The sequence below is a fragment of the Falco rusticolus genome, chromosome 1 (assembly GCF_015220075.1).
Source record: "Falco rusticolus isolate bFalRus1 chromosome 1, bFalRus1.pri, whole genome shotgun sequence".
NCBI lineage: Eukaryota > Metazoa > Chordata > Aves > Falconiformes > Falconidae > Falco > Falco rusticolus.
The window spans coordinates 5,321,265-5,465,443 of record NC_051187.1 but is presented as its reverse complement, the minus strand read 5'-3'; the positions used below and the strand labels follow the sequence as shown (position 1 = coordinate 5,465,443).

General features: G+C 38.8%; 2 protein-coding genes and 2 long non-coding RNA genes across 11 annotated transcripts; 3 read left to right on the top strand and 1 right to left on the bottom strand.

The window, feature by feature from the left end:
* Positions 1 to 22,282: 22,282 nt before the first annotated feature.
* TMEM100 (transmembrane protein 100) lies at positions 22,283 to 31,001 on the bottom strand. Of its 2 annotated transcripts, XM_037406422.1 has the most exons (4): positions 29,591 to 31,001; positions 29,420 to 29,500; positions 26,489 to 26,673; positions 22,283 to 23,218 (listed from the first exon to the last, which is right to left on the bottom strand). In XM_037406422.1, the coding sequence occupies exon 4, from the start codon at positions 23,154 to 23,156 to the stop codon at positions 22,752 to 22,754; it is 405 nt and encodes a 134-aa protein (XP_037262319.1). In that variant the 5' UTR covers positions 23,157 to 23,218; positions 26,489 to 26,673; positions 29,420 to 29,500; positions 29,591 to 31,001; the 3' UTR covers positions 22,283 to 22,751. The 2 variants fall into 2 exon arrangements, with proteins under 2 accessions (XP_037262319.1, XP_037262309.1); XM_037406412.1 differs by having other exon boundaries at positions 29,420 to 31,001.
* A 7,363-nt stretch (positions 31,002 to 38,364) lies between these two features.
* On the top strand, positions 38,365 to 50,281 carry LOC119156536 (phosphatidylcholine transfer protein). Of its 6 annotated transcripts, none has more exons than XM_037406381.1 (7): positions 38,485 to 38,572; positions 42,421 to 42,550; positions 43,110 to 43,227; positions 47,037 to 47,116; positions 47,428 to 47,599; positions 48,291 to 48,358; positions 48,856 to 50,281. In XM_037406381.1, exons 3-7 carry the CDS (start codon positions 43,185 to 43,187, stop codon positions 48,919 to 48,921), a joined length of 429 nt encoding a protein of 142 aa, XP_037262278.1. In that variant the 5' UTR covers positions 38,485 to 38,572; positions 42,421 to 42,550; positions 43,110 to 43,184; the 3' UTR covers positions 48,922 to 50,281. The 6 variants fall into 6 exon arrangements, with proteins under 6 accessions (XP_037262254.1, XP_037262278.1, XP_037262263.1 ...); XM_037406366.1 differs by lacking the exon at positions 42,421 to 42,550 and adding an exon at positions 40,316 to 40,432 and having other exon boundaries at positions 38,487 to 38,572; XM_037406376.1 differs by lacking the exons at positions 38,485 to 38,572; positions 42,421 to 42,550 and adding exons at positions 39,085 to 39,975; positions 40,316 to 40,432.
* Positions 50,282 to 50,473: 192 nt separating this feature from the next.
* LOC119156528 lies at positions 50,474 to 71,420 on the top strand. Of its 2 annotated transcripts, none has more exons than XR_005107178.1 (3): positions 50,474 to 53,252; positions 67,963 to 68,041; positions 70,385 to 71,420. It is a non-coding gene; the product is annotated as an uncharacterized LOC119156528 (long non-coding RNA). The 2 variants fall into 2 exon arrangements; XR_005107177.1 differs by having other exon boundaries at positions 70,339 to 71,420.
* Positions 71,421 to 71,579: 159 nt separating this feature from the next.
* LOC119156533 lies at positions 71,580 to 88,821 on the top strand. The gene is made up of 3 exons (XR_005107179.1): positions 71,580 to 71,726; positions 73,456 to 73,647; positions 88,588 to 88,821. It is a non-coding gene; the product is annotated as an uncharacterized LOC119156533 (long non-coding RNA).
* Positions 88,822 to 144,179: the final 55,358 nt, after the last annotated feature.

Below are 144,179 nucleotides of genomic sequence, written 5' to 3'. Positions count from 1 at the left end.
TATCAAAAATCATCCAGATCACAGGTTAAAGCCCCTTTGCTGAAGCACAGCAGCAGCACAAGTTTCCTGCTGGTACCAGTCTTAGGAGTCACACACACAGCATGGCCTTGGCCATTCCCCTCACGCGGCACTGCCTGTCCACCAGTAATCATGGATGGGGATAGGCTTAGTATCACTGACATTTCTCCCAGCTGAATGTATAGTCTATACATAGCTCTGGTTTGAGTGATGAGAGAGGACCACAAAACTGCTGCTTCACCATCCACCTACAAAGCCTCTGAGCTCCTGGAGCCTACTGGCCCCAGGTATGCTGCAGCCAGAAAGAATTCTGCCTTCAGTTGTGGTTTTGGTCCCTGGATTTTTGTTCCATTTCCAAGGAAGCTGTGGAAGGCATCCTCAAGGACACAGGAGCTGCCAACAAATTGTTCTGTACCCAATATGGATGGCACAGCTGGGAGCACAGACACTTCCTCCTTATTTGGTTTGACTTTCAGTTATCTTCCAACTTTTCCAGGTGCAAAACACTGCATCAGTGTTGCATCCCATAGGAATTTTCCTGCCCGGCGCGTTAAGGATTTGAAGACCAGACACTACAAGCCAAGCACATAGTTGTTCTGAGTTCAGGGCATCACATGGGAGGCAGAGAAAAAGGAAGAAGGAAGTCTGAACAGAGAAGGTACGTCTTTAACACCGTTCCGACAAAAAGTGGGGACAAGAGAAGCAAGGTAGTACTTGCTCCTTGGGAGAAGATGCCTATTCAAACTAAGTTTTTAGAAAGCCACATAGCTGTAAGGACTTGAGGTCCACTCTTTCCAGCCAAGAGCTACTGAAATGAAACCCCTACCCTAAGTGAGCCAGGCAAGGGTCAGTAATGCAAGTGCAGTAGCAAGGGAAGCTTTGAACCTAAAGCAATTCACAAGTACTGAGGGCTCCCAAAGGAAAGCAGCAGCTGCTCCTATTCTTTTGATAAACCAAGGATTTCTAATCAGCCTGAAGCCTAAGCAGTTTCCTCTCCCTTTTCTAGCACAGAAAACCCTCTGTTGGGTTTTTGGTGAGATTTTTAGGTTTTTCTTTTGAAGCTGCTTGTATGACTGGGTACAGTGTGAAGAAGATACAGTTATCACCCAGGAGCAGTAGCTTTAATGCAAGATATAAATAATTTACTTCATTTTTCTCTTTGTCTGAACTGTCATCATCCACAAGGGGCAGAAGAGTCAGGATCCCCTTCCCAGTCTGAGGAGGGTGGCAGCTGGTTTGGGCAGTAGCTCCCTGGCTGCCTGGAGATTTTGACCCTTTGCCCAGCCACTTTCAGACCCCTCCCTGAGCAATGGGAATACATCTGTGAGGAAGTGCTGGCCTTTTCTGCACGGCAGGAATTCATGGCAATGCTTTCAATGCGAGAAGTGCAGCAACACTTGGTAAGGGATGCCATATTAATGATATACCCAAGACTGACAGAGCAATTCTCACGTTAAAGAGCTCCACACTTTTTCTTTTTTTTTTATGAACTTCATACCACTTACAGATCTTGCATGAAATGCAGCCATATCTGGAGGTGAAGGAGTTAACAGCTAGTACCAGACATGCTGCAGAGAGAAGGGGAGAAGTTGGGGATGGATACAGTGGCAACAAGCATTTATCAAGTGCACAATCACTAATGCTTTCAAAAAAGTGAAGGGTAGAGCACAGGGGTTTTTTTGCTGGAGTGCTTGGGGTAGGAAGCATCACAGCTGGAGCTGGTTCAGTCTTGCAAAATTCTGTTTGTATTCTCTCAAGGCAATGAATACTTGCTGGGCAAGCCAAATGCAATTAATTCATGGTAAGAGCTGGCAAGTACAATTCCATCCCCAGATTTCCACCCTTCCCCTCCACCCTGACACACACATTCTGCCTCCAAAAAAAAAAATACACTCATCAGGAAAGAAAGCAAGGAGGAGGGCTGTGTCCTGGGCTCCAGCTCTGCCTCCAGCACTGAGCTCCGGCATTTAGCATTCCCAGGGCCAGTCATTTATTCTCTCTGCTTTGGCTGTGGTTAGCTTCTTTTGGGAAGGGGGTGGCAATTAATTTCACAATTAATCACAATTTTAAAGCACTTTACTACTTCAGACCAGAGACATAACAGATGGGGAAGTGTTAGAAGTGAGCGGTAAGATGCTGTGATTAAGCACCTGAAGGTCATGGATGTCCTCTGCATGAAGGAGGGAAAACGCCCTCCCCCACTACCCCCATCCCTTCTTGATAGCACAAATTAAAAACAAAGCCAGCTGTTCAGTCGGGAGTGACTTTAGTTTAAATCTTTCTGTTTCTTGCTCAATAAACCTTTCATTATAAGCTTCCTGCTGGGAAAGCTTGTGAGCCAAGGCATGCTACTGAACACGCAGCACACTGTCTGCAGAGGACAAGCACCCAGTGAGCCCACATCCACGTCTTTGTTGAATCGTTACAATTTCTAGGTCTGGTGAGGCCACATCCAAGGTTGTTGGTTTAAAAATAAGAAAATTAAGATACAAGCCATGATCCACGAGAAACTAATCACATGCTGGAAAGCTCTCTAGTAGTTTGAAGAGGAGGCAAGAACAGAAGGAAGCAGCTTAGGGATTTGGGTGCAGCAGGCTGTTTCTTGCTCTACATTGTTTACGTTCATAACATAGCCTTTCCAACTGAAACAGTCTGCTCACCTATGAGCTAGCTCCAAAGTCCTTTGAGGTCTGTAGGAAATTCCCAAGACCCTGGATAGGTTTTTGCTCAAGTGCTCCATTGTTTGTGTGAAGGGAAATAATCTGAATATTGATACAAGCTCAGTAATTTGGAGGCCTTGCCAACAAACTCTGAAGCTTGACAAGGGAGGATGGAGAGAAACAAAACACGATTAGAAAACTAGCGTGGTCCACTGAAGGAGTGTTTGCAACTGTTATCTATGGCTCTGGTGTAAGCCTGGAATATTTGAGTCACTTATATTTAGTATGCAAGTTGCAAAATCAGTAAGAACCCCACATTGCCTTCTCTGAAGTACTGTCCTCAGAAGTGATCAGTCACTCATTCAGTAGCTGGGTGACAAGACTTTGTAAATTTACAGAAAATAAGACTATTCAGTGCTACCTGTCTACATACATAATTCCAGGGGAAATTGTTATCGTGGTGCACAGAGCCCAAACAAACCAGTTGCGGGCTGTGATCTGATGGAAACTGCACACAGGGAAAGCCTGCTTAGTAACACCCATGAAATACAAACACCCACCCAGGCTGGGAGCACTGAGCTTTCCACCTTTCAGGTACCTCTAGCTCAATTTCTAACTTCTGCTGAACCATAATTAAAGGCAACGACCTCTGGTAACCTTCAGATCAGTCCATGCAAGCTTTGTTTATACAGACTTGTCAGCAATTTAAGAAACCATACTTAATTGGGTTGACTACATCCCCGCAAGAACACCATGGTCATTCTTTTCTCTTCAAACACTTCTTGACCCAACATGTTACTGAAACCAGAGAGCCCACGCCAGTCCTCCTCCCCCAGCTGCTTGAGTATACATTACATTCAAACAGGTTCACCACCTTCATTCCCAAAGCTGTCACTTTCTCTCACTAGGTTACTCATTTTTTGGTATATTTGTTTGCCCAGTGCTGGAATATCCCATGTCTGCTGACATAAGTGATTGCATGGCAGCCGAGGCTCCTCTCCCACACGCAGAGTGTGTTTAGGCTCTTTTGGGGTTTGCACAGCCCAGACCTCACAGGCAGCTGGACTCAGTTCTGTTAGTCGTCGATCAATCTTTCAGAGCAGTGGCTGACAAATTTATTTTAACACAAGTGTCTAAACAAAAAAATCCTACTGCCCTTTCACTGCAAGAGCGAAGGGGGGGGGGGGACGGGACACGGACCTCTTTTTTTCTACAAGGAAACCTGAATACCAGGTCTGTTTCAAGTGACAGAAAACATCACTGTTATGATTACAGAATTTAGTATGCAAGTGGAAGAGGAGCAGCGCCTTCTACCTCAGAGTGAGATCCCACTGTGCAGCTACAAAAACACACTGGGGAAGGTAAAAATCATTGCCAAGTCCTAATGACTTTCAGTAGCACTGAAGTACTTAGAATTTTACTCCTACAGCAATGGTCTCTCGGGAGAGTATCACACCCCTTCATCTAAGGCCCTCTAAGCTGAGCCTGAGCAAAACACCATTCCCAGGATTTCATCCAGTAATTTCTTTAATTTGCCAACAGCCTAAGTTAGAATATGCCTTTTAAGATAAATCTATAATAGTTTTAGAGCAATAGAACAGTCTGCTTAATCTTGTGTCTTAAAAGGCAGAACATTCATTAAACAAGCTCTTAATGTGCTAATTCAGGGGAATGTATTTTTTCCAAAAGGCTAGCATTACAAAATAGTGTCACTAAATACTACCAGAAAAACAATCCAGTTGTCTCTAAAGTTCAGCAGTGTTCATGACGACATTCCTGTCCTGAGACTGCCACCAAGATGTTCTCATGCAGCCCAGTCACATGGAAATCATAGCTCTCAGAGAGCAGCTGTGTTTTTTGGAAGTGACTTCATAGTTTTGGATGTTGTCTACCGTATGGAATCTAACATCTTCAACAGCAAATAAAGCTCTTCCTTTCATCCCATGCCATGTTTCCTCCATGTAATAAAGGTGGTTGATTATTTTTAACTCTACAATGACTTTTTTGCTGCCTTCCCTTAAAACATAGGGATTGTATCTCTGTAAATGCTTTTGCAAGCTTCTAGTATTTCTAAAAAATTGAGCCGAGATTATACACATGATTGGAAGGATTCTTCTTCCCACTGGCCTCACATTTGTGCTGATGTGGATCTACTGACTCACTCCAAAATAGTCACTCTTACAAGTAAGTTCCCTTCCCAAAACTACATGTTTCATAATGGCAGTTCCACCACATGTCTGTCTGGCAAACCACAAGGATTGCCGGCCACCACCTTCGGGAGAGGTCCAGACCGTATGGGACATGCCAAAACACACCCCTGGCCACTGCCCAGGAGCCATGTGAACCAGCAGCTCAGAGAGCTCAGGGGCTGCCAATGGCCAACACCTCCGCAGCCTTCTGTTCTAAAAGTGATGGTTGACAACCCTTGCAAGAGGGTAATTAGAGAGGACATGTCAGCCTGTAGTGACATGGCAAGAGGATGAGCTAGGGTTCACCTTGTTCACCAGGGAACCTGGAAGGAGCTTTCATTTTCATTAGCACCTCACCTTCCCCAGCTGTTCCCCACAGATGCAGCCCATGCAGAGGAAGCAACATTGCCCCCCACATGTTCAGGCAGATGAGCATAGGCACAACACCAGCCTGTTGAGTCATGCACAGTTCCCACAAACATCAGCCAAGGCAAAAAGCTAACTCTCCAGTCATCCCTCCTGCCCTGCGTTGCATGATAGCCAAGTCCTTTCTCAGCCTTCCCTTCAGTAAACAGTACTCAAGCCTCACAACAAACAGTCAGAGAGCCATCCTTTTATCTACTTGGGAACATACTTTACAAATAAAAAACAAACGTTCCCATTTGAAATAACAACCATCTGCTCATACTGCTATAGTCTGTCTGCCATTCTGTCTCATCAGTCAGCTGTTCACCCTGGAAAGCCGCTGGATCTCCACAAGCACCAAACAGACGTGCACCAAATGTAGCTAGTGAAGTACAGGGAACGCTGCTCTGAGACCCTGCAGTCAAGATCTACCCCAGCTTTTTTGATTTGAGAAGTTGTGCGAGTGACTCCCCAATCCATTGGCATACCGCTTGTATCGGCTCCTGCAGGTCCAGGTAACAGTATTTACTACCTGGCATACCAGGAATTGTTAAAAGAGCATTTGACTTCAGCATTTTGCAGTGAACTCCAGACATACACCAGGATGTTCAGCTTTTCCAGACTGTACTCATTTTCCATCCCATCCAGATCCCTCAGGCTAACAGCAAATCACACATTTCACAGAAGCGCCGAAGGATCCAGATGCTCAGAGTGGCACCAGGTTCCTAAAGGGTTTTAGGAAAAAGCTAAAGCTTTTTCGATTTTTTTAAAAATCCCTAAAGGCCTTATATGTATTTTAAGGTACCTTTGAAAGGGAGAGGTATCCAGGTGTAAGTAATTAAGGCACTCAGGACCTTTGCTTCGAATGGACAGACATAGAACATTAGTGGTTTCCATTAAGTGCATTCATTTTCCTGCTTCCTTACACCAAGAACACTGTTCAAGACCAACATACACCCAGTCTTATTAACAAAGTTATGAAGTTCTGTGTATAATGGTGGAAAGATGCAAAAGGGATAATATATATACATTTTAAAATATAATCATACATTAAACACATTTCCTGTCTAGCTTAAAATGAAAGCAAGAGTGTAAGCTTCTTACCAACAGATAATAACTCAGCAAGGTAAATAAAAATATCCAACAGAACCTAGGCAATGAGACTCAGATAGTTTTCTTCATATAACTCCTTGGTTGAGTGCCTGACCTCAGAAGCCTTGGCAGGGGTTCCCATCGCAACACCCGGTAACAACCTGACTTTGCAACAGTGCTGGCCCACACTAACTTCCCGGGTTTCTTCTTACGCAGGAAGGTGCCCAACACAGTTGGCCAGAAGCCCACTAGTGTGGGCTCATACCTCCCTCACCATTCTGCTCCACCCCATCAACCACTAATTATTTTATGTGAAGGAGAGCATTTTTCTTTAGCCTACACAGTAAGATACTAAATTCAAAATAACTGGACTACCAAGACAGGCCAAAAAAAAAAAAAAAGCAGAACCACTGCCGCTAGGTCAGCTCAGGGCACCTGGACTGCTAATGTTCCTGGGAGGCTGTGACAAGGACACCCACCTGATGGGTGCTGGAGCACTCAGCTTTCCAGAGGGAAGCAGCATCCGAGTCAGCTAGGATGCTCATGTATGGGAAGTCCCAAACACATAAGCTCTGGCAATCGCCCACCTCAGACAATAGCTCAGGGAACGCTATGGGGCTGGCATAAGATGGCTCAGCCTTCCACAGGCCTAACCCGGCAGTGCTTTTGGAAGGGCTACCCAGATTGTTTTGTTTTCTTGGGTAAGACCTGTCTGGAATTGAAAATTTGCATACATATATAAATATATATGCAAACTGCTGCTAGCCAAGAGGGAAGTAAACAAGGAAGTAGTCAGGAATTGGAAATAGCAGGGTGCCTTTTAGTTATTTAAGGTATTAGCTGAGCCAATGGGCATGCTTTTCCTGTTTTAAATAGGCACAATAAGATAAAGGTCAGCAGGGGAATTGGTTACATTTTTCTTTCCCATGTATAGGTATACTGCTACGGAGGATGTAATCCTACCAGAACTCTTTAAAGATACAGAATAATTTGGAAATTTTAGAAGCAGCATGTTGGCTTCACCAGCTCAGAGCCCAGTGTGTTACAGGTACTAACTCCCTGCGAAAGCCAAAATAATTTGGGCATTCCGATCATCACACAGCAAAACTAAATCCTGCTATGCAATAGCATCAAAGCTAACTAACCTATATGCTTACCTTTATAGAAGAAAACATCACATTGTAGGAAAAATATATTTTCTAGGCAGCTTTCTTATATTTCAGCAGATAATTGAACTAGAAATCAAAGTGCACCAAGAGGCTCAATAAATATGACTAAAAATGATAACTGCTAGGCAACAGGATACTCAGTGGCACTCTTCCAGATCTATTAAGATGCAAACTGGATACAGACACTAGACCATGCACAGAACCCACCTTTATTTTCGTAGCTTACTATCTTTTTAATTAAACCCATATTTTTTTTCAGTATACTAAACAATTATAGAAGCAGCTCTTTCAGATAAAAAAATAAAAAACCCCAGGTATCACAAACTTACAAACCTGCATGTTCTACTGAGATCAATAAGAGCCTTCAGTTTACTGGGAGTTCAGGCTGCCTTGCAGTTACATTTATAATGCATTCTGGTTCATTAAAACCAATTAAGATCACTGGCAGCTGTAAATAATTCAGTTAATCACTAGCTTTAAAGTGCAAAGAAATTGATGCTTCTGGTTATAAAAGTACTTTTAAAGGTTATATCACTTTTTGAAGGGAGAATATTAAAGGCTGGATTTTATGTATATATATATACATATATATGCATACACATACCCATTCACCCACAGATGTATATAAAAGCCCAAGAGAATTTGTTTCATGAAGAAATGTAGGAGGACCTTTACAAAGGGCCTTGTGAGTGTTGGTTCCTTAGTCTTAAACATAAAATCTAAGACTGACCATGCAACACATGCAGCAGCCTGTATGAGGCATCAAACATATTGTATCTTGTATCCAGGTTCCATTTTACAGTTTCCTTATTACCTCCAGAACCATTATTCTGGAGAACATGCTGCTAACTCAACAAAAGTCAGAACCCTGCTGTGAAGAGCTCAGGGAAAAGCTATTACAGAAGCCAAAGTGTAAGGTGTGATGTTATTAGAATGTTCCTGAATAAGGAACTTAAAGCTATCAATTTGTTCTACTTTTGTTTTTGAAAGGGAGTAATGAAATCTTACTCCCAGGATCCAAAATGAACAAGAGATCCATCCCCTCCCTTTACTGTAAAAAACCCACGTCTTGCAAAATCTGTTTTAGTGGCTTATTTCTGGTCCAGGGATTTCAAAATGTATATGGCTATCCTCCAAACCTTCCTTGAAAGACATGAAATAAGACTGTGTTTTGTTTTAACTTAGAAAAAATATTCACATTGTATGCAAATTCCTTCCCTATGGGAAAAATTCACCATAGTGACAATGAGTTGTGAAACTTTGATTGTGCGAACCATGATGTGTTGTTCTCCTTTCTGCTTTACCAGTTGACCTATCACTGAAGGGCAGAGGTACAAGTTGAACAGTGTTTGGTTCAGGAGTTACATGCACTAGCTTAGTCTTTGTTCAGCATAGCACCAGCACCCTAGTTTAACCTTAAGCGTTTCTGTATTCTTTGCTGAATTTGCAACAATAGCAGAAAGTCATCCCAAAATACAGTTCTCACAGTGACTTTTATCTGAACAAATGTATTAAATGGTTTCCAAATAAAATACGTAGACCAGGGGTTAAGGGGGTTTGATACTGAGTTTAATTGCTATTCTTTGGATGCATTCAAGTAATGCTAGTTTTTGGAAAGGCTGCTTTCTCAGCTCACTGTGATACTACCAAGAACCTCTGGCAGCCGAACAGACAAAATGAGTGTTGAAGAAGAGTGAGCTGGCTTTGCTATATGGCAATTTAAAGAAGAATGCTCTTCTAGTGACAAAGTCTCCACATCGTGCTATTATGCTAGCAATTATTGCAGAGGAAGTTTGTTCAGGATTTAGCCCCAAGGTTCCCTAAGCAAGTGTGGACGTTGACTTTCCTGTTGGTGATAGAAAGATTGACAGCTAACAGCAACCTTTTGTGTAGCAATGACAACTATGATTATTTTGCAGTTTCACTGCAATGTGATTAGACTGTAGACTGTGGCTCTGCTTGATTTTTTGATTGCTAAATTGATGGCCCCAAGCCAAATGGCTTTTGCTATGAGAAAAAAAACCCTGAAACTTGAATTCCCTGCAGTTGAATTGGTTTAACACATTCTAGTGCAGTATCATGCTTGTAGCAAATGAACCTTCTTTCTTAATGCACTTTGGGTAAAACCCACAGAAAGCACGGATAGATCACTAATGCATTCTGGAGCTGGCTCCAGGTGACTCTGCCGGAGACATCTGTTACTAAAAAGTTCCTCAAATCTGGTTGAGAGAAATGGTTTTCTATTTTGATTTAGAGAACGGTATAAATTTCTTTCCTCAGTTCCATAAAACTGTCATGAAGATAAAAGTCCTTCTATAATGAAAAAGTAGTTGTCGACAGACAACTGTGGGTACAGTCTTGGTTTTATGGAAATCTGGAAGTTGTGTTATTATTACCAGTGACACAAAGATATAATCTGGTGGATTCAGAATAAAGGAAGCACAGTAGTTTCTTTCTATTTTATATTTTTATAGGTGTGTTGCTAAGGGCACGTTTCTAAACTTGGAGAATTAATATTTTCAGATCATCTACTTTAGTGAAGAAGCTAAGGCATAACAAGATGATTGTTTATATGCACAAGAATAATGTGTTTTTCAACTGAACAGATGCTTAAAACAAACAAATAACAAAAGAAATAATGTCTCAAAAAATAACTTTTGAGAAAATCAAATCAGAATTAATTTCATCAGTTAAGAACAAATTTCTGATGGAAGTGTAGCTAATGAGCCCATCTTGGAAATTTTTAAATATATCCAGAAACTCGAGCCACAAGCTTATATTTGGCAAACACTATCACAATGTTCCAACATCATATAATAATACTGAGTTAATATAAACACAGACCACGCATGAGAAAGTTGCCTATTTATGCTTCATATATCAAATAAGATGATGGGAACATGCCAGTATTTAAAAAGATCCTATCAAAACGTAAAGGCTTTTCTTTCCATTCTCCACAAGAAAAAGTAAATTCAGAGAAGATGGAGACAGGAGCTAAGTTCTCTTCTTGGACCTTCCATCAAGGTCTCCATTCAAAAAACAACACAGCTTTTTATTTTCTCCCTTTCTAGCATCTAGGTATGCCTATTGGTCACACAAAGCGAGGCCGCTTTGTGAATGTACATGTTCATTTACAATCAGACTTAAAAATCCTCTAAAATAAGCTAATGTTTTAGAATATGTTCTTCCTCCTTTAGGAGCCTGGAGCATTTCTCTGCAGTTCAAGGCCATTCATTAGCAGCTGCCAGCTATGCTACAGGCCCCTCTCTAATCAGTCATTCCATCATCACTTTAGGACACTGGTAATGCTTGACAGGACTTTAATATAAAACTTCCCAAGGCAGTTGTCAGATGGCCATGAGTTCTGACCATGATATAATTCACATGTTCAGGAATGTAATTTCATGCTATGTGTGTTGCTGAACTGCAAGCTTTTAGTTCTGACTTCACGGTACTTAATCTCTTCCATGCCAAAAATTGCTTCAATAGCATCTTTTATGTTCAGCTGAACTGCTGCACTAGCCCTAGGGAAAAGTTTGTTTCAATGTGGATTTAAATTTTGCTGGAAAAAAAACCCTAATCAGACCATTTGATACAATTTACAGTGTTGCTCCTTCTGCCTGCCATGCGCAGGGGATGCAGAACAGCACTTGCCCACCTCATCCCTATCAACGACCAGTGCGCAGCATCTCTCTCCGCTGGAAATGAGGATTTCTTCTCTTCTCCTGCCCATAATACCTGTTCTCCAGAGGCTTTTGAGAGACTGGCCTCCTGAACACCTGCTGGTCTGCTGGAGCTGCACAGGTTTTGGACCACTGGAGATGGCCGCTCACTGCTGCACTGGCCCTACACACCTACATGGGCAGACAGCCCTGCTCCGGGGAACTTGCAGTCTCACCAGCAAGGCAGATCAAAAAGCACCATCTGTGGTGTGTTCCACACACACCAGGAAGACTGGAAGGGCCTCACTCAAGGGCAGATCTAGAAATTAAATATAAATCCCCAAGCACCATCATACCCATAGAACAACTCTCCTACTATCACCTTTAAGCTGGAAAGTGAAGAGTGACTTTGCATAGTGTCTTTCACATGGCTGCTTCTCAGATTGTCCCTGTGATTAAATGATCCCTCTGCAGAGCTAGCCCATCCCAAAGCAGCTAAAATGAGTGACTGAACGACATGAAAATAGCAGTCACCCCCCACAGATGGTGTGTCAACAGCAGGAGCTGGCAGTGCCCGAGTCTGAACAACAGTCCTCTAACTCCTGGTAAAAACTGGCCTTTTTTTGCAACATTTGGAGAGCAAGCTGTGCCTACTACTTCTCTCCCAAAATTTCTTTGTCTTGCTCGCTTCAAACTATTCTTCAGCCCAACCTGATGCCTGCTGTCCTGTGTTCAGGTTATAGCTTTCCTGCAACAGGGGCTGGCTTCCCAAATACCTGATGTTCAGGGCATGGTGCTGGGGATCCGTGCAAATGAGAACTCTCCCAAAGTATTCTGCAGAGCTGATGCCAGTCACATTTGCAGAGTTCCAGTGTTTAACAAAGACCTCACTCTGGGGACAAGAGTATTGTCCAACAAAGGAGGCAACAGAGACGTCAAATCTATATGCCAGATGTTGGTGTTGTAACTTGTACTGAGACTCCTTTCTCTTTGTACACTTGGCCTCACTGCCTGCAACGTGCGTTTCCCAGCTGGAAAGACCTCGTACACTTCTAACACTGGGAAAAAGAAAATTGCCCAAAGGGAAAAAGTACAAAAGGTTTGCCTCTGCTACAGGAAACTGAAACTGCCAACAGTCTGCTTTGCTGAACTGAGTATGTCGCCAGAATTAGGGTTTAGCAAGGTATCAGCAGTGTGTGCACGGACAGAAACAGAGAGAAAGAGTTTCCCACGTCAGGTTATTATCTCTCAAAACAACATAGAGTAGAGAAATAAAAATTCATGGATCAGAGCTCTTCACAATTTGGAATTTCAATCCATGAAGAACTCTGGGATTGTTCTCATTTTGTTACGTCCCCAAACTGGGATGCAAATCTCAGTCGCAGGAGTTTATCTATGCATGGGTTTAGGTATAGAGCTTTCATATATGTGTATAATATTTCACTTAATCAAGATGAAAATGTTTCATGCCACCTTTCTCTTTTGATTTTTTAAAAACAATGCAGTTGAAAACTAAATGTGTTAATATGATTACAATTTCCTGTAAAAATGAATAAGCCACAGAATTGTTACATTCATACAAAATGTTTTGAATTAATCAGATCATCGTTTTCCAGTGGAAGGCTATTCACTTGGGAGTTTCTGGCCAGCTGTAACTCTAGGATTTGGAAATCTTTCACCCTAGGAAATTAAAGAAGATCAGTACCATGAAAACATGGGAGCACAGTGGAGTGCTTGTTGTGACACTGTCGGGGTGCCTATCAGTCATGGGATCACCGTGGTGCTGAAGTCTTACTTTTTCATTTGAAAACCTTCACACCTTTCAACCCAGAGTACCACATGCGTATGAATAGATAAGCAGTACACCTAGTGTGCAAACGATGAGAAAACAGATAAAACTCCAGTAGATGGCGCTCAGAAATATCCAAAATTTGTGTCCCTGTGCGGCTCTGACGGGACCTTGGTGCTGTGCAAAGGGCAGGCAGCTCTGCCAGCAGCCCTCTGCAGCGCTGCGGTTTGGGTGACTCCATGCAAGCTGTTGGTCTGGCACAGCCAGGTCGCTGTCAGGAGACGATCAGGACTGCAGGACCTGGGCACAAAGGCTGGCTCAGCAGTGGCAGGCACCTGTTGCTCGCCCATGCGAAGGGAAATGGGGCCATGCGTGTCCCAGTTCCCCCCCGTTCTCCCTTAGCACCCTGCACTGCCATGCACAGCCATCAGTTGTATTTACTGGTCACTCTCCGGTCAGTGTGAAGCTAACAACAGAAAATACACATAAAGTTAATGGATGTAAGAGATCTGAGTCCTGTAAAAACACAGTGAAGTTTTGGAAAAGTGCTGAGATCCAGGGCAGTTGTAGAACTCAACTTGCGGGGTAGTAGGGGAGTGTGCATTCCTGTGCAGTTGTGTTGTTTAGTAACGGCCAGTTCTGGTGCCAGTTTTACATTTTGTAGCTCTGACTGGAAAGAGTTTGTTGTATCACAAAGATGATGGAGTAGTAATTCGTCAACAGAAGCACTAATGGTTTTACCACCATCAGGGGGATTGTTTTTGTTGACTATTTTGACCAAAGACCAGAGTGAAAGTTGATACCATCTGATCGAGTCACCAGCTGGTGGCTCATGTGAAAGGATCTAATAACCAGTTCCCCTGAAACACCACAAAGCCACCACCAGAAATGCATTAGCAACAACATGCTGCGATTCATCAGGTGCTCCAGGGTGTCCGGCAGCACTCTGTGTGGAGCCCAGATCTCCTGGCTGTCATCTGCTTTATACAAAGTAAAACAAAGCCTTTATCCAGCCAGAGAACAGATGCATCGTGAGCAGCAATGGTGAAAGCCTTTCCCAGCTGGTTGCCAATGTGCTTCAGTCCTTCTTTGCCTTGTGTCAGAAATGTCATGGCCAGCAGGACCAGGGCAGTGACTGTGCCCCTGTGCTCAGCGCTGGTGAGGCTGCACCCGGAATACTGTGTTCAATTTTGGGCCCCTCGCTTCAAGAGGGACATAAAGGGGCTGGAGCGTGTCCAGAGAAGGGCAATGAAGCTGGTGAAGGGTCTAGAGAACAAGTCTTATGAGGAGCTGCTGAGGGAATGGGAAGTGTTTAGCCTGGAGGAGGCTCAGGGTGGACCTTATTGCTCTCCACAGCTGCCTGACAGGGGCTGTAGGCGGAGGGGTGGGGGTGGGTGAGGGTGGTGCTGTGTGTCGGTCTCTGCTCCCGGGTAACAAGTGACAGGACAAGAGGCAACAGCCTCAAGTTGTGCCAGGGGAGGTTTGGACTGGATAGGAGGAAACATTCCTTTACTGAAAGGGTGGCCAAGCGTTGGAACAGGCTGCCCAGGGAGGTGGTGAAATCACCATCCCTGCAGGAATTTAAAAAGTGCGTAGATGCGCTGCTTAGGGACATGGTTTAGTGATGGCCTTGGCAGCGCTGGGTTAATGGTTGGACTTGATGATCTCCAAGATCTTTTCCAACCTAAATGATTCTATGATTCTCTGGAGTAGTTGCTTCTGCTTTAATGTAAGTATGAGCAAAACACATGTGTGCACACGGATTCTCCCTTACTTTTTCATTCCACCCTGAGCTCTAGGCTTGATGCTTTCACTTCTGGTCACTTTACAGTCCAACTGCACTTTTCTGTGTCTGGAGATAAGTCCCTCTAGTCCTGCCTCGTATGACCAAGCAGCCTGGGCTATAGTGAAAGAGAGGTGGCTGCTCAGAAAAGCCATCTTAACCTCACTGATGCCAGCACACAGTGGGGCAGAACCTGAGCAAGGCAGCGACTGTGATGTGAACACTGTGCCCAACACAGATGAGTTCACATCTTTCACAACACTTGGAGCTGGTGGCAACTGAGGCTATGCCTGTCGTGTCCCAGCTGCTGTGATGAACGAACTGGAATATTTTGCCAAGGGAAGAAAAGCTTGTTTTCTAGGTCGATTTTTTTTATTATTATTATTATTGTTGTTGTTGTTGTTATTATTAGTATTAGTATTAGTATTAGTATTATAAAAGGCGAATTAAGGTGTTGGTCCTATTATATTTAATCACTCATCTTGCAAGAGCTGAAATGTTAGCAGTAACTTGACTGCCTTTCTGACCTTTGTGCAGGAATGACATTTTTCAATTCAGCAGTTTTGCCTTTAGCAAAAAGGGTAAGGGGTGACAGGATCGTTTGCTTCAAGCCTGGATTTCATTAAACTTAAGCTGTACCACTTTTGCTCCAGATCAGGCAACAATTGATCCAGTCATTGGACTTTCTTATGAAAACTATTTATAGGGAAATGGCTAAGAGATCAGGATGTTTATTTACAAATTTATTTTACAAGCCAGATTGATGGGTGACAAGCCCTTTGCTTGTGTGATAGCAGAAGTCATTCTTTGAAGCGCCATCAGTTTGTAGGCAAAGAATGAGATTCTCATGGTCTCTATCTAGCTAAAAACAAAAGTGGCAACACAGATGGTCATACATAACATACCCCATCAATTCCAGGGGACTAAGCCTATTCAACACGGACTGTGCATCTGACCCCAGCACTCTTAACTGAGATGCTCTTGAGTTACATGATGTGAAGTACAGTGGGATTTCAGCTCTTCCATTTCATGGAAGATGAGGAAAAATGATCATGGCTTGACTCAGAGAAACAGACATCTAGCTTGTGGGACCAGACATTTCTTAGCTGTCAGACTGCAAAGGGATTGGGGAGGTGGTGAGCACTAGCTTACAAACAAACTTCCATTTCAGCTGCAGCCCCAACATGCCCGGCCCTTCCAGCAATTATTTTGGCTCTTGGCCATCAGTCCTGGGAAGAAGCTTCCTTTTTTATGCTGCAAGCATTAAAAGTATACATATCTCAGGCTATTTGCCCCTACCTGTAGTCAAAGAAGCATATGTGTGTGTGTGTGTATATATGATATTTTTTCTTTTTTTTTTTTAATAACAATACAGAACAGCACAAGATATTAAAAAATGGACTAGTGACTTTGGGTTTAAAAATGAGATGTCCTTCAGGAAAGGAAAGCTATCTCCTGCAGCTTTGACATGAGGAGAAAGCAGAGTAATATTCCACCTTAATAGTCCGAGAACCTCAGAGAAGAATCACCATATGAGAATCTAAACACATTTTGTCACTTGTGGTCTGGCAGAGGGGAAAGTGGGAATAAGAGATCTTCCTGTACTCCTCTCTGCATTCTGGCCAATGTCTATGCAGGACTTAGGGATGCCAATAACTCAGATCCACAAGGGGATGCTGGGGTAGTCTTGGAGAACACACACTTCAGTTTGCACTATGTCACAAACTGAATCCAAGTCTCATTTAAGGGATGATTTGGGCTCCCTTAACTCACCATTTAAACTCCCAAGAGTTTGTCCTGCTGAATACTGCATCGAACTACCTTTCCCAGGGACAACAGTGCAGTATCAGGAGAAACCTAGCTGCAAACCATTTCAAGCTGATCGCTCCTGTTCCCTCACCAGTGCATTTCCCTTGAGAACCGGTGAAAGGTGTTCAATGCAGCTTTTGTGTTCTTTTGGGGAATCTCAGCTAATTCACCTACAGGCATACTTTGTACTATTTTTAATTTGTTAAGCAGCCATTGTACTACTGGCAGCACAGTGAGAGTGCAGGCAAGAGAACAAAGAGCAGCAGGCAGCAAGAATGTGACACCATCTCTTCCCATGCAGCTCTGTTGCTGCAGTTCAGCCGGCTGGATGTTATTTTAGTGGCCGTGCATCCCACCCATGCGTTTCTGTGGGCCCAGAAGCCGCGCTGCTGTGACGCCTTGTGAGCTCGAAGCTTATTCATGTTCAGGAATGGGAGGGTCAGGGCCATCGACACACACCAGCATCCTGCTGCCTATTATTTCCTGCCAGCGCTGGCGTCGCACCAAGCCCTAACATGACAGGTGGATGGAGTTCACAAGGAAATAATGTCATGGGCCCGTTTTCCAGGAAAACCGTTAACTCTATTCACAAACTCAGGCCTTCAGATTGAAAGGGAATGTGGCTGAGAAGAGGTGGTGAAGGGCTGCTCTGGTGTTACTTCTTTCTTTTTAATAGATTTTTCATTGATATCTCTTGCTGCAGTACAGAAATCTTTACCTCTGTATAGTGCCTACCTCTTCAAGAGTAGACTGTGACTGAATGTCTTATAACTTACAAAACCACAGGGGCACGGCCTCTGCAAATCCCAAATGGCCATTTGATTTCAGTCAGATTGGTAAAAAATTTAACTTCTGCCTTTTGCTGAGCTAACTGGTTCCTGGGAAACAGAAAAGGAGAAGAAATATGAGGTGAGATCTAAGACTGATGTTAAGCTGGGGACTTCAGGCATTTTATAAGAATGAAACTGAGGACGCAGCCAAGGATGTATCAGAAATAAGACTTACGTATTTTTAAAAGTCTCTGTCTTTCAACAAGGCACTTGTGTAAAGCTCTACTATCCCTCCGTGACTTTATGCAGTGTCCCAACATTTGATGTGTGTTCTTCCCTTTCTTTCCTCTTTTCCTCTCCATTTTAAAGTTTAATACTTTTTTTCTCTTGGTCTAGAAAGCACAGAAGAGTTAAGTGAAACTAATCAATCCATAAAAAATGTTTTTCAAAAACACGATGTTTGCCACAAATGCAAATTTTTGGATGCACAAGTTAGGACAATAGGACTCCAACTGGCTGCTCACAAGAGGAAGGATTAGGTCCTCTGTCATGTTAATACTGACATCAACAACCTGAATAATAGCCAAAAGTTCAAGATGATTCTGCAGTTTAAGACCATTGTTCTCCCATATGGTTTAGCCTGTAAGATTTAGTCTACACATAGAGTTTTGCCAGGATTTATATAATTTTTCATATCATACAGTGCAGTTCTTGGCATGTTAATGTATCTTTATGTATAAAAGTCCTTTGTAATTGATAAAGATTTGTACTAATATAGCTAAAACATCCTACAGTCTAAAGGCATCAGAGGTATTGGAAACGCATATGCAAAAGACGGCTGCCAACACTGTTCTGCTCTTCTTATTTTGGAGCCCATTGTAAAAGCAGGTTAGGTGAAACTTGCTAATAACATGCAACAACCTCCATCTCAGATACTAAAGGAGCAGTAGCCCTGGACTTTGACTCTGGGTAAGCCTAGCTGAGGCAAGAAGACGGGGTATTCCAGAGGGTTGTTCCTGGCCTGACCCTTCTGGATCCTGGTGAGACTCTCAGGCCGTTCCTTGTTCCATACTCTGAGCATGGTTCCTGTTCTGTAGAGCCGCAGTAACATTGTACATTTGGTGTTTGGTAACAGGAGCTCTCCCAAGTGTCCAAGGCAGAGAAACTTAACTCTTGACACAAATCCACAAAACTAACCTTTCTCTGTTTCTTTCTTTCCTCTTTTGCCAAATTATGGTGTTAGAACCACAGTCACGTACAAAACATGACATGTTAAGTGACTAGGGAATCATAAATTGGGTGTTTTGACTTGAACAAATACTAAGCATTGTCACACCAAACTGATTATTATTTTAAAATATTGTCCCAGGCTATAACTGGCTTTGTGTACAATAGCAATACAGGGTGTAGTTACAGACACAATTTCCTGTGCTTAGGTATTGAAATTATTATTTAAGATCCCCACAACATTTGCCCAGTGCACCAGCGCAGTTCCCCTATTAGATAATTTTCTATCCTTGTGACGGCAATTTTGCTTGTGCAAGCTGCCAGAGCTTTCAGGAAGGGAGAGACAAGCAATTGTGACAATAAAATTTGCATCAGCTCCCACCCAACTTCTCCCAGAACCAAAATACCATTTGTTGCATTCAAAGCCTTTTGACATCAGAAGGGAAGGTGTTTCTGAACTGGAAAGTCATTGTGATCTCCACAGGGTTGCATCCTCCAGGCTGAGTTCTGCCTCTCATGTTCCCATGAGAAACACCAAACAGCAACGGCAGAGTTCCATATGGTTTTGTATCAAATACTTGGTGGATAGCATAACCCAGCATCCACGCATGAAACCCCAAATCAATCCAGATTAAGTCATGGCATTCCAAAGCTGAAGCAGAACTTTTGCTGTTGGTAGCTGACCAGTTTGAAGGGGTTGACCCTTGTAAAAGCATTGCAAATGTGTCCTTGTAGAAAATGTTTCAGGTCTAACAGTTTCTGGAAAAATGAAGGTGCTAAGCCTGCCACACTGTACTTGTGTAGCACCTCTCCCAGAATAATTGGTTTTTAAGGGCTAAAACCAATGTACTGTTCCTGTGTTGGAACCAGGACAAGGGGTTCAGGGAGAGAGAGGATAGCAATGAAAATGTCTGTAATATGTAGATTTGCAGGAAGAAAAAACGTAAGACTGAGAGACTTGTGTTGGATGTCATCGTTGGTCATTCAGAAAAGATGCTACTACTACTTCAGACTGTCCCAAAATCAATGCACACGAATCATGGTGAAGCCTGCACCAGTTCCTAAGGCCATGTGGCAATTTTGTGATGAAATGTGAAAACACCTTCAACAGGATGAGGTCTGTCCAGCTCCTGCAGGACACCAGGACCAGGTGCTGGAATTCTTCCCTGTGAAGTTACTGTTTTGCTTCTCTGAATAAAGGATAAACAAGAGTGAATTCCTGTGCAGACTTTCACTCACTGCTTGATACAAAGATACTTTTGCATGTCCCTTGTCTCACCAGGATACAGCCAATGCTGCTGAGCTCAGCAGTGTGTGCTACAGCAGCCCTGCATTACTTAGAGGCCTCTCAACCCGTCAGTTAGCTGGTATTATGGGACACCATGTTGTATCTGAAGCTTTGTTATGCTAGGGTATCATGCCTAGGGTCACTGCAATGCTGTCTGTCACTGCTTACATGCTGCTTAATGCCTAGATGCTCCACAATAAGCAAGGCAGAGGGTGGTGTGGGCACTCTGCTGTGTCCTTGTATATGCAGCACAAATACAAAAGAGCAGAGATAAGGGAAAGGAAATCTCCTCTAGCAGTAGCAGAGCAACTCTTACTCTTATTTACCCTTCCTGAAAAAAATGCTCCCCAAACCCCATTGCCTCTGTTCCACAGAGTTTAGCCTTTTCTTTTGACTCGGAGCATAGCCTCACCTTGCACCTCTACTTTCCTTCCACACGCTGCACGCGAGCTTGCCTGTATCACAGCCATGGCAAAGGGAGGCCCCATGTATGGGAAGCCCTCTTCAGAGGTCTAACAGGCTGCTTCTGCTCTGGGCTCAGCCTGGGAAGCATGGGGCCGAGCTTGCTACACATGTACAGTAGAAACTGCTGCATCTCTACAGCCCCTACGATTCTCTCCTCAGCAGTCTGCAAAATTCCACTGAGGAAAAAGAAATGGGGAGGGGGAAGAAAGAGTCAGAAAAACTATTGTGTTCCCAGGGAAAAAAAAAATAAACAGCCCCATTTAGCTTATCCAGCTTTGCTAATGTCAATCACTTTTCTCATTTTAAACAGGAAAGACACCACTTTAGTCCACCTGTTCCATTATTTATCATGCTATGCATTTCCCATGAATTGTCACTCATGCAAAACCTGTACATCGTAAGGGGACACCCTAATATTTTTAATGACCTTAGGCAAAGTGATTGATATTAGACACCGGTGTCAGATGTTCTGGTGACGCAACATGTTCTCCTAGCAGCAGGAAAGCTTCCTGCTGTGATTAAGTTAGGGCTATGGAAGTGCTAAAATGTGTTGTCAGCTTTCCTCTGATGCAAGTGATTTTATTATAGCGTCTGGTAACCACGGAGTGTGGCAACGCAAATACTGACTCCAAACATCCCCTCCTGTACATATAGCTTGCTCTATTTAAAACATGAAGTGCACTTTGCAAATCCGGGGATAAGTTATGGATGTAACAAGCTTAAACCATGGAGGGCAGTGGAAAAGGCGGCACCTGAGCCAGAATGCCTGGGTTATTTCAGCAGGAGAAGCGTACAGCTCTGGGATGACCTGCAGAAGACAAGCCCCTGCAGTACCTGTTTGGCAGGCGTGCTCTGCAGTGGCACTGCCACAGCCACTGTGGATGCCAGAGGCTCTGGAGGGCAAAGCGGAGGCACAATAGCACAGGCCTTGCTTGCTGTAGCAACGGAAAGCAAAAATCACATCCAATCCTTTTTGGTCTGGAGAAAGCAAGGGCGGGGGGGGGGGGTGTGTGTGCGGTGTGTGTGATGGGGGAAGAGAGAGAAGAAAAAAAAAAAAAAAGAAAAGAGGACTTCATGTCCATGTGGCCCCTTTGCCTTCTGACACCCTCATAGATGTTGGGGTGGAAGTCTGTGACTTGGCTCAGCACCACTTGTCCTTCACGATCTAGATGAAAAAATAACATTCTGGTTTGCTTCAATTTGCGACCAGTCTCTCAATTATTCATTACCTGAGAAAAGCTGGAAGACCTCTATAACACAAGAGTTACAGAATTAAACATCTCAGACACACAGGAGACATCTGGCACCTGCTTTTCATAAAGATTCATAATCCCAGACCTCATTCAGCAAAAACTTACAGATGACTTTGCTTCCAGAAGTAATTAATAGTTGTGTCTACAACTATGCCAGTGTCTGCAGAACTGACCGTTACAATTTTTCAATAACCCAGTTGTTAATCAAGCTGCGAGAGGGATGGGCTATCATACCAAAATCCGTAGTCTACAGAGATTTTTGGAAGAGATCAGCAGTACATATGTTGACAGTTATTGTCACAGGTGTTGTTCTACAAAAACAGAATCACAAAGCAAAGTTGAATATATAAGCTATGTTGATAGCAATAATAAAAGATTTTCTAATAGTCTAGCAGCACTGCATATTATTTGAATGAAATTTATTTTTTAATTTTATAGCAAAATAATCAAAAGTGCTAAACCTGACCACTTTAATTTACAAAAAAAGTCTCATGTTTTAAGCTATTATCATACCTCGTTATTTAGGTTAGACAATATAATTATACATTTCTACATATTTCTACCCAATAGTAAAACAAAATTAATATTAGTTGGTTTAAAAAAAGGGGGAAAGTACCACAGATATTGGGAGGGGAAAGTTACATAAAATATAAGAATCAGCTTATTGAGCAATCTGCAGTGTGTGTGGCTGTTATTGCTTTTTGGGTTTTTTTTTTTAAGCTACAATTTAAGTCACAGACAATCTGGCCATAAGCTTGTAGTCACTTCACATGCTATGACTTCTCCCTTGGTCAAACATCACAGTGTGTATTTTAGGAAGATCTCTGGCATTTTAAGTCAGTTAAAATTATTTTCTTAATTCTCCAAGTTCCCTTTCCAACATGATCAGCATGCTGGAGAATGCAGTTATGGCGATTGCGGTCATGACGACACTGTTTTCTGTGAAGGAAAAGTGTTTTTTTCCTCCGTCTTGTAAAGAATCACTACCAAGTCTGCAGTAAGAAAAACATTAAGGGCACTTGCAGAGTTTTTAAGAGTATTTCTTAATCCATTCTGTTTTCATTTCAGTTCATTTCCAAAGTTAAATTAAAACCTGCAATCTCTCCTACTGATAAATAGTCAAGTTGACTTACAAAGGCTCTGATTTCCGTCCAGCCTTCTCTTGGTTGTCTTCAACCGAACAAGGTTCGCTGATTTGCCACAAGTGCTGTCTGGCTCTCCCGCCTCTTTGCTTTCTTGTTTTGCTGCCGGATTTTCCAGCACACTGCACTAGAAGCCAGCAAAAGGAGTCCTGATGACAAGAGGACTAATCCAAACACTGAGATGATTGATCCATGGGAATTGAAGCTGTATGCCACAGCAGTAACCACAATGCCGGCTATGAGGATAACCACACCGAAGGGAATGGTACAGCGGTAACAGGAGAGTTCTGCTCCCCCTGTTGCTGCAGTCAGCTGGCATTCACTGACGAGAGGAATGGTGGTTATCACACAGTCATTGTTATTACTCTTCTCCATGGTTACAGAATCAGGATGCTTTGGAGCACCCAGGATCTCTTTAATAGGTTCATTTGTCATCTTGATTGTCTTGACTTCCTCAATTCCCAGGCTAGAGCAGGCTCTGCTGAACACACGTTGCACTGTGGAGAGAAGCGCATGAGTTCAACTAAGAAGTGTTACCATTATGTGACAAATGGGTGACACAGAGGCATTCCACTCGGGATCGCTAACAAGTGGACAGTCTGACCCCAGAAGGATTTATGCACAAGCCTAATTGTAACACTACTGATTGTGGAGGATCTGAATCAATTCTTATGGCAGTCATCAGCACGTACATAAGCGCTAGGAAGAACAGTGTCACAGACCAAGGCAGACAGCAACCTTAAGGTGCTGTGGGCCAAATCCTACTGTAAGTTACATCCTAAAGTCTGCTTTCTGGATGTTATTTAGATTTCAATGGCATTACATCCTCTGACAAGGAGGTAAAGTTCATGGGCTGTTTTGGTTAAAAATTCCACTCTTGCTCACACACTTTCTCACACTGTTTCTTTATACATAAACCTATACACACACACCACAAATCTGCTCCAATGCACATCACGATAACACGGGCAAGAACTGGCCCAGCAAAACACAGGACTGAAGAGTGAACCCTTTCTCAACACAACTGCTACTTGGTGAAAAAATTAAAATGGTCATGATTAGATATGGATGTGGGGGGATGGGGATGAAGGCAGTTCCCTGCACTCATCAAACACCAGCTGAAAGCTGGTGAACCTACTGTTACAGCAACATCAATGCCAGACTGTCAGCTTGCCGTTTAAATTAGCTTAATGAAAAAGTAATGGGTCCTTTTTAAATCCATGAAACCACATCCATGTTGCTGTGTGGGAGGGAGATTTACAGTCATACTGACTCATCTTAGTTACACCTGTCTCCATGTTGCATACACACTCTTAGTCCTACAGACGACATGCAGTTTGACTCCATCCGCCTCATGAGGCAAAATAGCTTTCGGCTCCACGGAGCCCAGCACATAACTGGAGTCCACCTGATCAGGGCAAGACGGGCCCACGGCTCTTCACCACTGTGGGCTGCCATGAGAGAGCCTGGCCTTCTTGCTGGGACTGTGGTGGTGGTGGGCCCACCCTGGAGCCTGCAGCAAGCCCCTGACAATGCTGAGGTAGCCACAGCTGGGCTGCCTTGGACCGGGCTGTGCGCTCAGTGCACCCCACCACATACAAGAGAGACTGGGACAAGGGGAAACAACCAGGTTTTCCTGCTGCGCGTAGCTCACAGGACTCCTCCACCTCTCTCCAGTATGGGCTGTGTAGCTTTTGCTCTTACGAGCAACATGATCTGCAGCTCAGAGAACAAGGAAGAGCGTTGGCAATGCAGTAATGCTTTTATCACTTTTATCACCTTCACATCTGTGGGTAGGAAGTTAATTGCCAGATACTTGTATTCTCCTTTTCCTTTCCCACCACTCCCACCCTTGTTGCTAAGATATATTCGTCCATTGTGGAGAGCCCTTGATTTTGTATCTCAGTGCCTCATATTGACTGTGTTTTGCGGGGAAGAGGATCTCACTATTTTTAAACACACACACAAACAGCCTATCCTCTGTATCTCATCAGAGAGTTTTTCTGTCTGAGTTCCTTGAATCCTAATGAGAGAAGGGAAGTTCAGACCTGGTTTGACAAACCTTTTGTTCTACTGCTCTAAGGAAGAGTGCTTAGCCCAGTGCTCAGCTCAATATTGCATCTTGCTGTGCACAGCTACCTTCAGGGCTCAATCCAGCACGGGGCTCAGCAGCTACAAGACAGAGTAGCCCTTCCCTCCATAAGGACAAAGCTGAGCACAGCACAACTGAGCACACACACTGACAACAAAAGAAGCAATGGGCACAAACTAAAATACAGGAGGTTCTGTCTGAACATTAAGCAACATTTTTTTACTGCGAGGGTGACTGAGCGCTGGAACAGGTTGCCCAGGGAGGTTTTGAAGTCTCCATCCTTGGAAACATTCAAAAGCCATCTAGCCAGTCCTGGGCAGACTTGTTGAGGTGACCCCGCTTGAGCAGGGAGTGGACCAGATGACCTCCAGAGTTCCCTTCCAACCCTAGCCATGCCATGATTCCGTGTGTTTCTGTGAAGGTACTTGGTATCTCCAATCCCAGGAAGGGGATCCGATCAGCGCTTATCAGACAAAGCAAACAGATCTGCACTGACACCTTAGATATCCTAGGTTTTCCTAGGTTCTGTTGTTTTGTTCTTTGAATCACACCACATGATTAAGCGCCTTCTATATCAGAGAGAAAGAGCCCAGGAAAGCCATGGGGTCGCTCTAGAGCATCATCGATCTGTCTCCACATTGATCTGAGCCCAAGTTCTGCATTTTCAATAATAACTTACACGGCAATGAGACCCACGCTGGTGTCATTATGTTGCTGCATTACTTATCCATAAAATGTTACAGAAGATCAGCACAATGGGAGAATGTGGTCCCCAAATGTCATCTTTTTTTGATCTTACCATTAGCCATATTCAAGTAGTTCAACATTTTATTATTAAATTTGAGGGAGGAAAACACCTAACCATTTTCCATATAAAAGGTCTCTCAGTTCCAAATACATTTGAATAAGTTTTCAAAAGTCCAAATACTTTCTCTAACAGTCACAGAAATAGGGCAACTTCCCAATAATTTGAAAAGGCTTTGGATTGGGCTCATAAACACAATTATTCTGAAAAACTTTAACATTCAGTCAAAGTATATTTACTCCTGTCTCTAGAGTCCTTGTCCCTCTGCTTCAAATACATCCCCAACGAGCATTACATCTCTTAGACATCTGTATAGATATTTATGAAGAAAGAAAATATATTTATACAGTCAAAACTAACATGACTTTTTTGTTAAATATCCTAAACTACCGAAATTAAGTCAATGGCAAAATAGCTGTTGACTTCTGAGGGGCACAGTTCTTGCCTGTAATAGGATGTAAGCTGACAGGCACTCATATAAAACAAATAAACATATCCCTGTTGAAATACTGCAATTTAAATAAACAACAGAACCTATTTGAAGTGTGAGTAAAGGTATTCAGACCCAGAAAACAGGGCACTAGATCCTCATTACCAGCAAAGTCACTTCTGACTTATGCCAACAGGTGACTTGGTTCAAGTTTCAGGGTAAGAAATTTAGGCAAAGATACCCAGCAACATCAGCATCCTCTCACTAATCATGCTAGAAGCACCGTCTTAAGGAGCTACTTTGACTTGGAGAAAGAATGTGTTTCTGTGGCAATCTTGTGCCTAACACTGGATAAAGGGGAGAGGAATGTTTTACCCACTAGTAAGCGTAAATGGAGATTTACCGAAAAGACATGAAATTCATCAGCATTGAGCACCTACCAGGTCCATGAGAAATCCATCGTAACAAATCCCTTGGATCAGTAAGCAGAGGAAGACTGCTTAAGATATCTCGTATGTCAGTTCAAGGCAGAGTCATGCAGCAGTAAGAGCTGCTCCAGGCTTTGAAGTGTCAGATGTTGACGAATGATGAATTGGAGGTGACAATATTCTAGCATGGAAGTTTCCTACAAGAAAAGTTGTTGGTTATTTATCTGCCTAAGAACAAAACGCCTGCATAGAAAAGCTCCTGCTGTATGCTGACTCGTGCTCCTAACCTAACCGAAGCAGGAGATGTTCTGTCTGGCTCTCCTACTCGTTTCTGCCTCTTTTCTTGGCAGCAGCCACCCATTTCCGGCCCTATGTAACATTTTCCTTTGATGATGTGACGTCTTGATGATGAGTGTCACAACCCAGGCAAGCCCCCCAGAAAGAGCTAGGCAGGAAAAAGTAATGCATACGAATTTCTGCAGTTAAAAATGTCATCTAACTTCACTTCTATTGCTCACTTCACCTATGTGAATCACAACTCTGAATACCTGGGGGCTTGTCTCTTCTATGTCTCCAGTTTCTTTGAGCAAATCATTTTCTTTCCACGTGTCTTGGTTTTCCTAGCTGTAAACTGACAGCGACAGCATGCTTCCCACTACCCCCCCCTTTTAAATCTATTCTATTATAACAAACCCCAAGTAATATACCCCAAAAACTCCTCTCAGGAAAAAAAAAAGGCAAAGTGACTTCAAGAAATCACTGTAATGAACTTAAGTCTTTTGTTCGTTTCTGTTATTGGATTTTTTAAACTAAGATTCATAACTCAAACAGGGACAAGGCAGAATCTGCAGCAGAGCAGTGTAACAATTCTGCAGAAAGCAGAGTGATGGAAATTGTTATCAACTGCAGAAACAACTGTGAAATCACCAAGCAGCTGGGTAAAACTTACGAAGCAGCAGAGATTTATGTTGCTAATCTTACTCAACGTTTCCTTTCTGTATGTGCATGATTATGGAAGATCATTTCAACACTGAAGAAGAAGTCTTAAGTGGGGATGAGAGTACGTTCATAAATTCGTATAATAATAATAAATTTAAGAGCTTTTTCTCTTTTTAAATTATGTAGATGATGCCAACATTTCATGAACACATTTACAGGCACAAACTGCTGCTGCTGTTCTCTAGATGATCCTTGGAATAAACCTGTGACACAGCTGAAGTATATTTAGCAGATTATTGAAGTTAGCTAATAATACAGAAGTCTCCTTGCTTATTTCCTTGACTACATTCTTGTACACACTACCTAATAATTAGGTTAACTTTTTGAAAAGTTTGGAGGGAGATACAGAAACACCACCATCATCCTTCAGATAAATAATCTAGATTACATTAAAACAAAAACAGACCTCTAAAATTACCTTGCAGTCAGCTTCCACTCTTATTACAAGAATGGTTACATTTGTTTGAAAAACTCTCCCTAATGCAATTGTGCCCCCTAAGCCACTCCACTAGTATCATTTGTTTAGAAGATTAATTGCTCTGCCAGTAATTTATTTGTATTTGTCCTTGACTACATACAGTTTTGGTAACTTTTTAAATTCACATCTTTATCAAAAAAGCTGACTGACAGAGCAATTTCTTAAGGACAGGATTTCTCAGCCTCCTCCTTCCTTCCCTCACCACAAAGCTAAGAAGCAGAAACACATGAAAACTATACATTAAGCTTCCAATATTTTAACTCTGAACAACTTCACTGTGGTGCTCTCGCAGGAGGCTTCCCACATACTGAATATCTCTGTGCAAGTGCAAAGAGCTGTATTTCTCAACCACTACAATCCTTTCCGCTTTTTTGCATTTTACTCAGAACCAGTGGGACACATTTAACTTTTCTGCCTTCAGGCTCTGGATCTCATTCTCCGTATCTTGCATAGTATTTCTGACACCCTTTTTTGCTTATGTAAAACTCCAATAAATCACAATGCTCATGCTTCATGCTTGCTTTTGCATTGAAGTGACTACAGAAAACAGCATAAGGAGTCCTTCTGTAGTGAGAGGAGAGCCAGAGTTCATTTGGAATTCAACAGACTACAGCAATCCTGAACACAGTCCCACAGCTCTTCCCCATATGAACACTCCTGGAAATACAGAACTAGAATTTGTACTTATAAGACTCCAGGATCAGGCCCTGAAGGACAAGGGTAGGAGATGAACACATTACACCCACGTCAACTGTCTGAGCTTCAGGATGCCTTAAGTTCCCACCACCAAGTTTTTAGGTAAAAAAATTACTAGATTTAACCTCTCACACCTTCATCGTTTTTCAGATATAGTAGGAGGGTAGGATGGGAGCCAACCAAACCCCTCTGCAAACGAACCTTTTTATCTGCAAATCGTAAAACTTTCAAATGCGTCGGTAAAACGGCACACAGCCCCAGGGTAAAACCCCGCATGGCACACCTAGCCCGCACACCTATGCAAGAGAGAAGGGACGCAAAGAAGCAAGGAAAGCTTGAGGCACGCTTGCTGCTCTACGGGCCGCCAGTAACCAAGAGCCACAGCCCCGCGGGGGCACACGCCGACCCGCAGCGCTGGTTGCAGCTCCGGCTGCGAACACCCCGGAGATGTTAATTGTAACACTTCGTGGCCCGGGAAGAGCCCGGTGCCGCGCAGGGGAGCGGGGCTGGAGCCGCCGCAGGCCCGCGGGCCGGAGCGCAGAGGCTCCCCGGCGCGTCCCAGCAGCCCCAGCCCGCCCCGCCGCCGCGGGCAGCCGGGCCCCGGGCGCTGCCGGGGCAGCCGCGGGGCTGGAGCCGGCGGGCACCGAGAGGCGGCGGGGGCGCGGCCGGGCGCCGGGCGTGCGGGTCCTGCGGCTGCGAGCCGAGCCGTGCCATGCCGTGCCGAGCCGTGCCATACCACGCTACAGGATGGTGTGCGGAGCCGTGCTTACCTCCCGAGTGCCGGACGGGACTGCGGCGGACACTCGCCCGGAGTAAGCACAAGAGTGGGATGCAGCTCGCTGCACAAGGGACTGTAAACAAAGTTCTTGGTGAGAGCGAAACAATTAAGGGACCGAAGCAAATTCAGCGGCGGGAGCTGCCGCGGGCGGGGCGGCACTCACCGGGGAAGGTCCCGCTCGGTTTGGGAGGGCGGCCGGGAGGAAGGCTGTCCGTCAGAGGCCGGGCTGGGCAGGGCACCCCCGCGCTTGCCCAGCCCTCCGCGGTTTGGCTCGGCGGGGCCGGCGCTGCGCGGTTCACATGCCCGTTTCAGAGATGCGCCGGGGGGGATACACGACGTGCGTGTCTCCTTGTCGTGGTTTAACCCCGGCTGGCGACGATACTCGCGCACCCCCCGCACGGTGGGATGGGGGAGAGGACTGGAGGGGTAAAAGTGAGAAAACTCTTGGGCTGAGATAAAGGCGGTTTAGTCGGTACAGAAACAGCCGCGCTCGCCCAGGTCATGCACCAGGTGGGGCTGCGCAGCCCAGCACGCCCGGGCCGCGGCCGGTGAGCCCCGGGGCCTGAGAAGCATCTGCCGGGCCGCTGCCCCGGGCCCGGGGGTCGGCGGTACCGGGGCGCCCTGTGTGGGGCCTGGGAGCACGCCGCTTGCCCGCTGCCCGGCGGGGCGGGGGGGCTCTGCCGAAGCACCGGCCGCGCCGGCACCCAGATGAACTCCTGGCTGGCGTTTGACTGCTCAGCAATTAAACGAGGAGGAACATAGTTTTAGATTACATCCTTAGAGGATAAAGTTTTATCTGTCAGCTAGAAATATTTTAACTGGCTTTAACTATGCTTTAATCACTCATTTCAGTGGGACATCAAATGCTGCAGGGGCTTGGAGTGGGTGGGTATGTGTATGTGTTATTTTTTACCATGATTTCTGTTCTTTTCAGACAAAAAGCAGACAGATTTTGCTTTTAAGGCTTGTAAAAGGACATGTTTGAATTTTGCGGTTAAGCTTGCCCGAAGTTTATATTTAAAAGGCACTATTTTATCAATGATTGATAAAAGAGCAGTGCACCAGATGTATTTAATCAGCCGCTGTCTCTGAAAGCATGCATGTACTTTTGACTCCCTTTCCAGGGTGAAATCCTGGCCTCACAGAAACTAACAGAAAAACTTCTATCAACTTTACAGGGGCCAAGATTTCACCCTGTGTATCATTAGCAACTCCCGAGTGATGGAGATCCTGCCAAGGCTTCACCTCCTCCAGCCAAATCAGCCAGGGGGTTCTGGAAGAGCTCCACAGCGTTATACAAGAAACTGGCATTTTTTTCCCATTTGCCAGTATTCCCTCCAAATATGTTGGCATTTTAGCAGAAATGACAAGCAAACTGATCTGAGGGGAACTGTCATTAGAAAGGATCTCTTGGGCCACTAAGTCCAGTCTTTCCTAATACAGGAAGCCATGCCAGGTAATATCTTCATTAAACTTGCCAAATTCCACCTCAAGGCAACTGGGTTTCCTGCCTCTCCCATTGGAAGGCTATGAGCCTTATTCTGTTGGTATCTCTATATATCTAGGTAACTCTATCTTGTTTCTAGCTGCATGGATTCATAGACAATTATACACAGATGAATAAGCCTTTGGCTAAAATAGATGTTCTTTCTTTTGGCAATTAACTCTTTAATGTCATAAGAGTTAGAAATCAGACTCGCTCAATCTTGGGTTTAGTTATCATTTTTTCAGATGTGGCCTTACCAGTATTCTGCATGTAAGCGCGAGTACTGCCCTGTCCCACCAGAAACACTAACATTTCATAATTATCCTCCGATCGTTCAGTATATCAGTTTTTCTCCAGCATCAGTTCCACTTATCACTTTATATCAGAAATTCTTGCTGTTAGTACATATGCATATGACCTACATTTCACCCCATTGCCATTACATCAATTCCTCTGTAGTCCTTCCAGTGTAGTACTTGGCCCCCCTGTGTTGACAGAAAACCTCCCTCCCATGCTCACACCACCAACAGTTCCACTTTGTACATTCTTACTTTCCCATGCCAACTTTATTACTGAAAGTGTTACATAAAATACTGAAAGTATTTCATAAAATATCTCCCAATGCTGATTTTTGAGGAACTAATCCGAAGTACATGTAAACAAGTGTTGAAGCTGGACTTAGAATTCACATGTTTCTGTACAAATAAACAGCCTAACAATAGGCTAGAAAGTTACACTTTCTTCCAGACCCCTGCGATTGTAACTCCTTTTTGTGAAGCAGAAAAACCTGTGGTGAAAACTGATGGGAATGACGCCTCCCTGTAGCTCTGAGAGATTCGTGGGCTCTCCCCTAGAAGGGTGGGTTTGAAGCTCTCGGGCACATAAGGGTCGAATACAACTTGGGCACCACCCCTCTGGCCTTTTAAAAAAGGGATGACTGACTACCTTTGCCTTTTAAGGGCCTGCTGTGTTCTGAGCATGACTCTCCAAGGATATAAAGAAGTACCAAACATACCCGAAGCAGCACGTGTGGCACCTGTAGAAATTCAGTGCAAACAGCTGAGGAAACTTCAGGACTAAGCAACAGCTGCAGTGAAGGGTTACAGGTTCACAATTTTGGACTGCCATGCCTAAATGCTACATAGTTCCCTTTTAGGACCTGCCCTAAATGACAAAATCTCCTCCCTGTGGCCTTAACACAGCTGCTCTGGAGGAGGTGCAGCCCCAGCGGCTGGGACAATAAGCAGAGGCCTGTGTGATTCTGGAACTCATGCAGCCTATTGAGAGTGCAGAGTTTTACTCCTAAATTGAGCAATGCTGTTGCTCTGCCGACTAAGACACACTTGCAATACTTCGTGGCTTCCTTTGAGTTTCTAGTAGTCTCCTGGGCCTTAACAGCACAGCAAACAGTGACTCATTAATCTGGCAAAGTACAACCATTGTGGACTCCCTATTCAATTAGTTTTTCTTGCTTTTTTTTGCTAACCCTCCATTGAATGTGCCTTTATTTCATCCCTAAGGCCACACATGGACACAACACACAAGCTGACTGCATTTACTGAAACTTTTAGAAAGCACTCTTTCAACATGTTTAATATATTGTAAATTGACATTATCGTGTCAGGCAGCCTATGTGTTTTGTGATAGGGAATAGAGTCCTTACCAAAACCAGTTAAAGCAGAAAAGCAAACAATTTTGCATAAAATGCTGTAGCTCTCCTCTCATTAAAGCAGTTTATAGCACAAGGGAGTTCAGCCCAGTCAGCTGACAGCTACGCAAACCACCTGGTCTGTGTGTAGTCAGGCTCATGAAATGAATGTGCTTATAATGATAGTGAGAAACCTCTTTGGTGACTATCAATATGGGAAGAAATTTTCTTTGAACTCCATTACATCCTACCAGTACTTTGGTCAACATCAATTATCCTGCTGTGCATTTGAACTTTGTTATTGCCCTATATGACTTTCACTTAACCTTCCTGCAGTGCTGAAGAAGACAAGACATCTGGAACTGAAAACAATTATTCTTATCTTCTATTTCTTTTATAATTACATGAAGGTCACATTTGAAGAGCTGCATTCCTTAAATGGACATGTGCTTTTAATTAACAGAGGGATGCGCCACACCACCAGAAGCCAGATCCTGAATCTTGCACAGGGTGGTTTACAGAACCTCTGAATTTTTAGCCAACATGGCAGCTTTCTGGCTGAGATAGGAGGAAGCCTAGTAACAAGGACAAGCCAATGTAATTTCACCATAACTGCTTTTTGTCAGAGGCTATTGCAGCAGGAACAAGCAGATTCAGCTGAGATTGAAGTCAGGGTGGGAATGATCTCTCCCCATGGCTCTGCAGAGGGGTTTTCTTGTTTTTCCACCTGCACTGAGTACCCCAAGAATTTACAAGGCACAAAGACATGAAGGGAAATACAGATAAAAAGCTGAAAAAGTGACATGTCCAAGCTCACCTAGCAGATGATGTCAAGAGACATGTTGTACCTTGCTTCCCTGTTCTGCCGGTAGATATGGCATGAAGAGCACACACTGTTCCCTCTTCACATGGTCAGTCTAATTAATATGGAGCATTTCAGCCAGTTGTAATTGACTTTCCAGCAGTAGAAAGAAAATAATGAGGTTTAAGCTAACCTACACAGGCCATCAGTTGAATTACTTCCTGTAAAACAAGCTTCTCTGTAGGCTCTAGGCAGCTCGGGAAAGTTGGTGAAAAGGAAAAGAAGGTGTTACGGGGAAATCACTACTTGCCAGTGGTGTTCAATGGCTGTTGATGCAACAGACTTGTTTATAGCCAGAGGCAGCCTTCGGATTATTTTAGCTGACATCCTGTGTAACACAAATCATTCAATTTTACATTCAGTCCACAATCTGTACTATGAAACTGAAATTCTCTGTTCATCTGAAGTATATTTTCCAGAAAACCATCCCATCAAGAGGTGGAGTATTTGCCAATTCATTCCAATGTTACTAACTTCACTGTTAAAAACTATGGTTTGTTTCTATTTTTTCCTATTTCTTTATGTTAATCTTAAATCTTCGGCTTTAACTTTGTCTGATGAGTCTTTATTTGTTCTACTCCGCTACAGTCTTTGGAATTAAATTTATATACAACGTCTATCTAAAATACTGCATATAGCTAAAATACCCAGATTTTCTCCTACATAATAGATGAGTTCTGTGAAATTACCAGTAAGTCAAGTGTCTGACCTAAAGGGTAGTTAAGAAAGAAAAGAAAGAATTGCTGCAGTAAGACCAGTTGTCACTATTCCCACAAAAGACATCTTTTTGTATGTATCATTTGCTTTAATATCACATGCTAAGGGAAATGATTAGAAATATTTCTACATCCATATAAACAAGTTAGGAAAATAGAGGGTGTGGTAGTGACAATGATTTACCAAATCAAGTCAAGATCTAAATGGCCTTGCTTATCTTCTGAATGAGTCATTTTAGGTCATGCAGATAATAGTGCAATCCCTTCTTTTTCTACAACAAAAATCTAAAATTACCCCTCTTTCTTCAAGTCCAGGTAAATAGGTTGCACCTCACAATCTCAGTTTATTTGCACCGGTAGTGCGTTACTTTCCACAAAAGCTGTGGCTAGAAGGTGTAAATCAAAAGTAAATGTGGCCAAATTAGAGAGATGGGTCCTGACACCAGGAGTTCAGCATAATAAAACTCTACCATAGATAAAAAATATTTAGTATTAGAAGGCAGGGAAACAGCTGAACTCCAGTTATTCTCTGAATCCTCTTCTATTTGGGTGGAATGCTGTTGAAACCAGATGCTCAATACAGATATAGTCATAGTTTGGGGTTGAATACAACTGTATGAAGAAGGCTGTTACAAGCCAGTGTTTAATGGCCACATAAGACCTCTTCTGAGAGCTCAAACAGTGTATGTCTTGTGCTAGTTCTTTGCAAAAGAGATGATTGTCACTCTGGGTGACCCTTCCTTCCTATATACTTAGGCAGGAATATAAAATATATAAAGATCTTAGTGTAGCAGACAGACTAATTTTTCTGCGTACTCTAAAAGTGTTGAAAAAACAGATTTCCCTTTGACTCATACAAGGAGAGGAGAATATAGACTGCCTTACACATGCATGTCTCTGGTGGGAGACGATATTGTTACTTTTCAGCTTTCTGGATGAAGAATTTGCTTCTTGCTAGCTGCAAAAGTCATGAAACAATTTTTAAGAAAGGCTTTTACATAATGCAGTCAATAAAACAACAGTAGCATAAAATTATAATTTGTTTGACTATGTATAATAGAAATATGAATGTGTGTACTGTATAAATGGTGTGTCAGGACTATTGAGCATTTTTGCAAACTTTTTGGAATGCAGAGTAAAACGGAATGACAATAGTACATATATGTCAACCCAGCAGTTAAATCCATCAAAATCCCACATCTTTAGTTCATCTTGCAGAATTTCTCAAAGTGCACCAGTGCCACATAGAGACAGACACAGGAAAACACAGTATAGCTGGTAGCGCTCTCTCACATGTGGATACTCATATCCAAAACAAAACCTGAATATCAGAATATCATTTGGGGCCTGAAAACATCAATGTGGTATTCGTTGCTGTTTTCATTTCTGGCCATATGTGAATTTCTGATGGATGAGTTGTCCAATTTACTGGTTTGATTCTACACCATAGAATTCAATGGATTGCCCAGCATTGATTTCAGTAGCAGAAAGGTTAGGTGTTAAGGTGGAATTAATACAGATTATTTACATTCTAAAAAACAGGTGGGCAATTTAGGTGGATCAATCCCATCGATAGCGCAGATCAGCAAGTGTCCTTGAGGTGTCATTTCCCACTGAAAGCAGCAGCAGCTAAATACCTAAGAAATACTAAGTATGCAGGTCAAGTCATGGGCACTTGTTAAACTCCCCCTCATTGCCCTAGAATAGTAACCCTCTATTTTCATTCAGTTAGTATTTAGGTCCCTGACCCATGTGTGGGACTGGATCGTGCTGTATCTAGGCTGCCGTTGGTAGCTGTGCTCAAGCTTGGGTTCATGTTCCCAGAACCAGCTGCCCTGAAGCAGTTGCAATGCCATTGTTATTTGGTTCAGAGCTCTAGAAAGGTTGTCCCTGCTGTGTCCGAGCTCACCCCAGACTACAGCCACACTATCTAGTAGTGCAGGTAGCAAAGGGTTTGGGTTCAAAGTTTAGCTTCTATCCCTAAACTAAGGGCAATAGATGGACATACAAGTGATAAATAATAACACATAAACATGCAGGAAAATAAAAAATAAAGTCTCCTTTCAGAACTGTTTGTGCTTTCTTAGTAATCACCACTCCTTATTTACCAAGAAAAAAGGTCACATAGTAATGCCTTTTTTGAAAGCTTTGGTCCCTAGGGTAGCCTTGTGAGATAAATCTCTTTTTCCATGGGAGTGCTGGGGGGAGGGAGGAGGGAGTGACCAGGCAGCTGTAGCCAACTTACAACTCTTGATGCCATGTAGACAACCATATAATGCAAAACATTTACTGAAAAACAACGGGCAGTGTTGAGCTGTGATGACTTTAGTCCTTTTGCACAAACAAGGCTTCTTAAGAGATCATGAAATCTCACAGACGTGTCCTTGCTGCATGTTAAACATCAACTTTTGACTCACAACTCCTCCTGCTGCATACTGGGTGAAAGCCATCTCTCTCCAAACAAGAGCCACAAGCTCTTTCAGTCTCACATGAGTCCGATTTCAGAGCCTGAATGGGATTTAAAAGTGAGGTAGAAATGTGGTAAAATCACTGCAAAAGTAAAACTACTGTTTAAAGAAACATTTCTGTAAGATAAACCAAAGCAGTCTCACCTACACATAATTGTCTTATTCCATTTTAAAGACCAGATCCTCAGCTGGGTGAGCAGCATAGCTCCACTGAAGTCAGCTTATATCAGCCAAGAATTTACTTGTAAGGATTCAGCTGTAAGAAGCATACTGTCATAACATTTTGGAGAATCAGCTGGAGTGACTGAAAGCACGCCATTGTAATTCACAAAGAACATGAATAAGCCAAAATATTTTATACATATTATATAAATATTAATAATAAAAGCTCATAATACATGTAAGCATACTACAAAAATAAAAAGAACTGGAATGTTTGCCTAGCAGTTTCGCTGGGGATGTGAGAGCAGGTAATGTATAGGCAGAGGCTTATTACCACTAGTGGCATTATTTTAGACAGATGCTATGGGTCAAATTCTGGCACCAAATTTACATGCTGGGGGGAGGGTTGTGAGATACCATCTTGCCTTCTGCCAAAACCAACTCTCTCCACGTTTTCTGGACTGTGTAAGGATGATGCTCAGCCTGTATGTCCAAACCAGAGCCAGCCAGAAATCCTCATGCTCTGCTTGCAAACCAATTGACCGGAACTGGAAAGGACAGCTGACATAAGTGAACTCTTTGTCAAAGAACTCAGCCAGTTGGCAGGGAAGCGAGAAAAAGCTACATTTTGCCAGCCTTGCACAGAGGTTAGCACCAAGTACATTGGGTTAGTGTTATCAGACAGGCTTTTTGTCAGTCAGTAGCTTTGATGACGTCCCACAGCTCAGAGCTGCTTGCATTTTATTCTGAAGACAGTGTTCAGCAGGAGTACCTCACAAGAATTAGAGGAATAAAGCTGTAATGAAAACAGATGTACAACTCCAGGAAGGAAACCAGCTTTGGCCACTTAATGTTTTGATGACCTGAATGCTTTAGCCTGAAACGTGAGCGTACTGTTATAGGCAGTGTCATTCAGCAGGAGCCTAAGGTGTGAGGTCTGTCACTGTCAGTGGATTCCTCCTACCTGGGAGCTCAGCACAGTGAGTGTTTTGTCCCCTTCCAACCTGTCCACCCCAGTCCAACGCGGCCAGAGCCCGCTGCCACCTCCTCTTTGCTGCCACTTCTGCCAAGCTGTCTGAGCCTCAGCGACCGTGCCTGTGTCAAACATACCTACCAACCAGCTGCACAGCATTTATGGGTTATTTGTATACTCTCACATGAACAGTCCGTAAGGAAAGCTTTTTCAAATGTGAAAGTATAGATATATTAAAAAAAAATAAAAATACATGTGCCCATAAAGACTATTCAATCTCTCTCCACCCAAAAGCAAAGGCTGTGACCAACACACCAACGGAACCTGGCCGTGCTCCGGCACCGGACAGACACGCACGGTTCAAGGCCGCCTGCCCCACGTACGGCCGCCAAACGGCGACCCTAGCACAGGACGGGAGCGAGCGCGGAGTGCCCCTGCCGGGCAGAGGTGCGCCCGTACGCCTGCCCGTCTGTATCACACCGATCCAAACCCACGGGCTCCGCGCAGCGCAGCGGGCAGCCGCGCGGGCGGTGGCTCCGGGGCGCGGCGGGGGCCGGCCGGGCGGCGGGGCGGCCTGTTGGCGGCCGTTGGCGGCCATTGGCTGGGCCCGGAGCGGCTGCCGGTGCCCCGCGCCCGCCGCCGCCGCCCGGCGCCAGCGCCCGCAGCCACCACCGCCGACGAGGATGGCAGCGGCGCGGCCGGGGCGCTTCTCCGAGGAGCAGTTTCGGGCCGTCTGCCGGGAGCTGGACCAGCCGCCGCCGGCTGCGAGGGGGCCCTGGTCGCTCACGGTGGACAGCATGAGCGTGAAGATCTACCGGGTGTACGATGAGGTGGGCGGCCGTGCCGCGGGCCCTCCCCGTGCGGGGCTGGACCCTGCGTGGGGGAGCGCGGCTGAGGAGCAGAGCGGGCGGCGGCCGGGGGTGCCTTGCTGCCGCGGCTGGGGGGAGCCCGCACAGCTCAGGCCGAGGTCCGTTGCCCGTCCGGGCGCTGCCGACCCCTGCTCGGTTTCTCCAGTCTCCCCGAAAGCAGCTTTCAGGGTAATGCTATTAACTGCTGATGGAGAAAGCCGCGCTGCTGCAGTAAACACCGCTCTTACAGACTGCCGGCGGAACCTGCGAATTGCGAGGCTCTTAAAACTTGTTGACCGCTAGTGGCAGGAGAAATGCTGGTGGAAGGTGCTGTCGGCAGCAGGAGCAGTCGTGGGTCGGAGGGGGTGCTTGCTCCGTGTGTCCCGCTTCTCTCCTGAGCCCTCTGAGGGATGCGTCTGACCCCGCACACCAGCTCCTGAGCGCTCCTGTGGTGGAGCATCCTCCTGATCTGCAGGTTCCTGCCTCCCTCCTTCTCCCTCTCTCCAAAACTCCCTTCACGTTGATTTTCCACCGCTCTTCCTTGTAAAACCAGGAGGTAGTTCAGAAGGGTTGGAATTGAAATTCCTCTTTTTGGAGGGACTTACTTCTTAAAAGAAGTTCAAAAGTTTAGACTTCCAGAACTGACTTTAAGTGATTAGCATAGTGAGTGTTTCCCTTCAAATGCAGATATAATGATTTTTGAATCCATATAAATATGCTACTTCTTTAGCTTGGTGATCATAGTTATCTCTCAACACCTTATAAAGCTGGACTTCATGCTTTGCTTTGCGTGAAAATTTGGTATTTGTGTTCTCAAAAATCATTTCAGGTGCAGTCATGTAAAATAGCAAATAAAGCAAATATATAGGTTGGTGTGAAAGGCAAAACAGGGTAGGGAATGTATTTCTAAAAAAAAAAAAAAGGTTACTTAATAGACCCTGTAACTTTTTGGTGGTAAATATTCCTATTTGCATGGGTGTGGTGACTGGCAGTACCAAGACAAGTTTATCAGTGAGGGCCCACAGCGAAGGCACGCCTCGGTGTCTGCCAGGTGTCTGTGCAAGATTAGATCTGATGCTGAAATGGAGCGTTGCTTCTGGAGTGGATGAAATGAAACAGAAACTTTAGGACAGGAACTCATCACAGCCCTGTAACGAAGTGAACACAGTGAAGGAAGGCAGGGTAACTTTGGGAAGCTGGGGGCTGGATTTAGCCAAACCAGTGGGACCAGGTGACCCTGAGACTTGTACCGCAGCAGCCTGTGCTGCGGTGGCTTTGCTGCTGTCATATAGGTTGAAGCTGGCTAGATGGAAAGTAGCTCAGGCTTCTCCTTCTCATGCTTTTATATAGAAGGACTATTGAGCCGACTAAAAAAACATTTAGAGGTGTGTCTTCCTCCCCCCCTTCATGTTGAACTATGATCCTTATTTAGGCTAGATCAGGGGTCCTCAAACTATGGCCTGCGGGCTGGATACAGCCCCCCAGGGTCCTCAATCCGGCCCCCGGTATTTACAGACACCCCCCCACACACACACCCACACCCTGCCGGGGGTTGGGGGGGAAACCAAGCAGCCACAGATGGCTTCCTGCCACTTCATCCGCACACTGGCCCCCTGTTTAAAAAGTTTGAGGACCCCTGGGCTAGATGGACACTCTAGGTAAGATGCAAGGGACCTTCAGTCTTCTGATTCTACTGGGAAATAAATCTGTTGTTTTGTCTTTCAGTTGCTTAAGACTGAGACATGAGAAGAACCAAGTCTAGGAGAAGGGTCTTTGCTTAAAGTTGTTACTGGAAAAGTTGGCTTTTGACATTTACTGAACTGCAAGTCCACTATAGCAATGGTAGTCCGGGAAGCTGAAGGCAGCAATTATATTTCCTGTTGCCTTCTTTTTCCACCTTTTCTTTCTACCTTCTCTGCAGGCTACACAAATAGATCTCCTGGACTTTGCTGCTCTGTGCTGTATTCCAACCTGCTGATTGATTCTCCTGCTGATACACCTCTGAAAACCTGAAACATTTCACTCTTGTTTTGATTTTCTTATTGTAAATTGCCGGTGTATTGAATGTCTTTGTCTTACCTCCTGCAAGATGTACTGTAGAGGAATGAAGGCAGTGGATTCGTTAGCATTGATAACATGCAGCTGTGTCCTTGCCTCAGAGGCAGTGGGTTGATTGATATAGATGATGTGCAGGTGTAGCTCGTTCCCACTAAGTGGTTAAACAGCCCTGAGGATTGTAGGAGAGGGGGGTCAGATAGAGGAGGAATAGTGTGGTCTGATCTCTGGAGGAAGGAGATACAACACAGGCAGTAGAACCTGACCAATGGTAAAGCCTTGTTGCAGTCTACTAGTTTGATTGTGTTGTAGTAATGTACTGTTCATTTTTCAGATCATAATTTGTTATTTCATATTGTTATCAAAATACTACCTTTTTAATAGAAGATATTTAGTGATCTATGCTGTGATTTGTCTAGCAGTGGAACAAATTGGTAGCTAACAACAGCATAATTTCTTGATCTGTCTTGAGCTACAGTATAAGAACTTGAAGACTATGGATGCAAGAACGACTGAACTGATATTGTGAACCAGCTGGGAGCCTACCTTTGAATGTAAGGTAGAGTCCCATGTGTGAAGTCAGGAGATGAGGTAGTGTAGCATGTGCACTCTGAATTTAGTGGCTTCTGAATTATGTGATGGCATCACTACAGCTCTGTTTTAACCTCTGATAGAGGTTCTATCTATAGCAAAAATGCTTTTAAGACCTATATTGTATGCATATCTTTTGATAATCCCCAATTAAAAAGTATTACAGGCACTTCCAGCTGCTTATTGGGTAGAACGCAAAAGCTTTAGAGACAAGCAATACTATGTCAGTTTGTGGTTCTAAAACTTTTACTCTAGAAGTGTAAAACTGGTCTGTTCTCACAGAGCTACAAAGCACACAGTTCTATGCAAAGTCTTTGAGGCAAGCTCTGATAGCTTAAATGAGGAAATTACTGCATGGCTTTCTTCTATCAAATTAAGAGGGATTTAAAGGATGCAAAGAAACGGTGAGTGCACTGATGAACAGCTAGCTTTGCATGTTGAGCGCAGAGTTAAAGTTTTGGGTGAGTTTGGTTTGTTAAATTTCAAGATGCAGTCATAATCAAAGTCCAGGAAAAGGATACAAAGACTTCTATTCTTCAGTGGAAGAGCCACCCCATGACATGAGGAAGTAAGACTTTCTTCTGAATTACTAGAAGAGAACAGCAAACCACAATTCTTGCTCCTGTATTACGTGACACAATGTAAATATACATACATGCAAGATAATCCACATAGCGTTTCTGATTAGTGACCTGGAATTAAATAGTGTTTAAGCCAAATTAACTATTTTTGGAGCATCAGTGTTGTGCTTTGGCATATACTGCTGGGTCTCAGCACAGTTTCAGGTGTGATATTCTCAAAATTAGTTCTTCTTGTGAAAATAAAAATGTTGATGCCTTTTACAAAGATGATATAAGTGCATGGGACTGCACAGGTGCTAAACAGTTCCAGTTTAAAAGCTAGCGATTGATGCTTCTGTGAAGCCACAGTGAAGACAAGTAGCTTAAGCTTCTTGGTCCCGTTATTATCTTTGGGCACATCAAATCTTCATCATCTAGGGTTGATTTGTGAAGGGGAGGAGAAGAAGAAAAATCAACCATTCACTATAGAATGTTGTATAATCCTTCCCTCAGTTTCCTTGGGAATGCTTGAATTTGACTCCTATACTGTATATTTAAAATACTCTTCTTGTTTTAATTCAGTACTGAACTAGTCCTAACAATAATACAGACTTTACTGTATAGGCACAGGTGGAGTTTCCATATGCTGAGACTAACATTAAAAGCATTAATATAGGAGATATCCTGTACCCCATCTCTTCAGTGCAGACAAACAGCTTTCAGAAGGAAAATAGCTGATAAATACTCAAAACAGGTATGATGGTGCATTGTATAAGCATGAACATCGTAACGCGTTTTTGTATTGGCCTGAAGTATAAGCATACCTAACTTGCTGGAAAACTTATTCCAGATCATGCAGTACTTTGTAACCTCCTCGAAATGGCTGAGATCCTTAAGCATGCTCTAAAGGATCTGGAGACCTTGCCATAAGAATTTAATGCTTCTGGTAAGCTTCAGTGTGGACAAGATTTAGCCCAGACTGCCCAGTGGAGATGGAAGAGGGCATGTGTGTGTATGCGTGTGAAGAAACACGCTCCCTTTGGAACTACTTACGAAATAAAAGGGTACTCGTGTAAGGGAAGGAACAAGCATTGTGCAGGGCAGGTCAGCCTGTCAATTTAAACTTTTATGTATAGATCAAAAAGTTGAGAGGTTAAAGACTGAATCTTGCGTTGTGTTTTGAACGCTTGGTCTCACAGCTCTTGAGCATATTTGTAGTATGTGCCCCACCTAACTTCCTTCAGCTGTTCTCCCTGCTGCAGAGTACTTCCCTTTCCTGTGTGACTTTTCTTCTCCCCATTCTGTTTCCACAGAGATCAGGACTTTATGAGTATAAAATCTTTGGTGATATTGCTGACTGTCCCCCAAAATTGTGTGTGGATTTCTATATGGACTTAAACTTCAGAAAACAATGGGATAATAATATTAAAGGTAAGATTACCTAGGTGGTTTAAAAGCAAGTTTTATGTCCACGTTGACTCTTCCTGATAAAACTTTCTTCAAAGGTATTTTAAAGATGCTGCATCCGAAGACTTGGACTAGACTTGGGCATCTTTTGGGGTAAGGTTGCACTCTGAAAATCACCATATAGTTTTCTGCTGGAATTAGTTTTTTCTGTGTTGGTTAAAACATATAATTGGCATCACTTGTTCTGCTGGAGCACCTCTTCACTTCTAGTTGTAATTCCTAGGTTACATTTTAGTAAACGTTCTGCGGAGATATGGAGATGGTACCTTTTGTGCATCTTTGCATATTGCAGTGGGCAGTGAAATCATAGAATACCGAGATGGAAGGGACCTCAATGATCATTTGGTTCAATCTTTCTTAGCAAAAACATGGTCTAGACAAGATGACCCAGCACCCTTTCCAGCTGAATCTTGAAAGTGTCCAGTGTTGGGGAATCCATCACTTCCCTGGGAAGATTATTCCGATGGCCGGTTATTCTCATCATGAGAAATTTTCCTGTGGCTTGCACCAGTTTGATGCACAATGGAATGCTTTTTCCTGAAAATATTGGTTGATCTTGGCACCTTTTACAATCAGAAATGGATGTATTGAGAGAGTAGATAGTAACTTTGCCTTTTCCAGAGGAAGGAATTTATTTGTGTTCATTTAATGTCTTTGAAAAAAGGAGTTTAATCTGGATATCCACATGATGTTAAAACATCTTAAGTCAGCAGCGGCAAGTGACAGGGCAGGGATTCAGCTGATGTGGGCATCATTTGTTTTAAAGATGGGGAGCCTTTCCCCTTTAAGCCTGTGGTTAAAATCAGTTTGGGCCAATAAAACTGAAACATGGTCAAAGTGTTCTGCTGAACAAAGAACAGTGTTAAAAACCAAAGAATTGTTAAATGTTGTGCTTGTTAAGTCTAGGACAGCTCTATGATGAATGATAACTGGCAATGCCTTTGGCTGTATTGGTACAGAGAACCACATATTTGACTCATATCAGTACTTGGTCAAGCTTAAGAAGCTGTGTTTTCATTAGTGTTATTTGCCAAAATGGGCAATACCTTTCTTGTAGCAAAGGCCACTTTGCCATTAATGAAACAAAAAGAGTTGGAGTGGGACTCAAGTTTATCCTATTGGATGTCAAAATACAATGTTAGCTTGAATTACTTCAATAGTCTTTAAGTGCATTTAGAAGAACTGAATACTACTTAAACACTTTTTTCTTTTCTCTCAGTGTAATGCCTTCTTAGAGAAAAGAAAGGAAGCAGTTGAGGGAAGCTACACCCTCAAACTAAAAGCTAGATAATGTTGCAGAGCTGGCATTTATATCCTTGCTGACCATGGTATGTTCATCTGTGAATTTATACTTATGCTGGTACTTCAAGGCCAGCATTTAACAGAGTTAACTCTTGAGGTGCATAAGCATAATGTTAACACTCTCCTTTTAGCTTAAGAATTGATAAAAGCCCACCCATTATTTAGAACTCTTAAGTATGATGAAATAGTGCTAGTCATCATTTCAATGTAAGCTTGGGGTTTTTTTCTTTCACATTTAGGGGAAAAAACCAGAAAACTTCCATTCAGAGCCTTCTTGTCCTTTGTTTTACTGTTTGCATTCCTTGTTGCTCTTACAACTGTGCAATAATGGCAGTCCAAAGAAGAGTTCTTTGCTGAACTGCTGGCTGGCATTGAAATAAAAACGTGACCAAGTAGAAGTAGCTGCCTTTATAGCTGGAAATGTAACTGCTCCTGCACCAAGCATAAGAGGAACTGATCTCTGTTCTCTAGTTCTGTTTAGCAAAACTCTTTAGGAAGGACTGGCTGGAGGCAGATATGGACAGAATTCCTGTCCATACATCAGAGGGTCATGCTTTGAGCTGTTCTTGCCAAGAGTTTGCCTGAGGCCTCAGAAATTTTGGTATCTGTCTGCTACTGTTGTTGCATTGCTGTTACTATCCTGGCTACTTCCAAACCAGGCTCCTAGATATCTACAGGATGTGGATGTTCTGGGGCCTGGGAAGCTGTGACTAAACTGTAAAGTAGTGACTGAAGCACCATATGCTTCTGTGGCATGGTAAAAAATAGTCGGGCCTGAGCAATACTGAAACTTGTTATTCCTGATTGCAACATTGTCATGATTGAGATCATACTTCCCAACGATTTAACAGTAATAATTGACTGCTAAAGCAGCAAATGCAGCTGTGCCTGTTCTGAATAAAATGGACTTGTGATCTGTTGTAGAAATGCTAAGTGAATTCTGGTGTATTGATTAAAATGCACCGTATTCTGCTTTGATCAGAAGCTGTCCACCAGTATTGAAGGATTGACAGACTAAAGTGAATACAGGTGGGATGTGACTTACCTATTTGGTTTTTTCTGTATTTGCAGATACAAAGGTAGCTGAGTTAGTAGTAGCTAACAAGAGCATCGAGGGCTTTAAAATAGTGTCTTAATCCCTTTGAAAAAGGAAAGCTCTGCATTTAGAAGTAAAAGTAGAGCTAATAAACCAATGCTCCAGTGACCTCTGGTGGGTAGCATCATGCTGTCGCTTCATACAGCACTTGAGTATTGTGCATCCAATACTGCTCCAGCCTGAAGAAGAGGAGAAGCTGGTTTTGTGGGTGATTGCTGACTTGCAGGGCTTACTAACAGAAGCCTGGTTTGGAGCATGTTATATAGGGAAAGAATCTCCCATCTGTGGCACTCCTCTTGCCTTAGCAATGAGATTATCAGTCTGTTCTAGCCTTATTTGCAAAATGACTGAAAGTGATGTGGCAGACTGTGTGCATTAGTGCTGAAGGATACGTAGCCCTGCAGGCAGAAGTCTCCTCTAAAAGAGGAAAAGCCAACTCTGTTAATGTGAATGCCCTTTCTGGATCACACCCCTTCTAACTGCACCCATGTAATGACCAGTCCCTGAGCAGACAGGAATTTACCCTGGCTCAGCCCTGTGGCTTGTCAGGTCCATTACCCTGATAATGGCAGTTATTGCCTCAAGGGAAGAAGCTGTACAGTACACTGTTTTTCAAGCTCAGTTATGTAGTTTGATTTGAACTAGTTTTTCTCCTTCATGCCACACTACTATCTGACTGAGTCACTACCATGTTTTAGGGTCTATTCTTAGATATGTATTTTTCCTATTCAGCTGCCTTCTGATTGAGTTTCCAGGCAGACTGAAGGTGGTGTAATGAAGGCTCATAAACTGCTCAAGCTTCTTGTTCACTATTGCCTGTATATAGTGCTGTGAAATTCCTAATACCTTTTCCAAACTTCATTAATCCCTCATGTAAGACCTCTTTAGGTATTAGAAAGCAGTACTCGTCCTAGTTCCATGTGAACTCAGAATCCTTTACAAGGAGAATGGCATGCTTGTGAAAACGTATAGTGTACTTGTGGCTCAGAATTATACAGAATATGTGTAGGTGAGGAAAAATCTTTGAGATGGAAAGGCTTTGAATAAGCTAACTGAATAGGAATTTGACTGTGCCTCCCCCAGGATTGTTCTGGTTTGGGGGTTGGCCTTTTGTTTGTTTCTTTTTATCAATGAATTCAATAGCAGCAGAAAAATAGGCGACCTATTTTTGTGTATTTGGTTCCTGAACAACCCTGCTGCAGTACTTTTTTTAATGTCTTCTACTGCTACAACTTTACATACATATCAATTTTGACATAAAAGTTCTGTGTAGAATGTGCTTATGTCAGAAATCTGAGCAGTTCTTGATGCCATGTATGGTTCTGTTGCAGTAGAAATTAAAGATACCTAACAATTATTTTTTTTTCAACCGTAGCACTGTATGAGAGGACATATGATGGTGAAAAACTAATCTACATGGAAATGAAGTACCCTTTTCGTCTCTCAAGGAGAGATGTATCCTTTCAAGCTTTTCATTCCTCTTGCAGTTTTTGTCACCTGGTCATCCAGGAATCCCAACAATGTACTGATTCTACTGCTCAGCTGCACTTGATCTAAGATCTTGCAGTCCTCACTTACATGAATATGTATAGCATGAAGAAGAGTGTGGGTGCTCACATAGCTGAATTATTACTCTGCAGGATTGAATTGTGTAGAAGCATAAGAAATAACTTGAAGGGGCCAGTATTTGTAATGGAATTCACTTGTCAATTCATCATGTGTCAAACTGATGCTGTTTTGACATGCCTCCTCAACGTGGAATACAGTATGTTTATACTCGTGAATGTCAAGAGATGGATGTTGACGGGCGGAAGATCTGGGTTGTGTTAGCTCAGAGTGTGTCTGTTCCTCAGTGCCCTGAAAAGCCTGGTATTGTCAGAGTTAAAAGCTATAAGCAAAGACTGGCAATTGAAAGTGATGGCAAGACTGGATCTAAATGTAAGTATGATCACGAGTCATGTAGCCAGAGAATGTATGTATTGGCAAAATGCATGTAAAAGAGAGACTGGAAATTTTAAGCTAAAAGAAATTACTGTAAAGTGGATGTACTGAGCTCTGGGAATACTTTAAAATTAAGGAAACTTTTGGAAATGTCCAGTGCAGTGTGCTACTGTTAAGAATCTTTCATTTGACAGTTGGGCTGGGTAGTTAAGAATAGACTACTGACCACTTCACCCTGCCCTGCTCCCCCTCCCCAGCCTGCACTTCTTTTCCTGCTAGCCAGTTCAGTTGGGTAAAGTCTGATACTAGCTGCAATCTGGTTAACTCAGCAGTAATTTAAGTTTCATGTTTGACAGATGTATAGATTAATGGGCTCATCTAGAGATTGACTCCTGCCTGAGACTAGTCCTTTAAAGATGATATTATAAAACAGGCTACCTGAAGTGGTTTGCAATAGTCTAAATTAATATCATAGTGCTTTCAGCTTCCCACAGGCTAACTGGGAACGGCAATACTCATTTCACATTTTACTTCAGTAAAAGTTGACTTTTTTATGAAGAATTTAGAGCACAACTGTTGTACTTGGTACTTCAGTCTCGCACACCCAACAGCTTTGGTCATATGGTATTAGAGTTAATACTCAGACTATGGCTGGATAACTTTCTGGTACCTTCTCTCTCATCTCTAGTCTATATGTACTATTTTCTTAATCCCGGTGGCAGTACTCCATCACGGCTGATCAATTGGATTGCCCAGGTAAGTAAAGGTTGACAGCACAATTGTCTTTGGTTAATCTGTTTCAAACAGTGTTCTCACTGCATCCATACCTGTCTTCTGCATGTTGGGTTGAATTATTTATTTTTTTTTCCTGAAATTGATATATTGACCTTTCTAGCTCTTATGTTGCGTCATTTTTAGTGTCTTGTTATTGTCTGCTCTTAAGGCAGTTGTCTTAATTTTGTATTTATTTTTTTATTCCTATCAAATTCCTATGGTTAGTCAACCAGGCAGGTAAATTTCTGCAATAAATCCATGTTGCAGAGCATATGTGAACAGCCTTAATGCAAGCAAACTTCAATAATGCAGTCTGTTCACAAAGTATTAAAGGAATGGTTTGCTGCTTTGTACTAGATCTTAGACTTGTCCTGTATTTGTTTGAAGGCCTTGGTATATATAGTGGGAATTCTCATCTTGCTTACAGTTTTTCTTGATTACATTGTGCAAGAATGACTTTTCCGCTTTTCTTTTTACAGAGTGCTGTGCCTGCTTTCTTGAAGGATATGCGAAAAGCTCTCCGTAATTATTCTAAGAGCACATAGTTTGAAGTTGATCTTAATTGTTTTAATTCCTAGAGCTCTGCACTTACAGGAGTGTCTATTATATATGACACTGGATAAAATCTACCTCTAGTATTGGAAAAAATTCTATTTTAGTTGGTTTGTCTTGAGTTTTATTAGATTTTTGTTTCTAGCTCTAACTGAAAAGCTAACCACTGACGTAGCACCAACATCACATGCATCCTTTTGAAAGTACTTAAGTTTAGCCTTGTTCCCTGTGTGTCAACTGGAGGAGTTCCATTGATTGAAACATTACATTGTCAGACAAGAGGCAATGATCTTGCTAGGAAAAACGTCTGAACTTGGACTGAAAATTCTCTGCATGTGTTATGCCTGGATCTGCCTTTGTGGCCTTGCAGCGTGGCTTCCTACTGAAACTGAGTAATGGAACTTGCATTGCTTAGAAGCAAACACTTTGCTACCCAAGTTTGTCCTTCTTGAACTATCTGCCTGCTATAAACCTGAAATATGCCAAGGGCATATAGGTAAATTACTAGAAGTCTGCAAAAGGAACTGAAACTCTGTGTTACTAAATTTCCTTGTGATGGCTTTAAGTGCAGATATAAAAGGACTTGTGCCTAAAACCTTGCATTCACATCTCAATACCCCTGTATGATAAGTAAGAACTATTAGCCATGGCCAGGTGGAAGAAAAAGAGGACTTGGCTTCCATGTCTTGTTTAAGGGGAACAAGTTATATCTTCAGAGTCAGGAGCCTCATCTATACAGCAACTTGAATACCAACTTGAAATTTGAAGTAATTTTGAACAGGATGCCTGCAACTGAATGTGAATGAACTTGCTGTGAAACTTGGGCATACTTGAATTTTTAAATTTCATGCTGATGTAAAGAATGAAACTAATTTTGGATGATAATCTACAAAAAGCACAACTGACCAGGAAATTAAATTTCCAGTACCTTTGTGGGGGAAGCAGGGAGGGGGAGGAGGAATGGAGTTCAAAAGATGAGGGCCTTAATCTCAGGAATTTAAAATATTTTGTGTTATTACTAAATCTGATCCTGTTACTGAACAAATCTTGTAATGGGGTAGCTTTGTCTTTTTTAAAAAAAAAAATGAAGTGATTGCCTTTATACTTTTTACAAATATTAGTTTCCAATAAATCATTATTTTATCCATGCACTGCTGTGGTTCCATCTCTCACATTTAAGATTGGCCACGCTGGGCAGGCCACAAATGACAGGCTGACATCACAGGCTGCTTTATTTTTAAAGGCTTTTGAAAGAGTAACATGGATTCATGAGATTTAAGTAGGATTCTGTAGAGGAATGAAGCTGGGTTAATTATCATTGATAATACACAGCTGTGGACTGGCTTCAGGGGCAGCAGGTTGGCTGATGTAGATAAAATGCAGCTGTGGCTAGTTCTGTTAAGTGGTTGAGAGCTAACAAAGAGAGAACAGCCAAGGAAGAGAGACAAGAAAGAAGCAAGAGAAGAGAGAGAGAGCATGCCCTGGGTGAGGAGAGACTAGGAGAAGGCAGCAGAGTGACTGGCATGAAGAGTATGGTTGGTATGTGATGGTAAAAGACCTTGTTGCAGCTGGCTAGTTTGGAGAGTGCTCTGACAGGATTCCATGTGTTCTGAAGAGTTTGCTGCCAGCAGTTTAGGCATTTTTCAAGTGTCTTTGACTTGGAGACCATTACTGAATTGAGTATTACAGTTCCAATCCATTTTAATTTTAGCTGTCACATTTTCTCCAGCAGATGAAGGACATATATGCAAAGAAAATAGTTCTGAAGCATAATTCTCTTTTAACTTCCCATAATTTTTGTACACGTGCTTACTGGAACTGGAGCTGAATTTTTATTTGTGTACTGGGTTTTCTCCATCATACCAAGAATATGATGGTGTTTTATTTGAATAGACTAATTCTCAAATTTCTTTTTTTGGCTGTGTTCAAAAAAATTACCTTGCAAATTCAGAAAACATTTTAGCAGTGTGCTAAGTATGTAGGAATTCAAATGTCATAAGCAATCACAAGAACACCAGAGCTGCTTTTAGGTGATAGGATGTGGATACGAGTTAGGTCCTGAAGCAAAACAACAAAGGCCAGACTAGATAGATCATTCAAAAGAAGGTAGAAAAGCAAACCGAGCTATTGTAGACTTGGTATAACAATTTAAAAGGAGACTAGCTGAGGATGAATCTTACTGGAACAATGATGCAAACTAAGTGATTTCCAGTTCTTTCCAAACAAAACTGATGTCTGTACCACAGTAGTACAAAACTGACCTGTAATTATAAACCTACCTTGAAACATACGAGTTTCAAAGTTTACAAGAAATGTGTACCTAGTGAGGTGAGGATGTGCACAGACATGAGTCATGTACAGATGAGCTAATTTTTTTTTGTCATACTTTTTGTCAAACAAATCCATAATTTTGTTTGGTCTTTAATGAAATGAATGCAGGAGAAAGAATGAAAGCATTATATATTCATAAATTAATGATTGCATCTTTGTCATTACAGTTGTCATCAAGACATAGTATACATTTGTCTGCAGTAGGCTGAAACAGTAAGACTGAACGTTCAAGAGGCTGAATGGCTCCATTGTCAATCTTGCTGAAATCTTGATCTACAGACCCCACACAGAGTACAGAATACATAGCCATTGCTCATGTATCGTTATTAAAACCCTTGCACAGGCAGTTTCTTGTGCTGTACACAACTTTCCAAATTAAAGCACATTTGTTTAAACAGTAACTGCTAAAAAAAAGCTTTTTATCTGTTTACAGGCAACTAACCAGTAATGTGAGATGAATGCAACATCTGATCTCTTGATTTTAGGTCCCCATGGGTTTTCATAGTGACATAAATATGCTGTGACACTTGACTTTATTTAAGTACATGTTACTACACCTATCTTGTATTACTAGCGAAGAAAAAGCAGTTCCAATTTTGTGTAATGTGGCTTCTTGTCTAAATGGGAGGTTATGACCAGAAAGAAAGTGTTGGTATTTTTCAGTCTCCAGTTGTAAAGACATTCATATAGCATTTTAGAGCTTTATTCATGATTGGTTAAGTATTGATCTCGTATAAATTATACATGCATTGTGAACTTTTCTGGATGGCTTGAACAGAAATTTACCTGCTGTGAAAGCTGTCATTATGCATTACGAGTTCTGGTGCACAGGGTTAAAAAAAAAAAAAGGAACCCCTCTTCCCATGCTGTTTGTTTATGTAGAATGTGAAAGTTAGCTTTCTGTTTCCATCGGCTTGCCTAAAACCAGAGTATGTAGTTTGTTCTTTTAGAGTGATCTTTTGCAAACATAGGGCTGTTTGAATAAAAAGAATGAAGCGTTTCTGTTAGATGATGATTGATCCTCTCATCTTCTATATAGCACCCCCTTTAATAGATCGGTAGGTGTCATGCTACAGATTAATGGGGACTAATTAAGTTTTCCAGTAGCCAAATAGAACTAGAAAAATGCTGTAGTTTCTGGCAATAAACAGGCATCTGATTCAAAGCACAATAATTAGACTTTCCATAAATCATAATGAGCTTTGGATTTCTTCTCATATAGAACTTCAGTTTTAAAATTACCAGCTCTTACAAAAACATATTTTTGCATGTTGTTCTTCCCATAAAGTGGTTATTTGGGGGGGAGGATGACTGGTCACCCATCCCATTTCCATGAGCAGTAGTGGTATAACAAAGTGAATATAAACCATTCTTCCACATTGTGGTCTAGTCATTCACATCCATTCCTTCCATGTGATCTCTCTGCTAAACTATTTTATTTGAGTTGGAAGGTAACGTAAAGGAAAGATTCTGAGTAACCCAAAGTCAACATAGTGAATGATGTCAGATAACGCAATCACTGTAGTGCTGCCTCTCAGAAGATGATGTGTAAAGGGAAACACAAGTTGTTTCTGCTCAGGAAACATTTGGTTGATACTTCATTTCTCAAGCAGGTCACTGGATGTTTTTATAATTTAGTGGAACAAAAATGTGGGAAGATAGGGAGATAGGCTTCTGATATTAATGCACACAAGTAGACGATATATCTTCCCAACAAAATTTTTGCTTTCTATTATGTTAGTTTTCTATGTATGAAGAACATTTTCAAATGGGATCTCATGGTATTTAAATTTCACTTAGCTGACAGCACGGATTTGCCTTCCTCTAGACAGGAGGTTAACCCATAACCAAATTTACTGCCCCACTGTAGTCTAGAAGATCAGAGGAGACTACTAGACTTGCAGACAGAAAACTGTTTTTCACTCTTCTCTTAAAGGTCAAAAGACACTAAAAAGTTCCATATAAAAACAGAGAGGAAGGCTTACAACAGGAGGTAAGTGGTTATAAATCTAGATGGACTATATGGAAGATAAATGCTTTTTGAGAAGCAATAACAAGAACAAATATCTGTAGCAAGATGAGTTCTCGTGAAATTTTTTCATATCAGTCTGGCTTATAACTGCACACTTAAGAGGAATCTTGACCAACAAGGTAAATAAAGCTGGTGTTTAAGCATCCTACTAATTCATCTCTGCAGCTGCCAGTTAACATATTAATTAGGATTGGATATGAAAACATAAACAGAATGTCATCTTTCTCTGTTCAGTATTCCCTGTTCTTTGAGAACTTGACCATAAACAATTATTCTCATCTGGAACCTGAATCACAAAAGTATCCTGGAGTCTTGCTGTGAGACAGGAACATTTTAAATGGGAACGATTCTCCGCTGGAAACCTTCCTTTCCAAAGTAACAAGAATTGCATCGTGTGAATAAGTGTTTCAGTGGAACATGCCAGAATAAGCAATTATATTGAAGAGCCTTGAATATAGGTATTAATTTTAGTCTTGTAAATTTCCTGCATCCCAGCTGTGCAACTAGTTAAACAGAAAGCTGTTCCTACAGTTTAAGCACAAGTAACTGTAACATTAAGTGAGTTTACCTTTGTCTGTCGTCACTAGATTTCATGCAGATTTTTAGATTTTTCTAAGGCTTATTTCATAATTGGAGGTGGAAGAGGTTCTATTATGGGCTTTGTGACACTGGAAGAGTCAGTTTTTGCCCCAAGCTTAATTCTCTTATTATTCTTCATCTACAGAAGAAACTCCTGAGGATGAATCATTTTGATAGGTTGTGTTGTTCCTAAAATGACACATTTTGGATCGTAGCGGTTCTTCTATATATAAGGCCAAGGGTTACCTGTGCTCTGTACATACTTTCAGTAGATGCCTGCTGTTAAGTTACAAGGCTCACTGACTTTCTACCTAAGCATATCTTGAAAGGGTTTAAGTCTCTCTATTTCACCTAGAGTTGTGGGGGGTTTGGCTTTTATTATTCCTAGCATATACATACCTTCCAAAGCATTCTAGAAATTGTGTGTAATTGCCTCTAAATGAATGTTTCATGTTCAGCTGCGACCTGGAGTTATGGTTTAAGAATGGGGTTTTAAGCATTTTTATTAAGACCAGGCTGCTGCTGTGTATTTTTAAAGTTAATGTATTTTCTCAGCATGGAAGTCATATAATTGATTTGTACATTTGAGTGGAGAGCATGATCCCACAAGAAGCCAAAATGGCCTGGCCAACCCATTTACCCTGTGAAAGTCTTGTATGATGCTGTTCACCTATTCAAATAAAAACAAACAGTAAGAACATTTCTTCACCAGGAAATTACTTTGACACTAAAAGGGTCTATTGTCTCAGAGTGTGAGGTGGGTATGTGAAAGGGTACATTGTCTTCCACTGATTTTTTTTTCTTGTAACATGGGAATAAATGGACCCTCGATAACATGTAAGGCATGGTCCTAGGAACCATGGAGTTGAGGAGCATCATCACTGAATAATGATTAATTCACTAGAATGACAGGCAGGTTGTCAGTAATTTAGAAAAAGGACTTTAAAATACATTTGGAACAAGTTAGAGAATAAGAATAAACAAGTAATCTGAGGGGCCTTTAAGGTCTTTCAGCAAAGACAGGCCTAGAAATACCTGCCAGATCACCAAATGCAATTACAAACATCACATAAATAATTCCCTTTCATAAAATATGTTTCACAAGTATGTTTAGCCCATTTTCTCTTTCAGACTAGTAATTCTGTATGCTTAATATCTTTGCTAGTATGTTTATTGTGAAAATATGACTTGAGTAGAGAACTAATATTTTGTTCTTCATTTTTATGATCGGTAGATATCGGAATATTTTGTGACAATATAGGGGAAGGTTTTTTCACAGTGGTGATAATCAGCAATGAAACAAGTTGCTCTGACTGTCAGATCTCCATTTTTGGAGATATTCAAAGTTCATTTGGACAAGGCCCTAGGCAATTTATCTGACCTTGAAATTAGAGCCATCAAATTTGATGCGGCATTGGTCTGCAGGTTGGACCAGATGATGGGATGATCCCATATGTCCCTTCCAAGCTGAATTATTATATGTTTTTTAATAATAATAAATCCAGGAAATTACAGTGTGAATCTTTCTGAGAAGGCAGTATTATTTTCTTTCCAAATGCTGTTATTTAACAGACCAACTGGAATGAGCTAAATTCCTATGGTACACAATGAGATGCACAAGTATATGAAAATCCTATATTCAAGATCTATATTAGAAACATGTACATACACATTTTTGACAAGGTGCATGCTGTAGGCTTGCATTATTGCTTTAGTTTATTATTTTAACTAAACTTATTGCTAGGAGTTTGTTGAGAAAACTGGAAAATTTGAACTAAATTAAATGAAAGCAGACTTTCTAATCTTTGCTAGTGGAGCTTAATATCATCATAAATACACTACTGAGTGAAAACATGATGACTCCTTTTGGAAAAGGACAGCAATAGCAGACAAACTGAGGTCGTGCTGTACACTCAGATAAAAGTTATTGGTGCCAGTTGTTGCTGTTCATTTCCTGTTGCATCCAGCAGCTGTAGATTGTATTTGAGAGGTTAAAGCTGGGAAAGGTTCAACCAGGCAAGGTTGAGATGTAAGAAAAAGGGAAGATGAAATGCAGATTTGGAATATCTAAGCATTCCGCAATGATCCTCTAGTTTTACCTTAACCATCATGGCACAGTATTTTTAAAGACAGCATGCTGAGCCAAATAGCACTCACAAAATTTTAGTCTTATACATGGTGTGACTCTCTTTTTGTCAGATGGAAATATAGATTCAATCATATTTAATTAATATTAAAGGATATTTAGCATTTGTAAGTAGTCTTCTTTGCCAGACCTGGTCTCATTACCAGCCTAATTCAATATTTAGCAGCTGAAGATTAAGAAATCTTTGCATTGATTCTACGGTGGATTTTCCTCTGCCTGGTCCAATGATGAATATTTCCAATCTATGTTTACTGGTGAATGTCCTTTACTGTCACATGCCTTTCCCTTTCCCTTCTCCCTTCAATATTGTGTCAACATTTGGGATGAGCCCAAATCCTAATGTGTGGTTTGACCTTCTGACATCTTAGCCCAGTGAACTACCAACTTAGCCATGCTTCCTGCTCTGGAGGGTAAAGCACAAACATCACCCTCAAGGATCTTCTTCTGCCCACTTACTATTTTTATGCCTATCAGCGATTGTGCATTTCACTGTATTATAAAAATCTTGGATGCATTTTCATTCCCAAAATATATATGTGAATCTATGTATCTGGATTTATGTTGGAATAAGAATTAAGCCTTTTGGAACTGATAACTGTGAAACTAAGAAAAATGAGGGGCAAAATACAAACTGGACTGAGAAGACAGTACTGAATATAAGATTATATTGCTCAGCATTAAGCTGAGCATTCTGAAGCATTCCGAAAACAAATATGTGTTTAAAATGATGTGATAAAATATATGTACTATATTTTATAATAAAACATTTCATCAAATTCCCATAAAAAAGCAGGGCAAATTTTTCAAGTACATTTGTCCTATTTTTTTGTTAAACAGAGACATATATTTTGATATTGCAACAGTTTGGCTTGCTTTGCCAACTAATCAAAGAACAAAAGTATTTGCTAGAGTCCCAGTAAATACTGTCTTCTGACTTTTAAAAATGGAAACCTGTAGTATATTAACACTGTGGCACTAATGGGAATGCCAAGCTCTTAGAACATTCTTCCCTAGATAAGATGGCTTCAACTTTCAACTTTTGCAGTTTCCTGTTTTCTCCTAATATTTTGAGAGAGGAAAAAAATATCTGCATTGCTTCACCCTTCCCTTGCACAGAGGCTCCAATTCAAACGCTGTTTTGTTTGAGGGTAAGAATCAATTCACCACCTACAGTAGCAAATGAGGAGGAAAACAAAAAAGGTTCCTTTTTTAACACTTCAGAATGGCAGTACCAGTAATATGCCTTCAGTAGTTTCCACAGCAGAGATCAAATGAATGAAACATCAGCAAGCTAGGATAGCACAGTCTATTTTTGGTAGTGAAGCAAGCATCCACAAAGCTCATCTGGTTCACTGGGGATATTAGAGGAAATTGCAAATACTGTAGAAGGCTATTCTGATGTCACATGCTTTTAGATGGGTTAGAAAGACAAATACTGAGTCTTTCACTTTGAATTTCTCTCTGTCAGTTGCTGTTTATCAAGCAAGGTTGTATTTTTGTCTATGTCACCCACGTGTCCCACAAACAACATTTTTTTTCAAGTACTAAAGGAGACTGTAATGTTGTAAAGTACATAAATAAGCAGTGAAATAAGTTCAAATTTTTCACTTGGTTTTAAAACATACTGTAAAGAATATTTATTGGATTAGTTTCAAATGCAAATACCAAAAAATTAAGCTTTTCCCACCTCATTTTGCTCCCACTTTTCAATTTTTAATTACTAAAAAAAAAATGGAGTTAGAGAAAGATACAAAGAAAGGGATAGCAATGAGGAAACTAAATCTTCAGGTTTAGGGGGAAAACTGGGACAATGCTCCCATTGTCAATAAGAAATAAGGAAAATAGTATTTTTACCTTTGTTTTGTGAAACAAATTTAACATTTTTCAACTACTAACAGCCTTTTCCACTGCTGAAAAGCAGTTAATACTCTGGACAAAACAGAGAAAAAGTATTAAATCTGCAGAAACAAATAACTCCCTCTTCCTCTCACAGCTGTATGGCACAAGCAGCAGTGGAAAATCACCCCCGCACTCACTGTTTAAGAATTTTAACATCGGCTTAGCTCCATAGCATTACTTCCCTCTTAGCAGAGCATTTAGAATAATTCTGCCTCTTTCCCCATGGACCTGGATCGATTCTGCCTGTGTTGAAGAGCTGATGTACAGGGCAGTACACTCCAGGTACAAAAATGTTAGTCTCTCCAAATGGTTTATGATAATGCCTAGTAAGAGACTGAACTCCCATCTTGAAGCCAGCAATCTCAAAGTATGGCAACCCAGACTGCCATATTACTTCAAATACTATTTTGTTTCATCTGTATTGGAAGGCCACAGTTTGGGAAATGAAAGGGACCTCACAGGATAGAAATAAATATATTTATTATTATTATCTTAACTTTGGCTTCAGTAGGGTTATCTAAAGAGCTAACTGCATCTGCACAGGAAATGAAATCTTTAGTTAATGGACTTAAGACAGCAGATACTGATTATTTGAGGAAGCTGACAAACAAAACCAATGTGTTCTGATCCAGTGGATGATGTTGCTACATTGGCAGCTTTATTGTCTTACAGAATGACCTCGCATATGCAGTCTGGTGAGTCAACTGGCAGAGGTTGCAAGTGCAGCATTACTGACACTGAAATGTGGCAGAGGGGAAGGAAAACAAAAATACCTACACACAGAAAGGCATGCATGTGAGGTAAATGAGGGCAAAGCAGCACCTGGAAAAGGGCAGTAAATAGAGCTTAATAGTGAGGAAAGACTACAGGAAACTGAGCACCCAAACACAGTAGAACCAGGAAGGCGTATCAAAGCATTAGGAAAGGGCCGCAGGTACAGTGTAACAAACAAGGGCACCACTGGGCATACAGTGCTTACTGATCTGTGCAGACTACAACATCAGGGCTTTTGGAAAATAGAAGCACAGTGGACATAGTATCTCTCTCTCTCTCTCTCTCTTAATCTGAGATGTCACATCAGTGTTTGGTTTCCTTTTTCCTGATACTTTCCTGATGTTTCATGTGGGGTTGGAAAAAGACCAGAAAAAATGAAAAAACAGTTATTTGGTTAAAAAAAAACATAAGTATTTTGCTAATTCATACTATTCAGAGGTTAAAGTACAGCTTGAATACTTTTTGTCTGTGGGAAAAAAGTAGGATGTGTCCATTACTTGTAGAAAACACTGAGGCAAATTCTGAGTTTGGAGTATCAGTGCCTCAGAAGGACCCTCACAGGTCTATGTGAGAATCAACTCATTTGCATACAGAGGTAAATTCTGGTGTGGATATTATACAGATATTTTACCCTGCACTTCCACTGTCTCAACAAATCAGAAACCTCAACACAATACCCTCAAAGCTGCTTTAATAACCTCCTCACACAAATACATATGTGAATGTTCAGAACACGTATTTCTGTCATGTGGTAGTAGGCATGTTAGAAAATTTTTTTTCTAGCTTAACTCTGAAGACTGCAAATATGCTTGACAACCAAGTAAATACTAAAATTTGGCAACTGGAAGTTTTAAGTCTCCCTCAAATCATGAAACGTGGCAAAATGATGAGCTGTCAACCTTGTTCTTAGATATATTAATTACAATCTTCAACTGCCTGCTGTAAACACAGGGCTAAGTCCTATACTAAGACAGTGGGAGTTTTGCTTTGCTTTCCACCTACTCAGTCTGTTTTCAGTTCCTGTTCACTTCCAGTGTGACAAAAGAAATTATTTCTTTTATCTTCTGAATTTTTCCTGGTCACCATGTGAACAAGGGAGCACTCAATTTCATGCTTTCATTAACTACTAATAAAACCACAATGGATGAAATGCCATTTAGTCTTTTAAACTTCTAGCTGGTAATATCTTTTGGATTATTAGTCAAAACTGCCTAGATCAACATGAAATATTCCTTCTGCTCCTCGTCAAATTCACTAAATAAGTATTTCTTTAAACAAATGAAAGATTTGACTGATTTCTTTTTTCGAGTAGTGTTATGTATGATCAGTCTGTCCTTGTTAGGACATATCTGGACCCAAAATCTGGAGCTATACCTGTTTGTCTATGACTTAATCTCTTGGTATCTCCACTCAGCCATAAATTCTGATGTCTTCCCAGTCCCATATCCTTCCTTTTTTCAAAAGTGACACAGCAGTCACCTAGAGGAGTCTTCCAACAGTCTCTCTGGTATGCTGATAACCCAAGAAAGGTTTTTGAATATTTCACCTACTTGTTTTCTGTTTCAGTGCTTATTTTTACTAAATCCTTACCGTGCCTAAGCATTAGGCACTCTTCTAAGACAATCCCACAGAGCAAAATTAACAGTGCTTAGAAACTTGTCATATTTTCCAAATCACTTTCCAATATGCACAGAAGAGATGACAAAAAAAGTGTCATCTTGCCGTGTTGAAGTGAATAACTGATAGTGAAAAAGGGAAGAATCTACAAATAAATTCTCCTATGCATATATGTTTCCAATGAACCTATTAGGGCTGTAAATTATTCTCTCATACTGATCAAACTGTATTTTTAAACATTCTGTGATTTTATCACTTATTTAAAACAGCGTCTGCGAGGAGTTACCAGATTTTTTTTGTGACACCTTGTGGTGGTGGTTGTATAAAGCAGAGTTCCTGGAAAATAGAAAAAATAGACTGTGGCATCCATGAGAAGACTAGGGCTATTTTTCTTTGAATTCAGCAAGTGTTTGCTTCTTGATTTGTAAAATTATGGCTGTGAAACCTCATACAAATTATGCGCAGTGTCAGGAAACCACCTTGAAAATTTCTGCAGATATTTTGTCCCTTCTGCAAGAAACCACCCTGGATGAGAAATGAGCCGTTAGATAGTATGACTTCTCCCTGCAGTGCTGCAAAAGGCAACATCCTAAAATATTTTTTTTCCCTACTAAGCACTCTGGTTTGCAATCTTATTATGTATGGTAGAGCTGAACATTAGGTGGTTTCAAAGAGGACCATTCTAAAATAAATTAAGAAAATGCAAAATCCCCAACACTGTATCTGCAAGTGACTACTACTGCTTTCATTTACAAAGGCAGATTGTAATGTTCATTCAATCTGCATATGCTTCATTGTGATCTAAGATTTTTTAAAAAATAATTCAACCGGTTTATTAAAATTAAGGCGCAAACCTGCTTAGGTTGTGGACATTTAATGACAGAAATCTTTTAACATGTCCAGACTTTCAGAGACAAATCTTTAAAAGGATAGCACTAGCTAGATTAAAAGCTTACAAATTTTTGCAAATGCCATTTAGGGTTAGAGATCGAGCCTTTAGATCCAGCAGGGCTGAATGGTATTATTTACTCTATTCTATTACTAGTTTACTATGTCCCAGTAGTGACTTAATATGTGTGTGATTGTCTTTACACCATCTTTCACATGGGTGTAATTACTGTGCAGAAGACTGATGCTTTCAAAGGACACTGCAGTTCCCCATTGGAACACATTACTGATGTACATCAAATTGGGATGTACAAAAAAATGGGAAGAAACATTTATTCCTTTTTGAGGATGTTATTCATAGTAATAAATCTACTTATGCAAGATATTTTAAAAAGAGCTAGTAATGAAAGAAAACATGGGACAAAAAGTAAATGTAGCCCTATATTTGGGCTGTTTAGCTGCTTTTTCTGTTTGAAATCAACAGGAACTGTGAACTAAAACTGGGCTGTGCCTTTTTCCCCCAGTGGCTTGTAAATACAATTCATTTGACTTTAATCTCCACCAGTAAATGTAACAGCACTCTATCAGAAGTCCAGATACTATCTCTCCAGCCTCACAGTATGTATATACATTCATAGTATCTTCATCACAGCCAGGGAAACCAATTAAAATATTGTTTCCTACCTCCTGGGAACTGACAAATACTAATTGCAGCCAGCCATATCTTACAACTCTGTAGACAGGATAGACATTTTAGAAACATCAGCAGATCACTCATGCTGATCACAGTTGGTAAGGAACTAAGCAGAGCAAAAAACACCACTGTGCTATTTTGTACTCTTAGAATAGAATTAGTAGGTTTTGTCTTACCAGGGGCAGAGAATATTTTACTATGTTCTTTGAACATAGAAATTTCATGAAACTAAGCTTTATCTGATCAATATTTGGTGTGAAAGGGCATGCAATAAGTTTAATTAGATCTATAAAAGGCAATTTGCAGATTGGAAGGAGAAATAATAAGGATTCCAAATCATAGCTTTTGCCACCAAATAAGAATACATTTACAATCATTTTGATGTTATTTATTTAGCTAGCTGTTTAACAAAACACCTAAATCTTTAAAGCCCAACACAAAGTCCCTCTGAGCCTTGAACTTACAGATCAAATCACCAAGTTCTTTTTCTAAGTAACAAATAGAAAGCTGTCATAAAAAACTGCAATGCAGAGCAACGTCTGCTTTAGGCAAAGGCTGCTCTATTGCATATTGTCATGAGTTGGCATAGAAAAATGCCCTGTTGTTACTCTCCAAGTCTTTCAAACTCTTATTTCAGCAAAACTGTTTTTAAACTGAGGTGCTGGCCTGAAATAACCTCTCTTTTAGTGATCACTCCAAACCAAACCAAAACCTTAGCACGTTAGGAAAAATATTACTTTGCTTCATTACATAGGCTGTTTGAAACTGCACCATCACGGTAAGGGTGTTTTCAAGAGGAGCTGGAATGAATACTTTGAAACAAATTTTGATCCTTGAACTCTTAAAGAGTAATAAATACATTTCATAGTAAGTAATCTCAACATCACAAAATTTCTCATCGTGGAAAATACCAGCCAACCTGAGCAGGAAGATCAGAGTACAGATATTTTACTTAGACATTATAAAATAAAACCATAGCATCTTAAAAGTAGACCATGAAGAATTTTAAACATTGTCCAAAATATTGTTCATGTAAATTTCTTCAGTTTGCAGTTTCTCACTGAGACTTACCAAGGTATAATATTACCAATATCTCAGACTGAAGCCTTTTCTCATGCATGAATAAATGTTGGCTCAAGAGATGGATTCTGACACTAACATTTTAATTTGAGGAGAACAGGATCTGGAAAGATCTAGATTATTCTCTCTCACTCTCTCAAATATATATATAAAAATAACATTATATATCACCACCATAGTTCATGGTAAAAATGCATAAGGATCTGTCTCTAAAGAGATTTATACTGTAAGGATCCTATTCGTGAAAAGTCATGAGGGAGAAAAGGAAGTAGTGTAAAATTAAAGTGAATTACTGGTTCTGTTCATAAAAAATCAGTTCTGCCTGAAGAAGCATGGAGTAATAAATTGCAAAGAACAGGGTAGAATTCTCATTATGGCTGAAATGAAATGAAAGGATATGAGTTAATAGCCAGTAGTAATTGCAAGTAAAACCTGCTTTCATTAGTTTATCTTGACATGCTTTCATAAACAGTTAAATATGATTATTTACATTTTAACAACAGAACACAAGTTAAAGTGATCTGCTCAGTCAACAGCAGAATGAGAAGTGAAACTCATGTTTTCTGGGCCAGTCACTACAAAACCCTCCAAGACACTTTGACTTTATGGTGAAATAAACAGTGTATGGTCAACTCTACAACCTTCCTTTGGGTGAACCTTCACTCAGGACAGTTCATCCAAATTCACCCACACAAACCTTTAATAGTCAAAAACTTGCCTCAGCAAAGAAGTCTGCTTGGTCTACAATCAAGAGGTGTTTTGGTGAAAGCAAGAGATAAAAATCTATCTATGATAAGAGGGGTTGGTTATTCCTTAAATCATAGCTCTGCATCTTTCAGGTGAACACATTTATCACCTCAATATCAGCACATTACTAACAGAAGCTTCTGCAGCAAAAACTTGTGTTTAAAAGTTCACAGACTGTTTTACATCAGTTTTAGCCAATAAGAACAGAGATTCTTTTACAGTTACATCAATTTACACCTGATGAAAAATCTCCATTCAAGACTAACTGAAACTACATCTTTGTACACTATGCCATTGACATTAATCACATTTATCTAAAATTCAGTGCAACTGCATGACCGCAGATTTGGCTAAATGTGATATGCATAAAGCCGATTTTTCTGGTGTCTGAACTAACAATATCTACGGTTTTCTTGGCAGACACATAAAGAGCTTAATTAGCTTGCCCTTGCAGGGAAGTATGCTGTATGCAGCATGAGAAATGGTTTTTGTGGTCAGCTTGGATCAACTTCAGACTGTAGACCAAAACAAACTCAGAAAAGAAATGTGGTTCTATTTTGCACTCAGTTTACGTTTCCCAACCCAGATAACTAATGACACATTTGATGATTTCACTGGGAAGTGTAATATGTTACTGCCATCTAGTGCTATGCAGTAGACTCAGCCTCTTCATACAACTGAAATAAAGTATTCTAATATGACAGATGGGAGTATTAGATAAAAAAATTACATTTCCTATTAGTTGATCTGTGAAGCTTAGGATACAGCTGAGTGACATGGTGACTTTTGGTCTGGCCCTGTGATCTGTCTATTTATATGGAGTAAAATAAGATTGTAACAATGAACAAGCTCCAAAATCAGTCAAGAGGCATGGTATAAACTATGCTGAAAAAGTGAAGACTGTTATCTTCAGAGACAACATCAGAAGAGTGGAGCTGCTTAATGAGCCAATAATCTCTAGCCAGGGTAGGGCTGTCTTTCCCTCTATTAAATAAAACCCCCAGAACTCTCAGGTGGCCTACAGATGGCTTCCCATCAAGGTTTTCCTGAGATCATATGGTAAAAATTTGCCAACATTTGAGACTAAGGCAATTTCTTGGTCAAAATTTAGACCCTTGACTTACAATGAAAAGAAGATAATTAAAGTTTTGCTGTTTGCTTTATGAGACAAACTTCTGGATGCTGATAAGACACTTGGAGAGAAATGATGCTGAACCATAAGAAAAGGCTGCCAAAGGAAAAACACATTTTAACTGTACAGACTCTGAGCACGGTTAGGTAGTATGTGACTAAAATAACTTTAACTGCCAGCATTGAGTACCTCATGTTTATTGATAACTATAATTGTTACTGGTGCAGTAGTAGGAAAGCTGAAATTAAAAAAAAACCAAATATTTGTGTGGAAATAGTTCCAAACTTGATCCAAAACTTATCAGAGTCCATTAAACTCTCGATTTGAATTTTGAGACAGAATGTCAAAACATATAAAGAGCACTTCAAGTATGGTTTATAACTAGCACGAAAAGTGCAGTTAAAATAGTTGCAGGAAAAGACTCATGCAAAAGTTTTTGCTGCATTCCTCTCATTTAAAACTCATTATTATTTCTCCAAATAGAGGTGCTGCTCAGGAATGGGAAAGGTTAGGGTAATTATTCACTTGGTTTGGACAGTACTGGAAAAAGTCCCACAGCTATACTCTTTTTATAGTATATTCCACAGCAAGTTGATAAATCTAATGTAAGCAGTAATATGAGCTTTAATTCAATACCCACTGAAATCTTTAAAAGTCTTCTATCTACTTCATTAGTCATCTGATTAATCCCTAAAGGTAAAATTATAAGTTTAAATTGAAATCTAAAGTTTTTAAAGGATTTAATTATTTTTTTCAAACATGGCTCAAAGGAAAAATGAAGCAAATGACATTCTCAACTCTTTATTATGGATCAAACCTGTAAATTCTTATTTATGCTTTCCTTTTTACTGAAACAACTGATCAATATCTTCATGGTTTGCCTCACTGAGATGAAGTAGTTCAATAAATTCTATAGCATATCAAAACGTGCTATTGTAAAATTGCTTTCTTTTATTGACAAAGGATGAAGTATCACAACAGCTGCTGCCAAGTGCAGTCGTTCATGTTTTCATAAGTTTGTGACAGTCTCTTGGTATTATCAGTTTTACATAATTTAGGTAGCATTCTTCATTTCACTATTTGTTGAAAGTGTATTATAAGAAGTCATTCTTTCCCAGTTGATAGAAATACATAGCTTGCAACTAGAAATACTTCAGAGTAATTTCTAGGAAAGCACATAGAAAAGCAGCCCATTGTGATTCTTTTGTGATAGTTCAAAGAGAATCCTTTTTTATTTTTAGCCACTTCTACCTTGCAATGTGCAAGAACCCTACAATAATGTCTAGCAAAATATACTTCAGTCCAACTTCATCTTATAGTGAATGGAATGCTAAAACTGGTAAGATCCAATTCAAATTTGTAACATTTGTTTCTTGAATTTAATAAAAATACTGAATAGAAGTGCTGGTGAGATCTGCAACAGCCCTCTGGTGTTATAAGAAGCAGATTACAGATGAAATCTTCATTTCCTTTTGCCCTGCATTGGACTAACATTTTATAACCTTTATAAAACAACAAAACCAGTGGAATGTTGCCTTTTTGCACTGCTGAGTGTAAGAACAATTCAGAATTAACCCCAAAGTGGTATGCTTTGTAAAATTGGAATGTGCCTACTGTTTGGGGCATCCTTTAGTCTTCTTCCTACTCAACAGCCAAAGCTGTGCCTTTACCATTGATCCTGCAAGTCATCCTCACTGCTACAATGATTTCAGGACTGAGTCATTACCTATTTGTTTTATTATCACAGGATATAGCAGTGATATATCTGTAAATAATCTCCTTGAGCAAAGGCCTGCAAGCTTGGTTTTTAAATCCTTTTCTGGTCCCTCTCCCATCCTTATGTATATGCAAGTAATCATTTAGTCTCTTCTGAGACAATGCTTTCCACATTCTAGGATCAGTATCATTTCACGTCTTCTAGCATCTGCCCAAGGTGGATGACCAATAACATTGGCTAGCAATGAGCTTTTTATTATCGGAATTCCTTGTGAAGTGGAAACCCACACAGTCAATAACTCAAACCAGGCATACAAATCTCCTGGCCTGGCAAATAATACGCCTCCCCTCAGGCTACCAAAGAGTGAAAAAAGCATCTAAAAACCTGCCCATTAGCTAGGTATTTTCTTTGCAATGTACATAACCCAAAAACAATGGCAAATGTAGTTATTTCCCACTGAAGAGAAACTATTCGCTTTTCCTAAGTTACGATCACAACAGGCTTGATATGCATTAATAGAAGAGTATGGCTTTCAAGTCAAACAATTTCCTATTGTTGCAACCACAGCAATGGAATAAGAAACCAAGTAACAGAAGTGGAAATCCTGGGAGCTGTTAATGATGGATCTGGAACTGCTTTTGTTCTGTGACCTTAATGATAGGTATGATACAAAAAGAGAGGCTGCTAAAGCATGTAGGAAACAGCTTTCTTCACATATCGGTATTAGTTATAATCAGCTTCTAGAAGAGACCGAGACAGACTACTTCACAAGATTAAAGGAAAGGACATTCTATCAAGGAAACAGAAAAAAATCTTCAATTTCTGAATAAACAGCACTACTATACTGATCCATGGGACCTTTTCATGTGTCATCTTTGCAAAGACCAACATCTTTCTTCTACAATGCACGTGATGTCATATAAATTATGCAACACAATGGTAACCGGAAAAGCTGATCCAAAAGAAGAACATCAGCAGAAATGGATTAAGCTTGAGAAGACAATTAAGCAAGGACTGTACTACAAAAATGAAATTGCTGGTCTAAAGTACGAAAAACAGGCAGAAAGGTCGTAATTACTGATTCTAAGCTCAGTAAGTCCTACCAACAAAATATGCAAAGATGTCCCTATCTGAGCCTGAAAAAAATGAAGCACATTATGATGGTAGAATGTCTTTCCTTCAGATTATATCAAAATGATAGACGGGAATGATTTGTGGCATGGGAAAGTTTGCTCTTGTCACAAGGGAAAGAGCTACTAAAAAGGCAGTCTTGGATTGTCTCAGGGGTAAAGGTTTTCCTGATTCAGATTATTTATAGAGAATTAGTTTTTATGGTGGGCGTTTCATTATTTTCTTTTTCTCTCAAAAATTCCATCCGTTCCTTGTTATTTATTTCAGATGTTCCACATGAATGAAGCATATCAAGGTATCCTTTGTAGAAAAAATCCAGCAGCAACTCAGTAAACTCACCATCACTGTAAGTAAATTCAACAATCAGAAAATTACTAACATTTGTCAAAAATATTTTGTCTTTTCCCTGCTAATCAGCTATATGCATTGGAATAAATGGCATACCTTAAAGTGAACCATCCACATTACAGAATGTCTGTATGTATAATGTATGGTGTAATGAATTTCTCTCCAACTAGATCAGAATACTTGTGAGCAGTCTGCATATTTAAAATATTTCCTGAGTTGTATCTGCCAGGAAGGATGCTTTGCATGGGAAACTGATTGCTACTTAGTTTTTATTGTACTTGCAGAACTGGATTTTTCACAGCGGCTGATTAACATTATATTTTACCAGGATTAGTATACCAAATTGTCTTCTATACTGTTAGAGTTCAATTATGTTCAGCATGACTATAATACGAGTTTCCATTCTCTGGAGTTTTTTTTCTTCTAGATTTGTCATTAGAGATTCTAAGGAAAATAACACCTTCCTTGTTTGATTAAAATATCCCAGTTTTGTGCTTTCATTGATAGAAAAGAATGTTTTAAATCAACCTTTAAAACCATATCAATCTAAGAATGTCTGTATTTATGAAAATCTAAGCCACTTTAGGATGATGATTAAATGACTTAAAAATTCAGATACAAAAAGATACAACCACACACCATTAAAATTTCAGGATATATACTTAGAGGGCTATACTGATAGATTATGTCCTTGTCCATCTTCTAAACTGTTCTTCAGATCATGCTGATTCTCCTCTGGACCTCTGATATTCTTCTGCCCAGAAAAACTGCAGGAGGTAAACCAGTATACCGTATCCCACAGTATGCTTTATATCTCCAGCATCACATTGTCCCACGTCCATTTTATGAATACAGAGGCTTCTAGAAGTAACATATGTCCAGGTTGTCAGGATGCATGAGAGCTATGGGAAAAGTGTTTTCTGTATGCAGATCATATGGGTGCATCTTCTGTGACAGTGGCACTGTGGGAGTATCCATTTTCATGTTGTTTCTTAGCCAGTTCTACAAAAAGAGGATGAAATGATGACACAGTGGTCACAGAAAATCTATTCAGTTGTCTTAGAATGTGTGCTGGGTATAAGAGAAGATTTTATTTGTTTTTCTTATACCTATGAATGTTGCTTCTACACAAACCCCTCCACCTTTATGAGTGACTTGGTCTTTATGTTACTTTATTTCTCTATGGCATACAGTACTGTATAAAAACTGATACAGAAAAAAAGTGAATTCTGCCTTTTTCCATCCCTTGCCATTTTTGTTAATATATATCAACCAGTGGCCTGTACACAATAACAGATGCTGAGAGCCATGAAACTGTGACTGTTCAGCGCTGAGATTCTAAAATATCATCCTGATGCATAGTGAAGCATCTAGACTGATTTAAAAAAAACAACAGAAAACAAAAGAACAAAACCAAACAAACCAAACTGCCCAACATTATAGTATTTCAGTCAATCCTAAAGTTGGTGTCAATCAGCACTACCTCCTCTGACTCCCATGTAATTCTGACAATATGAGCCAACTGAGACTGGTCCTCTTAATGCAGTAATATGGAGAGTATCATGTTTAAACACAGCTCTAAAAAATGCCAATTCTCCTTTTGGCTGCCCTTCTCCATTTTTAACAGAGCAATGAGGAAGGAATGGACTGTTTCCTTACTTTCAAATTACTTTTCATGTAATTTCCTTCAATTGTCTGTTCTTGTGGAAAAGAAAGGAATTTTAAAGCCAGTGTTTTCAATGAAAATTGGAAAAGATTGAAGATTAATCTCTTTACAGAAAAAATATAATTGGAAGGCAGTTTCTTCAATGAGGAGTGATTCAATAAACAACATTCATCCATTTGAAGGTATAGGATCTTTTAGTATAATTAGAATGCATTCATTTTACAACTGAGTACCTTGTGTCTCTGTCCTCCCACCTTTGGGTGTTGTCTTTCAACATGCTGTACAACAGCTGCCTAGAAGGCACTGGGGCAAAGCTCGGGACATTGCATGTATCAATCTTTACCTTTTGAACCATTCTGAGTTTTGTTTCATTGGAAAAAAAAGTGCTTTAAATAAGAAAAACTGATTTATGAATCTAATGGGTTAATCCTTGCTTAAGCAATTAATGTTATTCCCACTTCACATTCCCTTGAGATTTGAAAAGTTGAATAATTTCTTGCTTCACATTCTAAATACTGAAGTATATAGCTTCTTGTAGAGAAATGCTTTTATATTTTCTTCCAGAAATGACTGGAAGTACGAGTTTGATCTTTGTATATTATATGTGGTGTCCCTTTGATTTCTTTTAGATTGCACAATACCATACAAGTGCAAATTCTTTTTGTATAATTGCAGTAATTATCGGGAACGTCAGACTTTGCAATAAACTGTTGGAGGTGGAAGAAATCTGCTCTTGCAGGGAAGATTTGTTCCGAATTTGCCCCAGAGAAAATGGAAGGATCTGCATGCTTAGCACTAAAGAAATGATTACAGTGATTATAGATTTCTTAGTTATAGAACTCACAGAACAAAGGTGCCTTTAAGAAAGATTTAATGTCTCACTGTGTGTTTATTCCTGTATTTGCCTGTTTGATTTACTGTATTTAAGACTTTCAAATTATAATGTGTATGTAATGCAAGGGATGGGAAAGAGTGAACTGGTAAAAATCAGAACATTTCTACTATTTTAAATGGAGCAAGAAAGATTTATTTCAGCTGAAAGTCTGATTATTGAATTCTAACCTCTATAAGCTGTGGATATTCCATCCAATTCTTTTTAATAATTTGCCTGTCTAAGGAGCTTTTCAAAACAAAGTGATCATCAGTCGAAACAAAATAAGTATCAGTTTCTTTATTCAAAATTAGAAATAGCTTCTCCGATGCAGTTTGGCTTGATAAGAGTCTGATGTCTCCACATGCAAAACATACATAATGAAAGAGTTATTGGTGGTATTGTCTCTATCCCAGAGAACAATAGTATTGTATTTGATTAAGGCTCAGTATGTGTTTACTGCTGCCTAAAGGACTGAAAAATTAGGGAGCATATTTGTCAAATTCCAACTTCATAGAAACAGAGGAAGTAGAGGATTGTAATAAAGCAGTACTTCTCTTACAACAGAAACACCACCAGTGTAGGTTCCACTAGTGCTTTAGAGTGGTATCCCTCTCTACTTCATTGCTGACTTTTCTTGTTAGCTGTATATGAAATAGTACACATTACTTTCATGGAAGAAGTTCCATTTCATGATGGTCTTACAAGACAAACAGAGAATTTCTTTTCACAATATTCATCAAGGATGTCATTCTTGGCATCTGAGGCGGAGGGAGGCGTTATGCTTTGTACATTTGCAAGAACATTTTTTTTTCCTTACTTGCCCAATAACTGCCCTCTGCCTGCCTCTCTTAGCTCAGTCCATCTGATTTTTCATTACATCTTTATTTTTTTCTGTCCATGAAACTGAATAGAGAGCCAGGGTATTTTAATCACCGGTTCTGGTGAAGATTACACTTTTCAAATAGTACACAGCTATATGAGCAGTTCAAAGAATCCACTTGTCCTATAAAAACATTGTTATGTTTTGTTTTCCATTTTAAAACCGTAACTCACAGTTATTCAGTGTCAAGAATTTTTCTGTGCTGAAAGACTAAAGCTCCAGGACTTCACCAAGGCTACAAATAGCTGATGTATCACTAGCTGGTAAGTGGTTTAACAACTAACATATGAGGGCACTACAACGAAGGATACCAGTTTCAGTTCCTTTCTTCTGATTTGATTTCCGACAAATACTTTAAGATACTGATTCCTTATCTGTGAAATGAAAATATTTCTTGTTCCCTCAGATGGGAGCCATTGTATGAGCCAGTAAGCCTATTCCCTATTTGAGCAATATGAAGCACTAAATAACTAACTAGCTGTGTTGCAAGAAGATGAGTTTGTCTGTGTCATAAGCAGTCTGGAAGCTACTCAGCTCTTCTTTGTTAATAACAATAATAGTTCACTGTTGTAGAAATTTGAAATGTATTCAGATCTGTTTTCTGCCCCATGAAACTTCAAGGTTAGGTCTGGCACAAACAAAAGGCTGATGATACAATGCACTAAGAGATTGCAGGAGCCCCGATGGTGGGCATTTATCAGAATTCACCAGTGAAAGGCTTTTTTTGTATGCCGTACATCTGAGCAAGTAGGAAAAACTAATAGCTTTGACTTCAGGAGGCCAGACAGTCTGTAGACGAGCACTGTGCAGACCTCCAGACTGCCCTGCGAAGGCTCCTCAGTTCTTGCCCTCAACACTCCTATTATTCCCTTGCAATTGCTGCCAGTTGGCTGGGTAACCATGGGCATATTTGAAGAGCTGAATTCTTCCCTCAGTTACACTTGGCACCACTACGGACTTCAGGGGAGCTGCAGGGTGTAACTGAGGGCGGAACTTGGCTCCCAGCATCCACTACAAACCAGGTCAAGGCTACCAAATGCATTTTTATTCTTAATGTTTCAATCCATACCATTAGCAAAAGGAACCTAAAGCAATAACTGTATCACCTTGCTTGAGAAAGCTTGGCTCTTTCATTTGGGCATAAGATTATGTGGTGCATGAAGCTTTGTCAGCATGCCAGTGCATATGGAAAGAAACACATTTCTTATACCTGAAGTGCAGACTTGGTGTCACTCATGCTGCAGTCTACCCACCTATCATACTGAGTTAAGCCAGCTTCTGAAGCTGTACTTGAAACAGTGCTTTGTTTTTACCACATATTTTTATTTCATGAAACAGAGCTAAGTATCCTGAAACTAAAGGAGTATTTTTTCATGCTGCTATAATTTGTGAAATAATGAGACATTTTGGTCTGTTAACTCCTCTTAAGTCTCACCACAATGTTATGCTTTGACTTCATTTGTGGTTGCAAAATATTTACTTTTCTCTTTAGCAGATTATATGAAGCTGTGTATTTTGTCTTGGGAGATACATACATATATTTATATATATATATTTAATCTTAGTAGAAGCTGTTAGTAAAGCTACCTTTGTGCTTCAATCTGTTTTTGGATCCTCTTAAAAAATTTTTACCAGGATATTGTGGATTTATTTGCTGATGTTATCTTTTCTTAAAGAAAGGTTAGAACACAACGATAATGTTTTTTTCACTGTGCAGGTCATATGCACACAAAGAAGTCTTCACTTGTATGGTGAATATGTTCCCCAAACAATTATTTAGTAATATTAAACCTTCCCTCATTAGAGACTGTTAATACAGGGTGGTATTTCTAAAACTGCCAGAGGGAGATAAAATCTTAAGCCTTCGAAAAAGTCAGAGTGAGCTTTTACTAGGACAAACTCCACAGTAAGGGAGGCAGTACTGTCTACTTAGGATTCAAACAGTGGGACACCTGCACTTATTTTCCTTCCTTTTCTACCAACCCACACTAGGTTTAATCACCAACAACCTGATCATCACTCATTTATCAACTGCTATCCAAGCAAAATTTGGATAATGAAGATCCAATGCAAAACCGAACAGCTACAGTCTTCAGGAGACTTGATTCTACATTTGAGCCACCTGTAGTCACAGTGCTGCCTGCTTATACAATATGACTGTGAAGTAATTACACTTTAATGCTGGTAAGAGGTTATGATATCCTTTGAAAAAAACCAAATGTGTATCTAGTCATACTTCTCTTCCCCCACCCCTGCAGTGAGAATTCAAATATGACTTCCTCATTGTCTGGGAATTCCCCTTTACCAGGTTTTTAGAGTCCATCTTCCCTAATACTTTTCTCGCTCCATTCCCTATCAGTTTAACGCCTTGATGTCTCCACTGCTTTCATTAGCCTTGGGACTTCTCTCGTTTCCCCACAGAGTGCCTAAATTTAGTAGCTACTGAGTCTTGTAGGGATAAGTTTGGCATCAAGGGTAAAGAAACCTACAAAGGAATTCACTGCACACAAAGGCACTAACACTGCATCATTCCTGCAAATTAAAGCTTTTAGTTATCTTTTTCATCATTTCTGTGGCTCTTACTTTAAGTTTGCCCAGACTCTCAGCAATTTTAAAGATGTATAGCACCTGAATCTGGCAAAGATTTCAAGAGTTGTACCGCCAGTGCCAAATACAAAGACAATATAATCCCTCTACTTATATTCAGCATCTCCTTTTCCTAAACACAAGTATTTGCATTCACTCTGTTGGCCAAGAGATTATAGAGGAGGAAAGTCATGTTCTGCTGAGCCCTCCACAGAATTCTCAGATCTTTCTCACAGGTAGCTTTTTGCATAGATATGATATTTTATTTGGTTATACTGAAACGCAGTTAAATGTTCCCACTATACTCTGTTGCAGACTCCTGTCAGCGATCTTAATTTTTCATGACTTGTCAGCCTGCATATGATCTGCAGTTCCTGTCAATTAGCTTACATTTTCTTTATGTCTGACCTGAAACTCTAAACTTGAAAAAAGTAGATTTTCAGAAGTCTTTAGACACCTAAAGAAAGGCACCTTGTTACATTAAGAAAGGACTTAAGAAATAAGTTAGCCAAGGCTTTACTTATTCCAGTGATAATTTTTCTGTAGGCAAAAAAGGAACAACAGATGCCTATAAAACTTTTATCATACACATACTTTGTCATTGTACTCCAGAGGGCAGTGTGGTAATACCGATGAGATTTGGCTATCAAGTCATGCAAGAATCCTCCATATTTTCATACTAAAAACAAACATTAAATTGTTTACTAATAGTTTTACACAGAGAAGCCATCAAATACTCGAAGAAGCATCTGAGGAAATGCTATTCACACTTCACAGGTACCTATGTTAAAACAGTTTATAAGGAGATGAGTTTAAAATTCAAACTGTCAGTCTTCCTATGCAGTATTTTAGTTTTATAAAAGGATTGCGCAGTCTCAAGATAAATTCAAACAGAAAACAAAATAAAAATAGCTTTCATTTCTTAAAAAAATGTTTATTTTCTAATGATTTTCCTGCTCAGCCTCTATTTTGGGTGAGAAAAATGTTACTATATTAACTGCAAGTATAACATATCCTGTATTAAGTGCTTTCTTCAAAGTGAAATATACGTAGGAAAATGCTGCTTGACTAACTTTTATAATTTGTGATATATAAATTAGAGAAGAAAAAATAAAACTTTTACATATTTTTTACTTCAGAAAACATTAGCTGTTTGTGCCTTAAGCTCTTGGTGCTTCTAGATGCTGCAGCCTAAGAAATTGCTTTGTTTCTGTGATTTATTTTAAGACAGGTCTTAATGAAAATCACACCTCTTCATAGAAAAGAAAAATCTGCATCCAAAGTGTGCACTCAAAAATTTGAATCAAGTTTCCATAGTTACTTTTCTCAGAAGTATTTTCTCCGAATAACCAGTCTTGGTTATCAGGGCAGTGCAAATCTGAATAGCAGAAAACCAACTGGACAAATCAGGTTATCCAAACTTCTCAATAATGAAGCCATTGCCACAATATATTGAGCAATGTGCATAAACACAGAAAAACTAAACGTTTAGTGTGAGACTCTTATTCCATAGAACAGTTGGAGAAAGGAAATACTCTTTTTTTTGCAACACTTGAATATTTGAGAAATTAGGTAACATGGCCTGAATCAAACAGTTTGCAACTCTTCAGCCAATAGCTTACCCTCCTCTTCTCAACCTCAGTGTTAACACAAGACCATGTACTCAACTACCTTCTTTGTGCAAACACATAAATTTAACCCTCAGCTAAGGACAGAATCCCAGGAAACTAAACCAATGGATTCACAAAAAAACACTTTGTATTCTCTATGCCACCACATGTTTACAAGCCAAGCTATATTTTTCTCAATACAACAATTCAGCTGCATAAATAATATCTCTAATTTCTGAAGCTCTGATTTAGCTGTTTAAAGTTGTCTTGACTAGAAGTAGGGGTGTTTATTATAATTATCCATCTATAGTGAAAAAACTCAGGAAGTAAGAATTCCTTCCAGCTGCCCCCAAAATCAAAGCCGAAATTAATTTTGCTTAGGTACATCTCTGTCTTTCAAGGTAACGAGTATTCCTGATACATCAGCTGCAATGACCAAGAATATAGTTGATTCTTATTACTGTGGGGATTGGAGATACGTGCATGTAATTTCCTGCACATATTTAGTGGCTATGGGTTGCTCCAAGCCTTAGTATTGCCTGTGCTAATTTGCAACTCCTGCTTCAAAAGCCCCGATGGAGTGGTTAAAACAGTGCAGTAATTCACTTGTCCTCCCCTTGTACCAACTTCTTTGTTTCCTGTAACTGTTTTAACTGAACCTTTACCAGTCATCATTTTTCCCCCCTCTTCCTCTGTCCCTACCATAAGCACAGAGTGAGTAATGGCAACTGTCTGGGCAGAGGACTTCATTTCATCCCTACACCAGCAGCCTCACCTGTTACGCTTACCTGAGCAATTCTAGATAGAACTTCCTGCACAGGTTTCATGATTGCCACGAAGGTGGTGTGAACTATGTATGACTTAAGGCATTTCCCAAAGGTCTGAGGTCAAAGGGTTGATTACAGTATTTGACTACATTATATTATTGGAGTAAAATTTATTCCCTTTATCATTGTCCCTAGTATGTTAATCTGGCAAGTAGCCAGGCCCCAGTTATAATTGTGCACATGTATACATATATGTATGTGCCAGAATGCTAAGCAACTGAGAATTAATAGCCATCATCACAGTAACAGTAGAAAACTATTCCTCAAGAGTATTATTATATAAAATTACAATTGGATCATATTCCAATTGTTTTAATAAAGTGACTACAATATAGGGCATTGTTTAGTCAGGGTTGGTTATAAAATTCTGAAATTAAGCTCTAACCTGTATGTAGTAGAAGGTTTCATATAAATAATGCCAGCAAGACAAACGGGAATCCCTGTATATTGCAACCATAAAAAAAGCTTATGGAGTGTTGCTTTGCTTATTATGGATTTTATCAGGGTTTTGTTGAGTGAAGTAGCAATTAAAATAAATATGCTGTCCCAGAAAACATTTATGACTCTTCTGTCTACTCAGAGCAGACTATACTGAAAGAGACCATGGCTTGCATTTCAAAACACGCTTTAGGCTTTCCTTTCAATGGTTGTAAAAGCCTAGTATGGGTCTCTTCACAAGTGATTTGATGAAGCCAAAAACCTACTGAGTCAAATTTTTAGAATTTTGGGTCCTATGCCACTTGTCTAACACAGTAGGTGCCTTTCCCAAACAATTCTTAGGTCATTTATGATGACTTCAGTGATCCAATATAGTGTTCTTAAAGTCAAAGGAAGCTTTTGCGCTGGATGAGCTTTGGAAGAAGCCTTGTAAACCACAGATACTTTTCATTCTGTAAGATTTTTCTGGAGTAATTTAGACACAAGAAACCTTCCCAAAGAATTCTGGGGAAAGTTACCTTTTACTGTGAAAAGGGAAGAGGTGACCGATTTTAACATATCAGGGTCTTTTGAAGGAAAAGTGAGCAGAATCACTTTTATACTGAGGCCTTCCCAATCCCAAGCGAAACACAGAGCTCCTAAACATGCTGCAACACTTTTACCCAGTCTCCCCCCAAAAGAAGGATGTATTTAAGGAAGGTTCAGTAGGAGAAATCAGTAATTAGAATCTGTAAATAATTAAGCTTAGAGGGAGGTTGGCTAAATATAGTAACTTGCAAGGGAAAATACATTTTCTGTGGTGTGAAAAGACACAGGTACTGCCACAGTATGTTTTTGACAGTTCATTAACTTTATCTGTGGGCCCTGCCCATAGAAACAGTGATTTTTTGGCCGAGTTCTGCTTCATTGTTTATCTGTGTCTTGCAGGTTCAGCAAAACTGCTTTCATTTCCCTTTGTCCACTTTGTTGTTATGAAAATAGATTTTAATAGTCCAGCCAGGAATTTTAATATATGAAAATCAAACTGCATTCAACATTTGCTGTCTGTGTTCAAATGTACACTGAACTAGGCAGCAACAGTGTTGTTTAGCCCTGTAGTAATCAACTCTCATCCTACCATGGGCATTTATGATGATTACAGTGGACACATAGACATAGACATAGGAGGACAGACAGTAATTAAAAAAAATATATGGTAAATATGTATTCAACTGACTTATTTACTTAAATGGCAATAAATATATTTCCATTATACAATAAATGTAACTATGTGGATTGTCACAAAACCAGCAAGAAAGAATGCTCTTGTAGATATAGTATTCCCTTCAGACTTGAGATCTGTATTCAGCTCCTCTCTCATAATATTTTTTATTTCACAGAGGAAAACACATTTTTTATATGCTATATTTCTCCCTGTGTAAAACTCACTCTCTGTTACACTAAAACAGCAAGACATTTGGGACAGAGGCTGTGTAATTACACTCTTTATAGAACCTTGTAGCAGTATTGGCTGATCTCAGCTGGGACTGCGAAGTGGTGTACGTAAAACAAACATTTTTGTATTTAGCTTGATTTCACTGCCAACACTTTAGGTCAGCCTCTAAGCTGCTTTTTGATTAAAATACATCAATAATACCCTTTGAATGCCTGTATCTCTGTTGTTTCCAGCTACACACTAATTTTGTTGTCCTCATTTATACAACATTTAATTTTCTGGTTGTTCTCTGGAGAAATTCCATAGTATTTTTCAAAGCTTTTTTTCTTGCTTCTGTGGGTATGCTGGCTTTCTCCAAAAGACACCTGACTCTCTGACATCTTCTTACTCATTCCCCTGTGATTTCCACAGGATAAGAGCATCAGTCATTGGTGTGTAATTATTTTTAATTCACTGGTACTTTCATTGGACCAGCTGCATGAGGGACTGAAACTGGTACAATGAGAAGACTGAAGCAGATACATAAAGCAATCGACAGAAGACTGAAGCTACACATGCTTACACATAACTGCAGGTACACCACTTAGCCACAATACAGTTAATGACTCTGGCCCCCAAGAAATTATGACCCAATGCACTGATTCTGCAAGCTTTAAGCAAGTGCTTCAGTGACTCAGTGCTGTGTTGCCTATGTTGTCAACTCAGTTCTTACCAAGAATCTTACAATGTATGACATCTGCCTAAAGTCCCATTTCTGAAAGTCATAAGTCTGCATGAGAACTTCCAGATTCATTTGGGGAAAAAACCTATGTTTCTGTCATTGCACAGAAAAAGACTGGAAAACATGACACAGATGTTTCCTTAAGGCTCAGTAAACAGAAAGACATTTCAAAAATACCTTTTTTTCAAAGTTCTTTGGTTTAAAGATCACATCTTTTAAATCTTAAAGGCCAGCCTGATGTTGTTTTAGTACTTCAGGTTGACAGAATGATCAGTGGGACTGTTCACAGAGTACAAAGATAAAAATGTGCAAAAGAACTTTGTCAGATCTGGGCCTACAGCCAGCCCCTCACTCCCCAAGAGCATGTCATATGGCACTACTTCTAAATTTGGCTCAAATTTGTTTTGGTGAGTGCAAAATTTGCCTAGATCCAAAGTTGATTCTGCATCTACCATTTAAAGCTTTTCCATTACATGCAGAAACCTCCAAATAAATAAAAGTTACAAAAAAGCTTTTATCTGGATGTAGATGTGTTTGTAAGAAAGTAACAGTGGTCAAAGCAAAACAACATTGGGCAGGGAACCAGAGCCTGATACCTGAGCTATATGATTACAGTGTTTAGTAAACTCACTAAAAATCTCTTCCTCAGTTCCACTTCTTGTAGTCAGATGGCCTCCTGGCCCTTGTCTGAGCTAGAATTTGCCCCCATAAATCCCCGGGGAATCAAGATAAAAGCAATGGCAGAAACTGAACAGGATAATTTCCTTCCTCCCCAACATTTTCCATGTAATGTTGGCAGCTAAATGTGCAAAGTAACAGTTCAACAACGGAAATCTTTGACAATGACTGCATGTGTCACATTGCAGCCCCTTCCTCCCCCTTTTTAGCTGTTTATGCTAAATCACTTTTAATTTACCACATGGAAAAAAACCTCATCTTGGGATGAGGATATGCTGTGCGTGCAGCTTCTTCCTTAACCCCTTTCAAGCTACAGAAAAATCAGAAAAAAAGGGTAGTTTCCTCATCTCCCAATAAAAGCACAAAATTTAAACCCCAAAAGACAATACCTGAAAAAGCAACAAAGGGTCCCTTCCTTTAATCTGCTAATACATACAGAATATCAAATGAATAACCCCCTTCCTCTGCCCTCCCTGACTGATTCTTCCCTCTGAGCACCAGTTTTGCTCTGGGCAGGGAAGGGAAGAAATTACATCAAAATCAACAACAACATGGCAGCAAAATGTCATCCATGCCACAGAAGAAATCTCAGACCTGTTACTAGACCAGCCCTTGACCATTAAAACCATCTGGAATTTTCTAAGGAAGCACCACCAGATCAGTAAGATGGCAAGCAAAGTGGCACTGTTGTTGAGCACAAAGCCTGAAGTGGATGAAGGAGTTTATAATCAAACCTTCCAGCAGGAACAGTGGGGGTTTTCCTCCCAGGTTGCCCTCAGCACAACACTGATGTGCTGCCTACCCTGTGGTGCTCAGGCCTTTCTGTGAGGGAAAGCGCCTCTCCTGTCACCAGCGGGAAAACTCCTGCCACCTGAGGGAAAAATCCTGTCACCTGAGGGAAAGATTCTCTCCAGTCACCTGAGGGAAAGCTCCTCTCTTGTCACCTGGCAGAAAATTTCTGTCACCTGAAGGAAAGCTTCTCTCCTATCACCTGTGAGGGAAAGCTTCTCTCCTGTCAGCTGAGGAAAAGCTTCTCTCCTGTCACTTGAGGGAAAGTGCTTCTCCTGTCACCTGTGGGAAATCTTCTATCACCTGAGGGAAGGCTTCTCTCCTGTTACCTGAGGGAAAACTCCTGTCACCTGAGGGAAAGCTTCTCTCCTGCCACCTGAGGGGAAGCTTCTCTTCTGTCAGCTGAAGGAAAACTCATGTCAGCTAAGGGAAAGCTTCTCTCCTGTCACCTGGGGGTAAAACTGTCAGCTGAGGGAAAACTTCTCTCCTGTCAGCTGAAGGAAGGCTACTGTCCTATTACTTGTGGAAAAGCTTCTCTCCTGTCACCTAAGGGAAAGCTACTGTCCTATTACTTGTGGGAAAGCTTCTCTCCTGTCACCTAAGGGAAAGCTTTTCTCCTGTCAGCTGTGAGAAAACTCCTGTCACCTGAAGGAAAACTCTCTTGTCACCTGAGGGATTGCTGCTCTCCTGACCAGCCCTGGTCTGGTGCTGCATTCATCCTGAGGTGCCCCACTTTGTCACCTGTGAACTATCCTTCTCCGATCTGCCTTCTAGAAGCTTCATCAGTCCAGCCTGCCCAGGTCCCCTCAGGGCAGCATGGCTTCTTCCCGGGAGACTGGAGCAGAGCCTGGTCCTCACAGGCAGGACCAGGGAAACAGCCAGCCCTTGTCCCAGCTTCTCAGCCATTTAAAAGACCACATGCTGGAGTGCAGGCATAGGAAACACTTCTGAGACGTCACAGTTCCAGTGAGTTTCTGGGAAGATTGGTACAAATTAGTGTCTCCTTTTGGTGACAGGGTAGAGCAGAAGTACACTCAAGCCCGTTTCAGGGGTAGTTCAGTGCAGGTGGTGAAAGGGGATGTAATCTCAGAACTAAAGTGGCATTCTGAAGATGAAAACTCTCAGAAACCAGGGATGAAACTGTAAGCCCATGAAATGCAGCAAGTGCACTCTCATAGATACTAGCAGGGCCTCAGAAGCCCAAGAGATTTGTTTGGGACAAGCATTATATCCTTTGAAGGGTTAATGGTGGTTTCAGACAACTTCTTTACTATACTCTTTTCCCACAGTGACATAGTCCCTGGGGCTGGAGGGCAGTAGTATGATAAAATCCAATGCAGAGCTGGTCTTTCAGGTTGTGGAACTTGGCTGGAGACAGAGCTGTGAGGGAAGATGAGGTGAGATTCCGGGGACTGCAGTGGACAATCATTCATCTCACATAAAATAACGGCTTACATTTTAAGATGCAGTTTTGAACTTCAGCCACTTGATGGCCACATTTAAAAATTTTGTTTCAGATAATGCTAGTGCTGTAGACAACGAGATAATGAGACTAAAATGTATGTGGTCAGAAAACCATCTAGACAGCCTCCCATACAGGAGTATGTTTATGCATGTGTCTGTTTTGATTGTGTAAATATTTATTTCAATACCTCTCTGAAAGAACATAATATAACATGGAGGAGAGGCAAAGGTTTTATACTATAAGTGGCAATTCAAATTTGACTCTCTGGTCTGTGGTGTGGTGGCTCTTTAGCAGCTCACACTACAGCTAGGGCATGACTTCAGAGGCTTGGAATAAATGTAGCATTGCCTGTATATACTTTTACACAACATAATAATATAAAATAGGATTATCATTAAAATATAATAATAGAAATATTATTTAACACAGTTTGTGAAAGAACTAGCTGTGGCATGAGAGAGTGGCTAGCCAATCCATTTCCTACATCCAATATTGAAACAAAACACACTAGAAGATGTTTTGAGATTTGTTAAGTTATTGACTTATAAAGAAATGTAGAAATCTAATGGTAGTATCAAATAAAGGCAAGACACTTCATGTGGAAAATGGGTACAAAATTGTCTGAATTCTGAAATTCTTCAGATTTAATTTTTTCCTAAGCAAAACATTAGATAAGTCAAAATTACTTCTTCGGCTTTTGTAAATTTGTGTTTTAAGCCTTTGATTGAATTCTAAACCGTTCTGGCTGAGATCATTATCTGAACCTTTTCCTGAGAAATGCAAACCTGCAGTGCTTCTGACCTTTTATTTCTTTTGAAAGAATTGACTTTCAAATGATTCAAGAATATAATCCTAATGGATGCAATTTCCTCTTGGAATTTCATTCTGATGTAGTACATTCTAAAGTTGTGGGACCTGCTGTCACTGCTTGTACTAAAGTTCTTTTGCTCCTACCATAACCTCAGCATTACAGGGGCTCATTGGGAGGATAATGACAGTGTTACTTCAAACAGTATAGTTCCTTTTAATTGTCTTGAGAGCACTTCTGATGATTTCATAAAAGGAAAACTTATTTGTTTATTGTTGCCAAAAGATCTTGGGAAATATAAGGAAAAGAGGCTGTGACAGTGCTGAATAATAATTAAAAAAATCTTCTATATTCCTGTGGAAATTTGGTAAGATCTGGACAACTAAAAAAGCATGCTTTTTTGGATTAGTTTAAAAAAAATTTGGTGATATTTTTAGACATTAGAGTGTTTGTTTTAAAATTAAAAAAAAAAAAAAGGAAGGAAAGAAAAAGCCTGGTTAATATTTTTTCAGCATGAAGTAGTTTATCAAAGAGATTGGGACAGGATCTGGCTCCAAGATGCAAAGCACTTAGTTTAGACTTACTGTAATAGGTGAGCTTCTAAGACTGCAGTATAAATTTCTGTCTATATACTCAGTCCACTAAACAATAAAACTAAGACTATGTCTAATCTCCATCTCATGAATTTGATCTAACTACATCTCAGGAGGCCAAAAAACAGTATCCTGCACTTAGGTTTATAATCCTTAAAACAGTTGATGATAGTGAGTAAAGTAACAGAAATTGAAGTTTTAATGTGGTTGAGGCGAAACTAAATTTAAAGGAAGCAAACAGGTGTTTGATCTGAAGCTGGAACTTCTGGAGTAGTACTGTACTACACAGCTTCAGTTGAGGAAGGCTCATGAGCAACAGCAATTTCATGAAAATTCACTAGGATCTACCAAATTAAAGACTCAAAGGGAAACAAAGGGTTAGTTTGTGCTGTTTTAGAAGCTAGTTTTTGGAACTGTCTGATACAAAGCTAGCTCCTCTTCCAGACTCTTTTTCTGATCAGCTCCATGTATGTGACATGCTGAGCAAAAGGAGCTGTTTATTGGTCTTTCCTAACACTGAATCTGTTTGAAACTTTGTTCAATAAAATCTAAAATTATCAGTCTTCACTTTGACCACCATGAGTTTCATATGGTTCTAGTAGTTCCTCATACTTAATAATGAAAAGCAATTTTCACTAATCTTGGCTTTCTTCTTTTACTCCTTTTTTCCCTTTCCTCATCCTCCTGTGTGACTGTGGCATTGAATACAGCTGAGACAGAGCTGATTCCATCCTCTGGTACTTATTTTTGGCTCATTAATTTTTGGCAAAGAAGGGACACTTAATAGGTCTGACGCTCCTGGCTAGGTGGTGAGTGATCAAAAGTCAGCACAGTCAATGTTGTTATTTTTTCCAAACTCGTAGTAATGTTATTCCCTAAGAGCCCACAAAAACAAAGCAATTAGGCTGGCCTGATAGGAATGATGGTGGCTAAAACAGCATCAGAAGTGAAGATAGCAGCTTTCCATGGGATTACCTTTCCCCTACTTATTTCTTAAATCTGCTGTAGTCTAATTTATAAAATGACAAGGTAATATGTGTATTTGAAGCACATTATCTGGATTATGCCAACTGTGCTCTTCAGGAATGTGACATTGTGAAATGAGATTTCCACACACCTACAGGAATGAGCAGACACTGTATTTATTAGCCTAGTAAAAATACAATCTTATATCAATAACACCCAGGCACTCACTCCATTTCTTCCTGTTTGTGTTGTGTGTCTGTGTCAGCCTTGTTCTGAGCCAGTGTTGCCAGGTGTACTCGCCAGAGTCTACTCAATTGGAGCTGTGAATACCAGCCAAAAATAGCTAAGACTGATCAGATGCTCCAGCAGAGTTAATAATTCAGAGTCAGTAAAAGTGCATGCAGAAGGTACACACAGCTATTGGCTGCTGGAGGTTTGAACTTGTCATCTGAAGATGAAGTTGTAACTGACATCGGGATGTGGAACACTGTTAGCTGTCTGGACAGGCTGGTTAGTAAGGAACTGGGTGGTAACTTCAAATATTTAGGTTCAAATCCTGCCTTAAGCTGTTGAGTTACTCGATACTTTTTACTTAAGCTGTACCTGTCTTGTGACTTGATTTCCCTATCCCTGAAGTAGAATGATGCTGCTCATAAAATGGAAAGGTTAGATATTCCAAACAAAAGCCAGTGTTGCTGTTTTTGACAGGGAAAATATCCCAGCCGGATTGATTTGGAATTTCATGATATTGGTAATATACTTCTGAATAAGGTGGTGCTGCTGGTATTCAGTGGATGACACACACCTTTGCAAAAATTAGTAGGTTTACAGGGGACTGTTAGAATTGGTGATATAAATGTGCTCCATATACAGATGCATTTCACTAATTCCCCTTTGAATCTGTGAAAGAATCTCAGTGTGTGTTGATCAGGTCCAGATGAGATCTGTCAAAACTCTGGCAGAACCTTCTGTCTTCATTTTGTACATGTCTTCATTACATGTACATATCTGACATGTACAACTACTCAGGAAATGGAGAATGTCCATTTTGGTTTTATCTCAGTAGATTTAATGTCTCCCTAATTCTGATATCTATTTTGCTAGTATTTTGAGAAAATTGGGTTTTGAATTGAGCCCTTAGAAACTACACTCCTAGGATTAATGAAAACAGTAAACGTGTCTGGTTTGAGACCCAGTAAAGCAGTTCTGGGTTGCCTGCTGCAGCTGGTGAGCTTCCAGGAGGGGTCTGAAAAGGGAAAACTCAACTTGAATTGGGACTACAGTTGGATGACAAAGGCATGGGAGCCTGAAATAAAGAATTTCTGTAAAAGTCTTCCTACATAATGATAGATGCAGCAGGAGATTGCTTTCTTTGTATGTCAATGTCTGACTCATTCTTGTCTGAGACTTCCTTAGTAAAGCTGAATTGTTGGTGCTTCAGAGAGCCAGGGAGCTGTGAGACGTCTTCTGAGGTCTGAGCTTGAAAGGAGTGAAAGACTGTTATTTGAACTTTAGGATGGAATTAAAAAAATGTTATCTAATGCTAGTGCTGAGTCATCTTAGCCTGGGAAGTGTCAGGAGCTGCTTAGGTCAGCTGAAGAATTGGAAAGGAAAATACTGACTCAAGTATTTTCTTGTGTCAGCAGAGGCTCTCTGCTGCATTATGGGCTGAAACTTAGAAGTAGAGATCTGAAGGGGAACACTATAAACAGCAGTTGCTTCAAAAATAGTATCATTCGTTTTCTTCTGAGGATTGCCTAAAGTCATAGGAAATCCTGCCAACTGTCCCTTCTGATTTTTTGACAAGTAATATTCACATCTCTGTTATTTTCTAGCCTAATTACATTACTTGGTGCTTGTTTAAGAAAAGCTTAGTTATACATTCTTTCCGTAAATTGACTTCATCTCAAGAAAAAATTCAGATGCACCTAAGTGATTTAGAAGCCTAATTTAACTGAGCATGAATCACTCCTGAAAGTGCTGTGTGGCCTATTGCTAAAATGAAGCATAATATATTTTTCAAGTTCTTTGGTTGAAGGTCTCAAGAACCTTGTGATCTTCTAAATTAATAATTTCATTCTGTCTATATGTAAAAATATTTATTGACCTTCCCTCCATATGATAACATGGCTTGCTCTTGGTGATGGGGAACTGTTTGGGAATTTTATGACAAAATAGTATGGGCTTGGAAAATGTTTCAGCTGGGACTCTCAAGGCTTCATTTATTACACATTCTACTGTAATTCCTATGAGGTCTCATGACCAAAACCTTTGCTCTAGGCCTTGAGCACAATTCGGTATGTGCCTCAAAACCTTGCTTCATTGTCCATTCTAAAAGGGTCTCCAAGTAGTAATTATTTCACTTTCGTCTCTGTTTTTTGCTTTCCACTTGTAATATAAGACATATTCCACTGCTGCTTCTAGCTATATGTGCTGCATCTCTAGCATGTCAAGATCTGTTCTATTAATAGTTGTAAATAGCTTGACTCTGTGTGTGGGAGGGTGTTTCTTTACATAAGTTGTGAAATGGTTTACCTTCTATCAGTTCTCTACATGAAGTAAAAGGAACAAAGATTTCTAGCAAAACAGGTTCTTTTTAGAGTGCACTAGATCTTTCATTCAGGGAATGGGGTACAATGAAATTTCTACCAGATTCCTTTCTCCGCTCTTTTCCTTCAGCTTACTATCTAGCCAGGGGGGTGCAAATAGCAACTGAATGGCTAGGCTTGTCCATAGAAGGTCATGCTTAAAGCCTTCTAACTGTAATTATTTTGTCTCCTTGCTCTCCAACACTGCCATGTGAATGAGGTCATGGTAATAAGTGTTTCTAGTCTGGCTCCATAATATCTTTGCTTTATGTCCTTAAAGACTTCTGGATCTGAGCGCTATATTTGAGGACTATTAGGCAGGAATCTTTTCCTGAGAATTTAATGACATTGTTGGAATTATATCCTTATGTTCTTTCTGTCTTTAAGTGATTGTTTCTTCCCTTTAAGTGCTTCAAATACCAAGATTTGGATACTGTGTACTCTGCAAAGAGGGTGGAGGACAGAAATGCCAAGTCATTGATTGCAATTCGAAAAACTATAAAAGCTGTGTTATCTCAAGTATTGCAATCAGGTTCCAATTTGGAAAAATGAATCAAGGCACTTAAACTTTTCTTCTGCCACTTAACATTTCTTTCTTTTTTCAATTAAAGTGTTAGGAAGTGGTGCTGAGTTGGCAGTGGTATATACCATCCCAGAGGAGGCTGTAAAGTAAGTGTTAGAAATGTTTAGTCCTGTCTATAAAAATGACTTTTACTGAAACTCTAAAAAAGTAGTAACAGAACTGCCTCTTCCAGTAGTTTTTGTGGTTATTAAAAGATGTTAGTGCATTGATTATTGTCTAATAGAAATCTAAACTCTTATCTGAACTTTCCATTCAAATTGAATACTTTCTTAACCTTAGCTATCTGGTAAAGTTTCTATGAAATCCTTTACCAGGAATGAAATTCACCACTGCACAAATTAGTAGGCCCAAGGAAATTACTATTGATTCATATAACTAAATCTTGTGGAGACATGTTTTTGATGGAGAGCTTGACTTGAAGATTCATGTTACAATTAATCTCTTCACTTGTTTCACTGCAGAAGTTATTGTAGTTAAGGTCTCTCATACACTAGAATAAATTTTTGGAAGCTGTATCAAAAAGATGGCCCTTCACCAGAACATTAAAATTATTTCCTGTTATTTCTTTTAAACAGAAGATTTATTATTTATACTGTTACACTGCTTCTGATCCTCATGCAATGTAATTGTCAGCATTATGTGCTAACATCAACAATGTAATTTAACTTATTGAAGTGGAACATAGTACCTGTCAGGATTCCTTCAGCCTTTGTGGTTCTCCTCCTAAGGAGAAATTGAGACTTTTTTCTTTTAGTAAGTAATAATATCATTTTGCAGGAGCATCTACCTTTTGAATACCATGATATCCATGATACTGATTGTTTAAAAATCCTTTTCCAGTGGTATTGTGCCCTCAGACACTTATTAGCAGTATTTTATAGTTTTTCTGGGGGTTCAAAATGCCACTGGAGGACAGATGACATACTGTAGTATACCATTACAGTCTAATGTGTTACTTTGTGGTCTCAGGTTGCTTTTCCTTGAGTAGTTGGATACTATCAGTTGTCAGTTTCTCATCTATTGTTTCTTTTCTGCAGAAGCTCAGTAAGTGGGAGATGACAGAGTGGAGGCACTGCCTGTGTTAGGGGAGCAACAGAACTCCAATACTGATATAAATTATTGGAACAGTGTTCATCTGGGGAACTGCAGACAGACAAAGCAGCTCTGAGGAAATGCATCATGTCAAAGACAGTTTGTTTCATCTGAGGCTTGAATAACAGCAGAAGTAAAAAACAGAGTTATCTGGTGAGGGGGAAAGCAAAGTGGAGCCACGGGATGTAAGTATTTTCAAATACTTTCTTACATAGTTCACTTGTCTGATGAGCAGATTACGCATTTTTGGACACAATTTTTCATCTTTGAATAACGAAAATTGTGTTTCCTCTAATGTGATGCATAAGCAGATCGTTTCTTTCCTGTTCTCTAAATATGTGGAATATTTTATTTGAAGAATGGCATTTCAAATATTTTTAGGGGAGTAAACACTTCTGTTTTGCCTCCAAGTATGCACTGATATTTTAATCCAAGTATATACTGATACTTTGATTGTATCTTTTACTGGGGCATCCTTACCAACAAGTAATCGTATTTAAGACTGGGTGTTTTTAATTTCTATTTATGGAACTGTTTATATTTCTACTGTTTTTTTCAAGAGTCTGTTTATGAGAGGGTGTCAATAGCAACAACTTACCTGCACTTACACATGAGCAAACCCAGTACTAAGAATTGGCAACCTTGGATGAGTATGCATAGAGTTTTATGACAGTCTGTAACAAACTGGGTTTTACAAAAAGTTTTTGTTTCACTTGACTCAGCAAAAAGGAGTGTGCGTGTTTATTTCTGATAACTAAGGAATAAGTAAATTCTGGCATTACCAAAAACTTTATGAGACCAGATTTGAATGGGACAAATCAGCTCCAGCCAAGAGAAAAGGAACTCTGCATTGTGCTACCAAACTCAGACTACCATGGCAAATGGAATAAACCAGGATCATTTGGATTTTATGAAACCTGGTATTAACCTGCAATTATTTCTCAGTACACTTTCCAAGCAATACTCAGCAATTAATTCAAAGCTTACGTACCTGTTATAGCAACAGCACTTCTAGTTTTTATAATATTTATGGGGAACTGCAGCACTGCACCAAGCTAGAGTTTTTGCATGCTTCATAAACTGATTATGATGCCTTTTTGAAGAGAAAAATGGTGGTATCATGACTGTATCTTCTCTGTAAGAATTTGATTTGACTGTATCTTGTCAGAGGCTCTAGTTAAATAGTGATTCATCTAACTAAATAGTCTCACAGAGACTGTTCCTTTTGATGGAAGAAATTTGGCCTGCACATGCATGTTACAATTTAATTGACTGTCTTGGAAGTAGCTTGACATTCTTGTCTGTACTTTTTCCACATACTTGATGAAGTGGTACTGGTTTATTTTTTTAAAGATACCTTAATGGTTTTAAGCTCATGATAAGGAAAGTCTCCAAAGAATTTACCTAAAACCTTGTACTGAGCTCAATACTTTCTATGACAGAAGAGTAGCTACTAAGTCACTGAGGAATTAATACCCGTTTCCTTTGTTCTCAATGTGATGGCGTGTCCAATTATAGTGCGTCTTTACTGAAATATTGCTGATTGGAGTTAAAACTTTACTGCTGATCTCAACAGGCCTTCTCTTGCACTTCTTGCCTTCATTGTTCTTAGAGCTACTCTGGTATAGACTTAGTGGATGATGTTATGAGACATTATAAGTCTGAGTTTTTACAAGTATTTTAGAATAAATTGAGGACTCCTTATTCAGCCAGGCTGAATGATGACAGGGAATTTTCCCTATTGTTAGAGCTGACTAGAAATACTTTCCCCTAAAATCAAGTAAACTTCAGTCTTATTGCTATTAAATCTGCAAACTACAGCTGCTTGTTTGGTTTTACGATAAATGTGATTTTCCCCAAAAAGATAGGTTTTGTTTCAATGAAAACAAATTTCTCCATAAACTGGTTTAATTAAAACATTAACTATGACTGGAAAAGATCTTATATAAAATAGTATTAATCTTTATCTGTTAACTGTATCTAAGAAATTTTGCAGAGTTTGGTCCATTGGCAAGTCATGTTGAAATCCAAACTGTCTTCAGTGTGTACCTGCAGAACAAATCAATGCATTCAGTGCAGCTGTGGACTACATATAAGAAGCTTTTAAAATTTGTGTTAATCAAACTCAGTAATGATGTTTCATGTAGAAAAATCATTACTCTCTTAGGTGAAGGAATTGGGAATTACTAATGTTACGATTGTGTATTCTAGTGTTAAATAGCTATGATTGCAAAAGTGTTCTTTTGGATTCTGTATTTATAAAAAAAAAAAATCAGTAATGATGATCAGATAGGGTTAAATTCACAACTGAATGCATTAACTAAGCTGTATCCAAGATCTAAACCCATTCTTTTTCACTTTCTTTACTCTTTCCCATGTTTGTCAATGCTGTTTCAGTGCCTCTACTATTAGGGAAGGAAAGTACTGCTGCAAGTGCTAGGTGTGGGTACGTTTATCTCCACTTCTAATGTTCTGTGTGCAGCTGAACTTACCTTGTAGAAACACTTTAGAGTCTTTAAAGCTTTGCTTGTTACAGATTGAACTGAAACTATCAAAATTAGGAAACGATTTTTTCATTTAGATTTTCCTCATTATTCTATTTTTTATTCATTATTTTTTGTTTAAGGTTTATGGTAATCTGAAGCAATAGTGTAGTTCAGGGAAAAATCCAAATTTTCCATGAAAATAAAGAAAATATCAGGTTAAATGCTTCCATCAAAAGAACTTTGTGAAATGTTTTTATTGGAAGATCAGCTAGTTTGAAATAACATAGCTAATAATTTCTCAATTTAAATATTAAAAATTACGCATCTGGAATATGGTGGCTCACTCTAAGAAACAGGGAGACCTAGATTTCTGTCTCTTTGAAAAAATTGAAATCTAATTGCTTTTTAATAAAAATATAAACCTATTTATTTTATAATTTATATTTTATTAAATTTCACAAGCACTATTTTTAAAAAGAGGATTAAGCATCAATGAACTCATTTCAATTCCCAGGACAATTATATTTCTAAATGTGTTTGTGTACACTTGTGGCATAAATGACTACATTTTCACTAAACTTGGTGGAACATTCTTATGCTTCTGTTTCAGCAGCCAGTACTTGGGTGGCTCAGTACTAGCCAGCACTGTTTTGATGTCTGGCTGGCCAAGGATGAGAAGAGGAAAAGGGCAACCAGAAAACACTGTAAATTTATTCTTTTTTAAATAGTTAGAGCTGCATTTTATTCTTTCTTTTTTCCAGGTGAATAACATTTTATCACCTGGAAACCATTTGTGAATCAGTGCTGAACTTCTCTATAGTTTATTCAAAAAAATAAAGCAGGAATGTTTGACTTCTATTTAAAAACAATATTTTGAGACTAAATTTAGCTCCGTTTAAAAGCTAATTTAAAATCACTGGTCCCTCTTTAATAGGGACCCTCTATAGGAACCCTATAATAGGTTTCTTTATTATACCTCTAAAATAAACATTATTTTTTATAACCCTCTAATAAGAACATTACATTTTACCTCTAATTCTTGTTTAAATTTTGCCCATTGAACAATATATAAATAATGTGCATTTCTAAATCCAGGAAATTAATTTCCAGCTAAGGGATTGGCTTTTCAAGAAGTGTCAGATATCCTGTTATGTTGTAGTGGAAGTCTTCTGAATTGCATAGAAGAATGAATTTGGGATAATAGGCTGAAACCTGAATAGATGCTACCAAGAGAATGCAGCTGACAAGTTTGACTCCTAGTCACACCAAAGGTGAATGGAGTCCGTAAGAATGTACTGACTGTGATGGAATTAGTCCTCTTACTAACATCTGAATGCAGTTCTCAAAGGGAAGGCAAAAGATAAGAATCTATATTGCCAAAAATACACATTTCAGAGTTTAAGCTCCATGCAAGTGAATTCACACTGCTGAGTGGATACAGTATTTATTCCCCTGTTTCAACCCACAAATACACTTTGTCATGTGTCTATAATTCTATGATTTTGTGTTTTTAGGAGGATACAAAGGAAAGTATTGCTCCAAGCCTTTGCCTTAAAGATATACAGGAATCAAAGGAAACTCATTTGCTAATGGTTTACACCAGAAAACAGCCTCCTTTCTCCTTTAAACTGACCCATTCCTTAAGCATGTGAAGAAATTTTGTATGTCAAATGAGTTGCCACTTATCGGGCCTAGTATTCACTTAGCATTTATTAGTGTAAATTATTACTTCAGAGCACTTCTTACACCAGCAGAAAATATATCCCTTAGAACTGACATTTCTGTACAGAGTACTTAATAATCATGATGTGTGCATTGTTCTACTATGTTCCACTCCCACTTACATAGAATTTCTGCGTTGCAACCCAAATTTACAGATCAAATGGCCTAGTTAGGCTATATGACTTGTTACAAACACTGTTAGACCTCTTTTAAGTGTTATTAGAAAAAATGTAGGGGATTGTAAACACAGGCAAGGTAGGTGAGTTGATGTGTAACAGATAAAAGAAAGCTTTGTATTGAAGACACAGCTTTCAGTCTTTTTATTACATCTCTTATAACAATTCTTCAGCATTTGTATATATTTGTGAGCCCAGCAGTGTATCCTCTGTCTTCAACTTCGATAAAAACAGTCAGACAAAAACATTCTGCAGCCTACAGCTGTTTCTGTGCTGCATGGCCTTTTTGTTGCCTGAAGAACAATTGGGGAGTGTGGGAATTGCTTTAGAGAAATCATAAATTGTTTTAGGATTTACTCAACAGATTCTAATTCTGGATGAAATATGTGATTATGGAAGCACATAATAAGCATTCTCTCCTATACTCACAGAGTCTTTCAAATATTTTCAAATAATTCTCTGTTAAGAATACTCAGATTCTGTTGCATTGTATCAGCCCAGTTACAAGCTTCACTCAGCTTCCATAATAGATTTGCTAATGATAGAAAGTTTTTTTTTTTCCTTCTAAACAAATAAGCACACAGAATTCCTACCTATCCTACAAGTAACACTGTTCTTGTGACAGCTGCTACACAGTGATGCTGGCTTTGTTTCAAGTATGATGCCTTTCAGCCTTCCTTAGAACATGGAAGGAGAGTGAAGAGCACCATTTGTTAGAACCTACCTATAAGCAGGTAGAACCTGTTTCTCATGTAGATACTATTGAAGAATTAGCAGAGAAGGCCTGATGGTAGCAGTAAGTGGGGATATTTGGCCAACCTCCCACCCAACCTTCCAGTGCACTTACTGGATTAAGTCCTTGTTCTTGTTAAGGCCCCTGTCCATAATAAGGGACTGGGTGACAGAATGGGAAGAATCTATATCAAAACATGGGAAAGATGAGAACATGCTCTAAAAATTTCTAAACCATGGTAAAACCTATGAGGGTTTTTTTCATAGCATAAGGAAGCAGCTAAAAAGTTTATTTGATCTAACACGTCTTTCTAAACACATTTAATATCATGAGCAAAAACTACACATCAGTTGGCAGTGGTTGTTAGTGTCCTTCATTAATGGTAAAGAGGTAAAATAAAAGCACGGGATTAAGTGGAGAGATCCAGAGCACTGGTTCATGCCCTTTATATGTAAAAAAGTAAGCCCAAGAAGATCATATTTAAATTTTCTGAAAGCATGACTGAATTTTCTCCTGCTCCTATACTTACCCTGGTAGAGTATTTTTTCAGTGACAATAAAATAAAAAAAAAAATGTGGTTAATAAATATAGAATATATGTTTTAGTGTGGTATTCCTCTTCCATATATAGATCTTAAGATAGCTGCAGGTTACTTAATGACAGCCTTTTGGTCCAGTGAATGTGAGTAAAGGAAACCAAGTGTTTACCTTAATAAAATGGCTTTTCAGCATCCATGAGGACACATTAAGTGATCTCTTTAGAAGTCATATTTAGTAAGTTAATTAGCATGATCAGAATATGCAGTCCTTCCTTATGATTAACTTCATGGAACTGAAAGGAAAACTCTAGGTAAGTTTTACAGTCATGCTAATACATGGATCTTTATATTCTATATTGGAATGCATGACGCATTGGATACAGTTTAAATAACTAAAGTATTTTGATAGCAGCAAGGACATAATTCAACTTAAGCTCTCACTTTTCCTCAACAGAAATACATACACAGGACATAAACAACTTGGGCAAACAGTCTGGAAAGTTACATTGTGGTTCATCTCTATACACTTGGTACTTTTTATGTAATGGTGATTTTTACCCTGAGTTTTACTCAGCAAAGCTGGGACTTTGGCTTTTTTAATGAAAACATAAAAATTTACACTAGTTAATCCTCAGTATTGTGATAATCTATTTACTGTGAAGCAAAGACAAAGCATATCTAAGTGATAAGGATCACTTTCATCCCAGTCTTTAAAGTTTGATATCGGACAGGTTAAGAATATTACAATATTAAGCACAGGAAAAAATGTTACTGATGGCATTTTTAATTTTTACAACCTGACATCTGAGTGATGTGGCCTATTTTTGATGCATTTGCATTGAAGTTAATTGGCACAGTGATATTTTTATAACATCCCCATGAACTTCCCATAGCATCATGCTCATGGTATAAGATTGGTACCGATGCTCAAGTATGCTGTTTCATATAAACCAGTATTACTGTCTAATCTCCGTTTATTTGACTGAACTATAATCAAATTATTGGAAGACAATAGCCTTTGGTACTATAATTTTTTTTTGTAGTAAGATGGAAAACGGAATGTTTTATTCCTTAGAGTTTGGGGCTGAAAGAGATGAATGGTATGGTGTTACTTAATACTGCATACAGTTTAGGCGATGAGTTATTCAGCAGAATTGCACAGCTTAAATATACTTTTTCCTCTATGTGTGATGTGGTATACTGACTGTCTGCTCTCCTTAGTTTGCTTGAACAGATGTCACATCGTAGCTATGATGAGCACATCAATGTAGCTCTCACTAATACTCTGATTTCTGTTTTATTGCTGGTTTATGCTAGCCTATCAATCTGTCTCCATTTGGAGATCACTGTATCTTTCCGCTTGTCAGATGGCCATTGCATCATTTGAGAAATTACTTCTAGTTGAAATCATACTAATATATTTCTTTAGTTTAAATTTCTTTAGATTTACTGATTCTGAGCCACCAGGTTCATACGAGAATGAGTGGCGTTTGGTAATTGAAAAAAGCTTTAGAAGTATCATTCCTGGGAAATAATTATTATCCTAGCCTTGAAAACAATGGTGAAACCAAACTAAATGAGCTTACCCTCAAACATTTGCCTAAATGTTTGTCCAGTTACGTAGGCTGAAGACATTTATTAAAGTTAGCCTTTAGTAATATAACTAAAAAGAACATGTGGAGAGGTTTAAGGGTAGTCTTGTCCACCTGAACCTTAAGAACATTGGTGAGAACGATTGAGAAAGAAGAATGTCAACATGTAAACCAAGGATTGTTTACATGAGTTTACTTGCTTGGTCTTGAAACAACAGCTGAGAGGATAGATATAGCAGGTGTTTCAGTGCCACCTCAAGAGGACTGGGGCTTTAGACTTAGTCATTGGGAATAATACCTGAAATGAAATAAAAATAAATTTTATTCCATTCATTTTTCTCTACCTAATGAACAATAATGCTATTAAAAGACACCTGTAGGTTTCTGTTTCCTTAAAGTCATGTCAGAGTTCCCGTTTTCCTTTTGTAAGAGCTGACTCCTGATTGCACAGTTCTGGACAGGTTGGTGAGGAGTCCTTGTTTTAAGGAGTAGCCATGTCTGTAGAAGATCATCCATGGGCTGGTTCTGAGGCGATGTCATTACCTTTTTGTTTGGACTGCCAGACAGGGGAAGTACAATTTTTAGTTTGTGTCATGGCAAAACATGATTATAGCCTTTGCATACTAAGTTCAGCCAGTCTTCCATGGGAGTGTGGGGAGCACTTGAGAAAAGTGCTGCCTGGAGGTAGAGCCATATCCCTTTTTCCAAATAAATATGTAAGTAACAGAAAAATGTAAGGCACAGCCTGCACCTCCACTTCTTGCTGTGCATCATTGGTCTTGAGAATGTTTTTGGCGTACTGTTACCAGTCGGTTCAGATTAGCAGAGGCTGCATTACCTTGCTGTAAAAATGCTGTCAAAGGCATGCACTGATTTAGTGATAGGTGGCTTTAAGGCAAGGTATTACCTGGTTTTACAGATTTGGGCTCATACTTCCTTCTGAAAAGGTACTATATCTTGAAGACTGGTGGAGTTCATGTCGCCCTACTTCAAGACATAAAAAATAGTATGGGTCTTACGGTCCCATCCACCCAAAGTAAGAAATTATGATCTAGGACCATAATGCCAAGTTATGTGGAACAAACTGAAATGAAACAAGTTCAGAATATTTTTGAGTTTTGAAACAAAAATAGAAATGTACTGTGTAATGTAATTTTACATTATAAAAAGACTAGCTTTTTAAAATTAGAAGATAACTGGTCAGGCAACAAACGAATAATGCTTTATTTGCAAAATAATTCTAATTATTAACTACTTAAAAGGACTAAATTGCATTGCTTTCAGTAACAAATAATTATTGATATATTTGGTGTTATGGCACTGTGATAATAAAAATAAGATCATAATGAAAATACAGATTTCCATCCTGACTCCTGGTTACTGAGCATTTTCTGATTGTGGTCATCAACATCTCTTTAAAGGACTAGCAGACTTGATGAAGACCATCATTTAGGTGTTAAAGCTGACAAATTAAAAAAAAAAAAGCCCAACCACCAAATCAGTATACCAAGGGTGGTTTTGCTATTAAATTAAATCTGGAATCAGAAGAATTGTCCCCATTGTTTTCAGAACTTCAGTTGTTTAATTTCTTATTTGAAATACTAAGATCCCTGTGAGTTTTATCAGAGAATGCTACTTTATGGTGCAATTTAATTACAGATTAAGGTCTGAAGTTTTTCTGACAGAGCAGAGAAGGGGAGAAGGCAGTCATATGTTCCATTTTTACTGTTGCACTCCTTGGAAGGTGCTATATGTTTACCTTTATCTGACTTCAGATTTTGTGCCTTTGTGGTTGCTGGCAAGAGCGGTTGAATTCTTTCATTCTTACTGCTTGAATAAGAAATGTGAAGCCATGTACATAATAACACTAGAACACAACAGTATGAAGCACAAATAATCCCTGATGAGATGCATACCTTCAATAGGGATTAGGAATGCTTTGCACTCAATTCTTTATTTGGACTGTTACACTTGAAAATTCCAAAAGGGGGCAATCTTACCCTCTGCCTGGAAGTCTATAAATGCAATTCAACTGACAAAATACAGCACACTACTTTCTAAGTTCTCATTTACCTTAGAAAACTGAAGATTAGTGCAACGATTAAAAAAAACTTCTAGGTGTTTGGTTTGTTTTTTGAAAATTAAATTTTGCAAACGTTCCTGGGTTTTTAAACATTATTGAGTGCAATAGTATGAATACATGTGGTGATCCTCAAATTGTGATGGTCAAAATTATCTGATGCCCTTACTTGTAGAGAACAATCATGTTGTTGAGAGAGAGAACCGTAAAGAAAATAAATTATACACTTAAATTGCTCTTGGACATAAATCAAACACATTTATGATGGAGATTTAGGGGAAAACAGAACCTCAAATTCATCTTTTTACAGCTGATTGCCACTTACGAATTTAAGACAAAAACTATGTACTTTCTAGGAGCAACTCTTGGAGGAATGAAAGTTGTTTTTTATAATTTCTTTTCTTCCTGTGGCATAAGTAGGAAAAATGACCTGTAGCCTTTTGGAAAAAAAAAATTCAAGAAACGTGCTTGCCATTAATTTACAGTAATTATATATAGTATTTTCTTTAAGAAGTATGCCTATTTTCTTTCTCTGTGTTTTCTAAATAATGTGTTGTGAACCCATCTTTTGTAATTTGATGGCAACAACAATTTAACTATAAGAAAAGAAAATATTTCACGTATATGATATACATGCATCTACTCACTGCCAAAAAAATTGTATTTCTGTAGATATTAGAAAGCCAATAGCCACCCAGTATCATTTGGTTGAATCAAACGGATATTCAAAAGGAAGGCCACAAGAAGGTGATGAAAAGTATTCTTGCTCCTGACTATCACAGGATGCTAGAGTCACACCCTTTCAGTTTTCTCCAGGTGCCAAGTTTCTGAGTGTCCTGTCTTACTCTCAATGTCTGTAAAAAGTTTGTAATTCTGCCATCTTACCTATAAAGCCCTGCCTCAGAAATCACAGAATCTCAGAATGGTCAGGGTTGGATGGGACCTCTGGAGATCATCTAGTCCAACCCCCCTGCTAAAGCAGGTTCATCTAGAGCAGGTTGCACAGAGTGCGTCCAGGCGGGTTTTGAATGGCTCCAGAGGAGGAGGCTCTACCACCTCTCTGGGCAAGCTGTGCCAGTGCTGTGTCACCCTTAAAATAAAGTTCTTCCTCAGATTCAGATGGAACGTGCCATGTTGCAGTTTGTGCCTGTTGCCCCTTGTCCTGTTGTGGGCACCCCTGAAATCAGGGTGTGTCTTGCCAATACCCCCTACCTCAACTGAAGACCCAGTATGCTGAAGTGAAAGATCTGTATTTCAGATGTGCTGTGTGTTACAGGGCAGAAGATAGCTGTGCTGGGAAGGAAATTGAGGGATAAACTGAGAGGTATCTTCTGACTCTGGCTTTATCTTAAATTTTGTTAGAATAACAATTCTGATGTTTGAAAGATAATAAAGTTTTGAATGCTGATATTTAGGAACTGAAACATCATTGTTCATTAATTTCTCTTTTTACTTGCGGTTCATCTCAGTAACACTGGGGCTGTGTATCTTTCCATGATGAGGCCAAATCCTGTAATTAGTCATTACCTCATGGAGTCTGGTTAAAGCTGATAGATTATTTGTAGTTAAGAGTTGCAGTTTGTGATGTTTAGAGTTTGAGCTCCAGTCCGTATAGCATGAATAAAGAGGTACAGATTGTCAACCTGTGTATGCTGAGTGGCTCTGACCCCTGATTCACAGCCAAGATTATAGCTGGTACAGTCACAGTTCTTATAAAGCATTATAGTTAAATATGTTTTTATAAGATGTAAATGATGCTAAAATAAATTATAGCACCACTTTATTTTTATTGTGATAAGCGGTACACATAATAAATTAATATGATTTTTTTTTTTTGCCTTGCTTCACATTCATATGATGTAGACTATTTTAAACACAGCTACATTTTTTTCCCCTCTAGAGAAGATGACCATAGCAATTGCCTCACTATCTGTTTACATTCTGGAAAGAGTCATTTGGGATTTTGTCTTTCTGAAATAAACGTTTGCTTATGGATTTTTTTTATTGTCACATCCATGGCATTTTTAAAGTAAATAGGAGTACAAGGTTTATATTATTTTAAATGTATATTGTATTTGTCTTCCCAACACTGTGGTTTTTAGTACTGTGAATAACGTAGTATGGAGCCAGCCTATTAAACAGCCTGTTTTTGTAAGGAAACTGTTAGTCCACCTACAATATTCTATTGCTTACTGTGTTCTTCCAATATGCTTAGCATTCCACAACCTAAATGATCATTTGTTGAACAAATTCATGCTTTTATTAGTCAAAATACAGAGAAAACAGAGCCCCCCTGTTTCAAGATATTTGCTAATGCACGGTTAATTATCACATATAGCTTACTATAATTCATTTTACAGGGAGACCTCCTGCAGGTAACATACTAGCAGTTTATGAAGCAAAATAACCTCACTATAGATTAGAACTGTTTCACTACTGGTCAGACAGTTGCTGCTTCTAGGCCTTCTCACTTCACATTGCTAATTTGAACAAGGCTTTATTTTTATATTTGTCAGCAGCAAGACTGTAGCATGGTTGTTAAACCTCTCCCAGGCCTAATTAGAGTAGCAATGCTAGCATTCATAATGAAGCTCGTGTCCTGGGTTGGAGGAGGTAGCCGTGGTGCTACAGTAGCTTCCTGGCAGACAGTTGCTGGCAGGTTTAAGGTAGCTTGTGGCTTGCAATATTAAGTGACTGTTGAAATTCATTGACTCCACTGCGGCTTATGTGTCTAGATGACAACAAGTTTACACGGTTCTTTTATAGTTACAGCAAATGGGTCCATTTAAATATTTATTAGGTGATTATGGTGATGTGAAATGGAAAAAAATTGCAAAGTACAGTATTGCATGTATAACTGTTTTAACTGTTTGTACAAAATGGGCCTGTGGTATCATTTGAAATTACAGCATCTTTTTTTCCTCATAAATATTTATAGTGTATCAGTAGCTAGGAATGTTAATTTATTTGCATTTTGTTTCTTATTTAATTTGACAGCCATTTGGGTAGCCATTAAAGGCACTCACTCTGATTTGAATGAAGGATATTTCAATCAGCAGTTGAGTGGCATTTTGATTGGAGTGGGTGAAGTTCAGTTTTAGGAGTTCTTTTTGCCTTTATGAAACACAGAAAGGAATATTACCGGTGTGTGCTTGATGATGGGAGAACCCACAGAAGACCTGCTTCTCTGAAACTTACTTTTGAGAAATTGTTGGATTAAATGTAGTCATTTTATTTTTTTTCTTCATCTAGCTTAATCAAAGTGAAAAGAATACAAGAACCAGCTATAAATTTCTGCAAAAATTAACCAAGGGTTGTGGTAAAACATGAATGACTTGAATGATAGAACAAGCTATCTCAGGTATATAAAGAATTAAATGCATACAGGAGAAAAAGAAATCCAATTAATTGACAGCTTTGTAGCTACTGTTGACTTTTTCACAGCAACAGAAGATATGGAAGCGAGGCAATCAAGGGCATGAAAGAACAAGATAATGATATCCAGAGGTGTCAGAGCAAATATGTACATTGGAAATGCTCTCAGTGATAGCACAAATAGGTATAGTGAAGAGAAATCAAACATAGTACAGTGAATTTAGTCTGAATATATGAGTGTGTCTGTATCTATATATAAACTTACAGTATGAGAGAGACTTGCTTGGTGTAAAGAGAATAATGAAATATGCTACAGCAGCTTCACTCGTGATGCTCGCACTGAACTTTGCTGTTGTTTAGAAATTTAAATTTTCTGCAAGTCAGTAGCTTAACTTTCTAAATTTATATTTTATAAAGAACAGAAATTAACAACAGAGGTAACAAATCTGAAGTCAATGTTTGTCACGGGAACTGTAAGATGCACATCATTGTCAAGTAGAGGCAATGAACACTAGCTGAAATAATTGAACTGTGCTTTGAGATATTGACCAGTATGTATCCATAGGTCTGATTTGTGTTTTGCTAATTCTGTGCAAATAATTTCTTTGATATATTCCCATCAGTTTAGGCAGGCTTGAAATACATTCTATTTTCTTGTATTTAAAAGTTAATTGGAAATTAATTTAATCAAATTGGTCCTTTGTTGTTGGAAGAAGGGTTCGCCGGAGTCAAGAAGACACTCAATATGAGTTATGCATCTTGCTCAACTTTATTAGTTTCTAACACTACTTATATAGAACCGATACACATGCATATTCGTAAAGCAGAAATATAATTGGTTAGTAGTCTCTAAATATGCGCGGTTCTCACACCCCTAATTATCATGACTAAAATAAGCATTCTATCCATGTAGCTAATTGTGTTGCTGTGCTTCAGCCTTGTAGTTTGTTACTCCCTATTTTCCCATACCGGTCCCTATCTTTCTTGGCCCTGCACCTGCTTTCCCAGCAGCTGTAGCTTGTTACAGCCACGGCCTGTTGGCACAACATAATTACTTGGTCTCAGGATTCAAGAATAGCTCAAGGCTACCTTTCTTGTTAACTTCAGCACAGCAACTTCAGTACAATTCTGATTAGAGGCCTATTCTAATACCAGGCCTGGATTGTGCAGATCTTCAGAGATTCTAAGGCCATGTTTCTGCAGCCATTCTTCTACACTTTGTTCTCCTTCAGTTCTTTTCCTTCTTCAGTTCTGCCACTGTCTCTTCTATGGCCATCCTAGTTCTTTAAAAAATTGTGATTATTCTGTCTCATTTGCCAGGGATTGACATTAATATTTTTGAAACTTATAGTTGGAAGAAGCAGAATTAAGAATTTAGAATAGAGATTCAGAAGGCTTCCATGATTAATATGACTATACTAAGATTTCAAGAGACTAGCAGTGGAGAGGGAAATATCTTCATTATTGGAGCCTTGGAGCCAATTTTTCAATTGTACTTAAGGAAAGTAGTTGCACAGCTCAGAAACATTGACACCAATTTGAAATAGAGATGGAGAAGTTTCATACTTCTGAAAATGAAATGAGTTACTCTTCCAAACAGGATGAGAAATTTCCTGGAAGTGGAGATAATGAAGCTGAATTAACTCTGTCTCACTAAGCTATTGGAATGTCCACAGGCTTCCTTGAGACTTACTGTAATATATCTAGGATTGGGATTTAGTGTACTGTATAGAACACAAGACTGGCTGATATATTGTTACTCCACTAATACTTATTAATTACTAGTAGCAAAAAGCAAGACAGCAGTCCTATAGGGATATGTTTAATGCTGTCTTGAGCTCAAATTTGGTGCCTTTGCTCAAAGTGAAAGAGCTAGTGACTGAAGGCTACTACTGCAGTACAAGTGGTAATAGTGCTCAGTTGAGAATGTGTTGTTCAGTTTCCTTTCTGCTATGAGAACTTAAAAGCTCAGGTGATGAATTACTGCATTAATCAACTGTCTATACGATTATGTAGATATTTACCCTCAAGCTTAAGAAATCTATGCTTTATCTCTCGCTAGTTTTGAGGGAAGCCCTATTAATGTCCAAGATGATAAGTTAAACTTGCAACTCAGAGTGAACATACATCAGTGCGAAGTAAGGACACTGAAAATGGCTGTGTTCATGTGCATAACAATAACGCTCGGTCTTCAGGGTTGTTGATCTAATCCTTTACACAAGCACTAAATTCATTTAAAACACGACGAAGGGAGAAAAAAGAATATTCTTTAGCTTTTTGAGTCTGGAACTTCTGTCCTACTGTTTACTCAGATTTTCCAGTGAGATCGCTTCCTTGAATGGGGCATAATATGAATAAGTGTTCTGAGAGGCAGGTTCAAAAGCTAAGAATGAGAAACTGTCCAGTTTTGCAGATTCCAACCAGTGACAAAGCTGTATTTGGTTCAAGTTTTCTGGTAAGCTCAGAAATTTCACATGTGCAGCTTGAATAAGATGAACTTCTATTGTAACTTATGTGATAAGTTTCATTAAACGTTAAATTCTAACAATACTATTTAGATTTTAAAGCACCTTAATGTACATATCCACTTTGTGATTTAAGAAGAACATTTTGGTCTTAATAGAAAAATGTCAGAATTTCATTCTAAAAATACCTGCCAAATTGCATGGTTTTACCTCCTTATAAAGTGCTATTGCAAAGACAGATTGCAAAATCTGTAGTATGGTTATCATTCAATATTTTAATGGAAAATTTGTGTCCTAGTTAAAGACTAGGATTCTGTTCAAACACAATGCAAAAGATGTTAACGTACCCCTTTAATACCTTGATGCAAGCCTACTTGGACAAAGAAAAGATAAAATATCAATTTACAGTCAACCGGTGGTTTATCCTGGGACTCATATAGTTGGTTTTGCTGGTGGTAGTTTTTACGAATGAACTAAGAAATTATGTCTTTCTTACTTCCATCCATTGCTATTTGTGATTGTTTTCCTAAATTAGATGCCCCTCTCACTTTTACTTCATTAAGTAACTAAAACTGTTTATGCAGTATAATGAAGCTACCCTAATTACAGGTGGAGCACAAACAGACATTTCTCAAATATAGTAGAAGCATAAAATCAGTTAACACAAAGGTCTATGAAGACCAACTATAAGAAGCAGAACAGAGCTGGTCAAAGTAAGCTGCTGTTTTCTGTGTAGGCTGTTAGTTGGACTTCAGAAAATATCCAGGAACATTCTTGGAATGCTAGCTCTGGACATGGTTTTATTCCTGATTATTAAGCAGTAGTAAGCACTACATTAATTATCCTTTTCACTAGTTAAAGTGGCATCCAGATGTCACTTCCAATTTCTGCAGTACTTGCACCATCCTTGTGTCTCAGTTTCTTTAATAAAGCAGGTATTGCACCTCTTGTCTAGCCCTCCCTAGTTTTAAGAACCCTTGTTCAACACATGACTGGGGTTTTTTTGAAGCAATCTAGTATTTTGGTACTAATACACAGTCTGAATTTTTGAAGTAGGATAAATGAAATACTCACACACAAACATGAGATTGAACTGAAAAAATTCTGTATGTGCCTGAAAGCAGAGCTGAGTGTTTTGGCTTAGTGAGGCCAGGTTACAGGCATGTTGTTTTTTCTATTAATTCATGCACAGAGGCTTTCTCATGTTCAACTTGCTACCTTGGAGAAATGGCAAAATAAACAGATTTGCAAAAGGCCATGTTGGAATAATTGTTTGGTGTCCATAATGATTCATGGATCTCTGAAGAAAGGCTGGTAGAGGAGACAGTATCTCTTGTTAGCTGAAATTATATTTAAAGGGGAAAAATTTGGGAAAAAAACCCTGCAGAAGACCATATGGACACACCAAACCCTTCAGCTCCTGATTTGAAGGAATAATAAAGGGGAGAGGGAATCAGCAGATTTAATTAAGCAAATACTATAATTAAAAGGAGTGTTGGAACACATGGGCTAAATTAAGCTTGTATATACATTTTTGTCTTAAAGAATCTGTAAAGTCAAATATTTGAAGTGTGTGGGGGTGTTGTATGTGCATTCAACATACGGTTGACTGTTCATCCAGCACTATAGACTTCTCTACCTGTTTTGTGCTACAACTTTGTGATATCGTTACTCAAGATAATGTTAAAGGCTTCATTTTCAAGAGATTTCTGCAGTTTGGTAGTTGAAGTTAATATATTTTATACATTTGTCAGAATTGTTAGAGGTCTATTATTATAATCCTTATGTATCAATTCTAATAACACTTCGAAGTGGGAATGTACTGTTTGCCCTACTGAACTGATACAGAATCTAAGACAGAGAACTTGTTCCAGAAATAGAAACATAGAGTCATAAAAGCATACAATAATTTATGTTGGAAAAGATCTTTCAGATCAAGTCCAGCTGTTGACCACTAAACCATGTCCCTAAGCACCACATCTATGTTTTTTTTCATTACCTCCAGGGATGGTGATGCAGCTTGTTCCAATGCTTGACGACCCTTTCAGTGAATAAATTTTTCCTAATACCCAATCTAAACTTCCCCCGGCGCAACCTGAGGCTGTTTCCTCTTGACCTATTGCCTATTATCTGGGAGAAGAGACCGACCCCCACCTTGCTACAACCTCCTTTCAGGTAGTTGTAGAGAAATGTAGAGTTGCATATTAAAATCTGCCTCTCAGTACAAACCAGTTTTCTTGCCACTGAGTCCCTCTTCTGCTGACACTCCATGTTGTGATCCATTTAGATGAAAGACCTGGGGGGTGGGGCGACTGCAAAAGTGCATGCAGGCGTGAAAGAACAGCACTCACTGCAGTATGGCAAAAGAAACCTTCTTTCTACGCTATTGGGACAAATAATTTTAGACAATCAGTAGTACAACAAACTATATTCTATCTCTGTGCTTGACGCTGGGAAATAGAAATCCATTTTTCAGTTGAATGAAAAATAGGAGGTCCAAGTGTCAAAATCTTAGCACTAGGACAAGTTGGAAAATTTCCAGTGGAACATTTTTCTCTCAGCTAATGCTGGTTCACCAAAACCTAACACGTTGCATGAAAATGTCTATTCCAATGAAATTTTTGATGGAAATGTGCTTGGTTTCCTGCCAGCTCACCCGCTTTTCCCAGCTCTCAGCTCCCCGGCATCTCACATGGAATGGTGCCAGAAAGTAAAGTTTCTTCACGTTCTTGGCCTGTTTGGCAGACTGCCACAAAGGATGGGAGTCTGGGCTCACAAAAGTGGACAAGAAACCTTATACATGCACATACAACCATACAAATACTCTCACAGGTCATTTAAATCCATGTCAGTTCATTCAAAGTAAAGGTTTTTTTACATAGAGAGTCTTTTAAATATGACCCTCCTATGGAAAATTTCTTATGTCAGAATTTTAATTCTAAGTTGCAACTGAAAAAAAATAATTGAGGAATATGAAAAATTTTCCTTATAAGGGAAATACTAGTTCCTGTGCAACTGCATATTGCACTATTGTCATTGAGGTTATTAACAGCTCCATCTGCTTCTCTTTTTGATTGCATAACAGGATCTATAATTGTAACAGGTAAGGTGTTTAAACACTTAACCTTAACAAAACAAGATGATATTTTTAGAGTTTTGTAAATATTTATTTTAAAAATTCCTTTAACCTGCCCTAAATAAGGCAGGCAATCTTTACTTGGTCACTAAGTTTTAGCCTGTGGACTGAGGGGATAGAGAGTTTCAATGTTTTTGGCTGAATAATAAACAGAAAATAGGCTTATACACTGAAATTCTGACTGAGAGGTCCCTGAAGCAGGAGCACTGTAATGTACTTTTCCATAGCCTCACTTCATGCACTGCAAGCTGCTCAGTCACTTATTATATGTAAGTAAATAAATAAACTTCAATCACACTGTGTTAGGTAATTTCTGACTGGGAGTGTGTGTTCACATTTGAGACAAAAAGCAGTTGATTCAAGTAGCCATTAATGAATTCCTTTTCTGATTATTCTTAATACCTTGGATTAGCATAACAAAGTCAGACTCTTTAGGAGATCAGTGCTTGAAGCAGTTAATTTTTCAATTGAGCTTTTGAGAAGGTGGGATTTATAGTAATGGATAAAGTTCTGTTTTGTCAAAGAAAGGTTCCAGAGTAGAATTCCACTTCTGTGTAAATTGGCGTTGTGGTCACCAAGTCTGAGCCTCAGTGACAGTCTGTCAAAAAAAATGTTGCTTTTGTAATAATAGGCAAATATTAAATGTCCTGTATAAGATGCTAAAGTTTCTATTAAATGGAGAAAATATCTTTCTTCATCAAAATAAGGCAAAAAAACATTACTTGTCCTTTTTTTGTGCAGGACATTGTGTAGCAGAGCCAGGAGGCTGCATTGATGCTATCCCTGGCTTTTTCGTAAAATTGTAATGTGATCTGAAATTGCTCCCAGTGTCTTTTTATTCTGAAGTGATAAAATGGGAATGATCAGCAAAATACTCCTGTTTTAATGATAGCATTACGTACACAAATACTTGTAAAAGGCTTAGGAAGCATGCATTGTTAGACTCACTAAGCTTTAATTTGGAGTGCTGAAGATTTTTACTATGATGGGATTTTGAATGTTCTAAATGCACATGTTTTCGCCCTTGTCATTGTAATAACACTGAACAAGGCTCCATGGGTTGCCAGCAGCAGAAGAAAGTGAGTAAAGAATTTATTGGCAGAAACTTTATTTCAGTCCTAAAAGCTGTTGTGTTCCTTGCTGTGGGTGCACAGAATCCCAAGATCCTTTGCTTGCATTCACCTTGGTATCAGTCCATCCATGAGGAGGAGAAAATGGGATGTGTGTGTATACGCACATACACATACACAGCAGGATTGAGCAATTCAAACTAATCCTCTGAAATGAAATTAATAAATAAAATCCCAACGTTTTTAATTGGTTTCCTATTAATTATTCCTTGCTGAAAATGATGCTGTTTTGTTAATGGTTGCTTTCCTAATGTCCCGAAATTGAACTCTCAGTTGCCCTCTCTAATCTCCTAATCTTTTGCAAAGGAGAGCAGAAGGGCCTCTCTACAAAGCAATCTTGACTGCTTTATTTGACTCATTGGGGTGAGAGGAAAAAGGGAGGGGGGTGCAACACATATCATGCTGCAAATACAATTCAACATGTGCAATGAAGTGACAGCTGAATTCTTCAGGTCTTTATGTCAAAGAATCACTGCTAGACTAGTGTGTAAGCAAAGACGTCTCGTACCCTTATCTGCCTAGTGTTCTCTAAGAGGAACAGTCTGACTGAGAGGGGGGAAAAAATCAGTTCAAGTCTCCAGAAAATAGAACACTGGCACTGACTTTCCTCAGCAGCTACCTTGCATAAAGTCAAGCTCAGGTCTTTACCGTAAGACTGAACTAGTTCTGACCTCTCTCCATTGTTGTAGGCATTCACAGCTGCTCTCTGGTGGAATGACAAAAACTGATTTCCATACAGAAATACATCATCTAAGATTCTGAACTTTTGTCTATTCACCCCGATGTAATGTAACACATTTTTCTGATTGTTCTCTGGATGTGTTAAAGGGCTCAGATAAGTTTATACTTGAAAATTTGGATCTCGATCTAAGTCTTTGATCATTTCTACATCATAATATTAAGGTATTGAAACAAGGAATGCCACAGAAAAAAATTACACTCACAGTGTTTTGGGATGCTGGTTTTGGTGTCACCTGAAAGACAGTGAGATACGATTGTATTGTGCTGTATGTTTTCATAAAGAGGCTGATTTTGTTAATGCAAAGAAAAAAATTGAGGTTAGACTTGAGGTGTTTCTGTTCCCAGTGTGCATGACAACTTCTATTAGCTCTTCATGTTGTAGGGCTTCAGACTCACAGTGAAGTCACCCTTATCCAGAAGCGCACATCCTGGTATATTCCATAAAGTCAGGGACAGACAAGCGTAAGAAGCAGGGATTCCTAACTCCAGATGCTGAATTGGACTGAGACCAATGGGCCTGTATAGAATGTAGATTCTCAGATATATGGGGATTCAGAAACATGGCCAGTGCAGTGCTGGGCCTGGGGAACAAGAGGCAGCAAGGGAAAACAGCCAGAGAGAACAGAGCTAAGGATTCAGACTTGGATTTTTATAGGAGCCTACAGAAGTAAAGGCATCTTTTTGGCATAGTCTGTCATGAATACCTATTAAAAGCTTCTATTTCTTACAATTAATCTCTCTCCATTTGCTGTAGTAAACACGATCTGATTCCTTGATCTATCTTTCCGTAATTGGCTACCTGGATCCCATAAAGCTGACTACAATAAATAAATTAAACTGTGTGCAGTGGTATGTTGTCCCATCAGATGGCACAGATGAGTTCTATGGTCTCCTTGGAGTCACTCAAATCAACAATTAATAGCTGGTTTTAATGTAGGAATTGCTAGGAAGTTCAGTTTTCCTTTGGTCATAAGATATTCTGAGATGTTCTGAAGGGTTTTTTTTTTCTTGTGAAATTGTTGTGCTGTTTTCAGTACTTAAGAGACAGACTCCAAATGAAGCAGCCATTCCTAACCTATGCAGACAAAGGGAGTGGTTCCCTTAGCAACAGAAACCATGTGGAGGTTCTCAGAGAGCTCTCTTTTCCCCCTACTCGTATTTTCTTTTAACTCAACATTTTGCACAGCATCTTGCATGGAGACTCCGACAGCTGGGCTGGAGGCAAATGGTTCTTCCGGCTCTATCTAACCACTGCTCGAAAGGCAATTGTTCTACGCTCATCAGACAGAAAAAATGATAATCATGGGTAAGTGAACTGGCACACAATCAGAGTTCACGCTGAGGAGGGGGAAAGTTTACTGGCTGGCAACCAGAAGTGTCCAGCACTTCCCAGTAGGCACGTATGTTTGAAACAGGGGTACTAACGTAATGCTTACCTTGTTTACTGGTAGGATTGTATGTCTGCATTTAGCATTTCAGGATTTGGAAACATTAGCACAACTGTGTTCTAGTCCTTAGTATGTTACTGACTTCTTTTATAACCCTGAGCATCTCACCTCACTTCTGTTTTTCTTCCCCATCCACTAAATGGAGATGATATGCCATAAGAATCTTGAAAGGACTGTAAAGTTCTGTAGAAATATACCATATTGCTTGTCAAAATTATATTTGTTTTTGAAGTTAATGATAAGGTATGCAGAATCTGAGAGAAAGTATTGCTCTCTCATTAAGATTTAACTCAATTAACTTTTCTGTACGTAGATCTAATTGCTTTTCTTCATGGTACAGAAGAGGAGATGTGTGCATTTAGTATCTGTACATAAATGTGTATATGCATAAAAATTTGTGTGTGCTGATGTATAAATAACAGAAATAGAGCAGTTTATTTCCTTCAAAATAGCTATAGCATTGGTAAAGTACTGTCTGTGTTTCAGTGAAATACAGCATACTACAAAATAATGAAATATAATCTTTGTATGTATTAAAATAAACATTTGTTCTGCTGTCCCTAAAGTGTTACGTATTACCAGAGCTCTTGCCAGTCTTAGTTGGAAAAGGCTAAGGCATAAACTCCATAAGTTTGTAGTCATTTTACCTAAAAAGAGACATCAAATTAATTTAATTTTAAGTCAGTTATATTGTGGGGAACTTGCATAAGTGATTAATTTCTCTCACAGTTCTTCCTAATTTAATGTACAAAGTTCCTCTGGCCACATTTTCTCATCATATTTGAATTAAAATTCCAGCATTCAAGTTCATATTTTGACAAATGGTGATGCCTATTGATATTTGGATGCAGGCTTCCTTTTATTCCACACTTAACAGATGAGCCTTCTAATGTCGCAGTGAATGCATTTACCACTACAGGCAACTTAGTTGCTCTTATTTCAAATGTGATTACTGCAGGAAAAATAGTCATTGCTAAATACATGCACAGAGAGGCTGCAGGAGTGTCATGGATCAGCTATCCACAGTCATGTCAATAATATACTGTTATTACTGTTCCTATTCCTTATGCAATGCTAACCTTCTACATATCACTTGCTATGTGCTTGTACAGGACCCAGTACCACTGAGCTTTTCCTAGGTTCAGGTTTCACAGGTTCAGACAGTCGTAATGCTCCCTTTTGCATAGCAATTTGTCTCTTAGCTCCCATTTAAATTAAGAAAAATTGCTATGTTTGCACCTTTATGAATACTGTTAGCTTTTGTGCCTGAATAAAGACAAAGGCAATAATGTAATGTCATTGAAATGAATTGTTCCCCTTTTCTCTCTGTGGTTATATTTCCCTCCTTTTATGCTCTACTTGGAACAATACTACTGCATGAATCCATGACACTAGCTAAGGTACAGGATTAAAATATTTTACATTTAGTAGGTAGTGCTTGAGTTCATAATTAAAATTCTATTTATATATATTTTGTAATAGAAGAAAATCCTAAGTTTAGGTGTTAGGGGTTTTTTTAGCAAAGATTTTAAGTAAATGCAGATTTATCTTTATTACTTCGCTATCCCCATTTCATGTGTAGTTCTGCAGTTTTCCCTTGTTCAACATTTACCCTATCTTTTTGGGTAGTGTATTTTCATTCAGATGAACAAAAATGTCAGTCCTTTTGCCAGGCCTGCTGTTAGAGGTTTTTGTATGAGTAAGCCACTGACAGCACTGTGAGTTATTTCAGATTTAATAAGTTTGTATTGTTATTAGCAGTAGCTATGCTGTGCCTTTCATCCAAGTGTTTGAAGTGGTGCTGCAAACGTAAATGAAGCCTCCACAGAAATCTGGAGACAAGGAAGTAACACTAAGGATCACTAATCCAGAAACTAAGTAAATAACAAGATTTCTAATAATCTACAGAAGGGCTACATATCTTAGAATAGGAAGCAAAGATCTAATGTCGAAGCAGATTAGACTGATACCAACACCTGTTTCAATTTCTTGATGTTTTACATATAGGACACATATATATACTAAGCTAGAACGGAAGAAAAAGTGGATGTTAGTCTTAAAGATTAAAGAAATGAATTATGATTGACCTATAGGAAGAGTTATGAGAAGCTTATTCATGTGGCTGGCAGCCAAGAAGTTGGAGAAGTTTCATGCTTTTAGCAAGAAGGATAATCTCATACAGATCAAATTTCTGGATTTTACCATTTTTATATACTACATGATTCTTCAACAACAAGTGGAAGGCATGCCTTATCTTTTTTTCAGTCTGATTTATTCATTAATCAGCAGGTATAACTCCTCCAGGATACTCTGGCTAAAAAGAAAACCGTATATTAGCTTGTGCATGGATCATGGCTTTTTATATTGTAGTCTTGAAAAGAGGACTGATGCGATAATCTGGTGCGATACTGCCTGTAGCAACCTGTTACCATCCATCCATGGCTAAAACACATTAGCACTGCATGATGGTAGACAGTGGGCATCCTATTCTGTAAAGACTTTTCAGCAGCTTTTGTGGGAAGAGCCAGAAAATCTAGGAATTGTGAATGGCTCTTACATAGCTGTTTCCAATCCTGGAACTTGTCTGGCATTTTCAGAGAGCCTTAAAGTGTTTAAGAAACCAGGACTAGTGACCATATACAGTCTGTAGCTGTTGTTGAGCAAAGTAGCTACAGTCTTTATCCTTGTGTCATTTAAGTCCTGACTCTGGGTATGTCTACATGACAGATTTTGTAATGTAGCTAGAGACGCATGTGGGCAAATGCCAGTAAGTCCATGGGACTAATGGCCCAGCTACTTGCTTACATAGATGGAGGCCCTGAAAGTAGACTAAGTGCCCCAAGTCTTTCATCGCCCCAGCATTCCACTTAGTCAAGTCATATCACTGAGCCAAATACAATTCTTCTTCTACTGGCACAGGTGACAGCAGCTATAAAAACACTGCAACCTTGTTCCAGGTCGATGGGAAGACAAACTCCTCAAAGACACATGAGAGCACTCTAGTTTCTAAGGTATACTAAATCTAATGCCTTCATATCTTCATTGCTAGAGTCATCCTTGCTAGCTCATTTACAACAAAATTTGCGATAATGACATTATGTTAGCTTGATGTGTAGGCATACTTGATATGGTATGAAGTGTACTGAATAAACAACTGGAAATGGTTATAGCCCAAAGATTTATTGTACTGAAAAAACATATTCCCCAGCATTTAAGGTGTAAAAATCACAATGTGATGTGCTGAAAAAACATAATGGCAATGAGCAGTGCACATACACCTTCTGAAGTGCAAGAAGTAGGTGGGACATCTAAAGGAGTTCACCAAGGAGTTTGGATAAACAAGCCTTGTCTCAAAGCCTTTTCAAATTCACAAACATCATACATATGAGAAGAGTTAATGTTTCTTCTCTCTACCTGAATGTTATCAAGAGAGTTTTACCGAGAGCCTTATGCCCTCATTTTTAACCACCTGCTTCTATTAATTCTTTAGTCATGGGATTTGTGGGGATGTTTTCTCCTCTTCCTATGACAAATTGATATTACTTTAGTATAATTTTTTGTTTGTAGATGTTGCCTTTTCATACTTCCTTTCTCTTATTCTTCCACCTGGTGGATAAAAAAAGCATCTTTTCTTTCTTTTCCCTTGTCTACTCTTTCAGCACCATTATGAAAAGCACATAAATGTGCGTTGTAGACTCTGCTATACAGAAGCTATTCTGAATTGTAATAGATGTATTCATGAGATCATTCTTCTGGGACAGTTGTAGGAAAAGCTAAGTGGAAGGGTCTTCAAAATAAACAATAACTGTGGTTTATCATTTCATTTCTCTGTCTCTAGAAATATTTCTCTTTGGCCTAAAAAAGGTAAAAGCAAGACCTGAAAAAAGTTCTTTGCTGATTTTGTAGCATGTTTTTGTGTCGTCTTCAAGCCTGTGTTAAGGATCATCTCATATATGATTCAGATTAGGTTTGTTCTGTAGTAGTAAACCTTGAGAGTTTGGAGTGCATTTTGGTGGAAAGTCTGGAAGTTCAGTATGAGCTTAAGTTAATGTCTAAACTGGCCTTCCCCAGCAATATATCAGAAATGCCTGTACAATGGCGCTGAGTTCAGGGTTAGTTTCCTGCCTGAAGGCAGATGGTAAGCTGAAAAATATAGAAATCTGCTGAGGGATCCTAAAACAACCTGTTCTAAATCTTTTAAGGCTAACGTCTCCATTTCCTTTTGCATCCTGATGATGTTTAGTTTAATGATGTTTGGATTTAAATTTCACAATGAAATCAAGCTGAGAAGATGTACCTGAATCCAAGTTTCTTCTAAATACTAAGTTGCTGCAGTTTTTGTTCAGAGCTAATCCTTGTGTGAATCATATGGCAACACTCAGCATGCCTGGTCTCCTGAAGATGTTCCTTCAAGGTCAGCAGTTGTCTCAAGCAAATATTTGCCACTTCGTAAATCTCTGCTTTGTATAGGCTGGATTCCATAGTCTCTTTTGGGCAGTGCAAGATTGTACAATAGCTATTATGCATCACCAGAGGAGTAAAAAAATTTTTTTGAAAGGAGAGTAGATATTCAGACTGAAACACAATGCTTTTTGTAGCCAAATTTAAGTTTTAGATCAGTCAGACTGTCACTTGAAATAGATAGGAATTTCAGGTCCAACATTTCAATGACTAAAATAATATGTTGTGGAAGCTGACATTTGCAGTCAGTGCACTTTTGAAAAGCAAAGGAAAAAGTTTGAAATACTTCACTGAATATACGATTATACTGTTTGGGTAGGTTTCTGTAATAATATTTTAAATTATTACTATTTCAAAAATTATTATAATGAAGTGTATCAAATTTGTTCAGAAGTTAATGTTGAGTTAGAATTGCCATTTAGCCATTTGTACCTCTTGAAATGTATATATATCACTGGGCATTTTATATATGGAAAATTTGATCTATGGTCATTGCAAAAGGATATGGAAAAGAACTGGCCATTTTTATTGGATTCTGTCTGGTGTGACAATACTTTTTGGCTCACAAGTGAAGGTAATCATTCAATTTTTATTTAATATATAGCCAGAAAGTTATTCTTTAAAAATAATCAACATAGCTTTTTACTTTGTTTGAGTTGGAATTTAAACCAGATGATGGTTGTTAGGGGCTTTTGAAAACTAAATGGGCTGATACGTTATAAAATATCCCACATCCAATTAGTTAATTATGATTATTTTAGAAGTTACTTCCATTGTATAATTCCTTTTGTATAATCTGATTGATTTTCACTGCAGTACTGTGTACAAAGAAACTCTGATATCATTGGGCAGCTGACTGCCTCTATGTTGTCTGTTTAAAGGGTCCTTCAGATTTCTAACACAATGTTATAATGCTTAGACCGATGCTGTCTGAACTTGACCATTGTGGTCAATCTGGGATTAAAAACAAATGTCATAATAGCTGCATGTTCACTGCTTTCCAGAATATTCTTATATAAAGTATATTTTGTATCTCATCATCTGTATCTATTTTGAGCATTTAGGACAGAAACTCTGCAGTGTGAATGTTCACAAGGGTAAGGATAGAGCCTCAGCTGTGACATGTTTCGGCACTACCAAATTCAATTGAAGTACTACGCTTTATATTAGCTAAAGAACTAACTGTTCCTTGCAGCAGTACATTAAAAAATAATTCAATGTCATTTAGATAATAAGAGGCTGAGAGTTGCAACATTTGACGTCTTATGGTGAGACATATGTTTTTACATCATGTCATGCTACAGGCATGAGGTTTTATGCATTTTTAAAACTCTGTAAGTTGGTAGGAAGATGATATTTTGGACAGCATACCAGATTCTGAGCAGTGTAAGAGAAAAACAGGGTGGAGGGAAAAATTAGTTTGAGGAGTTGAAATTTCTTTCATTTTGTCACTGCTTGTCTGCAGTTTGGTGATAAGCATTGCTCCAGACAGCTCCCATCCTATCTCGTTATTGTCCCTTTTGAACAACAATAATTCTTTGCTATTTTCTATTTAAGTGAACAAAACAGAATGGCAAAAGTGTCTCTCCAATTGATATCTGCTGTTGTGTTCATATGGCTATTTATTTAAACCCACAGTATGCAACAGTAAATCTGTGAAAGTGGTACCATTTGCACTGAGAATTTTCAGTCCTCACAGCCTGAATAGAGTGCCAGTTAGGATTATAGTTACAGTCATCATTCAAGAAACAAAGAACTTGGGACAGAAAGAGCAGAGATGCTATAGGTGGATGGTAATGGGAAAAGTAAAAATGTTTTAGCCAATTCCTCCTAATCTACTCGCCACCCACTCACAGACTACAGTGTGCCTTTGCAGGAAGAGATGGCTAAGTGAGACATAAACATATGGTTTTACACAATCTTCATATCTTGCAGCTAAACATTATTTATAGATATCAATTAGTTCTCTGTCTCTGCTATTTTGTTATGAACTTCTGTCCAGGTTTCTGGCATGCTTTTTATGAGGATGATTAATAGTGGATTTTAAAATGATTTAAAAACTAACTCCCCTGCAGGTATCTGTAGAGAGAAGGTGATAGTAAGGCACTGTTTTAATGCGATACTGAGAAACTGTATATTGAGAATAAGAGTAGTCATTGTTGAGTGTGATTTTTTTTCCTTTGAAAACTTTTGCTGAGCTTAATATTGCTATTGAAAAAGGCAATGTTTTAGACTTCATATTTAAGTTGTTGACATAAAGTGTATTTAGTAGTAAACCCAACAAACTCCCTTTAAATTGTATGTCTCAGACCTTACGCTTGCGAACACCTACTCATGGGTCTTACCTCATCAAAATCAGCTATTTATACACATGAGCGTGCCGATTGGGCTTTCTTGCCTTAAATCAATGAGTTAAGAAAGACTACTCCTTTCAGGACACTGATTGATTTATGCATGTTAGCAGTAAAATACGTAATGTACCATAGTTCTTTCAAAGTGCCCAGCCAATTTTACTGGGGCTTTTATCTTGCTAACAAAGTTTGCCTTACAGGATCAGGTTTCAACAGTGATAGACTTCCCAACGAGTGGTAAGATTGTTTATTTCATGTTAGTTAGGCCAATACATTTCTTAAATAGAGTCTTTAGATTTATCTTGGGACTTCAAATGAGTATTATAAAAGGGTTTTGTTGAGACAGAAAGTGAACATAATCCAAAAACCTCAGAAATTAATGGAAGTTTTTAGCTGATTTCAATGAGCTTTGATTTCAACTTTCAAAGGTTGTTTTAGAGAATCAATTAGCTTATTTAAATAGGTATCTCATTTATGAAGCTGATAACACTTTTTTTCTACCTAAAAACCACAAGGTCTTTAGGATCAGAATCCTGAAATTTCCAGAACTCAGTATTGTATCTGAAATAGTAGCTTATACTTCATTTTCCTATTCTTATTGGTGTTTTTTTGTTCTTAAAGAAAAGATCGAAATTATATGTAAAACCCAAGGCATCCAACTGGAACGGGCTAAGCAGGGTCAGCTGCTAATCATGTCTCCACCACTATGTAACTAAACCCACACGTAACTATCATCTCTTCACCTTGCTGTTTCCTCTGTGTGTTATTTATTTATATTGAAGGCTTGAAAGGCAAAGTATTCTCTGTTGCTAAGTGTTTGTAGGGCATATAGCTCCAGTTTCAGCAGGGGCTTATTGATACGATAGTAATAAAAATAAACAATTAAAGTCTAGAATAATTGCTTTAATTAGATGTTTTAGAGTTGACCAACTGCAGATTATGGTAGAAATGTTTCGTGCTGGCTGCTGTACTGGGTACAAAATAACTGGTTTGTGTCCTCAAGCTTGCCAACAATATTCTTTTTAACTGGAGTTATTAACCTTTATTCCCCTCACAAACTGAAATGTAATACCAGTACGGTAACAAACATAACAAAAATGCTTGCCATGTTTCCATGTATTACTAAATTGTTTTATTTTTAAAAAGTTTAATTATTCTTTAATGTACATTCCTTCCCTGATCCAAAATCTGTAACATTAGGGATCTCCACAGATTGTAATTCAGTCTTTGCTCTCAACATGTTCTCTTATTTTCTTTGTACTTCCGTATTGCAAGAAGAGTAATTTTCTTCAGATCTAGACTTTTTATTCTTTCTGGAAGCTCTGGCTTCTGTTCATCATTCTCTGTTTTGTAAAGCTGAAAAAAAATATTTATTGACAGTCGGTCATGTGCAAAGTTCCAGTTTGCAGCAGGTGGAAATTTTTGTACTAAATTGGTGTTGTTGATTTATAATACTTGAGTGCTACAACACAAAAAGGTGCACCATGTTTGGTAAGTATGGAACGCTGGAGAGAGAGACTTTGGTTTTGTGCAAAGATTTACTGGAATCTTCTGCTGTGCTTGTCTTTCTGGTGTGACTAGGGAAATTCTTGCAGACAATAAAAAAAATAGACTCAGGATTAGAAGTGTAGAGTAAATGAGATAAATTGTTTCATTTCCATAGTGAAACATGAACAGTTTGTACATGATTCTACAAGTTTTGCTGTTCTTTGGTTAAATCTGAAACAGCAATGGATAGCTTTTGAAAGTTCTTTCTTAAAGTGTCTTACTATAGCTATTAATAATGGCTGCGACCATATATATGACAATGTTCTCCATGTGTGAGAGAACACCCAGTGTTGAGGGTTCAGCAGGCATTTAATAAAATAAAGAGCTTGCTCTTCTGAACAGAAAGAACTTTAAAACAGTGGGGTTTAGAAATCTGTCCTTATTGGGAGTCACTTCCTTTTTTCATTTAAAAGTTGGACTCTGAGATTTGTATGGGGAGAACTGGATTATTAACATGCAAAACGAGGCAGCAGCAGATCCAAAATATACCTGTTGCAAGATATTTTTTAAATGTCACCTAAAATAGTTAATAGAAAAATTGCTGCAAAGGAAGTTAAGGTGTTGGATTATGTGTATTAGCATATGCAGCAACTTTAAACACTCAGTAAGTACAAGACAGTTTATTCTCCTTTCTAAGGATTTGGGGTATGGTGAATGGATTAACACATAGAATTCCTGCAAAGTAATCGGTATGCTGTAATTTGCAGTAATTTCCTGAGTAGACAAATGCAACGGAAAATGAAATGGAAATAAACAGACAGAAGCAGAGCAACCCCCAATTTGTAATCCAGACTGCAAAAGTGGAAAAAAATACAAGTTTCCATCTGGCTGAATATAAAGGAAACACAATCCATAAAAGGGGATACTGAGATCTCCTACAAGTTCAAACTAGGACAGCTATGCATCCTTAGAGAAGCCATGACCAAACTTGTATGGGTAGAAATATAAAAATAGACTGTCAGCCACTTTGTGGTTTTGTTTTCATGTTCTGTAAGACAATCACTGGTGGCAGACAAACCACCCTAGTTTGCATCTGACTGATCTGTGTAGAAGGTTTCAAAATGAAATACAATTTTTACCTAGTTTCTCCTGGTCTGCTTAACAGTGCATGGGGAGAGCTTTTATGTGGCATATTTGGTCAAACATGTTAGGAAGAAGTGGTAACAATAAATTATCTGCTAACCACTATGAAAATTAAATGCAGTCCCCGTGTATGGGAAAGGTGGAGAAGATTTTTTTATGTACTTCTGTCTTAGTGTACTAAAGCATTTGACCCTCAGCAAAGTGCTGTTGATATAGGAGCGGGACCTAAAGGCCCACAGCCATCTTTTCTGTCTTGGTTAAATGTATTCATTGTAACTAGAAATACAAAGATAAAAACTGACTCATATAAGCCATGCACCTGAGCATGTCCTCATTTTAACTGTTACAATCTGCTCTTTTCATAAACACAGTGTTACATTTCCCTTTGACATTTGATTTTGATTTTGATTTTGAAATTTAATAATCAAACACAACAATCTGAAATCTTTAATGGGAACCTCAACAACTAAATCTCATAGGCTTCTTTGCAAAATCTTGCCCTTTGAACAACAGTGAAATATATGGGTCATTTTGACTTTTGGCAATGGGACAGTGGTGTATTTTTGCAAAGTATGATGATTCTCCCCAGATTTGAGCACCTAGTAACATCAGTCTTCAGTGCTCCTTGCAGGTTGGCAGGAAACAAATAGTCTCACAAATGTGTTCTGGTCACAGACGTAACGGGGTTTGCCTGTGCATACTGCGCAGGTTTATCTGGATTCATCACCTTCAGTGAACAGGAGCAAAAGAGGTTTTACTTCCCTGCGCCTGCTTCTGCACCAGCAAGGTTAATATTGCAAGACAAAAATTGTTCTGGCAAAGATAAAAAAGAATGCTTTTCATTGCAAAATTGGAAACTACAAAACAGAAGAGAAAAAGGGAAATAACAAAATAGACTAGGCTTGTTACCAGTTCTCTGAGGGAAGGAAACACAAAGGGATCTTTCTACCCCTCTTCTCTAGTTAGGCAAGACAGACCAACCAACGTTCATTTTTTACCTTGTTATCTGAAAAAGTTCTACAGGGAAATGTCTTTAACTGGAGCAGGGGAACAGCCAGTTCATAGAGGAGTTCAGTATCATCAGGTGACACTAATCCATGACTGATATATACTACCACACTATTACTACTAGTAATAGCTTCTACATAGTGTGTCAGCCTGAGTCTCCCTGTAGTCATCCCCAGCTCTGTCTCCTTGGAAATCTCTTTCAGAACTTCTTGTTGAAGAGGGGAAGATAACTTGGAGTTAATTCTGTTCACCAGGAATGGGGTAGTGCCCCTTCATTAGGTCGTGCAACAAACTCATAAGGCAATAAAAATAAATCTGATTTTCATTCCTAGCTTGTTTCAGACAAGTTCTTCTGTATGATTGAATGTTGTGGTTCTTTTTCCAAGAATTATGTGGCTTGATGGGATGGGGAATGGTATCTTTTTAGTTTATATGGAAATTTCCAAGAAAAAGATGAAACAAAAATTGTATTTTCTTAATTTAGAAGTCACTCCAGGAGGCTGATTTCTCAAGAGCATAAACCTCTGCCACGTCATTTGATTTTGTGCTTTTCACAACTGATCAAAGATAATACTGGAGAGCTTCATAGATAACAAAAGTCATGAACTAGAATAAGAACAAAAGCTTGGCTGTCATCTGTAAAGAAGCTGTCTCAATAGCAGAGTGTTCCTACGTCCTCTTCTCTTTCAGAGCAAAACCTAATTCAATATAGTTATTTTCCCTGTTTTGTCCCTTGAAAAGTTGAGCTCTGAATCTGACTATTACCACAAAAAGATTTAAAAATCACATCTGTGATGCTGCATTTAAAGCTCTTCCCCTTTCAGGTATCAGTTGACCAGGATATTTCAGCCCATGCCTAAACATGAGCAGATTGTGCTGAAATGGCTGTGTAAATTTCTAGTCTTAAAGAAGGACTTGTGCCTTCAAGTATCCTTTTTAACTGCATCTGAAATCTTCAACTGTTATCAAGAAATCTGCATTTCATAAAATGTATTTAAGGGTGAAAAGATTGTTCCAAATTTTTTTCAGATATACCTGTGGATTCATGGTTCAGTCCTTTGGAACGTAATTTATTTTCGCTACAGTATGGATTTGCACCACTTTGCTTAGGTGGCAAAATGGGGGGCCCAGACTCACCTCCCTGGAGGTAGATGACATCCAGGTTTAACCAGTCTCAGTTACTCTGAGATGCTTGCCTCACTGCTCTGACAATAAAGGAAGCATTTACTACCCACGTATACACCTAAAATGAAGGCAGGGTGGCTGTCTCTTCCTCACAATGTCTTCCAACAGAGCTAACAGCATGGCATTTTGATTACAGGATTATCTGCCTCTCAGGTACTTGTTGCACTTTAAACTTTTATGTCATTGACAGAAAGACTGCATCTGTTTAAACTTAAGTGCATACTTTTAATATTTTACTGCATAGGAGGACAAAAGTCTTTCCATACTGATTGAAGGTGTGTTAGAAAAGAGACTAATGTAATGGGAAATTCTAATGTGGTGTTAAATGCTGTAGTGATGCTCATCTACTTGATCTACAGAATCAGGATCTGGGCCAAATTTTGTCAAAGTGTTATAGTCTAGTTTTTCACAGTTTGCAAATGGTAGAAATCTGTTGCTCTGAAACTTCTAGCTTGCTTTTCAGGCTGTCAATGCTCAGAAGTTCAAACAGACATTTGGCCAAGAACACAAAAACTTAAATTTTCACCAAACTGGAAAATTAGCTGAGTTTTACTGGGCACTGTGTACAATACTGATACTGATATTTACAGCAGAAAATACTCCTTTCCTAGATAGAATTGTAAAGCTTTTAAAATAAGGTTCTTCAATTTAAATACTGTGACATGTGCCAATTTTAACAGCAAAATAATTGGTTCTCTGGAAATAAATACTACAAGCCTCTTGATAAACCACTTTAGGCTTGAGAAACTTCCAACTTCCTAATTGTGATCAATAAAGAATTCTTCAACTGGCAGAATAACTTCCCTTTACATATATGCTTTCTTTACAACCCAATTTTGTTGACATCAGTGGAGCCTGCATGTGAAACAGTACTAATATACAGTGGAGAAATGACCTGAACAACAAGAACAAATTTTCAGTAATTGATCTTGCATATAGAGTAGTAAAAATTTGCATGGTTACAGATGTTGTAGAAAATTAAATATAAAGGCACTGTTACCTGCAGGAATGAAATCCTTCTTGTCAGCTAGTTGGAAGACTCATGAGAAGGAATTTCCTGTTGTGGCCAGTTTCATCTCTCCTTCCTCCACCCCCATTACATCTTTGCTGTGCCTGCTTCTTCAGCTCTATCCGAATATATTTTCACTACGGCACATTTAGTTATCAATCAACGGGAATCTCAGCTGCTGTTGTGCTTGGTGGACAAACTGTTCTTTCTTTACACCAACAAGGAATGCCTGAAATAGCCAGACACATAGCACTGATTGAGGCAGCTACAGTTTATGCACCTAGATTCAGACAGTCTGAAACTGTCAGAATTAATGGCTTATTATTAGAAAAATACTTCTGCTAGACTTATAATTTAAAACCATTTAAATGTCTCAGGCATAATCACTGAAGTTAAATTTTTAGCTCGTAGCTTGACGGTATGAATTAGACATGTCTGCCTGTCTGAGGTTCATTTTCTCTTAAAGTTTTTGCTGTTTTAAGGCTTTTCTGTATTTCTAGGATGTGGTATCTGGGATAATCAAGATTGATGCACAACTTTCTATAGATTACATCATGTCCCTGACCTATATTGCTGAGCAAAAGAGAAAATTGTCCTTCCACTGAGTCAAGCCCAGGCCAGGCAGGGTCTGGATCTCCTGTAGAATACGGCTCCCACTTTTCAGTTCTTGTAGACAGTGATGTTCTGGTGTTATGTTCAGGGAGGGAGGAATAATTAAAAAGTGAAATGCAAACTTCCCCACTCCATAAGCTACAAAGAAGGGGAAGAGAAGGACACAGCAAACAGCATCAGATGGGAGCTGTTCCTTGCTTATCACACTAGTGGAAATCATGTTTAGAGGCTCTTGGGATAAGTAAGGTTCTAAAGGACTGAGAGTGTAAAACAACCAAACTTCAAATCAGTTAGAATTCTTAAAGCATATTGACAGTCTTATTTGGGGGAAATTACAAGAAAGATGATGGGAGGCCAAAAGTTTAGGACTATGTAATGTTGTTGCACAAACAGAAAATGACCATAGATCTTCGCTTACAAACTTGAACTCTGGTTAGCTCAACTTGGTGAGTGCCCACTGCTCAGGGAAAACACCCCCTAAAGGCAATCTACATTTACTGTAGTGCTGGAAAAAGCAACAACTGCTTTTTCTCCTTGACTTCTTCTATGACATACAACAGAATTAAGGGCTTTGAAGAGAACGTAGTGGAAATGAAGGGAAGGTACCAAGTGAGATGAGATGAGTGAGATGCCACACAAACAGGGGCTATGGGACAAATAGCTCAATTTTGCCACACGCATTCTTACTGCCTTTGACTGTGACTCTTAACCTAATAGTTAGCCTTTCTGGTTTATGTATGAGAATTTAAGTTTGTGACTGGCTTTCATCATGAAAATGAACCATGATTTAAAAGCTCTTGCAGCACAAAATGCAGAATATCAAGCCATAGGAAAACTGTCCAAAGATTGTATTAGTACTGAGTGCTGCCCTGTTAGGTGAAATCAGAAAATATGAGGAACTAAAAGAGGATTGTGGCTCTAACTGAGATTCAAAGCATAAGGCTCTGTTGTCTAAGCAACAGTCGGAACTCAGAAAAAGCTATCAAACAGACCTGGATATTCTCATCACTGAGGGTGTTTTGTAACGTGCAGTACATAGCACCAGGATGCCCGAGCCAGGACAGTCTCTTACATTTTGCTGAACTGTAAATGGCTATAGCTTTGCTACCTGTGTTAATATAATACTCTTAGTTTGTGTTACCATATAAAATTGTTAGAGCACAATTATCAATGCGCTTAAGGAAGCTTTTAACTGATGGAGTTCTTCTGTTAACTAAAGTAACTTTTCTGGAAATACTCAGCATTTAAAAATATTGATGAAAGCTGATGCAAATATTTATTTATATACCATCTTATCTCTATTCTGTTGTAGCCTAGTCAGTCAGAACATCTAGTGCTTGAATCAGGTCAAGTTTTCCTGAACTGATAAAATAAAAAAGGTCATATATGCTGAACGGTGTATTTTTTTCATAAGTTTATACTTCAGCAACCATCAGTGCTGTTATTTTAGCAGTCCTCTTTATAGAGAGAATCTTTTTCATGATCCGCTATCCCATTCTCTAAGTCATCAGTTTTAAAAAAAGGACTCAGAACTACTGCATTTTCCCTTTTGATCCAAATGTGTGCTATTCATTGGCTTTCAAAGAGAGAGGAAGGACTTAGAGGCTAGCTAGGGAGAAGTCGAGGGGCTTCTATGTAATCTTGACAACATGTGGGGCTGCATCCAGGGTTGCCTGTGTGCTGAGGACAGATAATGTCAGTCTGACAGCCCAGTTGAAAAACAGATTTTTCTCCTCCTCTTGCAAGGGACATCTTTTTTTTCCCAAGTTAGACTCCTGGTAGCTGAGCTCAATGTGTCTGTAGAGCAAAACAGTCTGAGCACAACAGCCTGAGCACTGGTGGTTATGCCAGACCATTGTTCCTTGGTTTGTCAGAGCACTAAGTCACTCTGCAAATATACATGGGGTGTTAAGTATCTCTCTGTTCTCTTTTTGTAAGAGCTGCTTCTGAAAAGTTTGTTGTTTTTTTTTAACTTAACCGATGGCAGGGAAAACACAGTTAATATTGATTTTGCAGGTTATCTGAGGCAAAGTCTTGTTTTGCTTTTTCTGGATAATTTGAGGCATCCTTTATAACCATGACTTTCAGACATCTCTCAGAAAAGAAAGCAATTTAGAGCTTTTTCTCCTTGCTTTTTTAAGAAATGAATTTAAATATAAGTCCTTTATATTTAGCCCTTCTTGGTGAATCTCAATACATCTGCTGTATTTAAATAAAACGTAGCTTTTTTTTCTGTTTATTTACATTTCATTTTTTTTCATGATAAATTCATAATATAGTCAGTGACAATAGGCAAGTGCTTCCTTTTTTAATCTGGCTCTGAGTAGTTAATATACTTTTATACAAATTAAGGCTAAATTAATGATATGTTTACACTAAGAACACTAGGACTGTTTGCACTCTCATTGCACTAGAAGTTCATGCAAGGACATATTTCTTATTTTTATTTAACATCCAAAATTTTATTGACTCAGAGTCTTAAGGTTAATAGGTATATTTATAAATATACCCACATCAATCTATATTGTGGCTCTCAGTAAGTGCTAGTGAGGAGTTGTTTGCACAGGAAGTTAAGACAAATTAACTAAAGATATGATTTTAAAGTATATTAGTTAAAGTGCATTAAAGCTTGGTGTGAATGTTCTCATTCAGAAGTGACGTGACTGTAGTTCACTTTACCTTAATGCACTTTAAATTCACACCTTTCAGCTAATTTAGCTTAACTTCCTGTGTGGACAAGCCTTAAGATTGTTCCCATTAAAGGGTTTTGCTGAGCTTTATTTTCTACTTCTTAAATGAAAACATGTAAAATAGTCTTACATTGTAAAGAGACTATGCTGTAAAAAGAGATTTTGTTATGAGTTTTCCAATCATGACATTTGTTTCAATGGGGTATTAAGTGGTACATTTTAGGAGTAATCATATAGTTTTAAAAAAAAATATTTTAGATACAAGATTAGTGAGAGATAGTATGGGTTTTTTTAAACAAAAAAACATAAGACACCATGGGCAGCACATGACACTGTGAGAACTCTTACTCAGAAGGGCTGGATTATTTTCACTTGGGAATTATTGGAGCAGAATAGAGTTTAAACTATTTTTTCAGGATTTCTGAACTTTCAGAGCTCTGGAGAAAAGGTGCTGTACATAGGCAGATTGACTCACTGGCACATACATAGTGACTTTGATGTTTTGAGAACGTGCAGAACTTGGAGTGGGGAGACCTACACAGACAGAGGTCTGCTCAGAAAACCTTGTCAATAACATGGCAGTGCATAGATATTTTCTGGTTTGTTTTTTTTTTTTTAAACCTATTTATCTGCATTATTTAGCAGTTATTTTAGTAGAGGTATTCCATCTTAAATTATTACAGTGTTTTTGTGTATTTTGGGGTACTTAAGGTTTATAAACTAATCACCTTATTGCTCAGCATAGATTTTTCATCAGTTTAGCTTTAGGTTTGTGTTCTTTTACTCTTATATTTATTATCAGATAAAAAATAATTGCTCTTCTCAGTTTCATTACAAGCTGTGTGTTTCAAGAAACTGAGCTCTTCTCACAAAAACTTCTGGCTTACAAATTGTTTAACGTCATTTGACGTAGTAGGCTCTTATTAATGTTGCATATTTATAATATCAAGGATATAAGCAAGATTGACCGAACTAGTACTAACTGAAGTGTAACACCTGTAATGTGAATATATCCAATCTACTTGTAGCAACATTATTTATCCTTCACAGAACTAGTGGTTCTGCTGCTACCCATAGGTTGTATCAAGCATTGTACAGAGCTGGGTGATCTAAATGTATTCATCTGAAAACAAGGATGTGAATTAGTGGTTGGATCTGCAAAGTCTGTTGGTCCCAAACCAGCAGCCTACCTGAGTTTCCACTTAACTTTTAAGTACTGAGGTCTTATTGTTTTCAGTGGAACTACTTTGACTTCTGAGGGGTTAAAGAAAATCATGTGCTTAATGCTTTCCAGGGTTAAGACCAGAATGCTAAACACATTTTAGGGTTTAGCACTATGCATTTTACTCTGCCGATGACATGAACTTTAACCAAGGAGTGTGTGTTACATTTGCCAGCTGTTATCCATGGTGTTCTACAGTTTGATCAGAGCTGGCGTGTAGCTCAAAAAAGACTGTATGGCAGCTGATAGTTAAGTATGTGTGTAATAAAAATTGTATTTTTGGTCCTCAGATAATGGTGAAAAAGCTCCAATTGTCTTTCATACTCTTTCCCCCATTTGTCTTATTATTCACATTTTTTAGGAAGTGGCAATACAATTTTTAGATCAGTCTTTATTCACTTTGAACATAACTTCTGTTCCCTTTTTGCATTGTTGCTTAAAGTTACAAATTGTTTGAGAAAATTTAGCTTTCAAGTACCAGTAATTACTGATGGCCTTTTCCATAAAAATCAAACCCTGTGTGAAATAGAATACATGAAATTGTGGGTTTAAAAAATGAGTAAAGAATAGTAGACAGGTACAGTAGTGAGTTACATTGCCAGAGATGAACACTTCCACACACTTAAATAAGTAAGATAAAATATATTAATTGGTGCTTGAAAATACATTTGTACCTGATACGTACTAAAAGATTTACAGAGTAAAAAAGGAAACAAAAAGCCTTTGGCACCATTAATGATCTACATATTTGTAAGGTTGTTTAGCCACTGAGAATTATGATGGTAATAATGTCTTCTGTGAGTTTGATGGTTACATGTTTCCATCTCTTGAATCATAAACATACAATATCATGGAGGGAACACATCCTAATAAACATAGGCAAGAAGCATTGTGCAGATATATTTGTGTTACAGGATCACCTACAGGCCCTCTTTTATTAGGTATTGCGTGTAAGAAAGCAAGCTTGCTGTGCAGACAGATGATGAATGAGGGTGGAAAGGGTCAGAGAAACAGGAAGCGACTTGGTCACAGTCACTAGAACAAGAATAGAAATGAAGTCTCCTCACTCCCAAACCCAGTGTTATCCAGTATTCCACACTGCTTCTCCATCTGTATGTTTAGGTATTTCTTAAGCTCAACCACTGCTTGAAATCTGAGCCCACCTACCCTGGATGTGACAATAAGCACCACTAGAGTTTTCAGTAGGTCAGTTCAATGTGCAGGTATAGCAAATTACTTAACAAGTGTAGTATCAGTTTTCTAATTTTATCTGCAGAGACCATCATTCCAGTTGTATTTTAGCACCAAAATAGCACATTAGGCAAAATGAGTTTGGCGTAAATAGTGAGTTTATGATCTCTTTGTTTCCTCTGTACATATGATATGTTCAAAGTCACATTTCTAATTTCTTCACAGATAAAAGTGTAGTGTGTAGGAAGGACTGTAAACTAGCAGTCTCTGCAGCCAAATATTCAGATTTAGGGATTGTCAAAGGACACCTCTTTTCAAGCTGTTTTAGCTTCAAGAATAATTAACTTGTACCAACTTTTAAGCTTAAGTCAGAACCTCTGTGGACTCTTTTTACTGGTACACCATGTCCATCTTATCACAAGCTGTCTTTTGTAAAAAAAAAAGAAAGTCAATCATATTGTCCTGAATCAAACATGCAATTTTATGGAAAGCTGAATCCCTTTTTAGTGAGAGAGGGAGTGAGATTGCTTCCTTTATGCTGCAGTACAAGTGTAGCAAAGGATACAGGGAGAGAGATGAAGTATCCCACAGCTACAAGAAACATTGTCCATGTTGTATACAGGTACATTATCTCACAATTCCAGTATGGGAATGTTTAGCTTGTTGTACTTAGGACATGTGTCAGACTAGATACAATTGACATGTTTTAACATTATAGTCATTACAGTGACTCAAGAATTTCAATTAGGAAACAATTCTTCACACAGGGGTTTACTGAAGAAGAAATATGGGATACCACACCTCCAGATTTTCCTCTTTCTGGATAAAACTCTTAGCTTCAAAGATTTTGTGATATTCAAACATTCATCTAGGATTTCTGGTAACACAGCAGGCCAACAGGAGCATCAGTGACTGCGTCCCATGAGGCAGTTGTAGTAAGCTGGTTCTTCCAAGAAGTGAGTAAGTGCACATGCACTACACAGTTGCTGTCTGTCTGCAATAGATCTGACACTTGCCGGAAGCTTTGGACAGACCTGCCCTACCACACATGTGCTTTCAATTCAGGCTGCACTCACCCAGTAAGTCAAGTTTTTCAGGAAGCATCTGACCTGCCTCACAAGCTCTGTGTATTTTTTCCCTGCACGCACAGATTTGTTCTGTTCCTCATGTGCACAACAATTATACCCCATACAGTAGGTCTGATACTATATTTTCAAGGTGTTGATCCGGCTGCACAGGTGTTGCACAGCATATGTGTATTTCAATCCGGACTTACTAAAGGAACTCCAGAAGGGTATGTTTTATGTTTAGCTGAAACAGTTGCAATCACAAACAGTTGCTATGGCAGGACAGGAGGACAGGGGGCACTGAATTGTTAACTGTATGATGGAACCAGAGATGAGGGAGGGTAGGAACACCTCAAGTCAACTCTGCTGCAGAGAAAGTGCTTCTGGTATGCCAGCCTTTATGTGCATGTGCCATAGAGTAATTTCAAGCATGTGTATTAATCCGACATACCTCATCAGACTAGGTGATCTGGTCACAAAGAGTCTGTACAGCACATGCACACTAGGTCTGATGATTCGCAGGAGTGTTGGACTTACCATCCATGTGACACACAGATCATATTTGCATAGGGCAGCCTTGAGTATAGACTCATTCATAGGCTGTAGGAACACAGAACACAACCATGTTCTACAGCCATAGTGGCTTTGAGTATTTAGGAGAGAGTTGCAACTTGTGCTTCAGTTGCAGTATTATTTAAGAATCGCTTTTCTTCTAAAATCGAAAAAGAAAATGTGTTCCTTAATTTCCATAGAAGAAATATGACCTTTATAAGTATGGTAGATTATTTTAATCATTGATGGAAATAAATTGCATTGTGTAGTCACTCCTATGCATGGTGTGTTTATATCACATGTTCTATCAACACACCAACTTATTAAATTTTCTGTTCACAAAAAGAGTATGGCCAGTATGTTCAGATAGGGGTGCTTTTTCCTTGTTTAAAACTTCGCTGTCTGCTCTTCCAAGAATTAATTTGCATCAGAAATTACACTTCGTGCAAATTGTTGGCAGATAATTATTACAGCTTAAACTGTCAGCCAAAATACACCAAAGCTACAGTTCTCATATTTGCATTCTGTATTCCTTCACTGTCCACTCAAGCAAATTAATTACACTGTGTTTCTTTTGCAAGTCAGCAGGAGGTAAATTGGTATGGTAGATATGAAAGGGAAAAGTCTAAAAGAAAATTGTCAACCAATTTGTTGTTTTCATTTCTCTTTGCTGCATTGTTTTGCAATATCAAAGCCTGAAAATTAAATGCCTGTCATTACTTTGGGCATTGTCCTAGAGCTGCTGACACGGGCACTGTTAGTGGTAAATGAAAACATCAGCTGGCTTTTTGAACGGCAGCTAAAGGGCATCACGAGGACTTACAAAATCTATTTTCTTTAATTTCTAATAGGCTCCATCATTCATTATATTTAAGAGATATAACTTAGCCTTAGTTTACTTTTTTGAGGCTTCTGGTTTCTTGGCCTTTGCACGTGGAGGGGTTCCATCTTAATTTTTTCTTAAAAATAAATCCTCTCTTTTGCTGAAGTCTGTTCACCACAGAGATAATAAGGGACATCTTCCGTTATATTCAATGGACTTTAGGCTTGGGTTTGTATATATCAAAAAGCACAATGTTGTCAGTGCATGTATTGCTCCTACTCTTTACACTTGTGTTTAGATTAAAGAAGCTGAAGAAACTCATTACTGAAGGATGAGGCAGAAGCAAAGTATCTATACACTGAGTGTGATCGAGTCCCCTATCCACATCCTCCCCTCTATTCCTTATTTATTACACCCCTCTTGGATCACTCACTCATGATTTACAAAGCGCACAGATGTGTGAGTATTCTCTAGGTTATCAGTAATGCAGCTGCAATCTTGTAAATTAAATATGATATCAACATCCTAACAATGCTTCTACTTCTAGAAATTCACCTAGAAATTTAGTTTTGTGCACCACTAATTGGTCTGATTGTGAGCTCATGTTGATAAAATTCAGGCAACCTCATTTTCTGTATATTGAATCATATGTCTCTAGTCCCAGTGAGAAAATAAAAATAGTGACATCCCCTATTATTATATATACAGACAAAAAATAATAGCACTTGCTTCAGAACTCCTGGGGTAACAAGACACAGGTCATCTTGAACGGTATAAGAATTTTTAGAGGTGAATAACTGATTTTTCATTGAATCTTGTTGTCTAATGTAGAAAAAAAACACTCCAAACTGGAAGGTCTCAGACCATTTAAAAAAATTTTTGGTCCAATATTGCTAAATTTGAAAGTAAATCGAAAAATCTTTTTTTGTTCCCCCAACCCATTGTGTAACAGGTAAAAAAGTAAACATGAACTTTTTATATGAACTTTTGTTCAAATTTGAGATTTCAAGGAAAAAAAAAAATCACAATACAGCTAAAAATTGTTTATGTTTTGAGTAGCTTCAAACAATAACACTCAAACACAAACATTTTAATCTCTATAGTGTTGATTTTCAGTTATGTGATTTCAGTTTGCTGAGCAGATGATATGCAGTAATAAATATTTATATTTATATTTATATTTAGGGTCTTGTCTGGGGAGTTCACAGAAGTCAGGGTATGTTAGTTCCCTTATATGCAACAATTGCAGCTCCTTCATTAAAGGGGCTAAAGATCTGACTCTGATCTGAACCTTCAATACAAGTGCAAATTGAAAGATGTAAATCTGATCTCACAAGTCTAGACATGAATGTCAGCTACTTTTAGACATTGTTCTGTATTGATTTTTATGTTCTTAGTTTTATTTAATGAACAGGTTATTTTCCCCTTCCTCTGTAATTCTGGCCTTATTCAGTAGAATCTCAGTCTGCAACTCCCCTTTAACTTTCAAAAAATCTCTTCTATAACAGGTTCAGAAAGCAGTTTCCTGTGAATTTTTATGAGGATGTTATGAAAATTAGGGTTGCATTTTTGACCCCATTTAATCTCCAAGCATCTGGTTTGCACCGTTCTGTTTGGTGATGTTTCTTTCCCCCAATATGACTTTGATAAATACTTTTGGTAGGCTGCTTACCCTTTGCAATTCAAAGCATTAGAGTTATTTACTACACTCCTGCAAACTTTTCTATTGTTTCCACTGTCCTTTGTATCAAGTAAGTTGGAGACCAGCACCAGCTTTGGAGCAGATTGATTATGTGGCTGCTGATGGCTGCTTCTTTTGGTAGTTTTGAATTTCAGTTCAGAGTAAGAAGAACTGTGCAAGTACTATAAATTATATCTTTCTTGCTTTATTTTCCCCTTTGCACATGATGCTTTTATTAAGATGATATACTATTTTTATTTGCCATGAAATCTTAGTTCTACAAAACTAATTTAGTTCAGATGGCAATTCTTGACATATGAATTTTTAAGAACTTTGATGTCCTGCAGGACAAAATTCTTTTCATGCACCTTTAGTCGATGAGCTGTATTTTTACTGTCAGTAATATTTACTTTTTCTTTCTTTCTTTCTTTTTTTTTTTTTTTTGTAGCATAGTAGTACCCCACTGTGAGCAGATACCCATTGTAGTAGGCACTAAACCAACATTTATTAACAGAATTCTTGCCCTGAAGAATTTACAGTCTGAACATGAACATATAGAGGAGAGGAAAGGAAGGACTGTTTATTCTTTTACAGAGGGGAAAACTTGAATGCAGAAACATGAAGGCTCAGATTCACAAAGACATTGATTCAAGATCCACAATAACTCTATGTATAAGTATCAAGAGGGAAGACACCAAAGTTAGATATACACTTCCAAAGAAAAAAACTGGGGAAAAAAAATCAAAATAATATAAACTAGCCAAATGTACAAATGTTTACATCAGGATGTTTCCATCTGTTGGTGGAAAACACCCTTCAGTATGAGTATTGGCAGCAAGAAATCCAGCTATATTCATGGAAAAATATAGCTCAGTGCTCTGATGATCGGAGAAAATTAAGAGGTGTCTCAGGTGTCTAGTTAGATTTTTGAGTTTTCTCTTTATCCTTGAAAGCTAACATTAGAGGCTTCAAAGTTCATTGACGCAGACTCATGATTGTGTGGAGGTTTTGTTTGTTCTATAACAGAGTTCTAAATACATAGTTTATAATGCTTTTGTTTGACACAGGGAATACCTGTTAGAAGCACAGAAGCTGCATATGTACAATGTTTGCTTGCAACAGAACGTCTCACTGATCTGCTAGAGATCTTGGGCTTTTGACCCACTCAGTGGATGCCCCAAAACCAGACGATAACCTGTAAGACTATAAAAATAAAATTCTGAAGTTTATCTACGGACTTGTATAAAAAGTCCTTTTCACTGACCAGCCTTAGAAGACTTAGAGAAGAGTCACTGAAACTATGCGCTCAACATGAGAGGAATACCTGGGAACCTCGTAATGTATCTGGTTATGCCAGACAAAAAAATGGGTTAAACACAATGCTTGAAAACCAAAATTATATATAAGCTTTGTTGTTTGCTGTGGCACTTATTAGCAGCCAAACTAATATAAGCCAGCTCATTCTGTGTAAAACAACACTAAAATTGAAATGGCATCATTTCATTGAGCTAAGAAAATTCTGTATTTTGAAGAAAAATAAATGTTTCATAATTTCTGAGAAACAACTTTTTTTATTTTCTTGACATGGATTACAGCATTAAAATAATGAGATAATTTGAAGATTCATGTAAAATCTTAGAAGTTAATGTTTTCCTAATAGCAGTTCTCTTACAACATATCTCTATAGTTAGCTTACAGATAGTTCTGTTTCAAAGTTAGGAGAGGAACCGTTCTTACATTATCTCACTGGATAACAGAAAATCCCCAATAATTAATGCCAGATCCTCAGTTCTGATAGTTTCATTGAAACCATTAGGTCTATGCCAGTTTACATCATTTGAAGATCTGACCCAGCAGGTATAAAAATGAAAATGGCAAGGCAAAAAATATGAGCAATTCGATATCAATAAAAATGTGCATGAGGTCAGTGGGGACAGAGCCTTTTCAAGTTTTCATTTGACTTTTTTCTCCTAAAGAAGAACCTTTTTCCCCAGTCATTGAGCAAGGTAATGTACAGCAAATGATAAATTACAAAGAAAATAATCTGTTGTAATAAAACCTGGGCAGAGGACCAAGTATTTGTTCCTAAATATTTATTTTTCCCCAGCTGTATTTATGCCTGAATACACTGATGTTTCTAAAGCAAGTATTAAAAAATGCAATGCCTTTTGAGCAAGAAAACTCATTTTAGATACACACATTTAAAAAAAAAAAAGTTTTTCCTTTTTCAAAATTCAACTTTAAACTTACTGAATCTCACTATCACAACTGACCAGGTTCCAACTGTTTTTATTTGACAATGTTTGCAGAAAAAGACATTTCAGTTCAGAAATCTGAATCAAATTTCTGACATAGAAAGTTACTTGATTGCCCAGAAAGAAATTGTAATACATCAGAGTACAAATTAATCTCTCACTTTGCATAGCAAATACATTCAACAGCTTGTATTAAAATTATTGTCACTATAACGTGTCTGGAAAAGATACATTAATGATTATTTATCAAAGAAAAATTAAATCAGAGACAAATGTAGCATTTGCTGTTGACCCAGAGAGGAATGTTTTCTTTTTATTTCACTGTGGTGGCACTGGTTAATAATAATTGTAAGGAAAATTACAGTTTAAATAATGAGCTGAGTGAAAAAAAAGAAAGCTCAGACCTGAGGTCTGAATGTAGAAAACGATAAGTTTGAATTTTACTGAGCCACAGGGAGAGAATATTGTATTAAAGAGTTGGGTGTGTAGCCCCACATGTGATTAATTAGCTGCACCCAGGTGGTGAGATAAAAGAACAACAAGAAGCTTAGTTGAGAGAGAGCTGTAGGAATAGGGGGCTACTGTAGAAGTGCTGGGTCAGGGAAGGGGGCTTGCTCTACCAGCTAGATGAAAGGCCTTCCTGGGTACACCTGCTGTGTAGACAGCAGCAGAAGCCCTTGGAAGCAGAGGTCTTAAAAGAGGCCAGACAGCAGGATGTGGTTATCTGTTTTCTTTATTGATGACCCATGGCAGAACAGTAAATATGTTTACAGTGATGCTAAAGATGCTTCGTTAAAAAGTTTGACTGGCTTATATCAGAGTGGGGAAACTGAGTCAGGAATGTTGGAAGGTGGAGCTGCTGCTTGTATTGCAGTGAAGTGCTGTTCAGTTTTCCTAAGCCTGTGTTTGACTGCCCCCTCCTGCTTTGCTTTGCCTTTGGAGTGTGTCATGAGCAGTGGAGTAACTTGGACTGTTCTTCAGATCTCCTATTGAAGGTGAATAACAATGATAATACTGGCTGGCAGGGAGCTTCACAGAGGCTCTGGGCACAGAGTAAAGCAAGTGGATCCTATGGAGGTGAAGTTCCCTTGAATGGTTTGGGTGTATGCTGGGGCCTAGCCTCGTAATAAGGAACGGAATATATGGAATCAAGTGAAATTCTATATGGGACAAGAAATGGGGTGGTCTTTATAGCAGGGTGGTCTTAAACTGAGGTTTAATGTATGTACAATATACAAACATTTTTGACAGACCATTAACACCTATAATCTTGTAAATATTTGCAATTTTCTAGATCATAAATATAGCTGCATAAGCAGTTCTTTCAGGACATCATTTATACTCCATTAAAGGTTAATTTACAAGTTAGTACCTTATAGAAAGAAGATATGTGTACTTTTATGTTAACTTTCTGTAAAGGGAGACTGGTGTCTCCAGCAGCAATTTGTAATTCTCCTGTGACGCTCCCAGTGGCACTATTCAAAGCACTATTTGAATTCTTTTCATCAGCTCATGTTCACAGCAAACTTAATCTTCTGTTTTGAAGAAGGAGGGAGAAAGAAAAAGAAAAAAGAGCAAGATCTTAGGTCTTCTGACTGCGTTCCCAAGCATCTAACTGTTTGTTTAAACAGTCTCCCCTGACACGCATTCTCATTTGTCACAGTGCTGATGATACCTGCTGCTGTATCTTAGCCCAACTTAACTAGCTTGGTTGTGCTAGAGTCTTGGTCATGAAGGGGGGCAGGGAGGAAAGAGGTAAATAGTAGGGGATTGACTCTGTGGGCTATGACTTTATTCACTGTAATGGCATTTGTGCTTTCTAAAGATCAAAGGCCAGAAAAAGGGTGGGGGCAGGGGGAGAGAAAGAAAATTGTTCACTGTAGACCTAGTCAGGAGCTTTCAGAAGTGCCTGTGAGAAATTAGGTGCCTCTCTGAGCATTTGATCATCTAACTTTGAAACCCTGATGAGAGAGCTTAGAGAGGGATCTGAAGCGAAGGAAGAATAACACTCATAATTTAGGACTACTGGGAAGAAATGAACAAGGGAAGGTGCCAAATCTAACTGATTTTGATTTATTTTCTTTTTTGAATTGACAACTTTCCTTGTTGAGCCTGGTAGTTAAACCAAATGAGTAGCTTTAAAATAGCTGTTAGCTGCAAATATGCAAGAAAATAGAAATCCGTTCTAAGTGCATATGCTTTGTAAGTTATTGGGATAAAAGAAAACTTTCTTAAATGGTATGGCATGAATTCCTACAGTGGTCTGTATGGGTTTATTCACCTTCTGTACGATTTCCCATGAAGAGATGAAAGCTTTATGCTTGTTGCTTACTATGTAGTATATGTTTATCTTTCTTATTCATATCTTCATAGTGTAAAGATTTCAGCAGCATTTTTTCCCTGTTTCCAACTACTGTGCATGTTGCAGAACGTTCCAAGCTTCTGTATTTCATATACTTAGATTCTTTCAGCTGGTTTCATACACAAAATGGAGGGTGGTCATTATGGCACATCCACAACATGCTAAATAGGAGCTAATTAGGCATTTTTACTGTACTGTTTTCCATTGGAAAGCTCTTCATAAAAATTGAAACTTTTGTCAAAATAGAATGACATCAACTCTTGGGTAATTTTCTCAGGCTCAGGTTGAATTTCTGACTAATGAATGTGGGAACTGGAAGCTTTGACCACTGCACATGGAATCTGTGCTCTTCCAATCCATATTTACATTTCTTCTCTGGAAGAAGCAGATTGAGGAGTAATTAAAATTTGCAGGTTGTGGACTGGTGTGGAGAAGAGGGAATAAGCTTCCCTTTTAACCAGCTTAGTGATCTAATTGCAACACTATAGAGTCAGTCCAATCTGTTGGAACTGCTCCATTGTTTTAAAAATTGCTTCTTGTCTCAAGAAGAACTTTCTGAGGTACTGCTTGTAACCTCACACCAGGTTTTCCTCAATACTTTTAAAAACACATCCTTATTAATCCAGTTGTACTTCTGGTGTTGAATGAAATAACTGCCTTCTTGAGGCCTGAATAAATTGGCATTTTAGTGTTAAATTCAGTGGAAGGATTTCTACTGTAAGCGTAGCTGCAGTCGTACCTGGCTCCAGGAGATAACTGGTGTGCCAGTGACAATGCTTTGAGTCCTAGTGTCATACATGTGCTTGGAAATTATTCATTTTGCATGACCAGGGAGACAACTTTATTTCAACAGAATCATTGATCTTGATGCCAAAAGCAGCTGTGTGACATGATGTTGCTGATTAATGCCATGTGCTGTGTGACACAAGAATCCCCATGAGGGATATATGAGGGGCATATTAAAATGGCAGAATTACATCAGTCATTACATCAGAATTAGATCAGTCAGAATTCCAATCAGTGCCCTTAATAGAGCAAACATCTTCATGCCTTGTAAGTGGAGCGCTGGGTTTGCATATACACATCAAAAAATGTGGGTTTGCCTTGTAGTAGTTACCTTAAATAGCCCCATTATAGTTGAGGTTGTAAGTGGGTGGGGAAAACAAGACTAATCGTAAAGAAAAGTCTGAAATGTCTCATTCACTAGGGAACTCATCAAAGAACAGTTTCTTCCTACAATCACTAGTAAAGGGGCTGTGGTGAAGGAACATGAGGTTTAATAGCTGTGTAAGTGCTTTAATATAACCTAGCCTTACAAATCAGTTAACCTCGGTGCGTTCAAATCCCTTCGCTATTATTTTGGTACTGGGCTTGCTTATAGGTCTATGGCTTGCCATTGCACACTTGAGGCAGCTTAAAGAAATATTTATCTACATTAAGAAGTAGCACAAGTATTTCATGAGGACATTTGCCACTCACCTTGCAACCTGCAAAAGAACTGTCTTAATCATCTCTCTGTCTCCTTTTGTATCTCCTGAGAATTTCTCTCTTTCTGTCTCCTGCAGTAACTCCCCTCATATCCTTCAGAAATTGGAAATTTTTCCGAAGAACTCCTTTTCTACTACCCTTTTTCTCAGCCCTGCCTTGCAGCTCCAGAAACATGAAGTCCCCACTGTACTAGTTAAGGGCAAGGTCACAACGCAAAGAGGGTTTTACTTATCTACTCTGCCCTGCGCACAGCTGAGGGATGGGCTGTGACTGTAAGCTTTGCTCCTGCAACAGCTTGGTTCATGTGTTTTGTGAAGCATGTGCTCATAATTTTGCAGGACCAAGTCCAACATGTTTGATCTTGGCCTTCCTCTCCCACATATGTAAAATTTAGTTTCCACTGTTGTAATTTATAAAAATATTCATTAAGAAGTAAATACTTTATTGCCTCAGTATGTGACACCTTCCTGAATTCTTTAGGTTGAACCATATTTACACCAGTGCAGAGCTCAGTAAGAACATAGGCATTGCCGATTATAGTGCCTACTCATCTAGCTGCTCAAATTTGTGGAGCCTTCAGGCTTCCTCTGCAGGCAATTTAAATCAAACATTAAGGTCATAAAAGCTGGAAAATATAGACTAAAGCAGGACTCATTCTATAATTTTGTTTCCTAGAATGGAAGCAATTTCAGCTGCATTAAAACTTAAAGGGGTGTCTGTTAAGTATTAAATTCACAGTTTTAAAAATCTAGTAGACTTACTTGGAGTTGCATTAAAACCTCTTTTGTTATATAAGTCGGTGTAAAAATATGTTCAGTTCCCTAGTCTTTGAAGTGGTGATGTGTCACACATCAGGAAGCTTTACAGAAGGGTACTTGAGGACACCATTAATGTGTAACATTTTTCTGCTGATAACTTTGTATGTTTTATCATGACTGCAGCTCTTACATTTATTGGACTAATATGTTTTTCCCCTTTTCATTTAAAGGGTAATGAATGGACATAAGAAAGCAGGTTTTTCTTTCTGTTGTGAGGGAAGGGCAATGTGCCAATGCTTATGAAATTACTATATTATGGTTTATGACATACTTAAGTAAAATATATTTATTATTTATCCAGACATTGATCAGGAAGGGTTTATTCCTGCAGTAGCCAAAATTAATGAGATACTAAGTTGATCAGACCTCTCATTCCCCAGTACTATTTTGCCAGTCCTCCAAATTACTTCTTTTAGAGTAGTGTGAAAGAAGACTTTTCTTTATGTTTTCCTGTTACTTCTAAAACTGCTCTGCTGTAATTCCAAATACAAGGAAAGCAATTTCATAACTACAATAATTTCTGGGTATAGTAAGTTGTTATTAAATCGTTTTAACTAGCTTGTTGCATGTTGACAGCAGAATAGTTTTAAGGGTAACAGTCAGCTTTGTTTTCCGAATAATAGTTTCTGTGAGTTGAAGGTACTGACAACTCTTGCTGACGCACCACAGTTTCTGCTTTTTTTCAATATCAGAGCAGTTTATCCCCAGTCCTTTCTGAAGCAGTGTGTTTCACAGGATTATTGTCATGAATGTGACCATCAAAGCAGTGAGAAAACAAAGATCCTGATTTTCTAAGAGTGAAACAATCTTAGTTAAACATTTGCTTTAGGAACTCTGATGTAATTTTCAAGTCTTCTATACGTTACAACCGACAGCACAGAGGTAATAACTGGAGCATCTTTACACTGTAATAAACAGTTGTTAAATTGCAACAAAAAAAAAAATCTGATTTTTGAACAGTTGCACAGACTTCTTATTGTATATCTTGTTATTACTCCAAAGCCACTAGAAAACTGTCTGTCTCTTCAGTAAGCTGGTATTGTTTGTATTTCCCACGTATAATACTTCAGTCAAATGACTGACCTTTTGGAGGCTTGTAGAAATACAAAATGCTTTATGTATATCTACATACTTCAGGAGAGATCCTATGTTGTTTTATTTATACTTCAAGATAAAATAATTGGAGTGTTGCTTTCATTGTTACACAAAGTCTGTGTAATTGGTGCTTCACTTGGCTCTAGGAAAAGCAAATTCCAATTTCCTCTGTCATAGAATATATCTAAAGGCGAGGGTGTGCTATTTTTTCAGCTGGTTACAAACTGCTACTGTAATTGAAGAACTATGATCAAAAGTTGCTCTTAGAAGTCCCACGTATGTTTTCCTTTCCCAGATCCTGTTACAAATCCATTCTATAAAGCTGAGTGTCAACTTGTCCTGGGCCATTTTTTCTTTTAAAGTGTTCATATTGAATGATTGAGATACAATCTGTTGGGACTTTAGAAATGATTTACCAAAACACTGGCTTTGCTTTCTTCTGCTGACAGAAATTGTATCAGTTGAAACTGGTGAGAATTCTTTAAGAGTATAGCTTATTGTAAGACAAGAGATCATTCTATCACTGAAATTACATTTTCATCTATTTCTCTTTCACTATAATCTATACTTTGTCTGTCATTTGGTACTGAATTAGTTCCAGCACGTTTCCTGCCTTGGTCTTTATCTTGGAAAAATACTGTAGGTGGAGTAGTAATTTTCTACATGACTTCTAAGCATCTGCCTTTTTTTAAACAAAATGTGTTTCACGATTTAAAAAAAATGTCTCCAAACAGTAATAGGGGATGCTGCATGTTTTGACCCTTAACAGTTGCTTGTTATTACTACAACGATATCAGTGGAAGTTAAAGAAGTTTTTAGCTTGGGGTGTTCGATTTCATAAAAGATGCAATTAAAAGAACATAGACAGATGAGTTGCAGGATGTTCAGTCTGTAGTTAAGGCAAGCCTTCCATGTCTTCTGTGCTGTCCAACAAAATAATTAAATGAATCAAAATACTCTCAAAACAATAGATTGGCCTCAAATCCTGTTGCAGTTAATACTCGTCAGTAGCTTTGGATGAGTAATTCCTAATCCATGATAGGTCATCTTCATTTTTTGAGGCTTTATTTTCTTCATTCATTCTTAATACAGTGTTATTTCCAGAACAGCACAGATAATACAAATGCCATTTTTTGGACCTTTTTTAATCATGACACGTCAATTGTAAAGAAAGGAGATTTTTTGTTTCATTTCTTCCTGGATTAATAACGGTGTGAAATCCTGTGTTACTTGAATAGGTGAATTGTATATCACTGTGCTGCCTTTTCTTCTTAGGGAGGGAGGTGAAATGAGTGTACATAGGACTAATATAAAGTTCTTTTATATAGAACTAATGGAATAAAATTCCATTGTAATTACTTTCAGACTTTCACATTTCACTTATAAACTTAATTTTCTTCACCCATCTGTGTACACTAATCAGTATTAATTATTCCATATTGAAAGACACTGCTTGATAATTAGTTGGTTGTAGAATTTGAAGCAAATGCTGTAGTGAATTTTCCTTTCTTTTTATTCAGAAATCATCTGCAAGCAGTTTTCTCAAAAGTATACAGAAAATTATTTACCTGGTAGTTATAAATGAGAATACAATTGCTCTCTAATCATGTCTAAAAAGCTCATTGCGTGTATCTAGTATTTTCTTTTTAATAAGTTCTCTCTTGGATGCTTTTTATTAGATGGATACATATTGATACAGTAATTGCCAGTACACTACTTCCTTCACTTTCTGCATCGCTTTTCAAGGAAAGGAGAATTTCATGAGTTATCTCTAAGAAGTTATCTAGTGTTACATAGTTGTTTGCTTGGAAATACAGTTCAGATGCTTCTTTGGATAGACAGATAGGCAAAAGACAATCAAAGGAATTGACTCTCTGGAGCATACACTTTCAAAACCACACTCTGCAGGCAAACACCTTTTACTGCAAAAAACTTACTACTGACATCCTAACTATTTTATTTTCTTGTATACTTGTGATCACTCATTTTCCACTTCACATTTCAAATGTATTTCTGGTACACAAGTGGCATTTAAGTCTTATACTGTCATCTAGTTGTAAGCGCCATGTGTGCAATTGGAAATAGTGCCTGAACTTAGAAACAGTTTTCTTCTACGTTTTGACAACTGATTGATAGCACAGAACAGCAGTAGCTCAGTACTGCCAAAGTTAGGATTGATGTTTCTTTTGTGATTATCTGGTTTTAACGGTTGAATCTGGTGTTAAAGAAAGTAGATATTTCTCATATGCAGTGAGGTTTTCATGTCTGTAACCTATGAGAGATTCTTCCTACCCAAACTTGAGTTCAAAGTGCTGAGGAAGCTTACAAACCACCAGATCTTTAGGAGATATCCGAAAGGCAATAACTATAGAGCGGTGATTATTAATTGCAGCAAAATAGGAGCCCCCCATTATGGAATGAATGTCATATAGCATGGAGCTGTGGAACTTCACTTAAAATTAGAGAAGTTTCATTTCACTCTAAAGCCTGAACTCTTATTTTTCATGAGGGCTGTATAATTGACTCTGTCTAGAACTAACCAGTTGTAGTATTCTCCTTTATGCTGCATACTAAATAATTCTGTTCTCCATAGATAAGTTTTTGGAAAAAAAAACCCTGAAATTTCTGTTTTAACTTGTGAACTATGACCTGCATTATTCCTTTAAACTCATATTAGAACTATTGGAGTTCGAGTTATGTTTTTCTATTACTTACATAAAAGTAAGTTCTGGTATAAATAGAAAAATCTTTGTGGTGGGCTAGTACTATTAAGCTTGTATCTGTTGCCTCCACTGTTAGAAGACATAGCTGCTCCACTGTTCCTTTGCGTGTCCCACAATTTTGTATTCTCTCAGCACATTCTGTATCTGATATATCAGAGCATCCAATTTTAGATGGCCTATAGTTTCTGTTTTCAGGAGGCTGGTAGCTAAGTCTCAGATATCTTACCCATCTAAGAATCATTCTTTAAGGAATGAGCTTGTTTGAACATTTTTGTTTGCAATTGTTTGGATGTTTTTCATAAAATATGAAGTGGTATTTAAACTGTGAGATTGTGATATAGTATGGGTTCAGTAATCAGATTTTTCTATTGATACTGAAATACTGGTCCTTTAGCGTGTTGCTGAAGTACAGGTTCATTTCTTAGTGTAAGCTGGTTTTAATATAGCCTCACTTAAAGAAAAAATGGCATTATTTCATTACCCACTAATTTTGTTCTATTCTATCTATCTAATCTATGGGCTTTTCTAACACAAGTATCAGTGTAGCATGTCAGTGATTTTAAAATTCAGTCCACAGTACTTTAGTGAAGTTGGGGGGTAAGTCAGATAAGCCAAGCTTGGACAAAATTCCAGCACTTCTGGTAAGACTTATGAGATATAAATAGCCATAAGAACAATATTAGTGTCTAAT

Coding starts and splice junctions, on each gene's coding strand:
- TMEM100 (XM_037406412.1), bottom strand. CDS start 23,156: ATGACAAATGAACCTATTAAAGAGATCCTGGGTGCTCCAAAGCATCCT.
- LOC119156536 (XM_037406357.1), top strand. CDS start 38,426: ATGGCAGCGGCGCGGCCGGGGCGCTTCTCCGAGGAGCAGTTTCGGGCC. Junction 47,117..47,427: donor TTCGTCTCTCAAGGAGAGAT/GTATCCTTTCAA, acceptor CGTGGAATACAG/TATGTTTATACTCGTGAATG. Junction 48,359..48,855: donor TGATCAATTGGATTGCCCAG/GTAAGTAAAGGT, acceptor TTCTTTTTACAG/AGTGCTGTGCCTGCTTTCTT.